Source organism: Xiphophorus maculatus, chromosome 16 (assembly GCF_002775205.1).
Source record: "Xiphophorus maculatus strain JP 163 A chromosome 16, X_maculatus-5.0-male, whole genome shotgun sequence".
In the NCBI taxonomy this organism is placed as follows: Eukaryota; Metazoa; Chordata; class Actinopteri; order Cyprinodontiformes; family Poeciliidae; genus Xiphophorus; species Xiphophorus maculatus.
Window position 1 is genome coordinate 4852675 of NC_036458.1, and position 133461 is coordinate 4986135.

The following is a 133461-nucleotide window of genomic DNA, read 5'->3' on the forward strand; positions in this document are numbered from 1 at the left end:
ACGTTAGCTGCTAACCACTTCTTCTTCATGACTCAATCAGTGTTAAATAGTTAACATTCGTTTAAGTCGCATGTGCCAAACTTAAGGCCCGTGGGCCAACTCCGGCCCGCCGCAGCTTTTTATGTGGCCCTCTAGATTCTAGACTAAACACTAAGTGTGCTTAAATATCATGCTATCAGTCAAATCAATACAGTTTGTATCTGTTTACTACTAAATTATATCAGTCAGTCCCTCCAGTTTCTTGAGAATTATTGTGGAAATTCACGCAAAATCAACAAATCCCCGCACTTTTTTTTTATTGTACTAAACAGCTGCCTCAGCTTTAATTGATGTCAGATTATAGTCCATGATCTACATAAAAAGTCACATTTACCATCAAAAATAAGCACCAATATTTCAAAATTAGTACCACAAACAGCTTGATTTTTATTACCAAAAAAATCATACAAAGTATCACAAAATCCTGGAGGAACTGAAAAGATGTTCAGTAATGCCTAATTTTAAGAATTAATTGATATTTTAACAGTTTGTGAACAGGTTTTATCAATACATTCTGGAACAACCGGCCCTTTAAGAGCATTCAGGATCTTTATTTGGCCCAAAACAAAAATGAGTTTGACATCACTGGTTTAAGTGATCGCTGCGACTGAAGGCTGTGAAAATCCAAGATGCCTCAATTGAGCGTCTTGGTGAAATGAAGGAATGCTTTAGTACAGGGGAATCTAAAGTCAGTCTCCAGGGTTCGGCATGCTGCATGTTTTAGTAGTCACTGCCTCCTCTGCATGTCAATGTTCTGCAGAGAGAGCCCTGCTAACGAGCCATCATTTGATCCAGGTGTGTGGAACCAGGCAGAGGCCTAAAACAAGCAGGATGCCGGTCCTGGAGGCCCGACCTTGGTCCAGGCACTCACCCACATCGTTTACCTTTCAGCTTGGAGATTCTAACAGCAAGAAAATATTCCACTTCTTCTCACTTTGCATCGGTTGGAATTGGCTAACTATCCAAGCTAGCAAATCAGCTCTGCAGGTAGCCACACTTTGTATTTACGTTTTTCACTTTTATAACATTTATTAGCGTATGTGTGATTTTTTTCAGCTGCTATGCTCTTTCATAAAGCGGCTGGCGGTACTGCAAAAAATCAAAAACTTACCAAATATTATTAGTCTAGGTTTTTGTGCAGATATCTTGGTACACTTGAAATAAGACAAAATTAATGTACAAATAATAATCAGCAAGAATTATAAGCTTGTTTTAAGTCTGTATTTCCTCAATATTGATAAAAAAGTGCTAGTTTGACTTGCAGATTATTTTACTTATAATTATATGTTTTTCCTATATCGTAATTGAAATCTGCCAATAAAACTTGTACTTTTTATCAATATTTAGAAATTATTTACTTCTTGCTAAAAAGAAATTTGTAAGGTAGTTTTGCCTTATTTCAAGTTTTCTAAGATATTTTCATTGCAAACTTGACAAAAAATACTTGGTAATATTTTATTTTTTCATGTTTTTAAACAATTTATAAAATTATCAATATTTGTCATTTATTTATATTATTCTGTTTGCATCAAAATGTGCATTCCTGGCTCTTCATCCCAGCTATTATGTAACATTGAGCCAAATAATTGTTGTAATTTATATGTTGAGCTTTTTTTGACCTTGTGTGGATAATTAAAAATTCTCAAATATAATTTTTATAATTCATAGAGGTTTGCTTCATTGATTAAAATAACAAACTAACATGAAATAAAACTTAATGTTTGTAAACTTTAAACTGTAAATGTCTCACTGCTACGTTTCCTTTTTTCCCCCCTTGTAGATGTTTAGTGTGAATCCTAAAAGTTTGAATAAGGAGAGAAAATATAATTTATCACTCTACCTTTTCTTGGTTAGCACTAAGTTTAAGTTTTTAGTCCTCAGTGCCAAAGGAGTCAGGTTGATTTCATTAAAAAAACCCATTTTTTAAAGCCTTGATTAGCCTGAAAAAATTCAAAAAAAGTTTAAATGTGTGTGTTTTCTTTTTTAATGTCAGAAACAATTAAAGATAACTGACACAGAAGTCTATATTCGTCAGAAAAGTTTGCGAGTTTGAAGATAAATTAAAGAAAACTCCCATCACACCTTTACCTGTGGGATGTGTAAATTTGTTGGAGGTGGAAAGTGTGTTTAATCCTCCAGAAGTGTGTCTAATAACGCGAGTTACTGATAGCCATATGGGTTTGTGTAATCACCTCCGCTTGGAGTCATTTCCAGTAAATATATAATTGAAAGTGGCGTGGGGTAATTTTGATTTTAATTAAAAAAGACCCAACCTTTTTAGAAGTCTGGCTTTGCTTCACTCCTGCTGATGAATTGGAAATGAGCGTGCCTCCAATCCCTGACTTTTTTATTTTTTTAATTAGGTTATGTTATTGGGTGGAAAAAGCAGCAAACTTGTGTGGAGCAGAAATTAGTTGATGCCAGATGTGACCAGGTTTATCGCCGCCGCTCGCTCTCCTTCCCGGCGCCCCGCAGCAGGCCGAACAGGAAGCAGGAAATGTCGGGCGGATGCGACGGGAGGCGGAAGCGTCTTTGAATCGGAGGCATATGCAGCGAAGCTGTGTACAACCCCCTGCGGTGCAGGTCGTGTTGAAAGGGAAATCACTTGTTCCTGCTGAGAAACATTTCCCCCGTGCGAACCTTCGCTGCCTCATTTGCTCATTCAGACCTGCCACTTCTTCTTTTCACACCCATAAATTAATTTTCTCTCGCTTATATCCTTTTTACTTCAACCTGCACCGTGAAATGTTTGAATTCGACCTCGTAATTCTGTGTCAGACTCCAGATAACTTTGTTTTTTTATATATTTAGTTTTGTGAAATGGGCAATAAACAGGCCTTTGAGCTGCTTGATGCATTTAATGTCCTGCGAAAACGTTAAATATAGCAAATGGTGGACAAGAGAAACATAATTTTCCAGTCATTTTTTCATGTTGTGTCTCAGGGGCTTTTGGCTGTAAATGGATCACGCCCCGTCCCGTTCCCGCCATATGCCCTCCTCGAATCTTCCCAGCATGCCCCTGGGGAGACCTGGGCGCTCGCTACTTCACTCGTTTTGTCACTGGAGAAAATTACCCAACTGCCTGCATATTTGTGACAGTTTAGTGAGCACGCCGTCTACGAATATGGCACTAAAGATCGCTCTGTCGGTTCTGGATCATTTGGAATCCAATTTAATTCAGGCCTCTAGGAAAAAAGGCCAAATAAAAACAAAGCGACTTAATTAAGAAAGCTGAGTGCCTGTGGACTGCTTGTGTGTTGGAATACCACTTCAGTTTGCTTATATACTTGATGCCGGGAGGTACAAATATGAATACAATGCATATTAAGGCTGAGCTCTTTAAACAAGACGAATCTTGCAGGAGAATGACTGCAGAGCTGATGGAGATTTCTCTGCTGCTCAGATGAGGGTGAAATGAATTTTTGTTCCTTGCAAAAGTCAAACTAATATCCTTTAAACGCATTTTTTCACATTAAAACTGCAAACTTCAGGGTATTTTGTTGTACTTTTTAATAAATACATCTACACACATTGTTTTATGTAAAACGGCTCATATGTTGCACATGTCAAACTGAAGGCCCGGGGGCCAAATCTGGCCCGCCGTAGCTTTTTATATGGCCTTCCAGAATCCAAATTACATCAATAAATCCCTCCAGTTTCTCACAAGTCTGAAAAATTCACACAAAATCAACAGATTCCCACTTTTTTTCTGGCTTCTACTGCATTTTTTTCTTGAAATTGATATAAACCTTAACTGACAACTTATAGTCCGTGATCGATACGGCGATTTCATAAAAAGTCACGTTTAACATCATACATTAAGACAAATATTTCTAAATTAGCACCACAAAATCTGATGTTTTGACTTTAAACATGGTCTTTTATTCTGCTGAAAGGTTATTTGTAAGGTAGTTTTGTCCAATTTCTAATTTTCTAAGCTATTTCCACTAGAAACAAGATCAAAACCACTGTTTTTCATCAAAGTTATCAAATAAATTTGTAAGTCTGTACATTTATCTCTCTTTTTAAAAAAAACCCCAATAGGTTAATCCAGCTCTGTTTTCTGTCTTGGATCGGTATCAGCCGATGCTAAAGCTCATTTATTGTTATGGGAAGTTTAAAAAAACAGGCCAATTTTTAGATTAATCAAAGCGCCAGAGTATTTTTTTTATTTCTAACATGATGACAGTATAAAATCACACAAATAAACAAGGAATGCAAAAGGCACAAATTTCTTGCCACATCTTTAAGAAACTTATTAATCATCCATTTTTATCTGCGTTTACATATGTCTAAATATATACTCACTCATATGTCGGCCTCAATTTACTCATTAGTTTGATCTTTCACCCATATTTCTATATCTTGTGAAAATGACCTTATATTTCCTTTTAAATTGTATTAAACTTTAACTCATTTAACTTGTTCCATAATTTTACAGGTTAAATATCTAACTTTTTAATCGACCAACAGTTCAAAACAATAAAAACAAAAAACAACCCTGGTGTGATTTACACGTATTTGTAAAAAATAAATCTGCGTGTATTTCAGTGTTTTGATGGCTGGTTTGTGTTCCTGCTCACATTATCTGATGAAACGCTCCGTCTGCCCTGCAGCCCCCACCTGAGAGCATGTGTCTGAGTGTGGATCCTCTGAAGGTCTGTACTTACTAATGGAGATGGATTCAGGCAGCAGCCTGCCACCCCCCACCCCTCCCAGTCCACCCAGTCCCCCACCTTGGCCACATCATTTCTCTCCTTGGCTTAATGTGCTGCTTTTCTCTGGTGGGTTGTAAGTTGTCTCCTGACATCCCCAGTTCCCTCTGCCTTCCTCCCTCCATTTTTTTTATTCTTCCCAGAGAAAACAGCCGCCCCCCTGCAGACTGCTGTTCTGACAGCTAGAAAAGGAGAGATGGAAAGTTCTCATCCTCTGTTACAAGCTGTTTTCTATTCAAATAGTCTCCGTGTGAAGACTGCCAGTCAGCTGGAGGTTCACTTGCATGTTGTAGCAAACGGCGGCGTGAGGCGTCCGGCGAGTCCGAGACGTTTACTGTTTAAATAATTGTAGCTGCGCACTGTAAAACATTTTAAACTAGTTTAAAGGGATCCATGATTAGTTAGCAATACACTTTATTTGAGAAATATTTATTTTAGACGTAAAAACGATGCAATAATTTTGCTGTGGATTTAGTTTTTAAAAATGTTAATAAAATATTGTCACACGAACGTCGCCGTGTTGTTCACGCTGCAATGCATTCTGGGTAAATGACGGTTTTAGGTCCGACTGTGCCAGCCAAAACGGTGATGAGTAATGTTAAGCCTTTCTGAATGGAGAAATCACAAGAGGTGATGAAGATGAGGAGGAGGACCAAACGGAGGAAGGACAGAATTGGCCGCAGGAGCTGCTGGTGTTGACAGGAAATTTTTAATTCACTTGATAATTATGTGTTATTGGAAGATTAATACCTGAACACCAACTTTAAAGTCTTAAAAAATGCAAACTTTTAAAAAAGAAGCCCTGGGGCGTGCCGTGGTGGAGTAGCGGTTAGCGCGACCCGTATTTGGAGGCCTTCAGTCCTCGACGCGGCCGTCGCGGGTTCGACTCTCGGACCCGACGATATTTGCCGCATGTCTTCCCCCCTCTCCTTCCCTGTTTCCTGTCAGCCTACTGCCATATAAGGGACACTAGAGCCCACAAAAGACCCCCTGGAGGGGTAAAAAAAGAAGCCCTAACACAAGTTAAGCCTGGTGGCCCGCCAGGCTTGTAATACACTGGGGGAAACCCGGCTCTTGAGTAATTTTTTGGATTCTTACTTTTACTTGAATAAAAATATGTTTAAGTTCAGTTTTCAGGTACTCTTCCCCCCTCTGATGGTGAATGTGAGATTTTTGATAATTTTATGGTTTTTGCTGTTTCGTGGTGACGGTTGCAGGTTTTTCCTGCCTGCCTGGGAGCAGAGATGCTGCCTCTGGCTGGTGTTTCAGTGTCTGAGCCGCTGTGCGACCTTCGCCTGCAGTGTGTCAGCCATGCCCCGCAGCCCGCGCCTGAATATGGATGCCGGGCTCTCTCAAAACGCCTGGCGTTCCTCCTGCTTTCCCACTTCCTCTCTCCGACTTCGCTTTTTTTCACCTTCCACATCACCTTCAATCACTTCTTCTGGCATGGTGAGAAACTTTCCTCCTCCTCCTCGTCGGTGTTGCTGCTGAAGTGCAGCAGGAAAGTGGTAAAAACTTAAGAATATTCACTGAATTTTTTCTTTTTAAATCGAGTGACACCTGTTCATGTCTACACTGCAAGTGTTAGTTTTCACATAAAATTCATTGTCTTTTTCCCCGACTATATTAAGCGCCATATCTTTAACTGAAGGTGTTTGCTGACACATTTGGTGGTTGTTAATCAGCCTTTTGTATTGATATGTTTCAGAAGTTAAATTTCTCCAGTTGTTGATGTCTCTGTTGGAGGCTGCCAGCTCGTTTTGGTATTCTGTCAGAGCGGCTGCACGCCCACCACCATAACTAGCTCAGTGAATCTGAGCGCCAGCGATCTGACCTGAAGTTGATTCTCTGCCAACGCAGGTTTCTGATGCCTCACTGGAGATGGTAGCATGGCATTAGCTGGGCTCAGCGCACACACACACACACACGCCTACACATGCAGTCGCCTTACTGTCACGGGTGAGCGCTGAAGAAGTCACACCTCTCCTTCTTTTTACAGCAAGTTTGCAGAAGCTACCATCAGCATTCCCTCTCACCTCTCCGTATTTCTTCCTCTTGGCTTCCTTCCCCCACATCTGTCTCTCCTGCCAACCTCACTCCAGAGTTTAGCTTTCGACAGTGCCACTGGGGAAGTCCTCACTTATGACTAGTAGTCTTGTTTCAAACCCAAATAACACAAACTTCACAAGAAGCTTTTGGAGCCTCGGGGCTTCATCACCGTCTCCCATGCCTGGTCTTTCAAACATCTTGAAAGGAGATGAAAGATGGGATGAAAGTACGCAGACAGGACGAGTTTCCTCAGACGCCTGGAACGGATCCTTGTTCTGGATTTAATGTGTACTCAGTGACCAGAGTCCTACAAGTTCTTCGTTATGGTATTTGAGGGTTTATCTTTCCTTTTCTCCCTGCATTTTAAGACTAATATCTGTACTTTCTACACAGCAAAAACACAAAATATTATCAAGTGTTCTTCTAATTTCTAGTGCAGGTGTCTTAAAAAAACTGAAATAAGACAAAACTAACTGACAAGTAACTGTTCAGAAGGAAATAGGAGCTTGTTGTAAGTTAATAATTTATGGTTATAAGTGAAATAATTTCTAAAATACAGCCAAACTCGCGACCTTTCCTGTTTTATCCAGTTTTTGATTTCATGTGGTTGTTTTTTATTTTTAAGTAGTTACGAGGCACGGTGGGGAAACCTTAAACTGCTGCTGCGCAAGTTACCCAACTGGTTGTTGCTAGGTAACCAAGAGTGAGTGAGTCAGTTGACGCCACTAGCTTAGCTGCTGTGAGAAGAGGTTGAGCGGCTAAAGCAGGGATTTTGTATGACTAGAACTTTTTAAGTATTTTCAACTTATCAAGTCTTGAAGGTGAAAATTACTTTTTGCTTTTTCAAAACTTGTACTTTTTAACTTTTACTCGAGTAAAACAGTCCAACCTGTACTTTTACTGTCACTAGAGTACTTTTTCATACTTCTACTTAAATAGTGAATGTGAGTACTTTTGACCCCACTGCAGCAGAGCTGTGCAGGAGAAAAAGTAAAAGTATTTTGTTGAGCATATTTTTCAGGTATCTGTGCTTTGCTTGAGTATTTGTCTTCTTGAGGACTTTTTACTTTTTCTCCCTACATTTTAAGAGAAATATCTGTGCTTTCTACTCCGTCTTCTATAATGGAAAAAATGGTGACAAATTCGCTGCGTTCACAATCTAAATGATCCTGATTGAGTTTTGGTTTAAATAAAAACTAAACCGTATCAGTTTTTCTTTTTAAAAAATCTCTTTACGAACACAGACCATGTTGTGAAACAAAAATTTAAATATTTTTGTATGACTAGAACATTTTAAGTATTTTCAACTTATCAAGTCATTTTGTATTCTTGAAGATGAAAATTACTTTTTCAAAACTTGTACTTTTTAACTTTTCCTTGAGTAAAACACTTTACTGTCACTAGAGTAGCTTTTCATCTCTAGTGACAGTAAGAGGTGAAGCGTGCATGCGAGTACTTTTGACACCTCCAGCTGTGACGTACATAAAGTTCAGTGAGGTTTTAAACGTTTACGTTGGATTTGCTGCTGTCGTAATTGTAGCTCTGACTTTCTGCAGCTGTAGCGACTAAACCTGCGCTTTAAAAAGCTGAGCGATTTCCACTTTTTCTGAATTGGCTTCTGTTCATGCCTGGGTGTCTGCACAGAGATTTCGCTGTCAGCTTATTTTGCATACACTGCTTCGAGAGTCAGGGGATTACAGTGAATCTCCCTCTGCATGAGCAGTGGTGGGAGTAACTTCATATGCACTGTACTCCTCTACCAATCCCTGCTTTAGCCGCCTGTTCTCTAAAATCCAAACAAGGGATTTGACATCGGATCTTAGAGTAGCATTGACACTTCATCTTAGTGCTTCCCACTGTGATCTGTCAGCTGAACGCCTGTTGGGATCCACGCAAAAGCAGCCGGAGCAGAACTCCGTTTGAAGCGAGGACTGAAAACGTGTAGCGTGCAAAAATAAAAAGTCATGTGAGGGTTGGAGCTGAAGACATCTATGGGGTAATTGTGCTGCGCTCTGGGCTTTCAACAGATGTTTGCTACTTCTTCTAAATCATTTAAGAGGTTGTCAAATCATTTTCTTGAACTAAATCTGGTTTGTGTGTGAAGATAAAAGAAAATACAGGAATGTGGGATATGGCGTTACATTCATATCACAATATATATTGTGATGGGTGGCGGTAATGAAATATAAAACTTATAACAGAAAGGAAACAAATCACATTCTGAGTGAATGTATATATTTGTAGGTGTTTAAACTTATTTAACACTAGATTTTGTGGATGTTATTTAACTGTTTTTATGCAGCTGCCTAATTGCCAGGTCTTCCTTAAAATAAATAAAGATTTAAAATAAATCTTATAATTGCCTAAAACAGAGACCTGGCAATTATAGGCAGCAACATAATCTCAATGGTGACTCCCTGGTTAAATCAAAGTTAAATAAATAAATGAAAAATATTTCTCCACATAATAACTTTAATATAAAGAATGCCTGCATCAAATCCTGCTTTTTCTTCCCAGTGTTGTGACTGGAACTTGTAGTCAGCTGCATTGCTGGGATTCAAGCACATGCTTCGTTTTAAGGTGGTAAAACAAAATGTGTGTTTTTTCTCTCTTCCACACACTTTGCAGATTACATTTTTCTGCTCCTGGTCTTAAGACATAGTTATTAAAATCCCACAAGTTTTTTACTCTGTATGCAGTTGCACGGTGAGATTTACGAGTTTTAGTTTTTGTGTGTGGTTTCGGGAAAGCGCGTCAGACCGTGACATCTGCCGCACTCCTCCTGAGCATCGCGCTAAGACCGCAGGAGGGTTCAGTGACAGGGTTCATTGGACTCAACGAGCTTTAAATGTGAACATCCCGGCGGTTTTGCATTTACTTCGCCTGCGCTTTTACTTCTCGTTTCCCTCCTGTCTGACTGTGACATGTGCTGCGTTGCTCCTGAGCATCATGCTAAGAATGGTCTAGATAATTGACGTTTTTTGTACCTGCCTTTTTAAGGAGCACTTCCTTTGCTTCCTTTACCCTCTCGGCCACGCTGCTTCCCACTTCCTCTGTTTTGATGTCGGCCAATTACGTCAACAAGCATTACCACATTTAGCTGGTAGACTGCAGATTTCTATCATAAACCAAATTTCTATCCTTTCTACCTTATACCATATATATTGCGCTATTCTACTGAACATATGTCTCTTAAAGCTTCTGAATTCATTTCTGGTGATTGTTTTGGCTGCAAATAAAAGTATGGAAGCAAATTGTCAACGATTAAACTGTCTGCATTCTAATAATCTGTCCATTTAAGGAAATAATCTGGAGACGGGTGTAGTTGTTTTATTGAGGTGTTAAAAATACCAACAAATCTGTTGCAAGGTGTAACTCTAGGTGTATTCTGTAATCTTAGTTTTTGAATAGAGACAGGTTGATATTTCATAAAATTAAACCTAAGTCGGGGAAGGACATGTGAGCAATATGCCGATGTGTGTGACGTTCTGCAAAAATCCAAAACAGCTGGTCGAGATTTCTGCATAATCTGGGATATTTGAATAAAAAAAAAAAACACACATCTTTATGGCTGATTATTGCAGAAAAAAACTAAGTGTTTCTGTACTTGTTTTGCTTTTATAGAGTTTCGACGTAAGGGCCGGGAGTTACCAAGTGGACAGATAAAGAAAGTGTTTTGACAAACACGCAACAAAAACTAGCAGTTTGATTGTTTGACAAGCATGACAAGGCTACACTGTTATATCTGATGTTCATTTCTTCAACGTTTACTCCGGAGAAGGCTTGCTTTTATATTTTCTGAGATAAACTGTAAACCATCTCATATGGAAATTTTAATCTTTCTGTTTGTGTTTCTTCTCTGTAGGACGTAAACACAAAGAATCCAAATACATGGATGATTGGATTTTGATGGCATCTGGTGTGTAGGACAGTCTTGCAGGCATTGCCACAAGAAAGAAATAAAAAGAAAACGTCTAGTGCTTCAGTTTATTGAAGGAGGATTTCTGAAGCTGGTGGGTGTTTTTTCTTCACCTATTCTGCCATGTAACCCTTTATAGAACCGGGCACATAAAAACAGACGTAACGCCTAAAGTTATTACCTTCATCCTCTGTTATGGTTATGACTGCTCTGATAGGAATGCAAAGTGTCTTCCTGTGCAGGAAAACCATCTGAATCTCGTTGTGCAAGGAAGCGATCCATCCTCATTTACAAAATGCTGAATGATGTAACATCTTTAAAATATTGTCAAATCTCTCCAGTTTCTCCATAATTTTGTGTTTGTGGATGATTTTCTTTATATCTGCAATTATTTTTAATTTGCCACCATGTTTTGACCTTGTTTGGGACTTTTGGGTGGGAGTTGCTGTAAACACGACGACTACCTTTCCTGTGTCTTTGTGGTGTAACCGGGTGTTACAGAATCCTTCCTGCCAGTGCCAGAGATAATTGGCACTCCATAAACACATGATAATTGGACCGCTTTGATCCCTGCAATTTCGCTCTTCTTGGCCGAAAAGGCACAGCAGTTCTGTCTCATGTTTACCCCTAGACTTTATGCAACAGTGAGAAGATGGAGAGAGAGAGATTCGGGTTTCTTCTGAAGTGTTAAAAGCTCCCTGCAGGCTTTACTTCCTGCACCCAGCATCTTTTTGCCATTGTTCCTCCGCTGCTTATGGCCATGAGTCATAACAGACTTTCCCTCTTGCGCGCACATTCACACATGCGGGGCTTAATCACTTTGTGTATCTCAAAGCACAAAAAAACACCCATCTTTTGTTGTTTATCTGTGTGCTATTTTCCAGAGAGCTGGAACCTCAGTGCTGTCCTGCCTTCCAGAGGAAAGCATTGTTGTTTCTTAGGGTGTTTTCACTTGGTTTGATTGGGGAACCAAATTGCTACATTTGTTACATTTTCAAACCAAACCATTTTGAAAACCTGTTTCCCCTCCTCGCCTTTGGGGGCGCTGCACCAAAAACCATTGATGAAAACAACGTGAAGACCTCTGAAGAAGATACTGAATGCAACTTTCTTCGTCACAAAATGGAGTGATGTCAGATTTTTTAAGTTGTACTATTTTTCTCCATTTCTCTTGCTAGCATTAGACTAAAGTCTTTTTTTTTCTTTTACCCAGAATGCTCTGCACTGTAATCTGCTTCCTGCTTTTGGATGGGTCTCTGTTGTGCTTGCTTCCACATATGCATTCGAACCGTGCCTGAGTTCACTTCAACTGAACCGAGACAGAGGTTTGTAGGCAGAACAGAATCAAAGTTTGATTAGCCTTTCACCTTTCTAGATTATTTTTACGTGGTGCAGTTTGCGTTCACATTGTGCTTTTTAAAACAATTTTATGCAAGTGACCTAACCCTAATCATTGTTTTATTTTCAGCTGGTGTGGTTCTCTTTCGCACTGCACTGGGTCAAACTAACCAACCCAGTTGAAAAACCAGTTCCCCTCCTTGCCTTTGGGGGCGCTGTACCAATAACCACTGAAGGAAACAACATGAAAAGACATTGAATGCAACTTCCTTCTTCGCAAAATGTCAGCAAAAACAAAGTAGGGTCATTTTTGTAGGATTTTTCTTTTGCTTTTGACACGATTTTGATTTGGTTGTATTTACCCAGAATGCCCTGCGCTGTAATCATTCCTGCCATTCAACAGCAACGACAGGGCGGGACAGAGGACACACTGGGACAAACAAACTGCTAGCTACACTTCTGAATCTGAAGAGCAGCTCATATGATGCTGGTCTTGGTATGATGCGTGCTGCCAGCAGCATCGCTAAGCAGAAAATGTAAGATTAGATACGATTTGAGTTTATGCAGTAGCAGCGTTAGCAACACTGAAGGGCTAATTTTTACCACAACACCCAGCTATGGTGGCTCACAAAGTCCAAAAAGATGTAAATTTTTCTGTAATTGGTTTGCATTGAGGCTGTAGCGCACCAGAATTTGATTAAACCGGACTAAACCGTGTTGGTGTGAATGCGTACTAATGATGCAGAGGTTCTTCCTTTTAGATGAGTCCAGTAATCTGCATCCTGATGACAAACTGTTCTGTGACGTGAGGATTTCGGTTATTTGTCTGTGTGGTTCACTGCGTCTTCATTTGTAAGCTCGAAATTCTTCTGGGGAACAATCACAGTTTCATGAAGGATAATCCTGATTTTATTGTGAGATCAAAATTGGCTGAGATATTTGAACGCTGCACACAAACTTCGACTGTACACAATCGGGATTATCCCTGAAAATGTGATTTTAATCAAACCCAAAACACAATTAGGAGTCTGAACTTCCTGTCAAATAGTATAGCTTTAATTTGATTTTCCTTATGTTTATGTAATGCTGCTCTGCCTGTGTTGGTGAATTATGTGTGTTTTTATTGCTGCTACATCGCTGCTGGGTTTAGAGCTCTCTTTCATCACTAACATGCAGGCTGATTGTCATTCAGCCTGCATGGTGGCTCGGCTTTGACTCTTCTGATCCAGGAGCTGCTTTCTGCTCCTCCTCTTTTCAAACTTGCTTGTTGTTTTCCATTTGCAACACAGGGGGCAGCAGAGGTCAACTGTCCTCTATCTTGATTTTTTATTTTTTTTTAACCCACTTTCTCTGTTCTGCCTCTTACAATTCAGCCAAGAAGGGAAGAGTTTAAAGTTTTGAGATATGCAAATGATTTAGTTGCCATAAAATGTTAAAGAGGCTAGTAGAGGTTTAAATGTTTCTAATTAACCCTGTGGGTGAAAAAGATCTAGGTGTGTCTCATTGGGACATATTTATTTGGATGATTTTTGTAGAGGATTATTTCAATTTCCTCACAGGAAGGAGGTGAAGCTGCTTCTTAAAAGCTAAAGTATTCATCATTTAATCCTTTCACATTGTCTTTCATTACAGCTACAAACCTCAGTGTGTTTTCGTGAGATTTTATAGCACAACAAAGTATTGCACTGTCATAAAGTTGAAGGAAAATTACATTTTAGGGTTTTTTTATTGCTGAAAATTTAAAGCTTTCTTAAATCTGAACAAAATCCTCTAAAAATCACCTCAAGAAGAACATCTACCTGTGTATCATCTAAACTTACTTTCAATTTTAAATGCAACTGCTCTGTCCTTTATGGAAGAGTGGCAACAAGAAAAACATAAAAAAAACTGCTTTAATGTAAAAACACAACATCTTACCAAGTATTTTTGGTTTGTTTTCCAGTGCATATATATATATAAGGAAACTTTAATAAGACAAAACTAACTCAAAAAGCAAGAAACTGGAGCTTGTTTTAAGTCAATAATTTCTTAATATGGATGAAAATGTTCTAGTTCTAATCTGCTAGTGGAACAAGACACTTAAACTTATAAAATGGGAAAAATGAAAGATGTTTCAACAAAGTATTGACTTGAAAAGTCAATACACTATATCTTCTCACTACACCGTCAAGTGTTGCTTTGTTGTATGCATCACATAAATTTCCACTAAAATGTTTTAAAGGAAAAAGAAAATTACATTTTGCATGTTATTACTGTTAACCTGAGCACTTAATAAAAGCTCAGGTTGTTTTTAGCAGTTTTTGACAGTAAGTTAATGTTTTATAGTGTTTGGAAAATTACCTGTTGCAAAATAACTTCCAGAATGTAACGTCAGAAATCAGCAGGCACTGAGCCGTTACCTGGCAACCCCAGCGGCGTTCCGCGAGTTACCTGGCAACCCGAGCGGAGCTCTAACACATTTGGTCAGCTGGTCTTACTGGTGTATGCGTTGTATAATGGCTGCTGGAAAAGACAAGCGTTTTGTTGTTGACTTATCAATCAGAAACCACTTGCTGCTTTCCAGTTGGTTGTGCATGAGGCTCAATTTCTGCTTTTCAAAGATGTACGGTTGTATAACTGTGCATTTGTTTGCAGCCATTTTCATGTGGGAGTGCAAACGTTCAGTTGGGGGACGTGGCCTTTAGCAGCTTATTTGGATTTAAACAGACAAGAGGGCCTAAAACAGCCCATTCTGACTAAAATCTCATTTCTTAAGAATGATGTTGTGCAAAAGATGTAATGAACGTGATTTGTATAAACCATAGAACCTGTTCATGGAACATTGTGCTTGACTGCTATGTTTGTGTATACAGTGGGAACAGTGGGCCCTCATGATCTAACAGAAGTGTTTATTGATGCACTGAGAGGCAGCAATGTCTTAAAATTGGATGAAACTCGTCCTGGAAGGCATGGTGGTGAATAAAAAGGCCAATCTGGGAGTGGGATGTTGCGTTGCACAGCGCTGTCGCTGCCAGTACTGAGGTCTGGTTGTGTTTTCACACCAACACATGGGCAGGATGCTTGGCAGATTTAATTTCTGGGTGGGCTGTGGCGAGTGGCTGGTGTTAGGAAAGTGTGGAGCGGGCGTTTGAATCCCCGTTCCTGGGCCGTCTCCATGAGAAAGTGATGCCCAGTGTTTACTGTCGGTGACCTGGCTCCGCTTTCATCCAGATGGTCCCTTCCTGCATCTGAGAGCCCCGTCACCCCAGAGCCCAAATCTCCCTCTCTTTTCTCTTCTTTTATCTCATCCTCTTTTTCCACGCCATCTTATCTCTCATTCAAACCCGCTCTCCTTCTCCTCTTTCTAGTTTTCCTTTCATGTCCCACTTTGAACATCATTTCCATCAGTTTCTTACTTTTTCCTCCTCTTTTCCCCCTGCTCTGCTTCCCTGATTTTCTCCCCTCCCACTTTGGCATCTGTCATCATTTCTCCCCCTTTCAGTTTGTGTCGTTGGCAAATCAACCTCTCCTCGTGACCCCCGGCCCCTGTGACCAGCTCGGTTTCCTCCAGAGACATTAATATTCAAATTTAGCGCCGGGAATTGGCTGTATGTCATGTAGAAGGAGGCCTAAACGCCACCAGCGGCGCGCTCTCCATCTTTCTTTTGAGCCTTGAACACTTGCAGGTATTTAATGAGACGATGGCTGCCATTAAAGGTGCTACATTAGCTGTCAAAAATGAGAGATAAGAACAAAAAAGGGAAGGAGGCTGAATGGGCACTTCTGAAGGGAATTCAAGATTAATAGACGAGGCTAAGATTGGATTCTGAAAAGTGTAAAGTCTTAAGTTATGTGCAGAAACTGCAGCGAACTTAAAGTGTGTCGTTAGTCATCCAGAGGGGTTACGGTGTTGATTGGCAACGTTGGACTTCCTGCTGTAGAAATGTGTAGTGTTTGACTAAAGGGAGGGAAAAGGATTGTTTTGGAGGGAAAAGTTTACAGGGAACCGTATCTGTCAGTCATCTTAAATTGGCTACTGAGAAGCAGAGGAGCACAGCAGACCACCTTAACTCGGAGGGAAAGCTGCTGGGCGATTTGGAAACTTCTTCCTTCTCATCAAAGCAAAAATAAACTGAAATATCTCCTGTTTTTTTAAACCAAGTGAAAAAATATATAAAGTTATTAGTGACTCATTGAAAATACTGATGTTTAAATCATGCAGTGATGGCTTGGCCTGAACCCATTGTGACTAATTAGCTCTTTTTTTATTTTTATTTTTTGTTTTCCCTGTCTGCTGTGTGTCTGCGCTCCGTTCACAACGTACATAACTCCAATAACGCCGATTCAAACATGACTATTCAAATTTAAAAAATACTTTATTAATCCCTGTCACAATAACAAATTTAGCTGGATGATCAATTTTCTCAGACGTTATTGCAATAAATGATAGTATTGTTGTTTTGAGACCATTTTCAACTGATGTAATGGTAATGGCACACTTTCTGAAATTTTTAAACTGTAATGAACATTTAACATTGGAACTGGGAGACATTTTAAATATCCAAAATAAATAAACAAAACACCAAACTGAAAACTTTATCATTCAGTTTTTGGTAGAAAGAGAAGAAAAGAGAAAAACGATAAGTCATGCCAATGGAAGGTCACCGAACAAAAAATGGAGACAATAAAACAAAAACTATAAAACAATTAAAGGCATATATCAATATATCAAACACAATTAAATAAATTACATTGAGCAGAATAAGCAACTTGGAGGTATACTTTATTCTTTATATACTTTATTCTTTTTAAGTAGTTATGAAGCAAGTTGGGGAAACTTTAAACTGCTGCAGCGCAAGTTACTCAACTGGTTGTTGCTAGGCAACCAAAGAATTAATGAGCTGTTGCTAGGTAACCAAAGAGCAAGTGACTTAGTTGATACCTCCATTGAGAAGAGGTTTAATGAGACGTTGGCTGCCATTAAAGGTGCTACATTAGCTGTCATTGGCTAAAGCCTTTCCTCTGCCTACATCCCCCAGAATGCTGTGTGATGATTGAGTTAAATTATATCTGAAATATTATCCTCACACGTCCTACTGCCAGTGGATCAACACATTTCGCACTTATTATATGGGAAAAATGTTTTCTTCCACTGACAAATTTTACTTATGACTAGTGTTTTTTCATCAATATTAAGTAATTATTGACCTAAAACTAGCTCAATATCTTGTTGAAAAGTTTCTTGTAAGTCAGTTTTGCCTCATTTAAAGTACATTTGTAGTAGAAAATAGACCAAAAATACTTAAGATTTTGTGTTTTTGGAGTAAAGATCTAAATTCTTCTCCAAACACAAATTCCATACAGAAATGTATCAATATTAAGTGAATTTTTGTCAGTTAGCATCTAGCTTTGCATAACTCTAGATTGAGCATGCAAAATACAAGTAAAATTATTCTTTATGATAACAATAAGTTATTTAACATTTTATCGTCAGGTAAGAGCACCAACAAACTGCAGTAACCCCTAAAAGAAAAATAATTATAAAATATTGGTGCCATTTTACAATAAGGCTCCATGTAATAACAGTTCATAGAAATGTTATTACATAATCTCTAGAAACTTTTTAAATCCTTAGCTGTTTATTATCCATTAATTAAGGGAGAAGAAAACAAAATCTACTGATTTCTTGCCCAATAGTGAACCAGAATTTATCTAGAGTTGTTATACTAAACATTTCAAACTTCCTCTTAAGCACAAAGGAAGCTGTACAGATGTGATTAGAAATAAAGAAAAATGTTGGAATTATTTACTTAAAACAAGCTCCTATAACTTGCTGAAAAGTTACTGGTAAGTTAATTTTGTATCATTTCAAGTGTAATAAGATATTTTCAGTAGAAACTAGACAAAATGCTTGTTAGGATTTTGTTGTTTTTGCAGCGTACTTTTGTTTTATTCCTCTCTCAATCATTTCCTGGTGTGATTTCCAGGTTAACTTTTGCTACCTGTTTGGAAGTCCTTTCCTCCAGCCTGTCCCTCCTAGAGCGAGGCGGTGGGAGGAGAATAAATGAGTCGGGTGCTGATGTTCAGCTGTTTCTTCCTTCTCCTCATGGTGTTAGCGCGGCTCGCCTCTCCTGTCGGTGGGTAAGCACTTTGCCGGGTGACAGCACCCATCCTTCACCGGGCCCTGCCATATGCTGTGCTGCTGTCAGAGGAGACAACTGCAGATGCTCCAGCTGCTCTCTCCCTGCACACTGAACAACACACACACAGCTTTCTGAGCCAAATAAAGAGGCAGAGGTGGAAAGAAACACAGGCGAGAGGAGTGCATGTTGACTTTAGTTTGTTTAAGGAAAAGCCGAGAGGTAGAAACCACGTTTGGGTATCGTAAAATCTGCATGGATCTGCATGTTAAGATGAGTGTTTGTTGAATAGAAAAGGCAGAGGTGAAACAAATGTTTTATTACTGGGACATAAAAAGAAATAAATTACAGTATTTTGTTTGTGTGAACAGAAGAAGTTGCAGATGGGAAATGAGTAAAATGAATTGGATCAAAGAAGCTGATTGAGGGCAACAGAGTGTAAGGAGAAAGAAAATACTTTGATTTGTCTGTGTTATGTTGACTATAATAGGTTTCTGACACACTGGCTGATGTGTTTGTATTCATCCAGCAAACATTTCCTTAAAGCAATAGATTGTTCATGACTCCTAAAGCTATTTCTCTTTCTGTTCTTTTGGAAGTGGAAACCAAAAAATGTTTAGCAAGAAATAAATAAATAAAAGTAGGAAAGCCCAGTGGGTTTTACTCACAGTCAACATGCAGAGGATCATGACCGCTGCTGGTGCTGATACTGCTGAACGTCTGTCTCTGCACGTATATTCATTGGAACAAAAGCTGTCCAGGCACAACACACTTGGCTGTGAATCAGTGCTGAAACCACGACACTCATTCAGCAGCTTGGCTTCAAATCATGCATGAAATTTGCCTCTGTCTCGCAGATTCCCACAAATACCTCTGTGTCTCTGTGCCATCGGTGGGCCGACGAGTCCATGGGCCTGCTGGTGAGTCCTCAAAGTATTGCTTCTCAAAATCTGTGTTTCCATTGCAAATGTGCGCAAAAGTTTGTTGGTATTCTGCTAATGTTGGAAAAACACTATTTCACAATTAAATAAAAAATAAAATTAAAATCACGTGAATATGTTAACACAATAAGTCATTGAAAACATGGCCACGCCATTATCCTCCTACCACTTCCTGTTGTCTTTGTCGTTTCTGGCAGTAGTAACATTCAGTTAACATGATTCTTGATGCAAAAAAGTGTTTCCATGGCAATTTTGTGACAAACCTTTTGACCTAGCGCAAAAATGTTTTATCAGAAAATGTGAGTTTCTTTCAAAATTGGTTTGAACCAATTAAGCTAATTTATTAATACATTAATTTATTAAGCTATTATTAATTGCAGTGTTACATATGGGCATATGAACATTTGGGGTTTTTTTAAATTGCCGTTTTCATTAAGCAAATTTATTTTTGAAATTCCAATTTGTGCAGTTTTAAAATGAATGGAAACAATAACCACATTTCCATTACAAATATTCTCAGAACTTTGTCGCTATTCCACGAATATGGAAAAAACACTATTTGATGATTCCTTTAAATAAGTTTCGCAATTAAAACCACATGTGAATATGTTTCTTAACACTAAGTCATTAAAAAACATGCTGGACCATCATCCCCCTACAACTTCTTGTTGTCTTCTTTGTCGTTTCTGCCTGTAGTAACATCCAGTTGTTAACATGCATCCTGTGATGCGAAGTAAGTGTTTCCTTTGCAGTTTTAGACATTTAAAACAAAAAACGAATAACTATTATTGATATTTACTTATATGAAGCACTTATATAGCCATGTTGTTCACCGCTTCAAAGCATTTTAGCAAAGATTTATGTGATTAGAAACGGCTATTTTATAGCTAATTGTACTAGCTTACATATAGGATATTTTATTTTAGGTTACTCACTCGCTCTTTGGTTACCTAGCAACAACCTGTTAAGCAACTTGTGGTTACCTAGCAACACCCTGTTGAGTAACTTGCTCAGCAGCAGTTTCAGATTTTGCCACTGCGCCTCATAACTGCTTATAAATAAAAAAACTGCGAAAACTGGTGGATGAAACAGGAAAGGTCATACCACCAGTTTGACAATATTTTAGACATTTAAAGCAAAAAAAAAAATCTATTGTTATTGACATCGACTGATATGAAATGTTTAGTGATGCTTTTTCCAGCCATACTGTCCAACCCTTTAAGACATTTTAGCTGAGATTTATGTGATAAAAATATGTTATAGGTCATTCTAAGAAGCTTACCAATCACAAATCTTACATTAGAACAACTTTACTCAATTTCAGAAGATTGCTTTGGTTAATAATTATGATTCCAGCCTTCCTGTATCCAAATGCTTCCTAGCTCAAACATCCTGTCATTGCTTGTGATGATTTTAAATTGTGTTAGCAACAGGATCAAAGCCTGGGCAGTGGGAAGGAATAGCAAAGGGAGAAAGCTTCGGAGTAGCTCTGTGACATGGAGCCTGTTTACTCTGCAGAGCCGGGTGAGACGAGGGCGAGTCATGCATTATAAAAAGCTGCTGATGGGTTTTGTGCTCGGGGGTTCAAGCGACAAGTTTAAAGATCACAGATCTATTAAGCTGCTGAGATGAAATGAGCTTGTGTGCATGTTTGAGGGTGCATTAATGTGGTTTTGATGAAAATACTGCAGTTACTGGTAACTTCATTATTTGTTTTAGAAGTTGACATTTTTTTCAACTCAGAGGATCTGTTTCATTTTTTATTCAAGTCTACGATGACACTGCACTGCATTTTGAAATTGTTTCATGATATTTACTTTTACCAGATCAGTAACGCACATATAAAGTAGGTTGACAATCAAGTTTACTGTATTTATTATAACAAAAGACGAAATCAAGTTGGTGGTTAACATCAAACCAGCAGCTTCTGCCTCTAATACATTAAATAAAACATAATTAAAAACCCTAAACAAACTACAAAGCAGTAATGAACAGCTAGCATCAGTTAGCAGTTGTAAAATTAAACATAGCTTAAATGGACAACATTAATAACAGTTAAAAACATATTCAAAACATAGCAAAGTTACTCATGAAGCACTGTATATGATTGGATTTGTCTGAAATATATATCAAAATATTTGTAAACAAAACATGGAGTTGATCCTCTAATACAAACTCAAGGCCTCAGGGCCAAATGTGGCCCAGTGTAGTTTTCTATGTGGCCCTTTAGAGTCTATATTATGTCAATAAATCACTCCAGATTTTCACAAACCTGCAAAATTCACACAAAATTAATAGATCCCCGCATTTTCTTCAGATTTTTACTGCATATTTCTCTCAAAATTGGCCAAAAGCAATGGGTTTAAGTGACTGCTGCCTCAGTCTTACTTGTGAAGTGATTGATCAGTAGAGATGAATAAAAAGTCACATCTAACATCATACATTAGCACAAATATTGTAAAAGTTTCTTACAAATATTTCTAAATTGGCACCACAAAAAACCCCAAATCCTGGTTGGACGGATTGTGTGAAAAGATGTTCAATATTATTTAAATTTAAACAGTATTTAGTGGACATAGTGGGTTTTATCAACACATTCTGCCACAACCGGCCCTTTAAGAACATTCAGATTTTTGATAAGGCCCAAAATGAAAACGCACTGTTGCTCAGCTACGTAATTACAAATGACAAACAGAAAAAAAGGGGGCGGAGCTGTCAGTTACTGGTTTCTATGGTAACCACCAACTGCTAAGAGCAGAGTAGCAGACCTGAATACACCAACAAAAGTCTGGAGAAACAACTTCCTGACTAAAGTACATTCAAATAATAAATAAACACGTTTTGACAAACTTCACACCTGTAATATTTTTAAAATAAAACCCGGCTACACATGTAGTGAGCTGCCGTTTGCTCCCAACCGCCGTTGTGCTGCAGTGAGTTTTTAAAGAATACGACGGAAATGATTTATTGGTCAGTGCCAGCAGTTGTGTTTGCTTATGTTTCAGAGGTTTGTTTATGTTTCAGAGGTTTGTTTATGTTTCAGAGGTTATTTCTATGGAGTTCAGTAGCATTTCTTCTTCCAGATGCCTCAAGCTGCCAGATTTAGATGACTTCCAACATGTTAGTATGCTACAGTTGTTGCTACAGGATATCTTTTGTCAACTTCTGCGGAGAAATTTGACTTCTTTTTTTTTCTAACTTTGAATCCAAGTTGCCAGAATTTCATGTTATCCATTGAACTTAAAAGTAGTTCTGTAGGCTTTCTGAAAACTAGTTTCGACTTTGGCTGCTATTTCATTTCCTCTCCGGAAATGAGTGTTGTCTCAATGAAGAACACACTGCAAAAAACAATCCAAGTATTTTTTGTCAAGTTTCTGGGAGTTACAAACTCACAGTTTGTCAATTGACTTATTGCTTTAAGTTAATAATTTCCTAATATTGATTAAAAAGCACTCGTTTCATTGGCAGATTATTTCACTTATAACATGGGGAAAGCATCATGTTATAAGTGAAATAATCTGCCAATGGAACTCAAACTGAGTTGCTAGGCAACGGGCTTGGCTGACGTTGCTAGGTAACGGTGCCAATGGAACTAGTACTTTATGATCAATTATAAGGAATTAGTGACTTAAAACAAACTCCTAAGTTTTGTCTTATTTCATGTTTTCTAAGATATTTCCTCTAGAAACTTGACATGAATACTAAGATTTAGATTTTTTTTTTTTTGCAGTGTACCAATGTTAAATGCCCAAGAAAAACAATAGGTTTCCATTTTATTAGTTCAGTTTAAGCTGATCAACAATACATCAAAAAAGTTTTAAACGATTTTTTAAAACGTTTGTAGAGCACTTTAAAATATGTGCATCCTTACTTTCAGCTCATTTAAATTATATTGTTGCCTTAATGTTGCACTATGCAGACAAGCCGGCCTAATACGAACATTCAAATAGCAATTTCATTTAAACATTGGGAGCCCTGTGTTATTATAATTAGAAGAGAATGGAATACATTTAAAACCATGAAGCAGTGGCTGTGGGCTACAGCAGGTGCAGAGTGGTCCAGCAGTTTATATTCTGAATCGAATGAATCATAAAATGATTTCAATGATACTTTTCATCAGATGAGAAGCTGCTCTCAACCTTTCCTCTGATGCTGCAAATGACCTGACCTTGCAAATGTGTAATTTAAAATGCATTCAGAGGACAGTCTCTGTTCTCTCCGTTCTGATTATTTCCTGGTATGATTGAGTCCAACGCGCAGTGAAAAATGTATGTTTGTGTCATGATTATTCCTTTGTATTTTCAATCATGTGTGCTGTGGCTTAGATAAAGTATTCGTATCCCTAAAAGGTTTCTTTCTTGTCATGTAAAGGTGAAACTTCCCCCCAGTCTTAAGTTTTGTTTTGTTTTTTTGCACCGTTTAATAATTTTCTTTAACCTCCTACTTTCTTCCTATGATCCCCACAGCATGATACAGCCACCACCATGTTTCATGATCGGTTATTCGGGTTGATGTTTAGATAGACGTGGCTAATTAGTTATTCTTCAACCTGCTTTATTAGCACTAATAGGATAAAATGAAAATGTAACTTTTTAATCAACAAGCAAAATGGTGGAACACTACCATTACACTGCAAAAAATGAAAATCATAGAAAACTAGAAATAAGGCAAAACTTCTTTACAAATAACTTTTTAGCAAGATATGAGGTTTTTTAAGTCAATAATTCCTTAATATTGATTAAAAACCACTGGCTCCATTGTCACATTGTTTCCCTTCTTTCATTTGAATATTTTCGTGTTACAAGTAAAATACTTTTTCATTAATATTAAATAATGATTGACTTAAAACAAGCTCCGTTTTCTTGGTGAAAAGCTACATGTAAATTAGTTTTGTCAAATTTCAAGTTTTCTAAGATATTTCTACTAGAATCTTAACAAAAAATACTTGGTAAGATTTAGATTTTTTTGCAGTGTAGCGCTAGAGTTTCACCATTTTGTATGTTGATCAAAAAGTTAAGTTGTTGTTTTATCCTACCAGAATTAGTTGCTAACTAATTAGCCGCCTAGATTTGATTAAGTGTAACTGGGGTCAAAGATTACACAATTTTACATAACTTTTTACAAAACGTTTGGTTTGAACACTTTTGCGTCGTAGTTAAGTTGTTTTTCTCTTGAAGTTTGGAGCATCATTATTCATGACGTTATTTCTCTGGTTAGAAACAATTATAAAGCGTCTGGATTCTGGCAGCCGCTCTTTACCGACGCTGGCAGCCATTTCTGAAAGTTTCTGGCTCAGCCTGCAGAATTGGACGCCGATTATTTTCCTCCCCGTTTTTGTCACTTTAATAATTACTTTGAAAAACGACTCAGAAAGTTAATGAATTTAAGCAAAATAATTGGCTCTATGTTGCAAAACCATATCTCAATCAAACAGGTGCTGATTGTTGAAGGAAAATGATATGTTGCGTGTAAAATGAGACTAATGGGGAAATTAGGACGTGTGATTTGCAGTGCCAGTCATGCTGCTGTGGAGAATCACACTGAGTCAGATCAGTGTGTGCTGTTTGATGAGGTGAGTGTTTGAATGCTTCCCTCCAAGCGTCTGAAGTGTCTGTTTGCATCGGCGACGTTTGCCAACGCTCTGGACGCAACTGAGAAAATGAGACTTGGAAGTTAAAACAAACAAAAAAAAAAGAACTGTTTCATAACTTAATGAATTTTATTAGATTTTATTTTCTCCCCCTCTCCCTTTTCAAACTATTTCACGCATGGGGAAACACTGTAAATCCATAAACAAGCAGATAAACAAGCAGAAAAAGATTGATGTATTATGAATAAATCATCGGGTTGCTAAAACTCAATATTAACTCTGCGTTGCCTGGAGGCTTTAGCGGGAGCTTACGACAGATCCATCCCGATGTCTGAGGAGCTGACTGCAAGGCAACTGCTTTAGCAAGTACTTATCTTGGGAACTTAATTACCAAAACAAATGATGATTGTGATGATACAACGGCGATGATTCTTCATTACTGTTATTCTTTACCTAGGGTTGTATACAGAATGTGTTTTTGTCATTATGATTATCAGCGTCGAAAACTCCTGGGTAATAAATAAAACCCAGTCAGTTATTCAGTCTGCGGATTGATTAGCCGAACGCTTTCATATCTTCATCACTGCCGGCTGTTTTGCTGTAAGTTGTAAATATATTTTTACGTTCCAGGCAGCAAATCAAAATCAGAGTGTAACAATAGGTTTGTTCATTATGATGTTATTAAAGTTCTTAGAAATGTCAGCCTCTTCCAATACAGAGCAGAGCTTTTTATAATGAGCATTAGTGGAATCTGGATGTGGAAAACCTGAAGATAAGATTTTCATTGATGAACCAAAATTAGAACTGTTAGAAACAATGGAGGATGGTGAAATGTAAGTGTTTAACACAAACCTGCCAAAAAACAAAGATTAGGCTTTCTGTTATTGACTCAATGCCAAGTAAATACAGAGCCAGTATCGCCAATAATCAATATTTTTCATTTAGGTTTGATGTATCATCAAACGTCTGAACTCTGGGTGTTTTTTGTAGCTTTTTTTCTTTGAATTATTTTGTTCACACTATTAGAAGAAAATGAGAATTTGGTTAAAGCTCATAATTAACATAATTTTCCTTAACAAACAATCAGAAAATGCAAAAAATGGTAATCTGAGAGAAAATTAACACAAAATCTGTTTTGAAGTGAGATGTAAAATAAAATCTAAAGAATCAATCTTTCCATGCTAGTATCGATCCAGTACTGATACTAACCTGGTATCGATATTTGGGATCAATACACCCACCTCTGCTTCTAGGATGCAGTAAAGATCAAAATGTAGAGGGTTAGTTAGTAGAGGAATATGTTGTGTCAAACCTAAGGTGTGGGGGCCAAATCTGGCCCGCTGTAGCTTTTCATGTGGCCCTCTAGACTCAAAATTACATCAATTAGTCCCTCCAGGTTTTCACAAATCTGCAAAATTCACACAAAATCAACAGATTCCCAGATTTGATTCTGATTTTTACTGCAATGTTTTCTTAAAATTGGCCAAAAACATCAAGTTTAAGTGACTGCTATCCGAGATGTTACTCAAGTTAAAGTAAAAAGTAGACGTCCAAATAATTACTCGACAGAAAGAAAGTATTTGGTAAAAAAAAAAAAAAACATATATAAAAATATATAAATATAAAGTTAAGTGGAAATTTTGGTATTTTAAGGACCAAAATGACAATAATTCATCTAAATAAAAAAAAAAGAAAATCAGGAAAAAGAAACATTTTCCAAATCAGTTTCTTTTGATAAAAAACTTACAAAACTGCAACAAAAACTGCAGCTGTGTTTTGGTGTCTGGTGAATCTGTTGGTAAAATGTTTGTTCTTTCAGTGGGTAGAAAATCCAGAACTTTTAGTCAAGTAGGAATAGAAATACTTCATAATAAAATTACTCAAGTAAAAAGTGAAAATAGTCCTAACGGTAAATTTTTCCAAAGAAGTTACTCAAGTAAATGTAATTCCTACCCAACTCTGCTTGTGATGCAACAGCAATGCAAAAAAGGTATAATTGCATGTGGAAATTTATTTTGAAATAAGAAAAATACAACCTGAATTACACCAAACTATATTGATAAAGCAACCTTAAAAGCGTGGTGCAGTGCGTAAACTGGTAAAGTCGTGTGTTTTGAGGAGGAAGACGTTGACAGTGACTGGAGATGACAGCTGAGAGCGTGAAGCCTGACAGGGCAGCCGGCGTTTCTAAATAACCAGGTGCTGCGATTTGCTTTCTGCCTGGTTAAACACTGGAATAATTGGTCAAGTTAGCCAGTAATTAGACCGGCTCTGCCACGCTGCATCTCAGAACCCAACGACGTCTCTGCAATACTAATTGGGCTATTTATACCAAAACACGTTGACCAGGCTCTTTGGCTTCACTTTCAATTCGCTCTTCAGCACTTGTTTGTTTTTTGTTTTTGTGGCGAGTTCTCGGGACGCGGCGTTGGACTCTCCCTCTCTCACATTCCCTTTTCTCTCTCCTCTGAACTTCTGTCTTCTGCCCTCTGTTTCTTTGTCCTTCCATCTGTCTCCTTGTTGTTTCTGCTCTGTGCACAGAAGCTGCATCTCTCCCCGGCTTTATGTGCTGCTTATCAGTGTTTCATGAATGCCAGTTTCTGTCTCTTCCTCCTGTGATGTTTTGCGAGCATTCCTCTGTGAAAATGAAGAGATGGAAGTATGTCAGTCAGTCATCCAGACCTGCATCCCTCTGATTAAATAGAGCCAGCTGTGAAAACCGGGCGCCCTCACACCCACATGGATTCCTGCTCCTTTCTTTAGAAAAGTCACATTTTTTTTATCTCTCTATCTCTTTCTCTCTTTCTGCCCTTGTCATTTTTCCGCCAGAAATTAGCTGCGGCTAGAAGAGGCCACCTCAAACCGTAGATCCCCTCCAACATTTTGCTCACACTCTTTGTGTGTTATTAGTTTTTGGCTCTGTCTGCCACATGGCCTCCCTGTATCTGTATTATTCCTCTTCCCTCCCTTTAAGGCTTACTCTCAAACCCCCATCAGGACCAAACAAGGCTCCTTGACATTCAATTTCTTGCTTGCCACGCACTTCTCTTTTGTATGTACCTCGCCTCCCATTACAGGACTCTTTTTGTGCAGGTTGAATAGGTAGATGGAAGTGCCACTGGCTGAACAGCTGGGCAGATGGCTGAAGAGGGAACCTGGCTGTTTTTGTGCGCGTCTGTTTGCATGTCAGTCTTTTCTTTCAACGCTTTTCCACCAAGGTCAGTTTGGGGGGATGTTTTTGATGGATTTTTTTTGCCCATTTTACTGAAATAACTCGGGGAAACAGGGGAATGATGATTATGCTTTTATTTCTTTGATGCTAGGCGTCTCTGAATAGCTGTAATTGTGCGCACGCTGATAAACAGCGTACTAAACGGTTTGATAGCCTAATAAAGTCTACTGTAATAAAGAAGTAAAGGAGCCTCTTTAAAATTCAATTTTGTACTTTTAATATCTCGTGCTTAATAATTATTTTGTCATAATCATAATAGTGTTAATGGAACTTTGTATCACCCTGTCATAGCAGAAATATTACCCAGTAAAGGAAACTGTTTGTAATTGCCTCAGTGTTGTTATGGAAATCTTTCCTCTTACAACTCTATGTTCTTGTTGTGATTGCAAAAATAATGTAGAATAAAAGACTTTGATTAATATTTAAAGTGTGCAGCTGAAGTAGATTGTTTGCATTATTTCAAAATTCACTTTATATTACTTCAATAAGACTACAGAAGACAAGTAATCACAGATCTGGAAACAATACTGTGATTGTTTCCAGATCTGAAAAGAGAAACTTTAGTAAATGATCTGTTTTATGTGTTATAGTCCACATTTAAAGGAATAAAGTTTAAACACTTTGTGCTACTGTGCCATTCATAGCATTGTGTTAACTAGCTGCTAATGTACAAAACAATCCATAATACCACTAGCATATCATCACCAGTTATGCTTGATTTAACCAGCACAGTTTACCCCTTAAACACTCTACATTAAATAATATCGGCATTAAACCCCACTGTGTAATAAACAAAATAAACATTGTGCTAACTAGCTGCTACTGTACAAAACAATCCATAAAACCACCAGCACTTTCGTTAGCTTAAAGATAATTGGCTTAAAACCAACATGTAGATCTAAAAACATTTAAGATGGCCATGGAAGTAGGTTGAGTTTGTGCTTAGTGAATTATTTTTAGATCTTTTTCCTGCTGAAAAACCCAATGACTTCCATTGTTGGTGTTGAATTCTCTCCTCTCATTCCACTAGGGGGCTCTATAGTCTATTTGCGTCGGTTCAAGTGACCTAACGTAAAACCGGAAGGGACTTGACGGCGAACCGGGAGTAGTTTATGTTGCCGAAAGCTGATGCAAGCTAGTTAAATTAATCTTAAAACCACTTCATACTGACGCTGTACTGTTGGGTACTGCCCAATGTGGTGAGTTAAATGTTATAAGTTATTAAGAGATATGTTTTCTGTTATCCACATAGGTTTAGGGCAACCAGCTACAAGCTAATGAAAGTGCTAGCGGTTTTATGGATTGTTTTATACTTTAGCAGCTAGTTAGCGCAATGCTACCTCTCGTTTATTTCACAGTAAGTTTTAATGCTGATGTTTTATTTACTGTAGCGTGTTTAAAGGGTATATTTTCTAATATGCTGGTTAAATCAAGCATAATTTGTGATGATATGATTATATGGTTTACTTTAAAGGTTTACACCTGTGATTTAAGTTTGTTGACTTTAATATTGTACAACCATCATGTCCGCCTAATGCACATGTGTTAAATTGGAGGCCCGTGGGCCAAATTTGGCCAACCGTAGCTTTTTATGTGGCCCTCTAAATTCTAGACTAAACACTGAGTGTACTTAAATATTACGTTTTCAAACAAATCAATGCAGTTTTTATTGGTTTACTGTCATATTATATCAATCAGTCCCTCCAGTTTCTTGAGAATTATTGTGGAAATTCACACAAAAATCAACAAATCCCTGCACTTTCTTACACTAATACACAATTGGGAGTTTATTGCAGATTTTTCTCAAAAACTTTCTTAGTTTGATTGTTTTTTTTAAATCACAAAAAGTATCATGAAATCCTGGAGGGACTGAGAAGATTTTAAGTAATATTTAATTATAAGAATTGATTGATATTTTAACAGTCTGTGAACAGGTTTTATCAATAACTTCTGGCACAACCGGCCCTTTGAGAGCATTCATGATCTTGATTTGGCCCAAAACAAAAATGAGTTTGACATCGCTGGTCTAATAAATAAATATCAATAAATAAAGATAATAACAAGAACAACGACTAACTTGTGTTCTTTGTAAGACTGAGTTTTTCAAAGCGATTTCAACTCCAACACCGTTCCTCGGGTCTTTGGAAGGGAAACGGGCCTTTTCACACCACCTCCACCTTTACAAAAAACCTTAATCAAAACTCTTCTGACCAAAACACATGATTTCAGTTTAGTTTCTGCGGTGTTTACCAAACTCTAAATTTAAATTTGCATTATGTCCTGAACAACAGCTGGCATGAAAGTAAACCATTTTTAAGTGGCTTAGGAAAACGAACCTTTGTTATAATTACACCTCAGGGAAGCAGAAAGTGATGGGTTAGTGTTGCATTTTTTTACACCACAGGGAGGAAACCCCAAGGCTGACCCAGAACTTGTGAATGTTGCATCCCCTTCTGGCCCGAGAACATCCTGGGATCCTCCAGGAGGAACTGAAGACTGTCACTGGGGGACGAGGATGTCTGCGTCTCACCCCTTGAAATGTTATTTCTGCATTGCCTTCAGGTGAACACAGACGGATGGATTTACAAAAAAGTAGGGACTTTTGTTATGTTTGTATGTTAAATATACAGCTCTGGAAAAAATGAAGCACCCACTGCACTGAACCCCGTTAAAAACCTCCTGGTTTTTTCACCAAATATTGATTTCTGAACTCTTCCTGAGTTAAAACATTCGTTTTGTTGCTTCTAAATGAACATGAACTTATTTTCTTTGCATTATTTGAGGTCTGAAAGCTCTGCATCTTTTTCTCTCTCTCTGCAAATAAATACAAAATTTCTGCTTGGAGTTTCAGAGACATGTCAGTAGTTCATAGAATTTAATAACAATGTTCACTTTATTAAAACATAAACCTTTAAAGAGTGAAATCCAAGAAACCGATCATTTTAAGTGGCTTCTTAATATTTTCCAGAGCTGTAATTATGCAGACACCACTGTAACTTTTGCTATGCAATATTTTTTTTCACTTACATTACAAAAAGGTAGCCACATTAAGTTTTGGTGTTTTACCTTGCTAATGTCTAGCTTTATTTCTCCGTTTTGACTGAAAACTCATTAATTTAGTTTGGCAATAAACTTCATTCGTTGTGTCCGGTCAGTGAATTAATGGAAAGCTGCTAGAACTAATTACTGTCCATCCACCTATTGTGAATAAAACGCTTAATCTCAGCTAAATATGAAGCGCTAGCTTAGACAACAGATAATAAACATGTAATTTAATGAGTATTCTAATTTTTGTAATTATAAACAAACACATTATCTAAGTACAACATGTACCGTATGCATCACCAACTGAGTGCTGTTGCCTAAACAGAGCTTCTGCCTGGCATTTTAAAACCGCAAGTCTGTCCATCGTCTGTCAGAAATTACCCAGTAATTATTGCATGTGATGTGTAGTCGTGTGTGTATGTGTGTGTTTCTGCAACGAGTCCTGCCGAGAGATAAATGAGTCTGGTTGACATTGTCTGGAACAGGTGGCGAAATCAGCGGGGAAGACGCTCAGACTATTCCTGTGCATGGAAAAAACGCACACTCTCAGGCTCTCCCAATTTGACTTGAATGCTTGGCTTGTTCAGGAGAGTTGCTAGTCTGATTGGATAAAGAGAACAATAGCTTGTCTTTGAAATGCTTCCATACTGAGTGGCTGGTCTATTGATTACAGAGGCATAGAGACAACATTAATCATTCAAAGCATGTTTGATTGACTTTTTCATCTCTTCTAATGAACTCAGCTATTTATATTTCTTTGTATGAGGTGGTTTAGTTCCTGTTTTGAAACATTTTCTGTGTTGGTAAAATGTGTCAAACTCAAGGCCTGGGGGCCAAATGTGGCCCGCCGTAGCTTTTTATGTGGCCCTCTAGACTCCAAATTACATGAATAAGTCCCTCCAGTTTTGCAACAAATTTGAAAAACCCAAAGTTCACACAAAATCTACAGATTTTCAAATTTGTAATGCAAAATTTTTCTCAAAATTGGCCAAAAACATTAAGTGACTGCTTCCTTATCTTGATGTCAAGATACAGTCCGATACGGCGATGAATAAAAAGTTACGTCTGACTCTAAACATTAGAGCAAATATAAGAATTTCTTACAAATTAGCGCCACAAAATTTTTGATTTTGACAGCAAAAAACCCCAGAAAAACAGTCATGAAATCCCGGATGGATTTATCAGTGTGAAAAGATGTTCAATACTATCACATTTTAAGAAACAAACAGCTATTTATTGATATTTTAACAGTTTGGTGGGTTTTATCAATACATTCTGGCACAACAACCGGGAAATTTACCTGTCATTTAATACATGGTCATTAAATGAAAGGTTCTACATTTCTAGTTTTTTTCTGTCAAGATGGGATGCTGAGAATACATTCATGAGAAATAATCTGAACTTTTTAGATTTTAGTTGATGACTACTATGAAACAAAAAGTGAAAAATTTAAAGGAATCTGAATATTTTCCATTCTCACTGTATTATGTGAAGAGAAATGAGTCCAAATGGTTGAACATGCTTTGATTTGAGTCTTTTCAGATTTTACTTCTGGGTCGTTGTCCTGCTGATAGATAAAACTTTACCCCAGTTACATTTTTCATTTGAACTCGCGCTTTAGAAGCACAAACTCTATGCACAGTTTGGAGATGTGTGCCCAACTGGACCTTATATAAAGTATATCGGGATTGAGATTTACATTTTTCTGAGATCCTTCTGGTTGCATCTGATGGAAAAGTAGCTTTGTTGCCAAGAGAATCACAATAAATTACTTGGGAATGTTGCCAGTTCTGTGTTTGCATGAAGACCTGTAACCAGTCCTTATTGATCTCTGATGATCAATAACACACCACCATGCTAATGTGAACTCTCCAACACACTATGAAGGTAAAATTTGGCTAAATTTTAACGTTGTGGTGAGATGTTTTTCTGGTGATTTTGTGAAATGACTGCAGACAGTGTGTTGTGTGCATACTGGGCAATTTGAGTCCAGATTGTTCTAATTTTTGGCTCCACAAGGTTGGAACGAGCAACCAAATGGTATCATAAAAGACGGGCCCATTGTGAATTCATATTCTCCAACAATGACATACGCTACTTTAGTATCATAGCATTTAATGAATTCCTATCCAACTTAGTGATTTTGTTATCGCTGAGCTGCGGAATATAATCAGAGATGCGTCTTAACACTTAAATTTCATGTTCTTTTTTGTTGGTAGGAAGAAAAGAAATAATAGACTACAGACAGCTCTAGATCTTTACAAAGCCAAAAATAAGAAAACATTGAAAAATATTGTAAAGCTAAGCAGCAAATTCCAGTTTAAAATATGCAAATTCAGAACTACAAGAAAAACTTTTGACGATGTTCAAACATAAAACTGTTAAAATTATTATAGAAACATGAGTACTGATGGATATAATCAATTTTTTTTGGTATTTTTTTGTTATTGATACTTGTTTTGTTTATACCTTCACTCACTCTCTTGAATATGTAAAACAAAAGTTTTGACATTATGCTTCATCCAGGTTTTTTGTACGTATTCAAAAAATAAACGGATAAATTGGTAAATATGTGTATTTAAATTGCTTAACTCAGTGGTTCCCAAAGGGTGGGGCGCGCCCCCTGGGGGAGCGCAGTGCCATCGTAGGGGGAAGCGCGGGAAGCGGTATGGATGGAAAAAAAAACAGTTACACAAAAGTGTTTCACTGTAAAGATGGTTTGTAGTTTGTTTTGTTGCAAAATGAAGTGTGAAATAAACTTCAGTGTAGTTTGAAAACAAAGTATGTGTTTAGGTTTATGTCTGGTTGAACGATGTGTGTGCTCAGTTTTTATTTTTTTAATGTTTGGGGGGATTTTATTGTAATCCATAGGGAGGCTCAGAAGACAATCTTTAGTAATCACTGGCTTAACTTATATCTTATGGTTTTAGTACGATCCAAAATGGAGGAAATGTTGTTCATTCTGTTTCACTGAGACAATAATTACATTTTTACTTTAATTTCTTATCAAATGTCTAATTTTAATGTATAACTTTCCATTCTTACATTTTAATACATTCAGCATCTTTGTAGCGAACTACTGTGTCCTGCAGGTGAGATTAAAACTATTTTAGCTCAAACGAACATGAACTAATTTCATATATTGCTGCTTTAATGACAGCCGGCGTTAGACTGAAAAGTTTGAGGAACTGGTGAACTGTGTGTCTCCGCGGAGACCAGGTGGGGGGGGCGAGGCTGTTCATTATTGGATTTGTTGAAACGTGTGTGAGGAGCCATTTTAATTATGTGCTGCTGTGGTTTGGGGTCTTCCCCTCTCTCTCTCTCTCTCGCTTCCTCTCCCTCCATCTGCGCTCGGCTTGGTCCAGGTGACGTCCTTCCCCTCCTTCTCGTTATTCCCTCTCTCACCTGTTCCCGTGACAACTCTCTGGGCCGTTAATCACTGTGGAGACGGACACGGAGGGATCAAACGAAGGAGGGAGAGCAGCTCAAATTGACTCAATGCTGGATGTGTGGTCTCTGTGCCCGATTCTCTTTGTGGCTCTTACCTTCAGTTTATTTATTCCTCTACACTTTCTACTTCTTATTTTGTCGCATTCAATTTTCCTTTTGTATTTCCTCTTGTTCCTTGTCTTTTTCTAAAATTTCTCTCTCACCTGTCTACCTTTCTTTGTCCCTGCTTTGTTGTCCTCTCTCTCCTTGCCTCGCTCCTCTTCTCTCACTCGCCCATATTTTGTTGCTGCAGTATGAGCTCACCACTATTCAGCTGCACAATAGAAACTTACCCGATATCTGTCCCAGGAGTTACACCTTCACATTCAGCCATGAGTTTGGTTTCTGTGGAAAGTATTTCAACTGCTTGGATGCAATAATCAGTAAAATTAGACGATTCTTTTACTTGCCATCCAGCGCCGCGCTGCCATGGCAGAACAAATCGGTTAACAAAATGAAACCTGGAGATGTAGGTATTATTAATTCAGTGTAGCGCACCACAGCAAAGGGGAAGTAACACAGAAAAACTGTTGAAGAACAACTCAAAACCACTGGTATTGTCTCTTTTTTCGCTCTTTGTGCCGGCTACGCTACACACAGAGCCGTTGCCATAGCAACTGACTGACAACAGCTCCATTAGCTTGTCAGGATTCAACACCGAAAAACACGCAAACGTTTCTCACTAAGGGACAGAAGATGCAGCCCGTTACAGTTTTATGTTTGTATTGCGATTATTTTATTTTTTTTTCTCCGAAGAGTTTTTGAGGCGCTAGTGGCTCTTTTCTTTTTTTTTTTCTACAGTAGGCAGACAGGAAGGAGGGTGAGGAGAGGGGGGAAGACATGCGGCAAAGGTCGTCGGGACCGGGAGTCGAACCTGCGACGTCCGCGTCGAGGACTAAGGCCTCCAAACGTGGGGCGTGCTAACCCCCTGCGCCACCACAGCACGCCCCGTATTGCGATTATTAAGTGATCGTCTGAATACTTGTGGTGATTGATAAGGTAATTTAAACCTCTGCGCTACTGATCATCTGTCAGAAAGTGGGTGTGTGGGTCTCTGCTTTTTATTTTTTTACTGAACGGAAACACAACACATGTTAAGATTGTCAAAGTCAAGCTAGCGTAGCTCTCCCTCGCTACTTTTTTCCTGACCACAATGCATTGTGTTCATAGTTCAATTCATTTATTTATTTATATTCCTTTATTTAATCAGGTAAACCCCGTTGAGATCTAGATCTCATTTTCAAGAGGGACCTGAGCAAAAATTACATAGCAACCTGGTTACAAGATAAAAACAATTAATACATACGCACAAGTATAAAACAATAAAAACAATTTAAAAACAATGACACTGTTTCATAGAATCTTGTTGCCTATCTTTAAGAACTGCTCAAAATAAGTCCAGTGAAATAATTTTCACGTTCAGACTGCAACTGATTCCACGCTGTGGGGGCCAACACACTGAATGCCTGCTTACATTCATACATCATACATTCACACTCTGTGTATCTAACAGTTGACCAGTTGGATGGACTTTAACTGTCCCACCTGAAAGTTCATTACTTTCATGTTCATAAAAATAAAGAACAGAATCTGTGACAAAGGGCAGCCTTGGCGGAGTCCAACTCTCACCAGAAACGAGCCCGACTTACTGCCGGCAATGCGGACCGGTCATACAGGGACCTGACAGCCCGTATCCAAGGGGAACACCCAAAGGGTCTCCGTAGGTTGTCTAGGCTCTCCCTTAGAGATAGGGTGAGAAGCTCAGCCATCCGGGAGGGACTCAGAGTAGAGCCGCTGCTCCTTCACATCGAGAGGAGCCAGTGGAGGCTCGGGCATCTGGTCAGGATGCCTCCCTGGTGAAGGGTTCTGGGCACGTCCCACCGGGAGGAGGAACCGGGGAAGACCCAGGACACGCTGGAGGGACTATGTCTCTCGGCTGGCCTGGGAACGCCTCGGGATTCCCCCTGGAGGAGTTGGAACAAGTGGCTGAGGAGAGGGAAGTCTGGGCCTCCCTTCTGAAGCTGCTACCCCCACAACATAACCCCGGATAAACGGAAGTCGATGGATGGATGGATGGAGTTTCCCCAAAAATACCGTGTAAATCTGTCGTTTGGCACCAAATTGAACGCTGTTAAATGATTTCAAGATGTTTTCTCCACATTCCACAATAAAAAAAAAAAAAAAAACAATCAAAAATGTGACTTCTGCTCAAAAAGCCATTAATTTCCTAATGCTTATCATAAAACACATCTTCATTTAATAAATGGTGTCAGCAGCTTAAGTAGCAGATTAAACTAGTTATTAATGTACTTATTTGTGGTTTTTCCTGAGGTGATGGATAAAACCAAATCCCCCAATGAGTCATTCGGTGGTTAGCTGCTTGAGCTACATATTATTAAGTAGTTGAATTAATTAACAAATCATGAACTTTGGCACATAATTAGTAATGTTAAATTTTAATCGCTTGCTAATTAAGTATTCCTTCCTTAATGATGATTCCGAGTGTTGCCCTGTGCGCGCATAATGTGCATTGAAAGCATCACAAAATGGGGACATGATGCTTAAAGCACGACCCTTTCTGCGGGGATAAATCTCCCTCCGCTGGTAAACATTTATCTGGTAATCGGCTCCATCTGTGAGGTCCGGCCCGGCCGGTGCCGGAGCGAACCGCTGTCACGGCTCGGATGATAAGAGCAAAAATACACGGCGGCGGCACCTCAAGCTGAGGAGCGGCACCAAGATGAGGTGATTATTTTAATCTCGCAGAGTTATTATACAGCAGTGCTTTTAAGTAGCAGAAGTTGGAGTGATTTATTAAATTTGAAGCGCTGTAGTTGGTCCGGTCTGACCCATCTGGGGTGGAGATTAAACATGACCTCTCAAGGCTGGAGTAATCGACAGGAACACAACAACCCAGGCGCTCTGCTTTCCGTCCATGCAGCTGAAGAATAGTTTTAGTTTTGATCTATAACAGGGGTATCAAACTTATTTTCATTTTGGGCCGTATCAGAAATAATCATGGATTTGCAGCGAACACTTTTTTTTATCAGGTAAGATGACTAACGTTTATATGTTTTATAAGTAAGTAGGATTAGAAAGACATCAAATATCGCCTTATGCTGAACGCACGTCTAACCATTGGTAACCATGGAGATAAGCGCCTTCATGTAGCCGAACATGTCTGAAAAAACCGATCAGCATCTCGTCTTCTGTACGTTTCAAAGGTTTAAGGGGAGAAAACAGTTTATGTCACAGTGATATAAATCGTGTGTCGTGAATTCAAGCCAAGTCGGTAATTTGATCAACACGTCAGGAGGGAGAAGGTTCGGGTCCTTAGCTAGTTATTCCCAACTTATTTAAATACGCAGAGTATGAGCTCCTATCGGGTGTGTTACGTTCACAGACAAATTATCGCGACCTCGTCGCGGAGTAATACTTAATGTGCTTTGACCGACTGACTTATCTGCTTAATGCGCCTTATAGTGCGGAAAATACGGTACTCAAATAATATAAATAAAAATACGGTCCTCTCTAATATGTATTTCTTGTTTATATATATATATGTATATATATGTATGTGTGTGTGTGTGTGTGAGTGATGGGAATCCTTGGTTTCTAATTTTGTCCAACCAAGGACTGGGTTTGCAAATGCGGCCTTTTGCTAGAAAACCTTCATACAAAACGACGGTTTTTTGTTTTATCATGTAACATTAATAAATGTTACATGATAAAAACATGATTTAAGTCTAATTAAATCAATAGACTTGAAGTTTATTTGATTAAAGTCAGTTTCCAGATGCTGCTTCTCCATCTCGAATCGCTGTCTATCATCCCGTTGCTCTCCTTGTGCCCTGTGGCAACTCTGTCACAGATATCAGAGACTCCACCATGGTAGCAACTTTACCCACAATATCACCCAGCCTTTGTCTTCGGTTTGTCTGTTTCGCTTGCTGATGTTTAGAGCAATGCTTGAGCATGAAATGGCAGAAAATATGAAGGTGAGTTTTGTTTTCTCTCTCAACAACCAGTTGCTTATTTCTCCTGTTGGTTTTTTTTAGACTGCACCAGTGTCATGTTTTACTATTTAAGTAATATGTGTTTAATTCTTGAGATTTTGACATCTTTTCTGAAAGTAGATTTTGTTTGTAGACAAAAAAAAACAACAACAAGAGACGCAACTGTTGTTACTTTAAACATACACATTATTTTTAGGGACCTGATCTCACCTCAACCTAAATCTAAAGTAGAATATAAATGAATTATTCAGTGGGGTGAAAACACTTACAGGTAGATGCTCCTGTTTCAGAATGTGTTACATTATTATGCCATTTTTACAATTATATTATTTGAAAATGATCTAAAATGACAATATTAGCGCAATAATTACTGAAGCATTTTATCGTCCAGCAAAATATTATTGTGACAAACCTCGTCTCAGGAAACAGTTTTTCAGCTGTGATATTCTCCACTTTGCATCAAAACAATAATGACTGCCTGCTGTGCTTTAGAGAAAACAATTTCAAACACAAGAGTACAATTATTAACAAGAACAACTAGCTTTTTTATAGCAATTAGTGTGCTAATCATATTGCTGTATAAAAATAATCCGCCCTTACATCTCCTGTTTCTGTCGCACTTAAATGTTCTCACACAAATCAAAGGAAATTTAATGCATAAATATTGTGGTAGCAAATATTTTTTCACAGCTCTGTGATTTGCAATTCAGCCTCCCTAATTGGAATAAAGCTATAGTTTCTATAAATCTAGGTAAACAAGCGTTTAATTGCCTGCTACGATTACGAATCTTTGTGAAATTTATGTAAATCCACCTAATATCCTCTGAAGTTAAGTTGTGAAAAGCTCAGAGTCCCCATGACACAGTTTGTTGTTTCCATCCGGTGGGGGGTGGCGAGATTGAGCCGTGGTGATTTAGCCATCATGTCAGCAGAATATTGATGCCTGCGCAGCTCAAATGGGGAAATTATAAAGCACACGCCAGGAAATGCATCTTAATTGCTGCTTAACTGGGCATCTTCATCAGAAACGGGGAGAAATGGTGGGCCACGTCCCCATATGATTCAGAGAAAACGGATAGATGAGTTAACACTCCTCTGCAGCACTCTATAGAGGAGAGACAAATGAGCTCATAAAGAAAGGCTCTAATAGAGGGCTGCTCTGTGAATGTGGGGGAGCGGGAGATGCTGTAACTACAGGAGAGTTCTCCGTTTATGAGACAATTTCTGCGTTACGGAAGGAGATCCTGTTAGTTTTTTTTCTCATGTGACATCTGTGTGTTTGTGTGCTGTTGTTTTCTTTAATTTCATCAAGACTCTAACACTTTCAGGAGTCAGAAAGACGAGAGCGGTCGCCTCAACGCCAAACGTGAGCGAGCAGTAACCAACCAGGTGCATTTTCCCACCGCATTCGTAAAGAAGGAAACTTCAGCGAGTTCAGACAAGCTGCTGTTAGAGTTGATTATTTATCAGGGTGGTTGTGTTGCTGCTCGGAGTTGACATAAACGCAGTAAACTGTTAGCACACCCGGCCTGACCCTGCTAAAACGCCTTTGGGTGCCTGGCTGACAATAAAGCCTTGTTATAATTGGTTTATTGCTGTGTTCTTCCTCTTATTGTGGAGGGGAAGGTTCAGGTTACAGTCACTGTGACACGGAGCAATATAGCTGGCTTGGCTGGCCTCAGGCACAGTAGAGCAGTAAGGTGTACCTTTTAGAAATCAGTAGAAATGTTAAAAATATATTATAACGTACAGATCTTGAAACAGACTTTGGTATGATATTAATTTGCAGTTGTGAAATGATTTATCTGTTATTTTGCTTAAGTCAGTGGTGTCGAACTCATTTTCATTTTGGGCAATATCAAAAATCTGAATGTTCTTAAAGGGCCAGTTGTGCCAGAATGTGTTGATAAAACCACTAAACTGCCAAATGATCAATAGATAGCTGTTTGTTTCAGTATTCAATAAGCATTTCTTAAAATTAAATCATATTAAATATCTTTTCACACTTAGTGCATCCAGGATTTTTGTGGGAGTTTTTTGCAATCAAAATCACAGATTTTGTGGCACTAATTTAGAAATATTGATACGGCTTTTTAATTAATAGCCGTATTGGCCACTGACTATAATTTCAGGAACCCAATGTTTTTGGCCAATTTTGAGAAAATTTTGCAGCAAAAATCTGAAAAAAGTGGGAACCTATTGATTTTTGTGCCAATTCTGAGTGAGATTTTTGAATTTGTTGATGTAATTTGGAGTCTAAAGGGCCACATAAAGAGCTATAGCGGGCCACATTTGGCCCCCGGGCCTTGAGTTGGACGCATGCAGCTTACGTGGAAGAATGAAATGCAGCATATTGGTTCAAGATTTCTGAACTTGACACCTTGAAATTGGCATCACGTCATCACAATGGCTGCACTTCCATTGAGTACATAATTGCACAATCTAAATTTGCTCAATGGAATGGTTTTTGAATGCAGACCAAAAAAGCAAGTCTGCCAAAATACCTACGTCTTGGTTTATTAAAGTGAACTCTGGTGCTGTTTGAATGCTTATGTGAATGCAAGCGGACTGGAGAACAATCTAATGGCAGGAAACTGTCACCGGACATTCTGGGTAAATAAATACAACTAAAACAAATGTATGAGCCTCGTGCTAGCGCAAGAAATATCTTGTAGTTTTTTGTCGGAGACAAAAGAGAAATGCTAACAAGTAACGGTACTCCATTTCTGTTTATATTTTGAGAAGAAAGAAGTTGCGGTCAGTGTCTTCTGAGGTTTTCATGTTGTTTCCATCAGTGGTTCTTGGTACAGCGCCCCCACAGGTGAGGAGGGGAACACAGTTCCTTTCACACAGTTCAGTGTAAAAGTTGAAAATGTAACAAATGTTGCGATTTTGGTCCCCAATCGAAGCGAATCTACCAGACTATCAGGTGTGAAAACGCCCTGAAAGCAGTCAGCCTTTTGTTCTCTTGCCTTTTTTGTTGTTAAACCTTTGTAGGGTTTCACCTGTGGTGTCCTCTCCGTTTGTTCAGAGCCGCGCGGAGATAAATGAGCCAGATGTCTTCAAAGGGACAATGTGCTTCATCTACAGAAGCAAGACGCCCAACCTGGACAAGATGGCCGCTGGCTGCAGCTGACTGGGCGGACAATGTGTGTACTTACACCTGTTGCACTGTAGAAATCCTGCACTGATCAGCCATGATGTTGAACTTCTTGTCTGCTATTAAAAGCAGACTTTGAAACTTTTAAATCATTTGCTTTGGTGCCCCTGGCTCAACTTTCTTATTTGTTTCTAATTAGCATTTCAGCCTGATGTAAGATATTTTTATAGTCTGTTTAAACTTGCTCCCAAGAATAGCTTCATAAACCTGCAAAAGCCACATTAAAGTTGCAGTAAATGTATACATTAATAATCTCAACTGAAACTAAAAATAAGCCAATTAATTATGTCCCTTCTTCTGTGTTGTTTACCATATATAAGAAGTGTTAAAAGAAAAATACAGTTGACATTAAATAATTGTAGAAAACTAGACAGAAATGTTCTGTAGTAGTACATAGCCATGTTTTTATTGTGTTTACGCTGTGTGACAGATTAAAGTCCCACCAAGCAAATAAGAAAAAGGAATGATTACCTTTGGAAGATTTTATTTAACACAAAGCATAACCAATGTGTTATTTTTCTGTCTGAAACAAAGAGGCATAAAACATTTAACAACTCCACAGTAGTGTAAAATCCAGTGGAATAGTGTCATGTAAAATGGACGTTCTTGAGCTTTACATCGTGTTGTAATGTTATTCCTGGAGTCTTGCTTTGATTCTTTCATGCCTATTTGAGAAATCCCTTAGTCTCCATGGCAACCACTCAGCTGTGAAAAACGCCTGGTGGGACCGAGCCCCGCCTTTGAGATTCAGCTCCTCCTCAGAGCTGCAGTTTCCAAGCTTCACAACTCCACCACTCGGCTCCTTCAGACTAGCCAGCAGCAATTAGCACACACCTGGTGCTGAGCTCGTTACAGGAGCTGCTTCTCAGTGAAACGCTGGAAAACGGTTAATGATGGATCTATGCTGTGATGACTTTCAGAAAGAGCAGTTTTTAAAGTGACAGGCGCCCAAATTTAAGGTGTTAATTTACAAAGTCGTGTTTCTTTTAGCATCTAAAGTTAACATAGTTACTTGATTTTGTTATAAAATGACTGGAAAACACATAATGCTGTCTCTTTAAGTGAAGTTCAAATACATGACCAATTCCCTCAGTAGAGGGAATTGGTCCCTCTACTGAGGGACCAACCAGTTAAAGCAAACTTTAGCTGCGTTTACACGACTAATGTGCACAAAATTGAAATCGAAATTATGAGATTTTTCAAAATTGCAATGTTTCCATTAAGATAATTTCTTTTCTTTTCTCAATTTTCACAATGTTATAGTCAGTGGAAATGCAGATGCTGACATCTGCAGCTTCTGCAGATTTCAGAAACAACTTTTGTCCTAAACAGTCATCAATGGCCTGAAGCTGAAGTGTAACTCAACAGAGTGACTTGATGACTTATTTTTTTTATTCTCTATTTAAAGTCCTCCACATTTTTTCCTATCATTTCTCCCTCTGTTTGCCTAATTATTCTCTCCTTCTCTGTCATATTTCCCCTCCCTTCAGTTGAATTGTCGCTGTTTCCACAGGGAAGTAATTCTGTCTGTGTATCAGCGGTGCAGCAGTAGCTGTCAGTGACGCTGCTGTTTAAGTAATTTAGTTTACCCGCCGTGCGTTGTCTCATGGTGTCGGCAGAGACTCTCGTCCTCCCTGACCTGCGCAGCGGCAGGACGCACGATTTCAACTTCACCAGCATCTCAATTACATGCTTTAAATAATTAGAGCATTTATCTGCTTTGTCACCTACAAAGCAAAATATTATTTTTACTGACGAGCTGCATTTTCTGTTTTGCGATGAGTTATTATCAGACAGTTTAGTCACATCATGTTTGGCCATTTAATAATAAACTTCAGCTGAAACTGGTAATTATGCTGCAAGCCGCCTTTTTAGAGAAGAAGGTGCTTATTAGCATCAATAGCTGCTGTTTTTGTCTACAGAGAGGGGATTTATCCAGTGTTTCTGCAAACAAAAGCTTCCCCTTGGTCACCATCTAATTTGCTTATTATCTTCCCTGTGTTTTCTTAATTCTCTGTCTCATAGCCAGACACATTTCCCATCCTTTTGTTCTGCTCTCTCTTACCTTTTTTTCTAGCTTTCCTCCGTCTCCTGGCCCTCTTACCTCCTCTCCCGTCTCCCCTCTCTTTTCCTCGCCTTTATTTCTCTGCTGTTCTGTGCTTAAGAGCTCATGTGTGCCGAAAGGTGTTCAGTAATGCAGATTTGAGCCCCTAATCCCTGTCATTAATTGTGGTTATGGGCGTTATGACAGTTTAATTTTCGACTGCGCTGTTGTGGCGCTGGGAAAATTGGCCACGGGGGACTCCTGGCCAGCAAAGCGCTATCAACCCTCCTCCTGCGGACACAATCGACAGCAACAAAAGCAGCAAAACAAAAATCAATTTGGAGGGTGAATATCGAAAACAGACGGCCGCAGAGGAACCAATAATCCTGCCCCCAGCAGCCCCTCAACCTCTTCCCAGACCCGCTTCTTACAGCCATTTGGTGAAGACAATCGGAGTTCGTTTTAGTGCAGCTCTGTCTCGTTTATTTATCGTCCTCAGGGACGATGCAAAGAGTCAAGAGCACAACTCTCCTTATCCACTTTGTTTATTAACTTAACCCAGTAAGACCCAGATCTGTAATATTTCTATTTTAAGAATTTCTTTTTACAAATATTGACTTTTTTCTGGTTTTTCATCCAAACTTAAAGACTGAAATGATCACAAAATACAACTTCACAAACGTGAAGCTCCTCCGTTGTGTTCTCTTAGTAGCAGAGTTTAGTACTAATTAGCTACATGTACTTCAGTTACTTTTTTGAAAAAAGTTACATTTATGAGTATTTTTACTACTCTGTACTTTTTACTTTTACTGGAGTAATTTGATTATGAAGTATCTCTACTCTTGAGTAAAATGTCTGTATTTTCTACCCACTGAATGAAAAACAAACATGTTTTAACCAAAAATCCACCAGACACAGACACACACCTGCAGTTTTGTTCAAGTTTAATAAGTTTTTTATTGATAGAAACTGATTTGGTAAAATTTTATTTTGCCTGATTTTGTTATTTTTTTGTTACTTTTATGAATTACTGTCATTTTGATTCTTAAAATACCAAAATTTCCACTTAACCTTATAGTTTGGTCCGTCTGATGAAGTCATTTTTAAATATTAAATGATTGATAATTTGATCAGTTACTCAGTACTTTTTACCACATACTTTTTTGCTCTCACTTTAGTAATTTCTACTTTTTACTGCTACATGAGTAAAAATATGTTGAAGTAGTGCTAGTTTTACTTGAGTAGTTTTTGGGTCCTCCATCTTGTCCACGTCGTCAATCATGTTTTCATTCTTTGTCGATCCCAACAGCAGCCATTTTGTGGATATATTTCTCTCTAGCACGTTGGTGAAGAGTGTCTTTGTATTTTCTTTTTGTTGCTGTGGAAGCCATGGTTCATCTGTGCGGTTGCCTACTAAGATGGCGCAAATTATTTCCGGTTCAGACTTATGTTAATGATGTATTGCTATTCTCTATGTCACATGTGTCAAACACAAGGCCCGGGGGCCAAGTGCGGCCCGCCGCTGCTTTTTATGTGGCCCTCTAGATTGAAGACTTGTGCATAAATAAAATCTACAGGATAACAGTTGTGTGCTTAAACATTATTTTGTAAATTAAATCAAAATGGCTTTTATTTGTTACTGCCAAATTACATTAGTCAATTCTTCCAGTTTTACTAAATTCACACAAAATCAACAAATTGCGTCATTTTTGAGCTAATGCATAATTGTGAGTTTCCTGAAATTTCCTAGAAAAATGGTCAAAAACATGTTTGAAGTGATGCCAACTCCCACCTGCAGGTGGCAGTGTATTTTACTTCTACACTTCTGCCTCGGCTGTACTTGATAAGTTCTAATCAGTGATCGATTATTTGCGACTAATGAAAAGTCACATTTACCATCATGCATAAGTGAAAGTATTGCAAAATTTCTTACAAATTTTTTTTTTAAATTAGCAATTTATTGCAAAAAATTACAAAAAGATAAGAAATCCTGGAGGGATTGATCAATGTGAAAAACTGTGAAGTATGATTTAATTGTAAGAACCGGCCCTTTAAGAACATTTGTGATGTTGCTGTGCCCCAAAGTGAAAACGAGTTTGACGTTCCTGCTCTATATAATTAATTTTTTTTCTGCACCTTTACTGCTGTCGTAGTATCACCAGTTTTCTGCCCCTCGTCACCTCCTCCTTCGTCTGTCGCTGCTGCTGTCTTACCCTTCCCCTCCTGCTGTGGCGTCTCTCCACTCGCCCTTTAGGTGGCCCGTCGCCTCAGCTGGCAGCACACTGGCCATTACAGTTTGCAGGGGTTCACTTCCTCCACAGAGAATAGGGTCAGAGGTCGGCTGGAGGTCTGGAGCTGCTGTGTGGACGCCAAATGAGCACAGAAGTAAACTCACACTCCGATATACATGCCAAGAGATAAACACAAGCGACTATGCACAAGCACACATGTGGATGTTTGTTTAGACGCAGTAAATCATGAGAAATGTCATTAAAGGCCACACAGCAGCGTGCGTGATAGTGCAGGTCTTCACCCTGAGGGCCTCAGGAGGGTGAAGATTGCCTGGGGTCTCCTGGTTTCAGCTGACATTAGTGAGAGGTGATGACCACAGCATTAAGCTCATTATTATATCCGCTTCACACATGCTGAGAGGTCAGAACGGCTGCGAGGATTACCCGTGTTTTTATTGTCAAGTGCAAGGTTATTAATTAAGCTTAAAAACGACGGTAGGCGTTCATACTTTTCCAGTTTTTTGGGTCTTACTATGGAAAGTGGAAAGCAGTGAAGGCTTTTGGAACGAATAGCTATCGATTTTCCTTTTTTTTTTTTAATTTGCCCATTTTATTGTGACATTTAGCTGTCAGTGACATTCTAAACTTACGCTTTGATTAATGTCACAAAGAGCGGTCCAGACTATTATACGCTACATGCAGCTGAAATGTTGTGTGAAACCAAGATGCAGCTTGTTTTACTGAGCAGAGAAACAAAGATGTGCGAAGTTGATGTAAACAACCTAATTTATCAACATTGGACTGAATAATGCCATAGTTTATAGAGTTAAGTAGACGATCTTTTACTTGTAGGGTAAGTGCAGCCATGATTTAATGGAGGGATTATTTGTAACGTAGCGGATGCACGCGCAACTTGACTGCAGAAAAAGCCAGAGGTGGAGCGCTTTGTTTTTTTTAGGGACGCAACAATATAATAATTTGGATTAATATTGGAATCCAATTACTGTTATGGCCAGTAACTAATATTTACTAGATACTATGTTAATCGGATTAATCAGTAATTGAAATAATTGTCACCTAATTTAGTAATCGATCGTTTTCATAGTCATCTGGAGATGTTGATCATTTTATATAGTCAGTCACGTTTCACTTGTATAAATAACTCAACATTAAACTGAGTCACCTGATCTTTCCATCATCTGCCCACATATTTATTTTAATGTTTCTTCCAATAAGTTGTTTGTCTAAAATAAAACATCTTATGGGTTAAATATTTAAAGATATTAGGTAAACACCAGCCCTGCCAGCTGTTGTGACGAATCCTCACTCTCTCATAGCGGCGGTCTGTACATATGGAGATGCTCAATCTGAGTGTAAAACAAAATATTTTCTTGCCCATTAACTCTGTAAACGTCTTTCTGCTTTCCTCACATTTATATGTTGTGTTAATTTTCTCTGCCATGCTGCTGATGTGATGGAGATCCTGGATCTTTCAGGGAAATGACAGCCTGCAGTAACACTTTTGTCCTAGTTCAGGTGTGACCTCACTACCCATCCTGACCTCTTCTTGCTCCTTTTAGCCTCCAACGATGTTTGAGACTGAAAATCTCCTGGCCAGAAATGACAGCAGGAGAGGAAATCCACATCTCGGGATTTGATAAACTCCAGTGTACGGTTCTGAGACAGTTTGTAGACTTGGTATGTCCTTATTTTTCAACACTGTCAAAGGCTGAAACCTTAGGGTGCATTCACACCAGCCTGGTTAGTTTAACTTAAACTAGTTAAGCTGCCTAGAAAGTCTGGTTTATAAATGCGTAATTAAACTTTGAGAAAGTGAACTCTGGTGCGGTTCGAATGCATATGTGAACGCCAACCACTTCCAAAGCAGGAAGTGAACTGCATCGTATGGAATTCTGGGTAATTACAACCAAAACAAACAAGAGCGTATAGCTCTAGCAGGAGAAACGGTTCGTGGATTTTTACCCAAAACAGAAGAGAAAATCTACATCCGCAAAATCTGATGCTTCTCTGTTTTTTTTATGTTGTGAAGAAGGAAGTTGCGCTCAACGTCGTCTTCAGAGGTTTTCCTGTTGTTTCCTTTAGTCGTTCTTGGTGCAGCGCCACCACAGGCTAGGAGGGGAACTGTTTTTCTTGATTGCTAGGATATTATATTTCAATATTGGCTCCCAATCGAACCCAGTCCACTGGTCTGAAAACTCCATTAGCCGTTATTATAATTAAATTGTCTTGAATATGGAATGTTTTTGAACAGTCCTCACTGGATGTTCAAGGTTTTGGTTATTGGTTTATAAGCTAATCCTGCTTTAAATTTCTCCCCAAATTTCTTGGTCGTCATGGAGACGTCATGGAGAACAACCTATTCTATTAATATTTATAAATTTAATCTATTTTCTCCTCTATTTTTCTTTTATTTTTAGCCACATGTATTGCTAAGATTCCTATTATCTTAGTAATACATTGCGTTTTGCACTTTGCCAGAACATTCAGCCTGTTTTTCTATTTCAGCTCCATTTTCATTCTGTGGTGATCAAAGATCCATCTCCTGTCTCCAGCTGTGCAGGACTCTCTCTCTCTTGTTTGACTCGGCTTTGTGGCTTTGCTCAGACAACAGTTAGCTTGGTAATCACTCCCCAGAGAGCTGGAGTTCTTCCTCTCTGTTGTCCATATTTTAACGGGGATTTCTCTGTGCCGACCAGACGCCCGCTCCCCTGGGATTTAAGTCAAGCTCATTCCTGAGCCTTGCAAATCACTTTCCATCAAACGACCAGCCTGGCTGCTGATCTTACGGATTTGCTGTTATTTTTGGTGGGGTGTTGCAGCAGAGAGTGGCTTTGTGGATTTGATTATTCATTAGATCAGGAACTATTGAAGTTTTCTGAATTTGTAGGAAATCTACAAGAGCAGGGATGCTGTGACTTATGCAAAAATGATTTCAATATTCAGCTGAAAAACACTATTTTGGAATTGCGGTGATTCCCTTAAATCAAACGTGAATAAATCTGGTAAGTCATTAAAAAATATTCAGTCACAAACTTTTTCTCATGTGGGCCAAAATTGTAGACTCAAAAATAGTCACAGTACAAAAAGAAACAATCTAAAATCAAGAAATAAACATCAATATTTATTGCAGATCTAAAACTTGAAAGCAATTTTTCTGACACTGTGTTAAGGTAGAAAAAAGGAGTAAATATCCACCAAAAGCTCAGAGAATTTTTGATCAATCAGAAATTTTCTAAAAAACTGAAACTTTCTAGAAAACAAAAATTCAGAAATTTCCACGTTTTTTTTTTGTAGAAAATTTCAGAGATTTTTTGGGCAGAAATTTACTACTTACTACTATAACTTTGCGTGTTTATTGTACTAAAAGAAACAACCTCCAGGATTTTGTGATACTTCTTGTGATTCTTTGCAATAAAAATCAAAGTGTTTGTGGTACAAATTTGGAAATATTTGCACTTATTTATGAAGGTAAATGCGACAGAAACATTTAGTTTTGATACTTTCATACATGCTTAATAGTTTATTTGAGATTTTAAGTCTCAATAGTTGTTTTTTTTCTTGATAGATGAAGTGATCGTAAATAAATTATTTCAAGTATTTCCACAAAATCCCAAAGTTTACTCCACTTTTAGTAAACTAATGAATTGCAGCTAATGATGGAGACTTGAAACCAACCAACGTAGCTCTGTGTGCTAACATTGATCATGTTTGGCTGAGAAATCAGAGACAAACTTGACCTTTTAAAGATCTGAGAGAAAAAAGACGATAAACTCCTAAAAACTGCCTGTTTTATGCTGAGTCATCTTTTCTAAAAACAAACAGGGAAAATAACTTGCAGATTAGGTTCTAAAGATAATAAAAAGTTAGATTTTATGCTTTCCCGTCCGAGTCTGTCCCTCAGCCTAAAATATTTATATAAAATATTAATTATATTTTGGGTATTTAACTTTTCAAAGGGTTGCATGTTTACACTGTTGTTGATTTAATAAGTATTAGGCCTTGATATGATCAAAGATTGGGAGAAACATTGATGTATTATTTATTTAATTGAACTGTCAAATTAAAAAATAAAATAAATATCAGCATTGTAAAATCTGCTTCAAAATGTTATGCATTAATGTTTGGTTAACGTGTAAAACAACTTCAGGCTGGAATGTTTGTCAATTACTAAGGTCGGTGTAATCAAATTACAAAAGGTGATGTGAAATTTTACATTTTTTTATGCGATAACCTACCACTACCTGGTAGACAAACAAAAATAATACATTGAAATACCACACAAGATGCTGCTGCGGTGAAGTAAACAGACTGGACTTGATGTGAGTGAAAAGCTGAAAGAAAACCTCTGAAAAGAGCTTCAGATAGCATTTAAACAGTTTAAATTCCAGCCAATATTTCAGAGTTTGGTAATTTCCCTGGAAAGGTCAGTGTGTGTGTGGGCGTGTGTGTGTGTGTGTGTGTGTGTGTGTGTGTGTGTGTGTGTGTGTGTGTGTGTGTGTGTGTGTGTGTGTGTGTGTGTGTGTGTGTGTGTGTGTGTGTGAGAGGCCAACTGTGTGAACATGACAGCACGCGGTTCTGAGTGTGCATTCATGTCGGCTTATTTAGAAACGTCCATGAAAGAAGAGGAGGATCTGTTATCCTTGGAGCCGGGCCCGTCTGCGTGACCTTATCCGTGTGAGCTGAAGTTTCAGGGTGTGATTTTTTCTTCTTCTCTCTTTTCGTCTACCTTTGATAGTCAGCTTGGAGAGCAGCTTGCAGCCAATCGTCTGTGTCTTCTTTAAATGTGTGTGTTTGTGTGTCTCTGCTGGCCTCAGATGAGACGGCCAACGGGGGGATGGATGTAGAGATGCATGTGAAGAGGTACGCTCTGTTATTATGTATGCTGCATGAGTCCCTTCCTCCCTTTCCATCAGCTCCATCATGTTCTACGCCTTTTATAGCGGGAGCTGGATGGAGGCACAGCAGGTCAGCGCTGTGGCAAGCTTTCCGTCCATGTCGGCTTGTTCTGACTGAACAGAAAGAAGATCCAGGTGGAGATTGATTTCTGCTGGCCTGGTGTGTCCATGGGGATGAAATGAGAGCAGAACACAGAGAACATTGTGTGTTCCTGTTCATCTGGCAGACTGAAAGCTGTGACTGTTACTGGATGTCGGCGCAATACGTTGGTCATCAATAGGCCTGTCACAATAAACAATAAATCAATGATAGATTCAGACGATCTCAATACTTTCCATTTGGATGATTTATTGTTTTTCTTTTTTCTCTCTCTTTCTACCAAAATTGGTGATTACTTTTTGCTTTCAACTATCTGAAACATCGCCAAAATGGTGTCATGGCCTTTCCTGTTTTATCCACAGTTTTTCCTCCATGCTGTTTATTGTTTAAGCATTTAGTGGTAAAACCTTAAACTGCTGCTGCGCAAGTTTCTGTTGCTAGGTAACCACAAGTTACTCAACAGTTAGTTGCTAGGTAACGAGAGACTGAGTGAGCTAGTTGCACCAATCCAGAATGCTGTGCGGTTCTGGATCTGAGTTCAGTGAAATTATACATAGTTCCCACAGCTACGCTGAGCCACGGCTTTGAGAGCAACTAAAAGAAAACATATGGACGCTCTTGACCAATGAGCAAGAGACATTAACAAAATGTCTGCTGTCGGAATCGACCCGTATGAAATGGGTAATGGAAATATGGCAGACGATGTGGACAAGCTGCCTCCGATCTCCTACTAAGATAGTTAACTAACACAAAGAGTGCATACAACATGGAGGAGCTCCATGTTCTGAAATCCATGAACACATACGGTCAATGTTTCAACAGATTTGTAAAAAATGGACAGACTCACATGAATTATAAGGTTCTGGTGACTGGCAGAGTAAATACATGTAGTAACACTTAAGCTACACGTCGGTCTTAGCTTGAGGATACAAGTTACATCAGCTAAGCTAATTTTGCTAGTTCAGCAATAAGTACAACAATAAATATCACTGACATTTATCTTGGCATCACATGGAGGTAAGTCGAATACTCAAATTGTAATTTAGTATTAATTATAACCAACTTATATTATTTATAACTTATATAGGACTAGTTCTAAGCTTTTGGCTTTTTGTTGTTGTCATAGCAACTCCATAGCAACAGCCTACCAAGATGGCTGTCAGTTACTATGTTCACAGAAGTGTGACGTCACATGAGAACTACGAACCAAATATTCCATCAGATGTATTGTCTATTAATTTTAATCAAGAGCAACATTTTTGGTTTTTATAAAGCGTCTTTGTTAAAGATTTCCTAACGTTATTCTACTTATTAGTGACATTTTACCCGTGGTAGTTGACACTAATCGTTCATCATGTAGCACCTGTAGACCAGCACTGCCTAATGCGACATTATTATTAAGAGCATTATAACCTTTGTGAGGAGATGGCTGACCAGCTATTCCTCATGATATCCCGAATAATCCACTCAGATATAATCGTCCGTGACAGGCAAAGAGAGCTCAGGCCTTGGGGCAGAGAAATGGAAGGATGAAGTGACAGGGGTAATGGATGGAGAGAGGGATGAAGAGTGATCGGGTGTCATACAGGTGGGATAGGGCCAGACAGATAGCGAATGAAGGTGCAATGGAGGATGGATGGCCGGAGCACCTCAGACTCTGACAGCGCCGGGAGATTTGTCTTCTTTGCACACCATTTGTCTTGTTTTTCCTTCTCCGCCATGTCCTCGCAAGTTAAATCTATTTACTCTGACAATTCAGAGGCGGCCTCTGTGCCTTTTGCCACTGCTGCGCTGGAATGCTTGGAGCTGCCATTTTAGGCTCAATCTGAGGGTTTGCTTGGGAATTGGAAGACGTGCGCCGACAAACAGACTGTGATCCACAATGAACTGCCTGCTAATAACCCTGGATGGAGAAATTAGAAGCAGACCTGGGAGTTGAGTCGCACCCACACAATCACATACACACACACATATTTATATATGAGTTGCTAATTGCTTCAATCCGTTGTGTGGATGTGCCAGTGCAATATTGCAGTGCTGTGGGTGTTTCCCCAGCTCATAACCGCAGACCAATGTGGCAGAGACAAGCTCATATATTAAGATAACCCCGAATCGGAATAGAATTGTATTTCCCCGGCGGTTCGAACGACTTCTGTGGTTGTAAACTGATAGTGGATGAGATTTGGCTTTAATGAAGCAAGACTTATTGTGCGTGGAGCCACAGAGGGGAGTGAATGGGTGTGTATGTTTCATTATCCGAGGGGTGTGTTTAGGACGTGTCCATTTTTTTCCCTTAACAAGGAGTGCTTTCATCCTTACACTGATTGTTATTGTCTCACTTCTTTTTTGTGTGTGTGCATAGAGGTCAGACTGTATGCATGAAAGAAAGCAGTGATTTGTTTTACCTGAACTAATCAAGTTAAAGGATTTTTTTTTCCTTTTATTTGCGCCCTTCCCTGTTGTAATTTCTTCCAAGGTTGTGTTTGTTTGTTCGGGGAATGCAGAGAGTGTCCTCTTCATTTGTTTATCGAGACGTTCCCTTCAGTCCTGGCTGTAATGAGACACAAGGTATGACCTGAAGAGTGATGGAGTTGAACTCAAAAGGACAGCAGATTCACAACAAGAGAAAAAAATGAGCTGCAGAAACATTAGGCTACGTTTACACGAGACCACTGCCTGGAAACTTCCAGTACTTCCAGACAGCTTGAGTCAGCTGTAGCTGCCATTCCAGGCCACTAGATGGCGATGTCATTGAACGCGCTTTTGACCGTCACCTCCCACCTCATTTTAAACAGTAAACCATTTTTATTTTTCTATGTATTTCTATGTTTTTAATCAGGAATTGTGTTAAACTTAGCAGGTTAAGTAGCAAAATGTCACAATGCTCTCTGCGATTGTTTTTACTGTCGGCACATACATGTAATTTGCACAATGGCCGTTGTAAATGGAACAAAAAGAATAAATTTCCAACGACAAATCTCAGAAATTCTCTTTTTTTAAAAACACAAAAAATGTGGAAATTTTAGAGTTTGAAAAGTCAAAAATTTCGCTTGAAAAAACTCAGAAGTTCATATTTTTGGCCAAAAATTTTTGATGTTAAGCTTAATTTTTTTTTTCTTGCATATTTTTTACTAACTCAGAAATTTCCTTTTTTATCTAAAAAAATGTATGAAATTAATATCAAAATTTCTTTAATCTTTTCTTGCAAATTTTTGACTTCTCAAACTCAGAAATTTAATCTTATTTCCAGAAAATTTGCAAAATTAATCTTAAAATCTCTGATATATTTGGAAGGAAATTAAATTTTTTTATTATTCTAATCATTTATGGCCCAGATGCGCCATCGTACATGCGTGCTTTCATGTCTGTGCAGAATTTCTCACATCTGCTGGGGGTGTCAGAAAAATTTCACTCCAACATCGTGTCTCTTGAACACTTTTCATCATGTTACAATTTAGTCAGTCCTGGAAGAAACCCTGACAGAGGCATCACAAGACTTGAGACTGAGGTAGAGCCACAACTGAATGATGTAGGTTATCTCGTATTCTTGCACTAGAATGGCCCAGTCAAAGTCCACACCAAATTGAAATGAGGAATCTATGGCAAGACAGAAGCTGAATGGGGAGGCGAGGAACCCGTTATAACTGCTTGCAGTTCTAGTTTTATTTAAAAACCAATCCATAAGTAAACACTACTTTGTTTTGATCTAGTTAATAAAATACAATAAAAGTGAAAAACTTCATATGAACACTTGCAAAGCTGTTTAAGTAACAAGAGCATTTGTTTAATCAATTAATTTATCAAAGCCTGATTTTCTGAAGTATGAAGTTCTCTTCATTAGTGGGATCTTTTCTGTGATTGGGGATTTCAAACTAGTTGAACTGTGTTTTAAAGCAAAGGCTGACGCAGCTAAAAACCTCACAGGTAATTGGGCTCACATCATTTTTCCAGCGAAATATCCCCCTTTAATGCCACCTCATGCACTTTAGCGGCGGCTGAAATTCCTGCTGGGATTATTAGCTCAGTTACCGAGCTGCGAAAGGAAATATTTTACCACCCATCTCCCTGTGGAGTATTAATCCTGTCAGAGCAGTGCTGAGGAAAAGCAGTACAATGGAAAAGGAGATGAATGAAATACAAATGCAGGACTGAGCAGAGCTTTAATGTCTCAGAGCCAACATGTGGCTGTATATATATATACTTTATTATATATTTCAATAAATAATACACAGACATCTCACCAGATCTGAAGATGCACCTGAACAGATTAGGACTTTGATTTAAACTCTACCGGCATGCCAACATGCTCACAATTTATAAAGTTTGAATGTCTCCATGGCTGCTGAACACGTTAGCATGTTCAGTCGGTCTTGTTGCACATTTTCAAACTGAACACAACCGAGTTTAAGAAACATAACAAACAGAAAGGAGAAAAAAGACATGAGGTGAGACTCATTCTACAGAAATCAGAGGTGATTTCAGTATTAAAACAAGATGTCGGAAGCTAATGAGAAGAACAGCAATGGCTTTTTGTGGAGTATTGACCGTAATTTCTGTGGAAAGGTTTGTTTTTTAGATGTGTAGACAGAGCAAGGACGTCTTTATTAAAGTTCATAAGCAGAATTTTCAGCCGTTGTTTACATTTGGATTTACTGCATATGGCGTCTTCTGGTGCAGAATTATGACGCGTCTCACATCAAAACATTCATATGCAAATCCTTAAATTGGATGTGAAATTGGCAAAGATTGGATTTTTTTGGAGGGCCGTTCAGACAACTGCGAAAAAGTCAGATGTGGGTAAAATAAAAGTCCGTAAATGATTACATCACATGGGAAAAGTGTCATATTTCAGGTGAAATAATCTTCCAGTAGTACTGGCACTTTTTAAAAGAATCAACATTCAGGAATTATTGACTTAAAACAAACTGATGCAGCTTGTTGAAAAGTTACTTGTAAGTTAGTTTTGTTTTATTTTAAGTGAACTAAGATATTTGCATAAAAAAAATAGAAATATTTGGTAAGATTGTTTTTGATGATTTGTCTCCATATTTAACAAAATATTGATCAAGACAATTCTTATTATAATATTAGACCTTTTAGGAAAGAAGTGAATGTTTTGAAAAAATCTTTAAATAATTTGTCTGATGATAGGTGTATTTTGTCCTAACCTGCAAAGAATCAGCCAGAGACAGAGATTAGTTTTCTTTTCTTTTCTGCAGAATAGGAGAATTGAGAGCAGACGCGACGAATCGCTGTCAAACACTGTCTGGAATCAATTTTGCCAGATCTTTCTTTGCATTTCTCTTTATTGTATAGAAAAAGGAGGTTGGGCTTCTTCACACAGTCACACAGAGAATTGACCAACCGTCTTTACATTCTAGAACCCTCTGTGGACATGCCCTTACAAGGGCATGTGACTGACCACAACTAATCAGTTACATATGGAACTAATAACATATGAATGTTTTAATGTTTTTAGCTTCCAGGCAAACATTAAAAACAAAGTTAATAATATACTACAAAAGATTAATAAGGTACTACAAAAGAAAGAGAAGTTATGTAAATATAAAAAGAAGAATAATATGAGAGTAATAATATGAAAGAATAATATGAAAACATAACTTGTAAAATAAACTCATAAGTAAATGAACAGGAGGATAATTTTTCTAACATTTCCCACCTGTTTTTCATATTATGCATGAAGTCTAACACAGACATCAGGAATACATCACTTGTTGGCACATTTTCAATGCATCCATCATAACGTTAGACATCAGGGTGCCCCTCAGTGATAGAGGCAACAAGTTGATATTGATACATAACATGTCCAACAGTTTTGGCTATCAGAGATTTTAGACATGGGATTATGCAGGCAGTAAAAATACAAAACAAGAAAAGAATAATAAGAAGAGGCATCATTAATTTCAACAGCAGGTGCCACCATGGTCCAGATATGAGCCAAGAAAGGAAATCTCCTTGTGAGGGAACAGCATCCTGTGACATGGCAGACATGGCTTCAGCAATATGAGTTTCATTAGCATCAGAAATATAAGTACAACAAGATGTTCCTATCATTACATACACACCACCCTGACTAGCTGTAAGTATGTCCAACACCATCCTGTTTTGGAGAACCATCAGTCGCATTTCACTAAGTTGTTGGTTCTGTCCTCTCTCAATGTCCATGGTAATATTTACCAGGGTCTTCATTCTGTAATCCAAAGTTTCAATCATCAGCATGGATTTTGCTACTCCAACCCATGGAAAAATTGACAGTCCCCATTTCCCAGCAGTACTCCAATGTTTGTGTTCTTTGGGAACATTTGAACCCCAGATAGGATCATGTGGCTGGAAAACAATTTCTTAATTTCTCCGCCGTCACAGGTGATGGGAGTGTACTGCTGCAGTAGATGATGGTATGATCAGAGACAAACACAGGAGCACAAGTACCTGACCAGTTCACGGGTAGCGACGCATAGATATTACTTCCTCCACACAGGAACCAACCACCCTCAGTGGGATAATTTCCTTGAGGTGTCCACATGGGACATGGAATAAGAGTCCCATCAGCACGTGGACAAATGGAGCTAGGAAATAAATCAGTAATATTTTGCTGGCATCCAGGTACATGGCCTACCCGAACAGTCCATTTTCCAGGTGGAGAATGGATACAGACCGGATGTTTTGTCCCTGGCATCATGACAGCTCTCATCCGTGATGGGTATCCAGTAACATTACTGTAGGTGAAGATAGGTGTCACGCCAGTGCACACCCTTTTCATCAGGATGGCACCATCTGAAGTGTTGTCTGGAGTTGCTGGCATGAAACGTAAAGCACAAGAGGCAAAACAGACAGCTTGGGACCTGTTCATGGGACTGACATACAGAGTAGGTTTCCTAGTAGACTTTGGCATCACCGAGCAGACGTAGCAGTTGGTCATGTTCCGTTCTTTGGCCAACATCTCCACATAGGTCTGCCATATGTTGTCATGGTGATGGTCTGGAAGGTGTCCTAGCCAGATCTTCATAGCAGTGGTATGGACAAATCTTCTCCCCAGATGGATCAGCAAGGTTGGACTGAAAAAACAGGACACGCACACAGCAGCCACAGCACAAAAGAGGCCCCATCTCCATGAGGACCCCATCTTTGCTCGGTTACAGAGATATTAGAGTTTACCTAGGACTCTATGGAACAGGGATGTGATGAGTTCTTCGCTGACCTTGAGACGCGTAACCCTATAAAGCCACGCCCCTTTGTAGTCAGACCTTCCCCACTGCCCCCACCTAGGTCTCCAACACTCTCTGCAACTTACAGTGGCTGAGGTGAATCCAGGATGGTCTCTTAGCGATCTTTACTGCAGTGGGAGTGGTCAAAAGCACTTGAAACGGTCCCTCCCACCGTGGGCAGGCCCAGTTCTGTTTCTTAATGGCCTTGATGAAAACCCAATCGCCTGGTTTCACCACCTGGAGGTCCTGTGAAGACAAAGGTTCTTCTGGCAGTGAATTTGCATTTGACACTTCTTTAGACTGTAACATTTCTTTCATGTAATCAGCTAAAATTTTTTCACTGTCATCTGGTGGTGGTGTGGTGTCTTTAAATAAAGGAAGCTTAAAAGCTCTGCCGTGTACTATTTCAAAAGGAGTTAAACCATTCCCAGTGGGCACAATTCTCATGTACATTTTCACTAAATCCAGACACTCTGGCCATGGCCTTTTAGTCTCTTCCATACATTTTTTAAGTCTGGATTTAACAGTAGAATTTGCTCTTTCAATTAACCCAGCACTTTGGGGATGGTGCGAACAGTGATTTTTTAATGTTATCTGCAATCTGTCTGCCATTAACCAAATGACTTGGTTCACAAAATGCGGACCATTGTCACTGTAGATTTTCTGTGGGATGCCATGAGTTGGAATGATAGTTCTGCATATTGCTTTAGCTACAGTTAGTGCATCCGCATGTTTTGCTGGGACAATTTCAACCCATTTAGAAAAAGCATCAATCATCACTAGGCAATATTTATAGGGACCGCTTTGAGAAAGTTCAATAAAATCCATATGCATAGTCTCAAATGGGTATTGTGGCTTAGGAAATTGACCCCTCTTTGGTCAAACATTTCCCTGTGGATTATGCTTTACACACATTGTACATGCTCTACAGAAAGTTTTAGCATATACATTAAAACCAAACGCTGAAAAATGCTGCTGAAATATGTGAACCATCCCACCTGTGGACACATGGCAACAACTATGAGTCAGAATTGCTGCAGCATTAAAAAGACTTTTAGGAAGGATAGGTTTGTTGTTAAGCATATAAAGGCCTGTTGTGTTCCTAACAGCACCCTTACTGAGCCATGAGCGTTGTTCAGCACTGTGAGCAGTTTGTTGGTGTGACAGGAGAATTTCTAGATCAGTAAGAAGTTCCTGTGATGTCGCATGATATATTTCTGACACACCAAAAGCGCCTGTAGCAGCTAGCTTAGCCGTGTTATCTGCATAACGATTACCAGTTGACACAAAATCAGTCCCTTTAGTGTGAGCAACACATTTGAGAAGGGCCAACTTAGATGGTAAGAATATGGCCTGAAGTAGAGATAACAGAAGCTTAGCATGCGTAACAGGTTTGCCGGTACTAGTAGTCATACACCTGCGTTCCCATTGTTTAGCAAAAAAGAAAACTGTAGAAAATGCATATTGACTATCAGTATAAATAGTGACATCTTGACCTTTAGCCAACTCGCAAGCCCTGGTCAAAGCAATTAGTTCAGCAGCCTGGGCTGAATGATGTGCTTTAATCTGTTTGGCTTCAACTACTTCACCAGCAGAGGTCACCACTGCGTAACCTGTTTGAGTCTCCCCTTTGTAATTTTTGGAACAGGATCCATCCACAAACCATGCATTGCCAGTTTTTAATGGCACATCAGACAAATCTGGACGAGGTAATTGTAATTTTTCAGTTTCAAACACAGTCATGTGGAACACCGTCTGTAGCAGTTGGAACAAGAGTAGCAGGATTAAGAACAGTACATCTCTGAATTGTTAAATGAGGCTGAGAAAGCAAAAGTGCTGTGTAGGAGAGCTGTCGAGCAGGTGACAGAAAAGACATTTTTGCCTGCAACAACAGCACATCTACAGCATGAGGAACCAACAAATTGAGTGGGTGATATAAGACCACTTCTGCTGAACTTTCTACCGCTAGAGCAGCTGAGCATACGGCTTGTAAACATAAAGGAAGTGCAGATGTGACTGAGTCTAGCTGTTTGGAATAATATGCGATAGGTTTTAATTTTCCTCCATGAGACTGTAACAGGACTGAACACATAAACCCATCTTTACAATCAACAGTTTGAATGAACGGCTTCCTGTAATCAGGCAGCGCAAGAACTGTGGATGAGATAAGCTCTGTTTTCAAATCTGTGAACTGTTTTTCAGCTTCAGGTGTCCATGTTATCACCTCAGACATAGCCATAGGAGTCTCATAAATGAGATTAAGTAGCAGTTGTGTTTTTTCTGCAAACTGTGGGATCCAGGCTCTGCAATAATTACAGAGGCCTAGAAAAGCCATCATCTGTTTTTTTGTTACAGGTTTTGGAGCATTCGCTATTGCAGATTTTCGCTCATCATGTATTTCTTTTCCATTTTCAGAAATCTGATGTCCCAAATAGCGAACTTGTTGAACCCACTGTAATTTTGATTTGCTAACTTTATTTCCAGTAGATGCAAGGTGATGTAAAAGTTGCAGAGAATCTGCTTTACATGCTGCTTTACTTTTAGATGCTATGAGAAGATCATCTACATATACCAGGATTTGACTACCATTTTGCGGAGTAAAACTTTCCAGACAAGTCATAACTGCTTGTGTGAAAATAGTTGGACTATCAGCAAAACCCTGTGGCAAACGTGTATAAGTATACTTTTTTCCTTCAAAAGTGAAAGCAAACCAGTATTGTGAGTCAGGATGTACTGGTATTGAGAGAAAAGCATTACTTAAATCGATCACGGTGAAAAATTTGCTTTCTGGGTCTAGGGAATTAAGCAACGTGTGTGGATCTGGAACGTTTGGGGCTCGAGTTTGGACTGCTGCATTTACAGCACGGAGATCTTGGATCATCCGCCAATTTTTTCCATCAGCCTTTTGTACTGGAAAAATCGGAGTGTTACATGGTGAATCAGGACATAGTCTAATTATTCCAGCATCCAAAAGGTCTTGTACAACAGGTTTTATTCCTTCCTGCGCATCCGGTTTTAACGGGTATTGTTTTATTCTGGGCCTACACTGTGATTTTGGAGTAATAGTGACTGGTTCCACTATAGTAATTAATCCTACATCTGTTGGGCCTGTGGACCACAATGATACAGGCAAAGTCTGTAGGTCATCCTCATCAGACTGAAATAGTAGGACTGTAGAATCTAGATTAAGTCAGGGAGAATCTGTAACTTTTGGTTCTGTATCAAAGAGAACTCTGTACGACATTCTCCAATGCTGTGTACTTGGACTGTACATCCAGCCTATTTTTTGAGAGCAAGGCAGAAAATCAGATGCCATTTCTGCTGCTTTTAAACGGGGACCTGTGTCTCTGCTTTGTGTGTCATCAGCTTTAAACAAAGACAGATGTGGGACCCCTGGTAGGCAATAAAGAGATAGTTGTTGTGTGGGCAGAAGCACAGAAGCTGCTGCAAATGAGTTTCCATCAGTATACAAATACTGAGTAGTCACCAACATTGGTTCCTGCTTTAAGAATTTTTTTGCATATTTGTCATCTGTCGTTAAACACACATTCATGATAACTTCTAGTTCTGCTAACGGTGTTTCATCAACAGGGACAGACAGAGACTCTTTTGCTTTGGTTAAGAGTTCACTTTTTTCACTTATCTGTTTAAGAAATGGCAGATGCAGAGCATAATACATTGGTTTTTCAGTTACTGTGGCCATAACATTTTCAACTCTTACTTACTCTTACTCTTACTTACTCTTAGCTTTCATTCCTCCCTTTGTAGGGAAAATTGCAATGCCTAATTTTCCTATCAAATCGCGCCCTAAGAGATTAATTGGGCAGCTAGGTGAAATTACAACAGGGGCATGCAGCCTTTTTCCTGTCTGAGGATCACAGATGTCAGTAGAGTGTGACATCCACTCTTGTGAAGTTTGACCATTTGCTGATTTTACAAATATAGGAGTATTGGAGGATTTGAGCCCTACACTGTCTTTAACGCAAGTTTTACAAGCTCCAGAGTCACATAAGAAGGTCACAGGCTGACCATGGACAGTCAGAACAATATACGGCTTTTCTTTTAATGCATTTGGCAGTTCCCATGCCCCATACACATTAACAACTTGAGTCTGAACTTCGTTTTTAACAGTTGATTCATCTAGTCACGCCTGATAAGGTCGTGAATTGCCCCTGCGACCTCTCCTCCTCCCCCTTTGGTGTGGTGCCTGTCTCTGATTAGGACATTCTTTTGACCAGTGATCTAGTGACCCACAAATCCAGCACCCCTCCTCTGTTTGTGGTATTCTGTTTCTTAACTGAGACAACCCCCTAGACCGAGGGCCACCTCTGCCCCCCTGAAACCCACCTCTATTTCCTTGAGGGGGTCGGGTGCTTTGAAATGAAAACACTTCCTCTGGGTCAGAGGTGGAATCTGCCCAGAAGATATGTGCATCTCCCCCACTAGCACTGCCTCCCTTTGTTTTTGCATGTTTTTCTGCATGCCGTGCATATTCCATTAACTCATGAACGGTGGAGGTGTTAAATGCCACCAGATGTTTTCTAATCCATTTAGCAATGTGTGGGAGAAACCCGGACATTAACATATTTTTTAATTGTTGTTGGTAAGGAGAGTCTTTGTGATCACTGAACATAATGCCGCTGTGAAATTTATATTCTTTTTCGAAACGGATTTTAAAATCATCTACATCTTCCCCTGATTTTTGTTTAATTGAACCAAGGTGGGAATAATCTGCATGCCTAGCAAAAACCTCCCTAGCTTTTTGTTGCACTTCGTCCCACTGATGTTGTAATTCACCCCCCATAGTAGCTTGGTATGGAAGAGCAGTTCCTGGAGAACGGATTGAGTATCCAGTATAAGTGCCCCGGACTTTTGCCCAATCTTTCCCTAAAGAAGATTGCAAGGCTTGGCCAAATTCATATCCATTTAATCCATAGGAATTATAAATCCCTTCCATATCCATGATCCATTTATCAAGATCTTCTTTTGGAGAAGTTACACCTTCTACAGCTTTTCGGGCTTCTTCAAGAGACCACGGATGGAAAACTAGTATTGTAGGTTGTTTATTTTCCTCCCCCGGATTAGGATTTGCGACCTGAACCATTGGATATAACTCTTCTGATGGCTCAGACAGTGAAGGGTACAAATTTTGATATGAGCTAGAAGAACCCGGAGTTTTAGAAGAATTATATGGAGGAGGATTTTCCATTTGTACATGCATTTTAGCAGCTATTGGGGTTGTTTTACTGCGAGTGGATTGAGACGGACCCAAAGTTTCCTGTTTTTTTTCTATTTTTGCAGGCTGGCCTGTTAACACCCCCCTTAATCCCTCAGGAGCGTCCTCCTTTGGGTCAGAGGCTGGGGGTGGGGTTTTTTGTGCACATACTCGAGCTCGAGGTTGAGTTTCATTATCTTCTGATCTAACAAACAAAGCTTCGGTTTTTCGGCCTAATTTATTTTTAGCACGCGCATTATGTCTATTTTGTGCCTGAGTTAACCACTTACGTGCAACTACAAGTTCTTTTAATTTTTTCTGTTGTCTGGTACCAGTTTTTGAACTAACACTTGTTTCTAATTTACACACCACGTCTTTCCATTGTTCCACTTTCAACACACCATCTACCCCGTACTTCTTTTTCCATTTGGTGAGGTACATCAAGTTACCTGGCTCCATCTGACACATAAACTTCTCATCCCCTTTAAGACTTTTCACCTTCCCATGTGAAGAACCCATTTTTTACAGTGTTTTCGTCCCGTTCTTTATAACACCTAGGGTGGACGCTATAGAACGGGAAATTGGAAAGTGGGGTGGTGGTTAAATACTTGTTGTGGCAATTCTCGCTTCAACTCAATTCAATAAATGATTTGAGTGGAGAATTCTTGCTACTCATCCCCAACAAGCCCACCACTTGCTTTTCCCACTGTTATTTTAAAGGTTTCACAGTTTTCTTTCCCTTCGTGTGTGTGTTTTATACTTTCCCTTCTTTATTTTTACTTTACATCAAACGGGGGACTGAAAACCACCCGTATACCACATTATTTACTTACTTGGCTGATTCCTGCTCTGTCTCGGTTCTGAGTCCCGTCAATCCGCCGTTGGCAGAAAGAGGTTGACCTAAGACACTGGCCCAGCGGGGAATTTACCCCCCGGGACATTCAGGTTAAAGAACCTGACTGCCGGCAGTATTCAGCGCGTCTTACTCCGTCCGTCAGCGGCGGGTATGTTGGGAATCCCGGACAAGCACCCCAAAGTGATAGGTGTATTTTGTCCTAACCTGCAAAGAATCAGGCAGAGACAGAGATTAGTTTTCTTTTCTTTTCTGCAGAATAGGAGAATTGAGAGCAGACGCGACGAATCGCTGTCAAACACTGTCTGGAATCAATTCTGCCAGATCTTTCTTTGCATTTCTCTTTATTGTATAGAAAAAGGAGGTTGGGCTTCTTCACACAGTCACACAGAGAATTGACCAACCGTCTTTACATTCTAGAACCCTCTGTGGACATGCCCTTACAAGGGCATGTGACTGACTACAACTAATCAGTTACATATGGAACTAATAACATATGAATGTTTTAACGTTTTTAGCTTCCAGGCAAACATTAAAAACAAAGTTAATAATATACTACAAAAGATTAATAAGGTACTACAAAAGAAAGAGAAGTTAAGTAAATATAAAAAGAAGAATAATATGAGAGTAATAATATGAAAGAATAATATGAAAACATAACTTGTAAAATAAACTCATAAGTAAATGAACAGGAGGATAATTTTTCTAACATCTGAATTAGTCAGTGAGTTTTTTTCTACACTGCAAAAACACAAAAATCTAACCAAGCATTTTTGGTTTAGTTTCTAGTGCCAATATCTTATTACACTTGAAATAAGACAAACTAACTTACAGATAACTTTTCAGGAGGATGTAGAGGCTTGTTGTTAGTAAATAATTCCTTAATATTGATGAAAAAAAGTTTTCCTTTTGCAGATAAATTAACTTATAAAATGGAAAAAAAAACTCTTTTTAAAAGTGAAATAATTTGCCAATGGAACCAGACCTTTTCCATCAATATTTAGAAATGATTTACTTAAAACAAGCTTCTGTATATTTTTCTGAAAAGTTACTTGTAAGTTAGTTAGTGTTATTTGAAGTTTACTTAGATATTTGCACCAGAAATTAGACCAAAAATACTTGGTAAGATTTTGTATTTTACAGTGCTCATTTATAAAAGTGTTTGATTTCAACAAAAATGATCAAATTGAATGTATTTTTTAGAAAATATCTATAGCAATAAACAAGTCTTGATAAAGAAAATGGCCAAAATGAACGTAAAAGTTCCTGGAAAAATCAGTGTTCATGTTTGGTGTCGGATAAAAACATTGAACCCGAGGGGCTAAAGTAGTTCACACAATAGAGAAATTAAACTGGAGACGAGAAATTTAAACTGCTGAAGGGCAACACAGCAAAACGAGAACCAGCCCTTTTCTTATGAGTACTGCGGTCCATTTGTTACCTGTGTGTGGGTAAATGAGAGCCCTCTCTCAGCCTCGTTAGGCATGATACACCGCCTCACCCAGTGGCACTGCGCTGATTAAAATTTACCCTCCCGAGCTGAAGGAAGCGGCTAGCTGAGACTGCATTCCTGCACCTTCAAAGCAAATGGGCTGAAAGGTCACGGCTCAGCGACCCCCGCAGCCATGCCTTATTTATTTAGCCCCGCACCTCGCCTGCTGCAGGGATACGAGGAGGGCACCAGCTCTTCATTCATCTGACTCTGCAGACATAAAGACGTCTGATGGGTAAAGGAAACATTTCTGTCCTGTTGAACTCTGGTCTCTTCCTGCAATACGAACTCTGCAATCTGTACACTTGAATAAAAAAAATAAATCTCCCAGTGTTTTTGATAATAGAACAAGAACTCAGACTTTAAGTTTTTAAGTGATTTGCCAACAGAAAGCATCACATCGTTAACACAAAATCTTACCAAGTATTTTTTGTCTAGTTTCTTGTGTAAATATGTTACTATACTTGAAATATGACAAACTAACTTACAAGCAGCTTTTAGCAAGATATAGAAGCTTGTTTTAAGTAAATTATTCCTTAATATTGATGAAAAAGTGCTTGTTCCATTGGCAGATTATTTTACTTCCAACAAGACATTTTTCCCACATTATAAGTTAATCTGCCAATAAAACTAACACTTTCTCATCAATATTAAGGAATTATTTACTTAAAACAAGCTTCTATATCTTGCTGAAAAGTTACTTGTAAGTTAGCTTGTGTTATTTCAAGTGTGCCAATATTAGAAACTAGACCAAAATGACTTGGTAAGATTTTGTGTTTTTGCAGTGAACTCTTTAGCTCTCAGTCAGTAGCTCAGTTTAAGTCCAGACTAAAAATTCATCTATTCTCCCTGACCTTTAACCCCAGTTAGAAACCAAAAACGGAAGGAAAACGGAAGTTTAATTAGTAAACTGGAGTTGAAGCGGATGCAGCTGCCATTTTGTAAATCCCAAATTCACTACAGTAACGGGGAACGTACAGCTGGGCCTGTGGGAAGAACCGTCATCCTGTGTCAATTTTGACTGGCTGATGACTCTGTCAGTCATGCCAACTATGGCCTGTTGTTCGGCATTTTTCACCAAAGGGTAGCTGAATTTGTATAGCAGGTCCAGATGCATTTAAGGCACTTTTTAAGTAGGAAATTAAAGTGAAACCTCAATAATACCAATAAAAATGAAATTATAGATAAAATTAAATATGATTAAGACATTTTACTTGTTTTCATTTTCCCACCCCTGAAAATCCAGCATAACAAAATGTTATGCGAATACTTTTCAAACGCGCTCAATGTCAAACCTTTTACATGAAAAGCTGTGAAAACATTGCATGTAATGTGACCAGATAACTTATTGCTTTCACCTTATCTGAAATCTGGTAGCTTCTGCTCATTATTTTTGTTTTTTGGCATTCGCCTCCCATCATTTCACCCCCACTTCTACATGGTGCAGATTGTCTGGTGCAAACCTGCAGCGTCTGCCAGTAATCTGCCACATTTGAAGGTTCTGCCGTGTTATAACGTGCCAAGCGCCGTTGTTGTGAACAGCTGTGGCTGTAATTGTTTCTATTATACAGAAGCCAAGTTATCTGTGCTGAAATGATGACAGGAAATGGTCTCCTATAATCCATGTTTGCAAAACTCAATAGAAGGATATAGTTCTCCTACTACAAATCTGAAAGTCGAGCTTTTGCGCAAACTTCTCGTTGCTAAACAATGAAAGGCTTCCTGTGGTCGGTAAATGTTGGTCCAGATGATACTCAGTCTTGCCAAGAGCAAAAATTCGCAAAGAAGCAAGCTAGCAACTTTTAAGATGAATTAGTAGCGGCTTCCAAAAATCTCCCACCATCAGTCACCCCCAGCAGACCCGATAAACTGGGCTCACGCTGAGTAAAGACCATCCAATACCAGACGGAAGAAAAGCTGCGAGGCAACAGATTTTAATCTCCTCCTGTTTCATCGCCTTTCATCTTCTGTCCTCCCCGTTTGGGTTTGTTGCATGAAACTCTCTGACAGGTACAAACATCAACTGACGAATTACTCCCAGCACTTTGGGATAAAAGTAAGATATTTGTTTCTGGAGAAATAACGGAAGAAGACGTTAACTTTGAAGTGAACGCTCATTACAGTCAGACTCCGACGTGTTGCAGCGACGTACAGCAACACCTGCAGAAGCTGGCCGTGGATTTGAACGCTGGCAGGAGGAAATGCTTTCCAAGTCACCAGCACATGCAGCTAAACTCCTGTCTTATTAGATTTCTGCGTTTCGAGTGCCCGTTTAATAACTTTGTGTACATTTATCTGCTTTTTATGCCTCTAGAAATAGTTTTTATATCGACTGAGAGTGAAACAAACTCGATTCACCTCGTTGGCTGTGGCTGGTAAATTATGAAGCAAGATTTTAAAGACTGCACTTTGTTTTGCTTCAGGTTTTTAGAGATTTTACACATGAGATGGAAATGTCAATTAAGAAAACTGCAACAAAAGTAAAATCAATCTGTGCAGAAAGTGATCCAAATTGGATTCAGGACCGCAAAGAAGAATCGTAAAACAGATTTATTTAACCATAAAAAAACTTTTATTGAAGGCAAAACCATAAAATCAAAAACTGGAAGAAATAGGACAAAATACAAATACCAGTTTAAATGACTTTCAGACTTATTGATGTTTCCCTGAAGTAAAAATGGAGCGATGATGCCTGGAGTTTATTTATGAATACCTGTGTTGATCCACTTACTTTATTCAGGACTCAAACTGTTGATGATATAATTGCGCAATATTGAATTATGAAAATAAATTTGCTTGAAGGAAACATCGCAATTTAGAATAACTCTTGTTTTTTGGGATGAAGTGGGGGTTTTTTGGCTGTCAAAATTAGACTGGAGACATTTTTTTGCATTACAAGTCATGTGTCCAACAACAGGATGTTACTACTGGAGGAAACGAAGAAGACAACAGGAAGTGGTAGGAATATGATGACCAGGCATGTTTTTTAATTAGCTATTGCATGAACAAACTTATTTACATGAGATTTTAATTGCGTTTCTTATTTAATGCAAACACGATAGTAGCCAAATTTTATTTTTTGACATAAGCAGATTATCAAGAAAGTAATGCAAACGCAGCTACTGGAAGCCAGGAAAGTGAGAACAAATATTTAATGTTTCCCACACAAGTTGCATTTTAGTCAGTTTTATTCCAGCTTCCTGTTTTATAGGCTTCCTCATTTGCTTTGCAGTTTGGTTTTAAATAAACGTTAAAATCATCTGTACCAGCCTGCTTCAGGTTTTCTGTGTGGTTTTGTGTCTTGGCAGTCAGATCTGCACTCCGACGTACATTAAACCGAGTCAATCTGTCAGCTGTCCATCAGATGTGAAGCTACATTTTGTATGCAGTTAGAACTTTGTAACATGTTAGATTTCTCAGCTCTGAAAATCGTTAACAAGGTGTCATGATGCATCAGTACAGATTGGCAGCTGGGTGGTCAGAAGCTCAGCAACCCAAAGAAAGGGAGGTAAACATGAACGTTGGGTCTGTTGTACTCTTTAGCGTTTTGTTCATTAAAAACCCGGTTGTGTGGGGAAAATGAGCATTTTGACGTCTCGCTGCATGATTCTGACTTTGAGAGCTTTAACTGTCTGTTAACTCCATCTTCTAGTCTGAGTCACAGTTTTTAAGCTGATTTTCCCCGTTACTTTTTGTCTGCAACACTTTCCTTTGCTTTTTCCTTTTCTATCCATTACTGCTCATCTGTAAAGATGCCACTCAAAGCTCTTTCAGCGCCTGTAGACTTTCTCTTAAACATCCTTCATCTTCGTATTTCTCCTCACTGGTTAGAGTTGCAGATTTGACAAGATGCTACAGGATCGTTTTGTCTGAGAGGAGCATTAATATGTGAAACCTGCTTATGAAATAAAGCAACATAGATTGGATTCTTTAATGAAATCACAATAAATAAATGAATATTCTTCCTGTCACATATTCATTTATATTTTTGGTACATTTTATTGTTTTTTACTTTTTAAATTTTTATGTTTTTTTTTATATGTTTATTTGCAGTAACATTAATTGCACATTGAGTGAATCTGAATCAGGAAGAGGATTAAGACCACTTAAAAAAAAAAACTTTTGATCTCAGAAAATTAAAGTCAACATTTTGAGAAAAAGTCAGAATTTTTTTTTGTTCCTTACAGATGATTCCCACCATGTTTTAAAGCCAGTGTTGCACTTTTCCTCCAGTTTCAATTAGGACTGAAACGATTAATCGTGATTAATCAATTAATGAAATCATCTTCAACTTATTTGGTAATTGATTAACTGTAGCAAACACTAAAAAAAAGACCATCTGTTGACAAAACAGCATATTCAGAGTGAAACTAAGCCGAAACTGTACAATAAATATGTAAATTTGCATTTAAGATTAAAAATAACCACCAAAACTTGTGAAACTGTGGTTTTAGCTTCAAATTGTGTAAAAATAATCTTCAACATTTTTTGCTATCTAATTATTAATCCGTCAACAGATAAGCGCTTCACCATTTTGATATTCAGCCTTGCAGAAAGAAGTGAGCTTTTCACATGATCATCTATAAATGATCAAGCGTTCACTAAAAAACTGCTAAGTTGTTTCATTTTACGCAATAAAATATTTACTTTCTTATTTATTTGCATTTCTTCCATGTATTTCTAAAACCTAAGTGGTTAATTGACAAATCTGCTATTTTAAAAAATGCGATTAATCAATTAATCGTTAGAATAATCGATTAATAAAATCATCGCTAGTTGCAGCTCTGGTTTCAGCACTTTAAAAAGACAAGTGCAGATCCTGGTTTTGCAAGTACAACACATTAGCGCTCATCAGGTGGTGTTGACCTGATAATCAGCATTAAACTAATTTACCTGGGGCTTATAATTAGAGGTGAGCTGTCACTAATTAATCACAGTCCATCACTCTCATCGTTATAATCTCTGGGTATCACATCGTTTTAAACATGCATCTGCTTCACTGGGCACCATTGTGATCGTCTCAATACTTGGCTTTAACCTGCTTAGTAAAGCACACACACACACACACACACACACACACACACACACTCTTCTGTTTTATTCCTCATTCCTCTGCCTCAGAGATACACCGGCTCTGGTTGTGACCTTTCTTTCTCTTCCTCGTTTCTGCTGCAGCTCTTTGATTTATTCCTCGCTGGCACACTTATATCGTTTCACTTCAAACAAGGCTGCAAATCACACTCCTTCCTCCAGGCTGTCGTATTGTCATTTGTGATTAGTGCTGATTTGTCAAATTAGACCACCGTAATCTCACAATTAAATGATCTAATAAGTGCTGTAGTGGTATCAGATGAAACTTTGCTACTCATTTGTATGCTGAAGCTCATGAAATCAGCTCAGCTAATTGGATAATTTCTTCCACAATCAGCGAGGTTTTAGCTGCGTTTCCTGCCCTGCTCTCGTATTACTGAGTGATAGACGCGTTGCAAACTCGGTTTTTAAAAAGCACCTTGGAAAAGAAGGATAAACAGATAAACTTTTACCCAAGAAGAACGCACTTAAATCTGTTTACTCTCTAAAACAGATACAAACAGATCCTAATGATATGACTAATTAAATTTGTGGCGAGGATATGTTTTGAGGCGTTTCATACACTGACCTTATGACTTCCTCCTTCTCTCTGTGTTTCATGTCTACCCCAGTTTTGTACTCATTAGTAAAACTGCATACAGTTGTGAGAAAAAGAGCAAAGTACATCCCATTTTAGAAACACCAGCAGCAGTAACTCTGAGGAGTCGTTTACCATGAAGACAAACTTTAATATGTTAGGGCCTGCAGGTTCGGCTGTTAAGAGCTACTATCCTGTAGCTTTTGTGCTGCGTTCAGAGCGAACGCGATTTGAGCGACGGGGACTTCTGGTTTACTCACAATGTCGATGTGGACGCACGTCAAGAAGTTTACCGGAGTGAAATTGGCCCAAATTCTTCAAATCAGACAAAATTAGTATCAAACGTTTGTGCAGCAAAAATTGTTGTTTGTGCTGCTGTGGCTTTGAAGATTTTAAAGAAAGTTTAAAAGGTCAAAAGTCAACCAGCCACCCACTTTTACCAAATCAAAATTACCTTTAAACTTACATTAATATCTCCAAAGCCAAGGCAGCACAAACAAAATATTTTTAAGGAGTTAAAATTTCAATACTTTGTGTTTAACTGTTTTAGCATTTAAAGTAGTTTGGTGACTCGATACGTCATTAAAAACACGCAACGCCGTCGTCCTCCTGCCACTTCCTGTCTTCATCTTTGTGGTTTGTGCCAGTGGCAACCAAGGAGTAAACATATAAGTAACCAAAAAAATAGACCAAATCAGGCAAATGAAAAAGTCTACTGAGATACTGAGTAACAAAATAATTACATTATCCGACGGCCCAAAATATAAAGTTAATTTAAAATTTTAGGTCGAAAATTACAATAATTTATATAATTAAGAAAAAAATAAAATAAAATCAGGCATAAAACAATCTATATCAGTTTTTCTCAATGAAAAACTGATTAAACTTCAGCAAAAACTGCAGGTGTGTGTCTGGTGAATATTTGGTTAAAACATGTTTGTTTTTTATTCAATGGATAGAAAATCCAGAAATTTTACTCAAGTAAGAGCAGAAATACTTCATAATAAAACTACTCAGGTAAAAGTTAAAAGTACAGTGCAGTAACAGTACTCTTAAGAGTCAGTTTTTTCCAAAAACGTACTTTTTGAGTAAATGTCATGTAATTCCAGGTAACAGAGGCAGAGTGTGGATCTGCTCTAACTTCGGCATGATTACCTGGCTGCCTTTGCTCTTTTGGTCCAGTTTGACTTTGTGAGCATCAGTTGGAGTCGTTCTTTTCCTAAGAACGACTAAATGACGTTTGAATGGCGCTCAGTCCCGGCCCTCAGTACCAGTTGTCCTCTATGTTTTAGGTGTGTCCCTGCTGCGACACACCTGACTTTAATGAATGGGTGATTAACAGGCCTCTGCAGCACTTGATTGCCTGCTGAGGAGGAAGTGCAATCATCCGCATCAAGTGAGCTGGAGCAGAGACGCGTCAGAAACATGAAGGACAATGAGTCCTGAAGGCCAGAGTTAAAAATACTCTCTTCCTTAATGTTTCCACTGACAATATTTGTGTAGTAAGAGCTACTAGAGATGCTGGATGATAAAGAAATATGTTAGAGGAGTTTAAATGTTTTTTCTTTAATGTCATCACAGCTCTGTGTTTCTAAGCTCAGTGAGACTGTCTCAGTTGCAGATGGTTGTTGACTCATTAGTGCCAAATCAACACCCCGCCTTATGATACTTTTCATGAAAACTCTTCACCGTACAGTTTTGCTTTAAAATGGAGATTTCTGCAAACAGCCAGACTCAAAAGGAAAGGACTTAACAGCTCACAAACGGTTGAATTCATGTCTTTAGCAGAACATTTAGTTTGAGAAAATAATGAATGGCTGTTGTCAGAGATTATTTAATTTGCCAACATACTGAAATATAAATCACAGAAACTGTTTTGACTTGAATAGTGAGTCTCTCAAATTCCAAATATAACTGTTTATATTTATATCAAATTAAAATTTCTCTTGCTAGTACCGGGTTGGACCCCCTTTTGCCTTCAGAACTGCCTTAATCTTTCATGGCATAGATTCATCAAGGTACTGGAAACATTCCTCAGAGAGTCTGGTCCAGATTGACATGATAGCATCATGCAGTTGCTGCAGATTTCTCAGCTGCACATCCATGATGTGAATCTCTGGTTCCACCACATCCTAAAGGTTTCTACTGGATTGAGATCTGGTGTCTGTGGAGGCCATTCAAGTTCAGTGAACTCGTTGTTCAAAAAACCAGTCTGAGATGACTTACGCTTTATGACATGGCGCGTTATCCTGCTGGGAGTAGCCATGAGAGGATGGGTTCATTGTGACCATGAAGGGATGGACATGGTCAGCAACAATACTCAGGTAGGCTGCTAAGTTGGTACTAATGGGCCCAAAATGTGCCAGGAAAATATCCCCCACCAGCCTGAACTGTTGATACGAGGCAGGATGGATCCATGCTTTCATGTTGTTGACGCCAAATTCTGACCCGACCGTCCGAATGTCGCAGCAGAAATCGAGACTCATCAGACCAAGCAACGTTTTTCCAATCTTCTATTGTTCAGTTTTGGTGAGTCTGTGTGAGTTGTAGCCTCAGTTTCCTGATCTTAGCTGCCAGGACTGGCACCCGGTGTAGCCCATCCACCTTAAGGTCCAACGTGTTGTGTGTTCAGAGATGCTCTTCTGCAGACCTCGGTTGTAACAATTTGAGTTACTGTTGCCGTTCTATCAGCTCGAACCAGTCCGGCCACTCTCCTCCTCATCAACAAGGCATTTGCCCCAAATAACTGCCGCTCACTGCATATTTTCTCTTCTTCGGACCATTCTCTGTAAACCCTGGAGATGGTTGTGCGTGAAAATCCCAGTAGATCAGCAGTTTCTGAAATACTCAGACCAGCACCAACAACCACGCCACGTTCAAAGTCACTTAAATCACGTTTCTTCCCCGTTCTGATGCTCAGTTTGAACTGCAGCAAGTCGTCTTGGCCATGTCTACATGCCAAAATGCATAGAGTTGCTGCCATCTGATTGGCTGATTCAACATTGGCGTTAATAAGCAGTTGTACCTAATAAAGTGGCTGTTGAGTGTATAACTGTTGTTTATATTTATATCATATTCAAATTGATCTTTGCCACCTTATTTTTGGACATACAGTATATGTGCATCTATAAATCCCCAAACATGCATATTCATCCATGTACACAAAAAATGGTGGAGGTAGCATTTTCTAGTGTGCCAGGCGTAAAAAAAAAGGATTATTTCTCCAACATATGTTGAAAAAGTGTTTTTTCCTGAAGGAATGAAGTTAATGGGTCTTTGAGCAGTCTGCCAGATGGTAACAATACGTGAAGTGTATGGAGGAGTCAATCTTAAACCACCTCAAAGACAGAAGGTGCTTTCCAACACAGTGATTTTATAAGTTCTGGAGACAAAATTAGTTGGGGCCTAATCTGAGGTAAGTAGATCCAATCACTTCAATGGCCCAGTCAAAGGACAACAGTATTTGCGAGACTGCATTGTGCCAGGCTAGAAACTGGTGGAGGGAGGATTGTCTGTGTTTGTGGTGGAACTATATCTTTCATTAGTCCCAATGAAAGAAATAGTTCAGAGTTACATCATCCAGAGTCATTCCTGACATGGACATGAGTGAACTGTGCAAAGCGAAGTCTGTAAGAAAATGGATGAATGACTTTAGGCTAGTTCCATTTTGAGGCCTGTGACGGTCTGGTATTAGAGTAAGGCTGTAACAATCCCTTGAATGATTCGAGTACCTCAATTATTAAAATTCCTCAGGGCAAATTTATCTGCCTCGAAGCTTTGTTAAATTTTTTTTTTATTATTTAGCGCACCGTGTTCCGGCCGGATGATTGGTTATGTCACGCCATGTTCTCATTTCCGCCTATGAATTGTTGCTGCTACCAGCAGTGATAACTGCTAGTAACATAACATGTAATTTTCATGTTCGGTCCACTGGGATTTTATTGATTGATGGTAATGTCCGGGTTTTAGTCGTTTTTCGGGAGACCAACAAGCATTCTTAAATTGACTGGCCTGGAGTACAGCAGCCTTTCTCCATCCGGTGCTGCCGCCTGGTGGTCGGCTCAGAGCGAACGGCGGTGAAGAGCGCGGCAGGTGCGTTTATACAGGTAAGCGAATAGACTGAACACAGCGGGTGGCTGTGCTGTTGATGCTTAACATCAGTGTAGCTTTACGGACAAACCAGAAACATAAATTTCATATCACCCCTTTCACAACAAATGGATGGCAGAGTGCATTGTGGTGGTGCTCAGCTGGTAGACATACTTCTGTGTGTGAAAAAATCCTGTCACTATTTCAGACATAAAAGCTGGCCAAAGTGAGAGTTTGTCTATTAAATTGACTGAAGATGAATATATAAACTAAAAGCTGTTTTATTTGAATATCATTTCGTATTTGTGTATAATTTTTGTCCAGGTTAACTGAAAAATTGAGCTATTATTGTTAAAGATTCATTTACCAAACTACAGAAATGACATTGTTAGGGATGCGCCAATATGAAAAATTGGGCTAATGTTGATATCCGATATTAATACTGCTGTTATGGTAGAATTCACCAATATTTTACTTTGTCCAATTTTCTATTCAATTACTCGATCATAAGGTCATAAGAATAATCGATAGAATACTCGATTACCAAAATAATTGTGTACAAAAGCCTGTGAAAAAGCTACTATTGCGGTCTGCAAAAATGCACCACTCCCATTGAAAAACAACCAATCAGAGCGAGGAGGAGGGTCTTAGCGCTGTCAATCATCTTACTGTACGCTGCTCAATGTGCTCATAGTGGAAGAACAACTTACTGTTAAAGAAAAACAGTTTATCCACCGTCGTCAGTGGCTGTGCTAATTAGCATTAGCATTCATGGTAGGGTATGTTCTGGTGGACACAAGAGTGATTGACAGCAGTAAATCCCTCCTCCTGACTCTGATTGGTTCTGACTGAATGATGTATTTCTATAGTTAGTACTCAGATTTTCTGTCTTATGACACAACAGATATATTTTTTACAAATATGTAAAACTTTTTATATAAAAGTTACAAACTGCAGCTTTAATATGAAAATTCCAACATATTTAGGTCAAGATGTTCAACTAGTCCTGGATTTTTTAAGTATTAGTCTTGAGTAAACTTTCATCTATGAAATATCTGACAAAGAAAAAAGCTTCAGTTTACAAGGGAGCACAAACTCTGGATTCTGGAGCAAAGTAAGGAGATTGTTGTCCCGTGAGACTATGTTCCATAACTACCGGAGGGTAAGAAGAGCATGGATGAAATGGCGCTACCATCATACACCAACACCGACCACACAAGCTGGAGTGGCAGCTTTATGATGTCAGTTACTTCAGGATGAGGTTCAGCAACGTTGTGCGGTTATTAAAAGTAGGTCAGCTTCCAACCAGCTCCGGTTCTGAGCGTTTCATGGAACGTAAAACAGTCCAGAGTCCAAACTTTAACCCAGTTGTGGGTCTTTGGATTTTGCAGATTACTTCACACGCTGATCTGTCATCATTAGAAGATCTCGGGGGGAAAAACTGACGCAGCAATGTGTGGAAATAAATGTGTCGTTGCACCAGCTGAAGGTGGTAAAGCAAAATATAACCGGGGTGTGGTAGCTTCTTTCGCAGTAGTTTATAAATAAGAAACACCATCACCTTCCTGATTCTGTATTAGAATGGGGGCTAAACTATAATTAAGCCAATAATATTTTTCCAACTTTTCTGCTCTTTTTTGTTCTGCTTTGAAAATAAAGATAAAATCATGTGGAGCAGCTCAAAACAGTATAAATTGTCTCAACTTTCCATTATAAATGTGCCCAAAAACTTTGACAGTATTCTGCTAATATTGAAAAAATATTCTGGTGTTTCCTTTCAATAAGATACGCAATTAAAATTACATGTGAATAAGTTTGTAGTCATTAAAAAAAACATCATCCTCCAGCTACTTCCTGTCGTCGTCTTTGTGTTTTTAAAAAAAATTATTATTCACCAATTAGTAATATATACAACAAACATTATAAACGGACAAAAATCAGGAAGGGGTATTGAACTACAAAATAATTAACCAGATAATAAAACGAGTAATAGCCATAAAAATAAAATAACCGACCAAACAAATAAGGAGGTATATATCAAAATTAAGAAATTCAAAACAAAAACGAAGCACAGAACTTCATCAGTTGGTGTCACAACAAAAATTAAATTGATTAACATGTGGATTAGGAAATACTTTTTTCTTTCAATAATGGCAGTTATTTTCTCATTTGAATTATTTTTAGTTCTCTAATTGATTAATTTAGCGTCACAGATATTTCTGAGAAGAAGTGGAAAATAGGGGAGAAAAAGAAATAAAAATAAAAGTATTAGCCAGAACAAAGAATAAATTAATAAAGTCTAGCTTAAAAACAAAACAACAGCAAAATAAACTGTGATCTTATTATGTTCTCTCATTTTCCTTCTCCTCCCCTGGTCTTTGCTTTTGCTTCTTCATGGTTTTTGCCAGTGATCGACGTCTGGATGTTGATCACGTGACTCATGATGCAAAGAAAGTGTTTCCATTGCTGAACCAAAAAAAAAAAAAAAACACCTTATCCAAACACCAAAACCTGTTTTTCATCAAAAAACAAGAGTTTTAAAAATTTTAGTGTTTCCATTGAGCAAATTTATTTTCAAAATGTTTTCTGCTCAATAGTAAAAGCAGCTACTGAGGGTCTTCAGAAATACAGAGGAATAAACATGGAAGAGGCCTGTGTGTGTGTGTTTGTGTGTGTGTGTGTGGGTGTGTGTGTGTGTGTGTGTGTGTAGGTGTGTGTGTGTGTGTGTTTGAATGTGAAGGGAGTGGGACCAAAAATCCCTCATTTCACCGCCGTGCAGAGGGATGCCAGCATGATGTATGAGGTCACTCGTCCTTCAAGAGGCTTTGCTGTTTCTGCTTTTATCATGCATGCTGTTCCCTCAATACACACACACACACACACACACATACGTTTCTGCGTACCTGAAAGGTCACCGTGAGGATTGTTGGTCCATCTTTTTGGCTATTACCCTTCATTAGTCGTAAAATATTCCCATCCAGCTGACACAGTCGCTGCTTATGAGACATTTCTGTCCGACCTCATGAATTCTTCAAAAAGCCAATAGCTGGCTTCTGCAGAAGTCCCGGATCGCTCTGGTGGGCTAATGGGCCCAACCAGATCATCACAGATTCTCCTCACAAGTTTTCCAGATCGCAGCACAAGCCGTGTTTCTGATGAACTGGCAAGAAAATTAGAAGCAAATGCCTAAAATTTAATCTTTCTACTTCTTCTACAAAAGAAAAACTGGTCTTCAACTACCTGGTCTTAAGAATTAGACTTCCTTCTGTCTATTTTAGCACAAGAATACTTAAAACCACATACCTTGTTGGATTTAACAGCTGGAGTTAAAGCTTTTGATCTAAAGCTCAACCACTGCACCCCAAAAGCTGCATTACTCTGATTATTTCTGTAAACATGTTGCTGTTTCTTCACTTCATGTTCCACTCATATATGTTTCACTGATGTTGTAGGATTTACCTGCTTTAGTTTCATTACAAAACAATAAACTTGATTTTTCCAAAAAATTTTACAACTATACCAATGACAGAAACTATTCCTCCTATCATTGGCATTACAAAAGATGTGAAAAACACAATAAAAATTAATAAATGGGGTCAAGGGCAGCTTAGCCAAACTGTAAAGAATCCTTAAAACATTGACCAAAAATAATCAGCTATCCTGTTTCAGGATCTTAAATAGTTTTATACATAAATTATCAAAAATAACTAAATTCCACTATGGAGTTCTGTACCATAGCAGCAGAAATTACCTTAAAATAGAACCTAGCGCTAAAATTAACTAAACTTAACAACAAATCCAAACAACAAGTAGCTCATCGCTTAAGTTGGTAACTCCATATCAAGTTTTCACCAATTTTTTTACATAAAAAGTAGCACTTTTATAAAAAACACTTTTATAACAGCGCCCCCGGTGGCTGGATGAATGAACAGGTCACAGATTTGGTGAAGTTGGTTAAATATCTGCCGCTACTATATTTGTTTCTTCCTAATGTCGCGTAGCCACACCCAGTTGTTGATCACATAATGTGAAAGAAGAGTTTCCATTGCAGTTTTGTGAAATACACTAAATGTTTTGTTTTTATTTTTAATGACTTATTGCATGAACAGTTATTTACGTGTGATTATATGTAGTTACATTTCTCATTTAAAGGAAGCATCAAAATTGTGTTTTCCAACAGTATCAGAATACTGACAAACGTTCTGCACACATTTATGAAAATGTTTTTGGAGTATTGAAAGTCACATATACTTTAATAACAATTTTTCCAGTTTTTAAATTGTGATTACATTTCACATCAACAAAAGAGTGATCTATTTTACCGCATCTCTATTAGGGATGCTCTCCTGTGTGGTTGAAATCCAGAGCCAGAGTTGTTTACTTTCTGTTTTTCTTTGTGCTCATTCCTTTATTTATGTTCAATTCACAGTTTTCATTAAAATGCAAAGGATTTTTGACTCCCTCACTTATTCCTCGTCAGCCTCCCAGCCTTCCTCCCACTGCACCAGAGCGTTATCTGGACTTGTAAGGATTTGAAAGTTTGTCATGCTGTTCACTCATTCTCATGCTTTTCTTTCTACACAGCCAGGGAAATGCAGAAATCTACGCAAACTTCAGATGTTGCTTACATTGTAATGTCGTGTAGCTGAACTTGAAGCTATAAATATTTTCTTTCACTCCAGAATCACAAATAACTTAGAGTTAAAATACCTTAAAATGTCTCCACTGGACAATGTGGATGGTATTTGTTTCCTGATTATGAAGTGTTATGTTATGTTACTAAAAGATGAATTTGTTTTGCAGGTTTGTACAATCTTTTCTCTCACATGGTGATGCATCCATGGCCGGTGATTTTGTGGGATGTGATTGTTTGTTGTTTTGTCTTTTAATGGGACAGAAGATGAAACATATTGTATTAATGGACCACATCATCATCATGAGATGCAAAGTAAAAAAAATTAAATAACAGTGAGTAAATTACAGATGGTGCACAAAGGTACGCATGCAATGATGGGAATAATAATCATCAGTGTGCTGTCGCTGCAGCTAATGACTATGACCATGATGCCTTGTATAAAATACAGCAGCGCTCCTTTGCTGCTAATTTAGACTGTAATTGCAGTCTGCAACGACTTTAAACATATTTTCACTTCTCATTACTAGTATGATTTCTGATTTATTTTATTTCCCGTCGATCATTTTTCTTCTTCTTCTTCCTAAAAAGTAATAGTAAACTGTGAGAATGTCTTTTTTAGTCCCATAAATGAGTGTTTTCAGCATGTGAGAGCTCTAACGCAGTGGTCATGCAGTAAGTAGGTTACATCAAACCTGTGCTGCAGCAATCAGTGAGTTTTATGCTGCTCCGAAGGGAATTCATTAATAAACAGCTGACAACATCAAGCCCACTGCAGAGCAAAACCAGTGGGGAAGATGGTTGATTATAACGAAGGACTTCAACAAAAGGCGCTTTAGAGGAGCTTCCTGCTCGCCGACGTGGGCAGTTCAGTTCAGGCCCAATGGCTTGGATTGAGTGAATGATTTTCTTAAAGGTGACCTATTATGCTACCCCGAACAGGTTAGGAGAGAGTTTATGGCCTATAGAACACATGTTGATTACATTTTATTGCACAAAATCATTTTTAAATAACGTGAATTTAGCCTGCTCAGTTTGAGAATGAGCCGTTTCAGGGCATCTTGTCACTTTAAATCCCAGTTATCTGCTGCTAGCCACGCCCTCCAGCTCAACATTTACACTCACATGTGGAAATATCTTCAAACAGACGCACAATTATAAAACCGTACATCTTTGAAAAGCACAAGTAGAGCCTCCTCCACAACCATTTAGAATATAGAGAGTGGTTTCTGAATGATAAGTCAAGAACAAACCCTTTGTCTTTTCCAGCAGCCATTGTACAATAAATAAAACCAGTTGTCCAAACATCCTGAAACTCTGCTTGGTTGCTAGGTGACGGACTGGACTTTTCTAGGGTTGCTAGGTAACAGGCTCAGTTGCTAATCTGTGACGTTACATTCAGGAAGTTTTTGAAACGGCTCATTTTCCAGACACCAAAAAACATTAACATACTACCAAAAACGGTCTGGATTTTTGTGTGTTTTGGCTCCTTTTAGAAGTAGTAGAAACCCAAATGAAAGTACAGAAACGTGCGTCTCTTTTAAATTTTTCTATTTAATGTGTAAAAGATTAAATCTCAACTCATCTTTTTTGGAAATTCAAATGAAGAAAAATGTCTTGGGAGAGGATGTGTTGGATTTTGTCCACACATATAAAACATTGGTAAAGAGCCTATGGGCTGTTTGGACTGAAAGGGTTTGATTATTTGAGTTGTGGCACTTGATCAATTTGATCAATTGACATATTTTGCTTTTTAAAAGCAAAATGTGTGTGCAGATAGATGGGAAAAGGCATACGGCATAAATAGTTTTTGTTGTAATTTGCCAGTTTTGAAACATTTATTTCTTACCTTTTGATCTAATTTCTCCAGAGGTGTGGCTGTTTCCTGAAATGTCCTTGTTCAGTGCTTGGTACTCTGACTGTAAGTCGGTAGGAGTTACCAGCTGTCACTTTAAACATTTTTTGTCACTGTGCTGCTCATAGACGCCTCTGGATTTAATGGGGCCCCAGTAGATTTGATTTGCAAACCCACATGCTTTATTTTGTCTGCATTAAACACCCAACACAACCCTGATTGAGGTTTACAACAGCGATTAAATAGGTGAATAATATACGCAAATTTTTTCAGCTAAATCTGTTGCTTGACTGTGTTTGTGTTTTAAAATAGAGAAGTGGATAGATGCTGTAATGTTTTTTTTTTACTTATTTGGATTTTTAAAATTAAGGTTTTATGAATAAACTATAAAGGCTGAGGAAAACCCATCGCAGTAGTTTCTGTAGAGAGTTACACCTCCACACAATGCATCATAAATTCAACTTTTTATCAGACACTACTTGTGAAAAATATGAGACAATATGAACTTTATAGACTGTTGCCCAGAGCAGCATGAAAAGAAGGATGCACAGACTCAGAATAATAGTAAAGAAGGACACTAGATTATCTACTTTGAGCCGAATATAAATGGTTTACAGCTGTTTTTCAGCTTATTTTCCCGTTGTTGTCGCGCACTGCAGCTGCTGTAACTTTTTAAGCCTTTAATAAACAACAAAAACTGGACTAATTGAATATATATTTGTAACAATCATCAAATAGGATGCCATATTTCATAAAGTATACGAGTCATGGTTTGTTACATTTAACAAACTAATTTTAACAGCGGCAATTATGTAATATTAAATTATTGACCAATATAAAAGACCATTTTGCTAAGTCCTCTCTTGCAGGACTTAGCAAAAGTCCTGCATCAGAAACAGTAACTGCATGTTTATCTGAGCTTCAGAGTTTCACTCTTAAATTTAAGGGTTAGCATCAGAAATGATCTCTAAAAATTTGTTTCCATGGATGTGAGGATGATCCAAATCATCAGGCAGGTTGCAGATTCAAGTCATGACTCTGACTGTGCCTCTCCCAAACATTAATATCGCTTCCAGTCACAAGAAAAATGACAGTAAAAATAAACGATTACTTTAAAAACTGAATCTGTCATGGCGATGAATAATTTTGGTTTGTATGGAATGTTTTTATTGGCACCCAGGCTGGATAACATGCAGAGATATTTGCTGCTGGATGCATTTCAGCGCTAAAAAGACACATTTTAACACAATCAAACGTGTTTCAACCAAAAACCTGCAGTTTTTGTTAAAAAATTATTAGTTTTTTATTGAAAGAAACTGATTTAGAAAAAAAAAGAATTTGAGTGATTTTGTTATTTTTTGTTACTTATCTGAATTATTGTCATTTTTGTCCTTAAAACACCAAAATGTAACTTTATATTTTGGTTGTTCGATGATTCAACTTGTAAATATTGAATAAAAGATAATTTGATCAGTTACACAGTACTTTTTACCAAATACTGTTTTCTCTGAAGTGATTACTCGGATGGCTACTTTTTAATTTTACTTGAGTAAAAATATGTTGAAGGAGTGCTACTTTTACTTGAGTACAATTTTGGGGTATTTTACCACCTCTGGGCGTCTATTAAACCCCCCAAAAAGAAAAAATATATATATTTTTATACCCAGCTGCAGGGTCCTCTGTGTGTCACAGACGGTCTTTTGTGAAGGCCAAGGGTGGAAGATATGAGATTGGCATCAACTGGCCCTGAAGCCAAAATGATATTAGAGCACAGTGGGGGTCTTTAGTGACAGAGGTGTTAATAAAATAAAGATGAGCCCGGGCCCATGATATTTACACAAGGAGAATCCGATTATGGGGGACTGTTAGTTCTGCTGGGAAGCTCTTGGGTTTTGATGAAAAGCAAGGGGAACATATTAAACCTTAGCCGTTTTGTAAAAGCCTGCCTTTTGCCATCTGCGTCGGCCTCGGAGAGAACCTCTGTGTCATGTAAATAAAGAGGGAAAGGAAGAAGGATGATTGCTTCCCAGGGAGAGGGACAGCACTCCGTTAGGGAAGGACAGAATGAAAAAGCGAGAAAGGCTGAAAAATGTGTCAGGGAAATTTATAGAGAAAGAAAATGGAATCTTCTGAGCGATGAAAGATGGCATATTGAAAACTGGGAGGGAGAGCGCTGGAGCCGAGGTAAAGATGAACGGCAAGGCCGCTTGGAAATGACAGAACCTCCACTCAGCATTCGGGGCAGAGCAGAGGTTTGCATGTGGACAGTCGAATGGAGCTGCAGCGCTCTGCAGCTTTCATTCAATACTTCAGCTTAAAAGCAACAGAACTCCTCTAATTATGATTAACATTACTGCAAAAATAGGATACATAACGATTTGGTTGCTATGGCCACCTAATGAAAATTAGGGTAGAATCTATATATATATCTATATATACTGTATATATAGATATATATATTTAAATATAATGCATCATTCACTTTCAGAGTCACAGAGGAAATTTTGGGCAATATGTAAACTTTAAATTTTGACATTAAATAGATTAAATAATTTGTTAAATCCAACATTCCTTCATAAAAATGAATAGATACTGCTTTAACCCTTTCTGTCCTAAATTAAAAAATCTCCGCCTGGATATTTTTGCTTATTGTAATTGTCTTTAAATGTCCTGTGAGTAAATACAGTTGCCAATTTATCCATAACAACTGGAACTTTCAATATCTAGCAAGTTATTTTTGCAATTTGCCATCTATTAAAATTAGATTAATTTCACTTCCTGTTACCCCTGGGGTGAAATTACCGTAATAACCCGATATTGGCAGGAAAGCGCAATGTCTCCCTTTTCAGAAACGTTAGAATTTTTCAGATAGTGCGAAGTGTGACCGAATTACGGTACTGCAAATTTAGCTGGATTGCCGGCGCTCCGTTTAGGACTTGGAGGGTGAAAGAAATTTTCATGTAACTTCAACAACTTTCATGTAAAAACATCCAATCTTAAGTATTTTTGGTCTAGTTTCTAGTGCACATATCTTAGTACATTTGAAAATCCTCAGGATTATATGACAAGTCTTTTTTACTGAGATAATACGGATCATATGCGTATTTTTTCAAGTTACCTCGTCTGTTCCAGCCCATTTAGGGCATTAGCGACCCATTTTGCTCTGTTCTGAAAAAGAGAAGTCCACTTCCTGGCCCTCATCTGAATTTTGCGCGTCATCCAGGTCACGTGTCTGAAACCCAGCAATAGGTGCAGCATATGTGACATTTCAAGGTTGGGGCCATGATGGTGTTGAATTTTTCTACATGAGAAAGAAAGTTGAGATTGTGTGCATTGTAATACAATCGACTGTTGTTTACACGCCTATGGTTGGATATCTTTTCACATCATTAAATTGCAGAAACATGATGGGGTTGCTACATTAAGAATAACCAGATAAACAATAAGAACTGTTTTTTTTCTCATGTCCATTTCATAAAACGTCCAGTCTGTCGTGTCTGGGGTCAGTGAAAGTTTGAGGCCCTGAGCATCAGGCCTTTCCAGGGGCTTCAAGGTCACACCCCTCCACCAATGCTGAAAGCTTTGTGGTCATTTTTGCCCTGCTAATAGAATTAGCAGGCCATCTGTTTTTGTGCGGCGTGCCAGCCCAGATCCCCTGCTAATTATGTTATAATATCCCGTTCAGCGGCAGCCGTCTTTTTAATATTCCCCCAGCAAACACTCCGGGGGCAGACTTCAATAAAAGCAGGTGGCTGGAGACAGAGACGCAGAAACAGTAACCCACATGCTCCGTTCTAATGAAATAACAGTGAAGCTGAAAGTGTATATCTTACCCGAACTGGGAAATATGCTCAGAGTCTGAGCCATGTTGCCAGGCGACTGCTGCCTGGAATGGCGTGTCTGGAGTGACGGACAGATGGAGGAAGGAAGGACGCGGTGAAGCCAAGCGGCTGGAGTTAGACCCTTTCCAAGTTTATGAGTCTGGATGTTGCTCTGTTGTTGTCACTTCAACTACAAGAGCAGCGTTTGCAGTGTCACATCAGGGGAGGCGTGCAACACAGTTTAATAATCTGAGTCCTCTTCTCTGCAAAATCCGGTTACAGCCACAAACATCGCTCACTGTGTCTGCCTTTACAGTTTAATTATGGGATACTCAGAGCTGCCAGCGCAGCTTTTCTTGTTTGCACTGTAGGTGGTTTGTAATCTGAGTTTAGTCACTTTACCCCCCCCCCCTTACAAGCCAGGTCTTTGTTTAGTAGTTGTTTCCTCTGCACATTGACCTTGCTCCAGACAAGTGAGACAGATTCACCCGAGCACTCACATTGCGCCTCATTAAATTAGAGTACTGTCAGAGGGGAGCTGAAATAATGCTGCTCCACCCATTGTCTGTCCCTCTTTGTCATCTGAATGAGGCGTGTTATATCGCCTCTCTTGTTGCTTCGCTTCTCTCACAAATGTTGCTGTTCATGAGAGGTGTCACATTTTCTCTCCTGTCTGCAACTTGTTATGAATATATATATATGCCTGTATGGTAAGGTAATTTTATTTATATACCACATTTTAAGCAAGAAGGCAGCTCAAAGTGCTTTACATGAATTAGAAGGAAATACAAACAAAACAACAAACCAAAAGAAGGACAAAAAGGTAAAAGTGTAAAATTACATATTGATTACCCATGTTTAATAGGGATAAGAATAAGTAGTTGATCATTTATAAACTAGTAGGGGTTTGTCTCGATCTTAAGTTTGTTCTGTCAAATTTAACATCATACATTAGCAAAACTCTAAAAATTCCTGACAAATACCTCCAAATTAAAATCTACCAACCAACCAACCAACCAACCAACCAACCAACCAACCAACCAGTCAACCAGTCAACCAACAACCGACCCAACAACCAACCAATCAACCACCAACACATCTTACATTTGCACAAATATCATAAAAAATCCTGACAAATATCTAAATTAGTGACACAAAATCTATTATTTGAATGCAAAAAACAGTCACGAAATCCTGGGAGGCCTGATTAGTGTGAAAAGATGCTCAATATTATTTGATTTTAAGATACGCTTACTGAATGCTGATACAAACAGCTATTTATTGATATATTAACGGTTTAATGCTTTTATCAATACATTCTTTTATAACCGGTCCTTTAAGAATATTCAGATTTTTGATATGGCCCAAAATGAAAATGAGTAAAGGAGTCACTTTTGTTTGTTTTACATCAGAATGCTTCTACATTTGTCTATCAACTTAAACTTCTGCCTCTAAATGCGCTTGTATTGTTGTAAAAACTGTGATTTTAATACTAAGACACACAGCAGGGAAATTTCACATGCACAATCCTCATTAATGCTAAACCTCAGGAAATTGTTCTGATAGGGAGGAGGTTCTTTTATCTCCGCAAACATCCCGCTTGCTAAATGAGAACAAATTGTCCACTGATTAACATGTCAGGAAACCGGCCACAGCATTCGACTCCACAATGTCGCTACAAGAGCAGAGAGATAAAGAATAGAGAGAAAAAGAGGAAAATTTATATCCCTTTGAAACTGACAGTGGGAGTACCAAATTACTATGCTGCTCCTGCATCCAAGTGTCTGACCGGTTGTGTTGATTGGGATTTCTCCCCTGAGGTAAAAGGCCCTCTGACAGGATCCAAAGCTTTAGCTTACCGTCAGACGCCTGTCTGTAATTTGTGATTACGGCACAAGCAGAAGGGGTGGTAGGGATTAACTCAATCCAAAACACAGATCTAATTCTTCACATTTGCATATTAATGATAAAAAAAAAAAACGTTGAGTCTTTTTGGCAGGTGGCAAAGCAGAAGATGGTCAAAACTTGGAAATTTGGGTATTTACTTCTCCTGTGTCTGGTGAGCTGAGGTCAGTGTCTAGTTTCGCATGCATCTGCATACATCTCCATCTAAATGAAGTGATTTTACTTGTAGATGTTCCAGTGGCTTTCTGCTGCCACCATTTCCTGTTTTATTATTACAGTTTATACAGTGATCGCTCATTTGTAAAATTCTCGAGCAAATTGTTTTCAAGGCCCAGAGTATGTTTCGTAAAGTGCCGACCCTGAGCGAGGTAACAATCTGCTCTCTCTTTCCGATGCAGTAATTAACCTTGAACGAACGACAGTAAATGATGAATGGAGCCCAAATTGAAAGTTGGGGTTGAAAACGATATTATCAGAGATGCTGAATTTATATTTTTTAAATCGATTAATGGCTCTAATATTTTAAAATTAATTAACTGCAGTGTTCTTTTAGCGACCCCACTGAAGAATTTGTCAAAACTTTGTTTTAGTTGATCAAAGTTAAAGCTGTTAAACGGTCTTCCTTACTTTAGAGAAGCGGTGTCAAACTCATTCTCGTTTTGAGTCAAATTAAGATCAGAAATGCTGTGAAAGGGCCAGTTGTTGTACAAGTTGTAAAACTTGTTCACAAACTGTTAAATTATCAATGAATCTTAAAATTAAAATATTATTTAACATCTTGTCAGTTCCTCCAGGATTTTGTGATACTTTTTGTGATTTTGTGCAATAAAAATCAAAGTGTTTGTGGTACTAATTTGGAAATATTTGCACTTATTTATGACGGTAAATGTGACTTTTTATATAGATCATGGACTGTAATCTGACCTCAATTAAGGCTGAGGCAGCTGTTTAGTACAAGTAAGAAAGTTTTTGAACAGTTCTGAGAAAAATCTGCAATAAACTCATAATTATTTATTAAGATTTGTTGATTTTTGCATGAATTTCCACAGTAATTTTCAAGAAACTGGAGGGACTGATTGATATAACTTGGCAGTAAACAGATAAAAAACTGCATTGATTTGATTGATAACATGATATTTAAGCCCACTTAGTGTTTAGTCTATAACCTAGAGGCCACATAAAAAGCCATGGCGGGCCGGATTTGGCCCACGGGCCTTAAGTTTGACACGTGCTTTAAGATGCTTGGTTTTCATATGATTTACATAAAAGTTGTCAGAGCCAAATAATGTTCAATTAATGCCATCTTGAGGTGCCAGCTTCTTTGTGGGGTTGATTATTTCTGTGTTTATCTTGGCTCGGCGCCACATGGAAATTCATGAGCTTCATTTATATTGCAGTTCAGATGGAAGCGCTCTCCTGAGACAAGGAACATAATTGTTGTTATTAGCCTGCAGAGTTGGGCAACAATGGAGCTCTTAGACAAATAAGCTTAATAAGGGTTTGGATGTACAGACTATAATTTCATTTTGCTTTTTTGATTAACTTCAGAATTTCTTATTGGATTTATTGTCAATCATAACATGTAAGGTTAGAATATTTAAGTTATTATTTCTAGAGGGTAGTTTTTAATCTGAGAGAAGCTGTTTCTTTCTAATCGGCATTCAGTTCCAAACAGGGGAAGTACATGGAGTCTAAGTTTAAGCAGATTAATGTTTGAACAAGGAAATCAGATCAATCATAATTGTCAAATCATAGCCGATAATTTGATTTATAGAATGAAACTCACTTTATACGTAGTTGAAAGAAGATATTTTAGGAAAGGACTTAATTTTATATTCTTACTAATATGAAATAAGATTAAACTTTGACTTTAACTTAACTCAAAAAATATGCTTCTTTACTAAATTATTCACAACATATCACAACAAAAGAGAGAGAGTTTCTCTGTAGTGTTTCACTGCTTTCCTCAAATTCTTTTCTGTTTTGACCTACAAAGGTATAAATATCATCACCTTCCTAAAATAATGGCCTAAAGCATTTTCTTTTGCCAAAAGTGTTTTTGACTAGAAACATCATCCACTTTTATTGCCAAAAGATAACCAACCAACCCAACCACCCACCGACCGACCAACCGACCCAACCACCCACCCACCGACCGACCAACCGACCCAACCACCCACCCACCGACCGACCGACCACCCGACCAACCAACCCAACCACCCACCAACCCAACCACCCACCCACCGACCCAACCACCCACCCACCGACCGACCAACCACCCGACCAACCAACCCAACCACCCACCGACCCAACCACCCACCCACCGACCGACCGACCACCCGACCAACCAACCCAACCACCCACCAACCCAACCACCCACCGACCGGCCGACCGACCGACCAACCGACCGACCACCCGACCAACCAACCCAACCACCCACCAACCCAACCACCCACCGACCCACCAACCGACCCAACCACCCACCCACCGACCAACCGACCCAACCACCCACCGACCGACCAACCGACCCAACCACCCACCGACCGACCAACCGACCCAACCACCCACCCACTGACCCAACCACCCACCCACCGACCGACCAACCACCCGACCAACCAACCCAACCACCCACCCACCGACCCAACCACCCACCCACCGACCGACCGACCACCCGACCAACCAACCCAACCACCCACCAACCCAACCACCCACCGACCCACCAACCGACCCAACCACCCACCCACCGACCACCGACCCAACCACCACCGACCGACCAACCGACCCAACCACCCACCGACCGACCAACCGACCCAACCACCCACCCACTGACCCAACCACCCACCCACCGACCGACCAACCACCCGACCAACCAACCCAACCACCCACCCACCGACCCAACCACCCACCCACCGACCGACCGACCACCCGACCAACCAACCCAACCACCCACCAACCCAACCACCCACCGACCCACCAACCCAACCACCCACCGACCGGCCGACCGACCGACCAACCGACCGACCACCTGACCAATCAACCAGCAGCTGTTTTTTTGCATACAGTCACATTATCCTGGGTTGTTTTTTTAGATTTTCAACACTCGTCTCTTTTAAACCCGACTGTCTGGATTGAACTTCAAATCTTTATGACTCTGATTGTTTTGGGAGAAACTTATCCTCGCAGCAGTTCAGGTGCTCAACCTGGAAGTTGTTGCCTTCTTCTCCTGTGGAATCAGCTCTATTATTTAAAGGAATTACGTAAAGCTTGTCCACTTCTAAATACCTGGAGGATTATATTTTGGGAAATGTTTAAACAGAATCCACCCAAACGCAGCGTTGCACCACCTGGGTCTGGTTCCTGTGAGTTCTTGAAGCTGTAACTATCTTACTGACTCATGCAAAAACATCCAGTGTTGCATCATTTCTCTGCTGCAGTCGTTTGTAAAGCTGACTCTTGGTTGTGGTTGGCTGTGCCTGTGGTTTATGAGCCACGCGATGAGCCCATTAAACCCACCGCTCTTTTGTAAAGGTTGTCTGCCTCTTAAACGGTGTCATCTTTATTGATGTTTCTCTCCCCAAACCTCCTCCCCAACCTCATGTAGAGAAATATGCAATATGGCCCTGGTTTAAATTCAGTTCTCCAACGCAGGTTGTTTATTATGGCAGACAGGCCAGCTATAGAGCCATAGCTTTAGAGCGAAGGAAAAAAAGTGTCTGTGTGGAAGGGGCCGACTGTCCCAGCATGAAATGATACAGCAAATTAATGTCTTCCTTTCACAGATAGCTACACAACTCCACACAAACACGCAGAGAAATACACACAGCAGTGGCTCCACATGCCATATCCCGCTTAGCCCTGACAATGTAGCAGCTGTGAAAGTGGCCGCCTCTGTGACCGGACGCACAAATCACAGCAGGGGGGATGAGATGGTGCCGTCCTGCCGCTCGGAGACCCGGGGAGAGCTGATGCAAAGGACAAGCTGCCACTCTTCTGCCATAAAAACCAAAGAGGTTACTTTGCTTCTGCCTCCATCAATGCATCAGTCATCTTCACAGCCACTCTTTGCTCTCTACGTCCATGGAGTTGGACTTTATCTTTTAGAACAGGCTTCAAGGTTTGCTGAGGATGAGAACCTTTCGTGTTCATCCTGCTCTTATTATCTGTTACGCTTCTTTAAGCAAAAAAAACCCCCACAAAATTTTACCAAGTATTTTTGGTCTAATTTCTAGTGCAAATATCTTTTTACACTTGAAATAAGACAAACTAACTTACAAGTACCTTTTCAGCAAGATATAGAGGCTTGTTTTTAAGTAAATAATTTCTTAATATTGATGAAAAAGTGTTTGTTACATTGGCAGATAAATTAACTTATAGAGGAAAAATGTCTTGTTGTAAGCAAAATATTAATAAAAATATTAATCAATTATTTACTTAAAATGAGCCTTTATATCTTGCTGAAAAGCTACTTGTAAGTTAATTTATCTTATTTCAAGTTTACTAAGATATTTGCACTGGATACTAGACTAAAAATACTTGGTAAAATTGTATGTTTTTGCAGTGTTGATGGCTTTTCAAGATCTATAGTACAAATACAAATGTACAACTATACCTCAGAGTGATACCTCTTCCTAACAATACATCTTTATAGATTTATAGCTACATTTCCATCACAAATGTCTGCAAAACTTTGGCAATATTCTGAAAAAAAGGAGAAAAATACACTTTCACAATTGTGGTGTGAAAGTGTGTTTTTGTGGTGTGAGCACTCATATGTTTGAATGTGGTGTTTCACTTAAACTCATGTGAATAAGTCATTTTAAAAAAGAACATCCTCCTACAGCTGCCTGTCCTCTTTTTCGTCTTTCCCGCCAGCAGTGACATCCGCTTGTTGATCACGACTTTAGGGTCAATGCTTGTGTGAAATACTCCATCTGATCAGTTTCAGTCCGTTATATGTACTTTCACTGATTCTCTTGTTTTTAACCAGTAGCTGCATTTCCATTGACCAGATAACTACGCAATTTGGAAATTTGAAATATAAATTTGCTTCACACCATTTTTTTTATACGTTTTTGTGCTTAGACGAGGTGTTTGTTTTTTTAGCTTCATCCAAACTAGTGTATTCACAAAAGGCTTTTCGTCATGTGATCAGCAACTGGATGTTACTACTGACAGAAATGACGAAGAAGACGACAGGAAATGGTAGGAGGATGATGGCACATATTCTTTTTGAACAAACTTATTCACATGTGATTTTAATTGAGTTTCTTTTCAATGGAGATGCCACATTTGTGAAATTGTGTTTTTTCTTTACAGACTTGACCATTCACAGACATCAAATGAACTGTGTTTGCTGGAGATACAGTCTTGATGAGCGCTGTGTGCTCGCCATGACGCTCCTGTCTACCTCTGCTCTGCAACCCCCTGATAATCTCCCTAGTTCCTCAGAACTGCTAATGACTGCTAACTGTGGCACAGCAGGCGTTTGGTGGTGGTGGAAAAACCGGATGCAAGCAGCCATGCCTGGCAGCGGCACTGCCCACCGCCTGGGAGGCTTTTGGCCCCTCAGATATTAGCTCTATCAGAAAATATCGTGAAAAATTATTAGCTGGAGTTTTCCCTGTGAGAAAAGAAACTGGACCACCTGAAATTACCCATCAACTACTTTGGACTAAACCAACTACAGACGTGAAACCGACATAAAAACCAACAAAAACAGCAGGGAAAAACATTTTATTAAGTTACACCAATTCTAAAAATTACAACCTAGTTATACACTGCAAAAACACAAAATCTTACCAAGTATTAGTCTAGTTTCAGTACACTTGAGATAAATCAAAAGTCATGCAAATGGACATTATTGAACATGCGATTAATTGATTTATTGATTATTGTGACAGAGATACTCACAAAGATGTGCGGACTCTGTTGATTTTGTGTGAATCACAAGAAGCTAGAGTAACTGATTGATTGACGCATGATTTTACCAATAATCCTGTCATGTAGGTTAAGATTTAGAATACACTCTAACACCACTACGTTTCCATTAACACTGAGTTGCTGCTGCAGCTATTAGCAGGCAGATGAGACAGGTTCAAAATTGAGAGATTGCATGGGAGTGGAGGTCCAGCTTCACGGAGAGCCTGAAGCACAGCCTGCAACCGTTTGGCATGAATACTCCAGCCTGGGCTGGAAGATTTGTGTTTGGAAAGTGGACTCACGTTTCGCTTTTTTCCCAAGGCCACAGGCGGACGGGAGCGGACAGGGACAGCGCCGAGTCTGCTGAAGGCCTCCCTCATACAGGGGGATGTTTCAGTGCAGCCCTACTTTGTATTTCGCATACTGCTTCAAAAAGGTTCAATATTTTTTGTCACTCATATCAGAAAGTGAAACTCACACAGCATATAGATTCATCACACATAGAGTGGGATATCTTAAGCCTTTATTTCTAGTTATGTGGATGAAAAAAAAAACAAATTCAGAATCTCAGATAATTTATGTAAAGCTATATAATCATAATCATATCCCACTTTATTAATAAAGTGGGATATGATAAACCTTTTATTCATAGTATAAAGACATTGTATATATGAAACTACTGGAAATAATGTATAAAACTGCGGTATCAAACTCATTTTTGTTTTGGGCCAAATCAAGATCATAAATGCTCTTAAAGGGCCGGTTGCGCCAGAATGTATTGATAAAACCTGATCACAAACTGTTGAAATATCAATGAATTATTAAAATTAAATATTATTGAACAGTTTTTCAGTTCCTCCAGGATTTCGTGATACTTTTTTTTCAGTGTTTGTGGTACTAATTTAGAAATATTTGCGTTTATTATGGCAGTAAATGCACCTTTTCATGTAGATCATGGACTATAATCTGACATCAATTAAGGGTGAAGCAGCTGTTTAGTACAAGTAAGAAAGTTTTTGACAATTTTTGAGAAAAACCTGCAATTATGTAATATCCACGATAATCCTCAAAAAACTGGAGGGACTGATTGATATAACTTGGCAGTAAACAGATAAAAACTGCATTGATTTGATTGATAACATGATATTTCAGCACATTTAGTGTTTAGTCTAGAATCCAGAGGGCCACATAAAAAGCAACGGCAGGACAGATTTGGCCCACGGACCTCAAGTTTGACACATGGTATAAAGCATTGAACAAACGTTTTCCTTCTGTCCGAAATTGTTGAAAAAAAGAGAGAATAAATGTAATTTACTAGGTTTGCTAATATTGGAACACATAAAGAGGAAAGTAGAGTAAAATCTAGATTTTGTTTCAGTTATCGGTGTCAAACTTTTTATTGAGCTTCAAAATGATAAAAGCTTATACTGCCTATCAGCAGGTTTTTCTGACCTGCCTGCTATTTGGTCACATTAAGAGAAAATTATATTTTTCCCAATCTTGCGTTTAATTTAAATAAAACCTGAAACAAGCTTCTTCCTGTGAAGCTGAATCTTGCCAGAGCTCCAAATTATAAGGCTGTATTTTTCTGATATTTTGTCCTAACTTGACGTTATTGTTTCTGATCGATTTGGACTTTAAATGAGCACAGCAGACTTTCAGTCAGAACAGGCCTGGATGGGCATAACTTCTTCTGTGACCGATCTGACAGCAGCAGCAGTGGGCGGCTGATTGATATTATGCTCCTGGATTTCTTCATGAGGGAGAAAAGTTGATTTCCTTCCACTGACTAAATAATAGTGAAAACAGAATATTTGTCTGGTTGAGGACTTTCAGAAAATCATTTGCTCTACATCTACGTTAGTTTATTTATGACAACATTTGAGAGACTTGCACCTGGACTGAATGATTGTTAGGTAATGAGATTTTAATCTGATCAGTTCTGCCCATTTTGAGTTGTTTTAGAGCATCAAACTTGAGGCCCGTGGGCCAAATCTGGCCCACCGTAGCTTTTTATGTGGCCCTTTGCATTCTAGACTAAACACTAAATGTGCTTAAATATCATGTTATCAATCAAATCAATGCAGTTTTTATCTGTTTACTGCCAAGTTATATCAATCAGTCCCTCCAGGTTCTTGGGAATTATCGTGGAAATTCACCTAAAAATCAACAAAAATCCCTGCAGGTTTTTTGCACTAATACATAATTTCGAGTTTATTGCGGATTTTTCTCAAAAGTTGTCAAAAACTGTCTTACTTGTACTAAACAGCTGCCTCAGCCTTAATTGATGTCAGAATATAGCCCATGATTTGTATAAAATGTTGCATTCACCGTCATAAATAAACGCAGATATTTCCAAATTAGCACCACAAACACTTTGATTTTTTGATATATAATTTTTGGTCATTTTAAATCCAAATAATCTGTTTCTGGTCACACCCTCAAACTCAATGTTTACGCTCACACATGAAAATGGCTGCAAACAGATGCGCAATTACACAACTGTACTATCTTTGAAAACCAGAAGTGGAGCCTCCTGCACAACCAACAAGAATGCAGTAAGTGGTTTCAGGATGCTAAGTCGACACCAAGACTCTTGTCTTTTCATACAGAACCAAATGCGTGGCAACTCAGCTTGGGTTGCTAGGTAGCGGGTTGGACTTCACTGGTTGCTAGGCGACGGGCAGTTTCTGCTGATTTGTGACGTTACATTCTGGAGGTTTTTGAAATGGCTCACTTTTCGTTTAGCAAAAAGCATAAACGTACGGCCAAATAACGGGTTGGTGTTTTTAGAAGCTGAGAAACCCAAATGAAAGTACAAAATGTGAATTTTCCATAATACGTCCCCTTTAAATGTAATCTTAGTAATGCGCAGATAGTCAGAACATAAAAATAAACAAGTAATGGATCTATATTTTTCGCTTTAAATTGGTTTACATGCCGTAAAAGGGACATATTTTTATTCAGTGGCGCTTTGCGGCACACATTCAATAAAATGAAAGCAGATTTAAAATGGCAAATAAAAACCTTAAATGGCAACTTGTGGCTTATGTTTCGTTTTATTAAAATCACATTTATTTATATGGAAATATCTGCAACTGGGGTAAAAAAAACAAAACCGTAAAAAGTAGATGCTCATTCTTTGCAGAAACTGATGAAACACGTCTGTGTTAATGCGTGCAGTGAGTGAAAGTCCTGTCATTCAGCGAACACCCCCGACAGCTTCCAGCTCCTCAACAAATTTTGATGATGTCTGCAGCCATGATGTGATAAATTGTATATAACTGCTACGCTTGCAGTTTGATTCACATCACCTAGTTGGTAGTTATGAAGTTATTCAGCTTTGTGTCTTTTTGTATCTCGGTTTGTTTCTGTGAGATCGGAAACTTGTTTGCTTCATGTGTGAAAGGGAACAAAGCTGACCTTGAAAACCCATGTTGTGTCTGGAAGAGACGCCCAAACCAGCGGCGTCAAACTCACTTTGGGCCAAATCGAGATCCTGAATGCTCTTAAAAGGCCGGTTGTGCCAGAATGTATTGAAAAAACATGTGTCAAACTCAAGGCTCGTGGGCCAAATCCAGCCCGCCGTAGCTTTTTATATGGCCCTCTAGATTCTAGACTAAACACTAAATGTGCTTAAATATCATGTTATCAGTCAAATCAATGCAGTTTTTATCTGTTTACTGGCGAATTATATCAGTCAGTCCCTCCAGTTTCTTGAGAATTATCGTGAAAATTCACGCAAAATAGTCCATGATTTATACAGCGAGAAATAAAAAGTCACATTTACTGATATAAATAAGGGCAAATATTTTCAGATTAGTACAACAAACACTTTGATTTTTATTACAAAAAAATGACAAAAATTATCACAAAATCCTGGATTTATTTTTAAGAGTTTATTAATATTGTAACAGTTTATGAACAGGTTTTATCAAAACATTCTGCCCTTTAAAAGCATTCACGATTTTGATTTGGCCCAAAACAAAAATGAGTTTGACACCGCTGATTTAGAATACTAATCAATTCTTTAAATTTTATATTATTGAACATTTCTTCAGTCCCTCCAGGATTCTGTGATACTTTTTGTCATTTTTTGCAATAAATATCAAATTAAATCAAGTTAATTAGCTAATTTGGAAATATTTGCGCTTATTTATGATGGTAAATGCGACTTTTTATTGAGATCATGGATTATAATCTGACATCAATTACAGCTGAAGCCGCCGTTTAGTACAAGTAAGAACGTTTTTGACAACTTTTGAGAAAAATCTGCAATAAACTTATTAGTACAAGAAATGTGGGGATTTGTTGATTTTATGTGAATTTCCACAATAATTCTCAAGAAACTGGAGGGACTGACTGATATAATTTGGCAATAAACAGATAAAAACTGTATTGATTTGATTGATAACATGATATTTAAGTACATTTAGTGTTGAGTCCAGAATCCAGAGGGCCACATAAAAAGCTACTGCGGGCCGGATTTGGCCCACGAGCCTCGAGTTTGACACACGTGATGTAAAGCCTCTGGTGTGGTCGAGCTTCAGCTGGAGCGGTTAGTCTGCGTAAATCCTTCGGTTGGCCTCAACACCACACCCTTTCTCTCACCTTTCGGTCCGTTATTGGATCGGCAGCTGCGCAGACGTCTGGATCTGCGTCGTCTGTGTCCTTGGGCTTCTTCATCGCACATTCTTCAAGTGCCAATTATAATGCCAGTGGAAGAGCGATCAGAAGCGTGCGTGCAACGCTGTGATAAATCCATGTTGTCATCCCTGTGGTGTATTTCATTTGCTGGTGGATTTGTCAGAGAGCAATGCTCAGATGAAGTACCCGACCCATTCTTCTTTTGTTTTGTTTCGCTCTATCTTTCATTTCAGCAAAGAAATTTTATCTTTTTCTCTTCCTGAACTCCCTGCGTCAGCAGCAGCACCTATATCTCCCCGGCTGAAAGCGCAGCATCCAATTAAACTCTCATATCCATGCAGAAAGAATAAGATCGCTCTCTGTCATTCGCTCATTCTCTCACCTACTCATTGCATCATTAATGTTATTTCCTTCCATTCTCAATTACCTTTCTCAATTATCCTGCCTTGTTAGAAAAACAGACATGCTTGAGTTCAATATGAAATACAAATTAAAGTTTAAATGCAGAACACAGAATTGGATCTCTGTTGTTTTTTCTCTCAGGATTCTGATCCTTGACTCTTACCTTTTCCGACTCTCCCTGCAGCAGATGGCTTTGGTCAGAGGTGGACAGGTAGCACACAAATGTGCACCGTCCCCCGAGGCGCTCGCTGCCACCGAGCTGCAGCCACACCACTCCCAGCGCTTTGAACACCTCCAGCCTTTCTGCTCCCTGCACCACCTCCAACCCCTCCTCCTCTCCATCCTCTGAGCTGGATCTCATGGGTCGTCCCCCTCCTCCTTCCCAGTGGTTCAGGCCTTCTGGATGGAGCAGATGGCGACAGAGGGCCAGGAGGAAAGGACCTCTAACCTGGGAGCAAGATCCGACCCGGTCCACTGCGGGTTCCTGCACCAAGTGTTAGCATCAGGATGATTAAAATAATGCGCTTTTGAGTTTGTTGTTTTAAAAAAGAACCTATTTCACTGTTTCAACTGGACGATACGGCATGAGGTTAGTCCCCAGGACTTAAATCATTTAGCACAGCAGTGTCCAAAGTGTGGCCCTAGGCCCATTTGTGCACCTTGAAGTAATTTTGTTTTGGCCGCTGAACACAAATCAAGAATGGTAAAGCGTTTGGCCAACAAAATAAAAAGCAACTGGTGATCTAGAAACATGAAGCAGCATTTAGCTTTATATTGTACAAATCTAGAACTCAAACTACAACAACTGGAACCAACATCTAGTTTTAAACCTCACTAATCTCCAAACACGGAGAACTAACATTTAATTTTATCAGAACAAGAATCCAGAGAAACCCCTACTAGTTTATAAATGATCGACTACTTATTCTTATTAAACATGGAGAACCAATATGTAGTTTTATACTTTTACCTTTTTGTCTTTCTTTTAGTTTTGTTGCTTTGTTTGCATTTCCTTCTAATTCATGTAAAGCACTTTGAACTGCCTTGTTGCTGAAAATGTACTATATTAATAAAATTACCTTACCTAATGATCAATAATATACAGATTTCTTAAAAATTTTCTTTATTGTTTGTTAGGTAAAAGAAAACTAAATCACACACACACAAAAAAAAATCCGTTTTCTATTTTATGAATTTTGTGGCCCGTTAGTAGTTAAAATGTGAAAGTTTTGTCTCCCAGGACACAACGTGACGTCACGCTCTCCAGAGCTCCGCCCACTCCGCCATGACGGACGTCAAAACAACCAATGCCTCCACTAAGGTTACAGATGTCTAAAAACAGATCTAATATCGCTTCTGTTTAGTTTATTCCACTTTTAAAATGGTCTTCGGGTGCTGTGCGGCTGCACAAACAAGGATGCAAACCAAACTTGTCATTTTATTTTATAACTTTTAACGAGGAAAGATACGGCGGCTACGGATGGCAGCTGTTAATCATAATGACTGGCAGCCCTCGGTGTAACCGTGGATATACAGCGAACACTTTTTACAAGGTAAGACGACTGACGTTCATAAACTTTACAAGAACGTATGATTAGAAACAAATCAAATATTTCACTATGGCGAATGTAGCGCCTAACGGTTAGTAACCATGGAGACAGTGCCGCCCCGTCATGTAGCCTAGCATGTATGGAAAAAACTGGCTAGCATCTCGTCTTCTGTACGTTTTTAATGCCGCTCCGGTTGAAGGGGAAACGCTGTTTATGACAAATTAATATAAATCATGTGGTGTGAACTCAGGTGAAGTCGGTCATTTGACCAACACGTCAGGAGGGAGGAGGTATGGGTCGGTTTCTCAGCTAGCTAGTTCTAGTTTTGATTAATCCTGCCGTCTATGAGCTCCAACCAGGTGTGTTACGTTCACAGACAAATTAGCTCGACTGGAACAAGTAGGAGCCACGAATAAACAGGAAAAGACAACTTTTGAAAACAATTTCATTTGCTCTGTAAAATACTCCCGATCCTCGTTTCCGACGTTGCAAAGGGTCAATACTTGCAAATGTATTAAAATGTTATGATATTAATGTAAATTACGTAAAATTGACTATTTTGAGCTTTACATCATGTTTATTTAACGTTATTTGCGCATCAAAAATATACCTGCAGTGTTGCTTTGACTCTTCCACGCATGTTTGAGAAATCCTTTAATCTCCAAGCAACCTCTGTGTAAAGCTAGCTGTCACTAGTCCTCTAGACTAGTGGCAGCAGCAGTTAGCAAACACCTGGTGGAACTGCGCATCCACTGAGCTCATCATATAAATGATTTCTCAGTGCAACACTCCGAAAAACAATTGTAAGCAGTTAAAAATAAAAGTTGTTGGAAAGAGCAGGAAGGTCTTAAAGAGACCGAGGCTTAATTTCAAGCCGTCAAATTGCTAAGTTATGTTTGATATATCCAGCATTTTAATAACAATTGAATGTAACAGTAACTTAATTGTGCTATAAAATGGCACTTTATGTCACTTTGACAAAGACAAAATGTGAATGTCTTATTTTTGTATACAATAAAGCAGGTGGAATACAAAAGAACAAGTAATTAAATTCACTGACTTTGTCTGAGAAAATGGTAAATTAATTTGATACCTTACAAAATATTTTACACAGAAACTTCATGTTTAGCTTTGATTTTATCTAACTTTATTTACAGCCTAAACTTGCGGTCCATAAAAAAAATTTGCTTATTAAAAGTTAAGTTGAACTTTTAAAACACGACGATGCTTGAACTTTACTTGTGTTTGTTGGGTTACAATTTCACATCCTGTAATTAAAAAATAACTGAACCGTTTCTATGGAAACTTGCAATCTTATGGGCTGAGGTTACATATACAAAGTGTTCCTCCAATTTGCTGAGGTCATGCTCTGGTGTTGTTTTTGATGTTTTAATAGGTGCACAGACTTTACGAAGCCCAAACAGAACTTTAAACCTCATGTACTTTCTGATTTTATTATTTCTTTCTGCAAGATAAACCTAATTTCCATGCGTGGGTGAGTTAGAGCCCTTTAAAGTGAACGAGATGATGGATGTGTTGAATTGAGAGAGATACTGAGTCAAAAATGCACGTGGCCCAAAGGAAAAGCGGGTTTGAGGATAAATGTTTCTTTCCACCTCGGAGTTATTTCAACCCTGATCTGTCCAGCATACCAGCAGTGTAAAATAAAAAAGTGTTTTGTCTCTGTTTGGAGCAGAGAATCAGTTCCAAGGCAGAAGTTTTGAAGCTGATTTATTGTTTTTCTCTAAAATTCATTTAAAATTCATTAATTCCAAGGGGACAAACTTACTGAGCTCAACCCAGTTTCCTTCATTTGCCCGGTGAGTCCAAACGGATTGTTGTTCTCCCCAGACGAGCCCCTCTCCGGTTTCTTCCTGTTATTAAATATTCAAATCTCCACCGCAATCACTCTGTTTAGTAAACACTCAGGGGAACACACAGAGACTATTAACGCTGAGACGATTGCAAGGCTTTGTTTTTGTTTAGTTTTGTTCGCTGGTGTGACAGAGATGCTAATTGCTGAAGGATTGCCGGTTAATTGTTTTTTACTGTCTCAAAACTGTTCTCACAACTAAACTAGATTTTTTTATTATTGTTTCCTCTACCATATATTTAATTATTTTAATTAAGTAAATTTGCATCATATATATATATAACTGTTTGTCTCAGGTTCAGACTTCAAAACAGGCACATCTGTCCGCCATTTATGCCCTTAAACATTCAATAAAATACAAAAACAAAACCTAAACTAACTACAGTTCAATAGGTCCCAATGAACAGCTAACAATTGTTGTAAAATTAAACATAACTTTAATGCACACCATTAATTATAAGTTTAAAAGGTATATACAGAGTTACACATGAAACCCCTATATATAATTTAATTAGTCTAAAATGTTAATGTTATAATACTCAAAACACAGAGATGACAATAAAGGAAGAAATTTTGAGATTAATCTCTGAATCTTTTCAGAAAAAAGTTGAAATTTCTCAGAGTTCAAAATGTTGAAAACCTTTGAGAAAAATTTCAGAAATTTTGAAATTACTCTCACAAATCTTTCTAGAAATGTTTTGGAAATTTCTGAGCTCTGAAAGTCAAAAATATGTGGGGAAAAAAATCATAAATTTTGAGATTATCTCGGAAAATTTAAAAATTTTTTTTGAAAATTCTCTTATCTAAAAAAAAGTTTAAAATTTGTGAGAAAAACCTCAGAAATTTTGAGATTCGAGTTAAAAATTTTCTAGAAAAAGTCAAAGTTTTTGACTTTATGGGTACAGAAAATTCCCACATTTTTTCTTCTAGAAAATTTCTGAGCTTAATCTCAAAATATCAGTTTTTGGCAGAAATTTGCTTCTTTTTTTTTTCTATTTACAGTTACCGACGGCAACAGAAAAAAAAGGGGGGCTGAAGGGGCGAGCTGTCAGTTGCTGGTTGCTGTGGTAACCACCAACCGTCAAGAGCAGCGTAACATAACTTAGGCTGCGTTCACACTGCAGACTGAAATGACCCAATTCCAATATTTTGTCAAATCGGATTTTTTTGCCCGGGCCGTTCACTCTGCCACACCTATGCGGCCTGCATGTGTTCTGCAGTCTGAACGGGCAAAGGACCTGGAAGTGTCCCGCATGCGCACTAGAGGGCGCAATAGCGTCAGCGTTCTCAGTGTTCTGCCAACCGCCTTAAAAAGAAGTAGTGCTCAGTGTTTGCAGAAGTAAACATGGATGCTAATGATGGAGCATAGCTTACATATTTGAAGTAGTTGTCCGACCGGAACCAGCATATTAACAACTTAATCCTCATTATAGTCCGTCATGGTGGTTGTTATACGTCCCACTTGCGCGTATCAGGGCGCCGAATAGTGAGGTTTGTCCAGCATCAGTGACGTTCAGTTCGGATGAATGTGACCTGAACGTTCGGTCGCATTTGAATCGGATACGTATCGGATATGTAAGCGGCCTGGGTCGCATTCGAAAAGAACCCGACCTGTTCTGTTCAGACTGTCATGAAAAGATCAGGTACAGGTCGCATTACGTAAAAAAAAAAAAAAAATCGGAATTGGGTCTCTTCAGCTTGCAGTGTGAACGCAGCCTTATATACCAAAAATGTCAGGAGAAATAAAGTTCTTGACCAAACAAAATTAAGCTGATGAATAAATACACCAATTTTGACAAATGTTATATTTGTAATAATCCGTGTTACGTATGTATAGTCTCAAAATGAGTATTTTCTGATCCTTTATTCCTCGCCCTGCGTCAGATTATTAAAGGAGTGTTGAATTGATCTACTTGTCTAGTTAATTTGTCATTCCTGTACATTCTGAGGGCTCCTCGTATTTTTAATTTATTTTTTTTTATGTAACAAAATGTTTCCCATCTGATCTCAAATGCTGTGCTGTTTTCTAATAAGCACCGCAGCAATTTCTGTTTGTTGCTAATGGTGGCACATGCTGCCATCCTGGGAACTCCAGCTGTGCGCAGGCGAGGACGGGCATCTCGTCCCTTCGCCACAACACGCTCTCCGCGTACAGACCGCCTCCTGGGGAGCGTGCATGCCTGCCCTGGAGGTGATACTAATGGGGGATTTTAACTACATTTCCCTCCTTCATCCTTTCCTCACCTCTTCCTCTCCCTCTGCTGCGGATATGAGCCTAGAGCAAACACAGGGCACTCTCATTAAGCGACTGGTATTAAATTCACTGTTATTAGAGAGGCCTGCTTTCATTTCACTGGCACAGCAAACCACAGAGACCCACAAGAGATTCAGACTGAAGGCTGAATTACTCTCAAACGTCCAGGTTTGTTTGAGGATTTGTATTTTTGAGACTGATACACAAAGAGCGTTGAGAAAAAAGTTGCATCTACTGCTGCTTTGTTTTTGTGTTACTGTTGAGAAGCAAAGCGTTTTATCTTGTAAATTGGTCTTGGTTTGCATTTTCTCAGGCTTTCTGAAGGTTTTTTCCTCTTTCCTTTTAGACTTCTGCAGATTTTAATTTCTGAAGCATGAATTTCACCTTTTTGGGAAGTGAAAAATTACACTGTTGAAGAAGAAAATGAGATCCGCTGCAAAAGTATTTTCGCTTGTTTCTAGTGGAAATCTCTTAGTACACTTGAAATAAAACACAACTAACTTACAAGTAACTTTTCTGCAAAATATAGGAGTCTGGCTTAAGTAAAAAAAACTTGACATTAATGAGAAAGTGCTAATTTTACTGGCAGCTTAATTCACTTAAAACAATACATTTTCACATTTTATAGGTGAAATAATCTAAGTCAAAACTTACTAATAGAAGTAATTTTTTACTTAACACAAAGTAACTTGATGAAAAGTTAATTCCAGTTTTTGACCTTAACAAAATTTTCCAATATTCCAAAAGTTGAACATTTCTGAGTAACAACTCCATAATTTTTAATCTAAAATCTCTTTAGAAAAAACTCCACAATTAAAAAACAATATTCAACCTTATAAGATCAGAACATTTCCAGAGTTTTAAAAAAAAAAGTTATTTAATTTAAATTTCTGAATTTCTACATTTTTTCTAGCAAATTTGTGACCTTTGGATGTCAGAAATTTCCATGTTTTTTTTTTTAGTTTTTTTAATTTATTTTTATTTCTGACTTGGAAATTTCTGAGATCCAAAAGTCGCAAATTTGCAAGAAAAGAAAACTGAAATATTGAGACAAATCTCAGAAATTTCCACTTGTTTTTTCTTCTTCTTTTGTTTAGATTATTTCTGAGCGTAATTTCAAATTTTCTGAGTTTTCTTTTCTTGCAAATTTGTGGCTTGTTTTTGCAGTATGTTTTGTTTTTATCATTTCAAAAATCAATGCAGAAAAGTGGAAACAGTTTACTAGAGAATAAATTAAGTTTGATAAGAACCAAAGAATGTCCAATGTCTGTTTAATTCCCAGATGCCAAGATGAAAGTCTGTTAGACTTTTATGACCTATTTTAATCTAAGAGGGGATATTAGGATGGGAGAAAGGGAGGAGAGAAATTAAAGTTGTACGGTTGTAAACCACCAGAGAGTCTGACAGGTTTCATAAGGCGGGACAAAGGGCCTTTTTGGGTCCGACACATGCTTTCATTTTCTTTACTTGCAGAATTTCTAGTTTGCCACAAAGGTGGGGTTTCCTTTCAACATGTCTCTTTTGCGTAGAGACATGTGGATACAGAGGGCAACACGGTTTCTGAAAAACTTTGGAGTTTTAACAGGGTCAAGTCAGTGTTTTGTCTTTGTTTCTTGAATATGTTATTTTTAGATATTAGAAAATTACGCAAAAGGATTTGGACCACTGGGGAAAAAAGAACTGACGTTAATCTCATAATTCAGTTTTTTTTTTTCTTGGAATTCAGACTTTAAATTCATAATTCTGATTTTAATCTCAAAATTCTGGCTTTAATCTCTAAATTCTGACCTTTTTTCTCAGAATTTTGACTTCATTCTCAAAATTCTGATTTGTTTCCTCAAAATTCTGACTTTAATTTCATATTTCTGACTTTAATCTCAAAATTCTGACCTTTTTTGTCAAAATTCTGACTTTATTCTCAGAATCTGTAAGCATTCAATCTCAAAAGATTAGGTCATAATTTTGAGAAAAAAAGTTTAAATTCTGAGATTAAAGCCAGCTTTCCTTTTCAGTGGCTGTTTTGCTCTTCTGTTGCACAGTATGGCATCATGTTGAGGTAAAATGTTTGTAATAAAAAAACAGCGAAACTATTTTTCACAACCACTTAAGACTGTAAGAAAGTCTAAAGAGTTGTAGTAGAGATTGAAACTTTTTGCACTGTGCTATCTGTGCCTGCTGCAGCAGACAGCACAGTTTAACATTAACACAGCAGTACAACCGGGCAGAAAGCATTGCGATGACGGCAGGGTTCCCTGCGTGCTGTGATCCGCCAGAGAGGGTGGCCATTTTTCATATTACTGCTCACCCTCTGTCTGACATGTCAAAGAAGGACACGATCAATACGCGTACAGCAGCCAGGCCCCGACTCGGCAAAATCAATGCCGCTTATTTGATCAAAGACTGCTTCCACAAGCCACGGGCAGAGCGTTCATGAATACCTGTCTAATGTGTGGCGGCAGGTTGTATTGCGTCTGGAGTAAGTGCGCCGTGGTTCGCCATCGCCGCCGCCATCCTTCTGCCTGCAGAAAGCGCTCCTGTCAGCGGCCCCTCGGGGCACAGCGAGCTGAGTGACGGCGAGCAAACCGAAGTGGCTCTGACAAGGGAACTGGCATCAAATTCCCTGACAGCTACCTCCACAACTTCCTCTGGTAAAACCATGTCACACACATAAGGAGATTACCGAGTGGATTTAGTGAATGTGAAATGTGAGTGAGCGCTCCGTGATACACGATCCTATTCTTCCTTTACCTCATGAGGAACACGCCTGTGTGACACGCTGCTATCTGCTGCAGATATTTGGTTCTAGTTTTATAAGTAAAAAGTAAAAACAGATGACAAAGAGTTCAGTTTGCAACCTGACAGAGAGTTACATTTACTGGGTAGAGTACACCAAAGTTATACTCAAATAAAACTAGCTCTGCTTCGACATATTTTTATTCAAGTAAAAGTAAAAAGTAGCCGTCCAAGAAAGTACACAAAAGAAAAAAAAAAGTATTTGGTAAAAAGTTTACTCAAGTATTGAGTAACTGATCAAATTATCCATCCATCCTTCAATGACAATAATAAGTAAATTATATAAGTTATATAAGTAACCAGAAATATCAAAATCAAGCAAAATATTTTTTTCCAAATCAGTTTCTTTCTTATGAAACTTTGACACTGCAGGTGTGTGTCTCTGTCTAGTGGATTTTTAGTTAAAACATGTTTGTTTTTCATTCAGTGGGTAAAAAATCCAGTTTTACTCAAGTAAGAGTAGAGAAACTTCATAATCATATTACTCAAGTAAACGTAAAAAGTACAGCACAGTAAAAATACTCCTAATAGTACTCAAGTCAATGTAATTGAGTAAATGTAGTTAATTACTACCCAACGTGCTTTGTTGCTAAGGCCGTTTAACGAGCTTTACATCATAAACACATCAGAGTCACAAATTATGAAAACAACCAATAAACACCATCAAAATCATCAATACACATCAAATATGTTGATCAATGCTCCAGTTATTATCAATCAAACAGGTGGGTTTTTAGTTTTAATTTAAAGGATCTCAGTGTTTCGGCTGTTTTGCAGTTTTCTGGAAGTTTGTTCCAGATTTGAGGCTGAATGCTGTTTCTCAATGTTTGGTTCTGGTTCTGGGGATGCAGAAAGTTTATTCTCTGAGCTACAAGGGAGCCAGTGTTTGGACTTTCAGACTGGTTGATGTGATCCGTCTTTCTGGTTGTAGTCAGAACACCAGCAGCAGCATTTTGGATCAGCTGCACTGTTGCAGTAATCGATGCGACTAAAGATAAATGCATGGATGAGTTTCTCTAGATCTCACTGAGTCATTAACCCTGGAAATGTTCTTCAGGTGATAGAAGGCTGGCTTTGTAACCGTGTTTATGTGGCTCTGAATGTTCAGGTCAGAGTGAAAAAGTCTCCTGGTGGAACGAATACTTTTTATCAATATGTATGAGTTATAGACTTAAAACAAACTTGTATATCCTGCTGAAATGTTGCTTGTAAGTGCATTACGATATTTGTGATAGAAGCTAAACTAAAACACTTGGTAAGATTTCTTTGTTTTTGCAGTGTGTGCTTGTATAGTGAATGCTAAATCGTGGGTTAACAGTTTTGGTTGGAACCCGACAGAGTGAAAAAATCGTCCTCAAAGATGTAAAACCATCATTGGAGAGAAGAGGGCTTCATTTAACCCTGTGTGTTTTTCCTGTTTGTTTAAGTTGCAGGCGGCAGGTTTTTTCATGGTGGCAGACCCTTCTGTTGGCGCCTTAAAGCACAGCGGTGTGTTCAGCTGTGACTGGGACTCATTAGATGAGGAGGATGTCCGTCATGGTGCCTGGCTGTCTGCGTGTTGGTCATCCAGCAGGGGACCGAGGAAGAAAGGGTACAGGCTGAGTTTTCCTCCTGATCCAGGCTCTGTCGTCCTTTTTTTGCTTCCCTCTTTGCCCTGCTGCTTTCTCTCTCTGTCTCTCTCTCTTCCATCCTTCTTTTCCTCCCCTCTTGTATCTCTCAACGGGGGTTCATCTCTTGTGTTTCACTGAAGCCCATTATCAGTTCCCCGCCAACCTACATCCCCAGCTAGCCTCTCAGCAACAACACACAACTACTCGATCAAAGCCCCAAGAGGCTTGGCAGCATGATTGATGCTTACCAAGGAATTCATTGTTGTTGACCTGTGTAGCCAATCCCAGTCATCTGTGCTGCCATTACTGCACGTCTTATGTGGTGTTGCACTGCGGTGTTGTTAGCCAGGCATCATTCTTGCTCCATCCCAAACAACCTTCAGTAATAAAAGAATCTGTCAGGTGTGCTGGACAAATATGACAAACAAACCTGACATTCTCTTATTTATACCTCTGAGAAGCCATTTCAGATCCGCTGTGATAGCAACTCACTGTAGCCGTTAGCAGTGAGCAGCGTCCGAATCAAAACCAATTTGCACTTACTGTATGTTAAGGCTCACAAACATCAATGATAAATTAGACTTTGATACAAACAAAATACAAAATAGGGAAAAATGAGATCTGTTTGTGCTCTTCTCTAAGGTTTAAATGTGCCAAGAACATGGCTATCATGTCTTCATATGACAACTGTAGAATCCCTGAAATACAAAATGCATAAATCCCTACAAAACAACGAACCTTCATGAGAATTATAAATTTCGTACGACGTTTTATTATGGTGCGGTCACACCAAATGCGCTTTGAACGTCTGGTTTACGTTCAAAGTCTATGTGGAGGCGCGTCGAGGGGGTGTCAAGTGCTGCGCGGTTTGAAGCGTTTCGAGCGTTTGATGTGCGTCCAATGCGTCCTTCGCTGGGGTTGCAAAAGTCTAAACTCTCAACGATTGACGCAGAGCGTCAACCAGCACATAGTGGAGCACTTTCCAATGTGATCTCAGAAAAAAGAAAAACGATGGAAGATAAACTAATTGTCGCTGTTTGCTCTCGTTCTATAATCAACGGCCAATCAAGTGATGACTACAGAGACGGGAGTAGAAAGGAAGAGGATCAGCGAGGAAGATGGAATGTCAAATAACTTATAACTTTTACTATATTTGCCCCACATTTGAGCTATCCAAATCACAAACATTAATCACAAATATTTAGACGAAATATGTTTCGTCATATTAGACAAAATATGCAGGAGACGGTGGGAGAGTTTGAGGGACTCATAGGCTAAGGAGTCTGATTTTTTAGTTCTTTTATTATTTTTTAGTTCTTTTATTATTTTTTAGTTCTTTTATGATTTCCTCCTTTTGGAATCAGTTTTCTTTCTGACACATTTTCATTCAGAGGACGGTGAAGTTTCCCCTCAGAGTGCTTCAGTGTCAAATCTTCATCCATGTGTGGAGCGGCTCGGTCTGGACTAGTTTCTAAACTCTGTTTATTGTTTACGCCCTCCTTTCCTTTTCTCTCTCACAAGTTTCTTTTCATTTGTTGGACTTCCCTTGAAGAGAATGGTTGCCTAGATTTTTTTTTTTTTTAGCTCTCTTGTCCTTTTGTCCTGAACATACTGAGAGACAAACACAACAAAGAGACGCTGTAAGTCATTGGGGGCGTTGGCACATGAGAGTTGGCGTTTGATGGGCTCGGGCCTCTGTGGCTCTGAAATGAGAAAGGACATCGTTCATTTCCAACCTCAAATTGCTTCGCTCTCACGTCTGACCCTCTGGTTTAACGGCCTGACCCCTGCAATGTATCGGCGGCTCTCTCACACAAAAACAAGTGTTGACTAAACAATCAACATAAATGTTCAAAGACAGTTACAGAGATGGATTTGATCTAAACGCATGAACAGCTTCGCTAGTTACAGAAGAGGATTAGGGCTCAGAATTCTGAGAATAAAGTCAAAATTCTGAAAAAAGTTGAATTTGAGATTAAAGCAAAAATTCTTATATTTAAGTCAAAATTCTGAGTAAAAAGTGAGAATCCCGAGAAAAAGTCAAAATTCTCAGATTAAAGTAAAAATTCTGAAAAAAGTCAAAATTTTGAGAAAAAAAGTGAGAATGCTGAGGTGAAAGTCAAAACTTTGACTTTTAAAGTCAGAAATGTGAGATTAAAGTCGGATTTTTTCTTCCAGTGTTCCTAATCTTCTTCTGTGGTTAGTAAACATTGCTGAAGCAGCCATGTCTAACTTGATCACATCTCCATGGCAACAGATTCGCAGTGACCACTGAAGGTATAACTGATACCCAGGTGGCTCGGCGGCGAATCGGCTGAACTGTGGAGGCTTTCGGTCTCCTGAGCGCAGCCGCATTTCATCGAGTCCCTCTGTCTCCGTACCTTCTGTCAGATTGCCCTGTGGAAACGGCGGCCCTGCTCATATAACTTCATTACTTTTTAATGCAGCTATAATTACTCCAGCATGTTGTAATTGGACAGAGATATGAGAACAATAAAGGATGTCAGGACAGAGAACAGGATTTTAATTGTGGGTTAATGATATTTATTTTGCAGCATGGCTCTCTCTCTCTCTGAGTCACAGCTCAGACGTGTGGGCTAAGTATTGGATCTCCTGGGAGCGGGGAAGGGGGCTTTTTTAGTTTTTTCCTGGTGAGCTGAAGAGATGCTTTCTCCCCTCTTGCTCTGGTTTTATCATAGAGAGGCAGCACATTAACCTCAGATCTGATTAAGGGCTGTATCAGAGCCAGGTCTCACCGCGGCCAAGCTGCCGGGCTCCTCTGGACTCAGATTAGACCTGACCCATGACCGCCGTGTCAGTAACACATAATGAACTTAGCTTTATCAGCCCAATTTGTCTCCCAGTGGGTAAAAACAGAAAAGAGAGCAGGAACGCCGCGTTACGTCGATCGGTTGGGAAACCTGGAGGGATAATGCTCAGATAAGAATCACATTGCTCTGTCAGTTCTCACAACAAGAAAAGCAGCTATTAATTTACAGATGGAGTAGTTTGGGTAAATGTGCCTCAAAGTGCGGCTCGGGGGCCTTTTGTGGACCGTGGAGTGATTTTGTGTAGCCCCCAACTGCAATTAAAAAATAATACAAATTTGTCCTGTCCATTACAGTTTCAAATGTAATTTGTTGATTTTGTGTGAATTTCCACAATTGTAGTAAAACTGAAAGAATGGACTAATGCAATTTGGCAGTAACAAATAAAAGCCATTTTGATTTAATTAATAAAATAATGTTTAAGCACACAGCTGTTATCCTGTAGGTTTTATTTATGCACAAGTCTAGAATCTAGAGGGCCACATAAAAAGCCGCGGTGGGCCGCATTTGGCCCCCAGGCCTTGTGTTTGATACATGTGATATAGAAGACCTAGATCTGTATAGTGATTGTTAACAAGCAGAATAGTTAATTTATATTCTATGATATTAAAAGTGTAATAACAGAGAGCAGAAAGTTTGCTGCAGTCGATCCCAACTTCATTCCCCCTCTGACCAAAATGAAGACGTCACATCTTGTTATGAGCTACTAAGGATTGACGGGAAAATTATACACCTCCATTAATGAGCAAAGGGATTAACAAAAACGGGGGGAAAAAAGACCGATAAGAGGCGGGAGGGGAGTTTCGCATCACAATCAATTACTGTGTTCGTCCACCTGCGGTTTGCATACGCCGCTGATGAGGAGGGGATTATCAGGCAACGAGAGAAAAGATGAGATGAGTACAACCAACAGATTAATATCCTGCCACTGCAGCCAAGGGAGAGATTAATTTCCTCCTTACTTCCATTTAAGAGACGGCGCATGCGTCTCAGCGGCCGTTCGCTTTAATAGAGAGAAGAAGAATGTGTGATCTGTTGTGCTGCCTGCCGGTTTGATGACAAGAACAATGAATGCCATTGGTCAGCTAGTGAACTTAAAGCAAGTCCATCGCGGCGCCCTTTGCCCCCTGTCCGGGTGTGTGTGTGTGTGTGTGCGTGTGTGGGTGTGTGTGTGTGTGTGTGTGTTGAGCCAAGGTGTGATTGATTGGACCTCTGAGTGCTTGTGCCACCAGGAGGCAGAGGAACGAACCGAAGTGCGGGCTTATGCTGAGATTGAAGCATGCGAGGGGAGTGGGAGTGCAGCGTGACACGCTCCTTTAGATTTAATTTGATTAAATGAGAGTGCTGCCACTGTAACCAATGAGAAAAATAATCATACGCATATTTCTGCAACATTAGGCTGATAAAAAGACGGCATCACAGAGAATACATGCTGAAAGTAACATAAAATAAAATTAAAAACCAGCTCCAGATTTCAATTTATTTATTATAAGCTAAAACACGCAATACTAAGTCAACATTTTGGGTTACTGGTATAGAAAAAAATTGCCTTTAAAAGTGACATATTATGCTTCCTTGAACAGGTTAGGTGGGCAAAACAAAACATATTTATTATATTTTGCACAAAATTATTATTTTGAGCTCCTTTCAGAATGAGCTGTTTTAGAGCGTCTTGTCACTTTAAATCCAAATTACCTGCTGCTGGCCACGCCCGAACTCAACGCTCTTGCACGGGAAAAAATCTGTTTGGCTGCAAACAGATGCACAGTTATACAAACAGGCACCTTTGAAAAGCATTAGTAGAGCTTCCTGCACAACCAGCAAGAATGTAGCAAGTGGTTTTTGGATGATAAGTCAACAACAAAACTGTTGTCTTTTCCAGCAGCAGTAAAACCAGCTGACCAAATGTGCTGGAATCCTGATTTGGTTGATATTCAGTGTTTTACTGGTGATCTAATTCAAACCAACCAAGACAAGTGAGGAAAAAATAACTAAGACAGTTAAATAAAAAGCAAAAAGGAATGTGTAGAAAGTACTGTAGATTTAGGCATTTTGTCTTTTAAAATTTCACCAAAAACCGTTTGCATGTGACTATTTGTTTAGCATATTATCAGTGTTGGCTTAGAGATCCATAAATCTGTGCTGGATTTGTTGATATTTGCTGTGGGTATTCGTATTGTTCCAGTTGGAAAGCCACTCCACACGATTCTGGAGCGGTGTCATTAGGTTCCTGCTGCTGTAAATCTTCCTCCTTATTAGGAATGCAGAAGCTCAATACGTGGAAATACAGCCACTCACCAACACTCTATCAAACCGCCGGCTCATCGATCAGCTGCTCTCCTCTCGTTCACCTGGGCTCAGATGGATTGACCCCGGAGTGTCAGTCAGTTGCGTGAGTCAGACTCTTCGGTTTCCTCCTTCTTAAAGTCACTTCCTGCAGCGAAGCCTCTGCTCAAATGTCAAAGTAAATGAGCTGGTCAGGATGTGTTGGCCACTTTCTTCCATGCGTTGCGTTTCTGCGGTTCCCACAGACACGTATTTACACACACCTCCTCCATCATCTTCCCTCCCAGGGGGCTTGGAAGTCATTTGCTCGCTTTAAGGTGTAATTAAAGGCCTGTTAATTATTTAGTTTGCCCCAGGGGGTGAAGCCATTCTCGGCCTTCAGTTTGAACAGTTTCTGCCCAGAGTTGAAAGCCAAAGAAAGTTTGATGCAAATCTCCACAGACTCGACATGAAAGCAACGCTGTATGTCTCAAAGTCTGTGTTCTTGGCTGTTTAGTTTTAATTACTTTCCAGTGTCATTAAGTCATTAATTATGGGTTTTGTAAAGTTTTCATTCATTTATTGAAACATCGCAGACACAAACATGTAGTGGGGAGTAAGGTCACACACAGCTTGGTGCAGAAGAAAAAGTTACAGTCAGTTTACTAATACAGCTTCTGGTGGAGACTTTTTCTAAAGTAGCGATATCTAAATCTATATTTTGATCAGATCAAGTTTGGTTGAACATTCAGCATTTTAAAGAGGCAATGTTATGTAAAATTGAGCTTTACATCATATTATAATGTTTTCTGATTAAAACAGACATGGGGTGTTGCCTTTATTGTCTAAAGCATGTTGAAGAAATCATTTAATCTCCATGGCAACCATTCAGCTCCAAAACGCGTGGCTGAACCTAGCTCCGCCTTTGAGACACAGCTCCTCCTCAGCTCCCACACTCACCTCTTTCAGACTAGCAAACACCTGGTGGAACTGCGGATCAGCTAAGTTCGTTGTTAACTCTGTGAGATGCTTTAGGGGAATGGTGCCCAAAGAGCCTGCATCCCGCATGTTTTAGTTCTCTCCCTGGTGGTAGTAACAACCTTCTCAGCATGCCAATATTCTCCTTAGGCCTCTAATGAGCAATCATTGGATCCAGGTGCGTTAAACCAGGGAGAGAACTAAAACATGCAGGATGTCGGACCGACTTTGGGAACCCCTGCTTTAAGGTTTAAGGCTGTAACGATTCCTCAATTGATTCAGGGATCTTGATTATTAAAATTCCTTGAGGGAACCTGCCTCGAAGCTTCGTTAAATTGTGTTTTATTATTTAGCGCACCGTGTTTCATCCCGTGATTGATTATGTTACGCAACGCTCTCACGTCCGCCTCCGAATTGTTGCGAATCACTAAGTGTTAGCAGCATAACATCCAGTTAAATTGAATATAATTTCATATTTTTTAATATAATTTTTGTCCAGATTAATTTAAAATTGGAGCCATTATTGTTACAGAGAAGTAATTGTTAGGGATGCGTAAATATGAAAATTTGATCTGATAGTAACTCTGCTGTTATAGTCGAATTTAAAAATATTTTATTTTATCACATTTTTTATCCGATTGCTCAATTAATCATAAGAATAATTGATGAAATACTCGATTACTAAAATAATAATTAGCAACAGCCCTGAAAGGGTTAATAGAGGAGCCATGATGACTTCCTGAAAGAGCAGGAGCTTCTTAAAGAGGCAGACGCCTAATTTCATATCACTAAATTATAAAATCAGATTTTTTTAAGTCATATTCAACATGTTGCTCGATTGTGCTACTATTACTGCTCCTCTAACTGAATAAATGGATATTAAATGTAACGTTCAGGCACTGGAGCAAGCTAACTGGCCAAAGTTTAAGCCATGCATGCTGGAACAACATGCAGCAGCAGCAGCAGGTGAGTTTGTGTGCTGCTGATCCCCAGAGATCCTAACAGAGCGACAGAAGGTCTGATAAGACTCTTGGAAGCCATTTGGTGTAAAATTCGTATCCTGTCCTATTCCACTCAGCCCCATGATCTCACCTCCGTCCCCAGAGGGCATAATGACAGTGATACCTGTAGAAGGTGGTCTCTTTGCAGCCTACCTGGGCAGCGAGGCAGGAGACAACAGGCCATTTAAACCAATTCCAAGCCTGTCAATTAGGCAGGTGATTTGTGTTGGACAGAAATGTCTTTGGCACTGCTCCCTCCTTCACTATGCACACGCACACACACCCACACACACTCCACCTCTATCCTGCAATCCCTGTGTGACTCGAGGAGCCATTGATTGGTTGAGCTGTTCACCCCTCAGACAGATCGATAATCGCTGTGTTCCTGGAGCGAGTGGATGGCCAGCCGCTCGTTTACCGGTTCCCATGGGAACTGCTCTGCATCCCAGGGGACGCTGACCACCTTCGCTGATTTTTTTATTTATTTTTTTAATGGTTCGACTTTTCGAAAAGTTAGGCTGAATCAACCGCTGGGGGGGGGGTTCATTTGTGTGATTGATAGATGCTGTAATTGGGAGCGAAATGGTAAAATCCAAAACCCTGAGGGAGAGTTTTAGAGGTTCTTGTCATTTTTCCTTCTTATTTTTTAGACGAGATGAGGTGTGTGTGTGTGGGGGTGGGGTGTGTGTGTGTGTGTGTGTGTGTGTGTGTGTGTGTGTGTGTGTGTAACAGCAGTGTAATGAATTTCTCTTGATTAAAAAATTCTCACAGAGAGCGACTGCTGAAACTCTACGTATTGATTTCCATTAAAAGTAATCAAACTTTTCATAGTGTTAGATGGGTGTGGACTTTTTTTTTATGGTGAAATACTTTTGATTTCGGCTTTTAAAATAACCACCAATCTACACAGAAATGTTTAAGTCGTCTCATTCATCAATCACAGCAAAAACTCAAAATCTTACACCAGACCAGAAATACTTGGTGTCTTAGTACACTTAAAATAAGACTAATCTAATTTATAAGGTCATTTTGAGCCCTTTTTGGACCTCAAGACACAAATATTTTAAGTTTTTTATCCTTTTGTCTTTTTGTGACACTGATGTTGCCTGAATTTTTCATCTTATTGTTATTTTTATAACTTTCTGCCCATCATACTCCTCATAGGAGACATAAAGAAACAATAAAAGTTGTTTTTTTGTCAATGTGCAAAAAAAAAAACAAAAAAAAAACTTATAAGCAGAAGTTGGAAAAGTACCCAAAAATTTTATTCAGGTAAAAATAGAAATACTCCAACATATCTTTACTCAAGTAAAAGTTAAAGGTAGCCGTCCAAGAAATTACTCAAGTAAGAGTAAAAAAGTACAATTATCAATCATTTAATATTTAAAGATTACACAATCAGACTGAACAAAATATTAAATTAAGTGGAAATTTGGGTATTTTATGAACCAAAATGATAATAATTTATATAAGTAACAAAAAATTAAAATCAGGCAAAAGAAAATTTTTCCAAATCAGTTTCTTTCAATATAAATCTTATGAAACTTTAACAAAAACTGCAGGTGTGTGTCCATGTCTGGTGGATTTTTGGTTGAAACATGTTTGTTTTTCATTCAGTGGATGGAAAATCCAGAAATTTTACTCAAGTAAGAGTAGAAATACTTTGTAATAAAATTACTCAAGCAAAAGTACAAGGTAATATAAATGCTCCTAAGAAAGTTACTGAAATAAATGCAACTCTGCTTATAAGTAACTGTTCAGAAAGATATAGTAGCTTGTTTTAATCAATTTCTTAATATTGATGAAAAAGTACTTTATTTCACTTATGGGAAAATATCTTTTTATTTTCATCAATATTTAGGATTTTTTGACATAAAACAAGCTCCTATATCTAGCAAAAAGTTACATTTAAGTTAGTTTTGTCTTATTTTAAGATATTTGCAGTGTAAACTACCCAACAGTCCTTGGTGAGATTTGGTGTTTTTGCAGCATCTCTCTGATTCTTACTGTATGTGAGAGTTTTTCTAATCTGAACTCTGAAACTATTGGCAGGTTATCTGTTGGAGCCACCTCCAAAAAAAAAAAAAAAAGCCTGCAAAATTTAGAGCTGTGTCTTCAGATTCATAAGCCACCAAACCAATAGCTTTGAGTTATCTGGAGCATGAATTTCACACTCCTACCAGCCTTGAATCGCTCGAAGCATCAATCTCCCTTCTATTAGACCTGCACTGTCTGCTTCATGGCCGTGTTTTCTCGCTGGAGTCGGGCGAATATTGGACTGCAGATGGATGACACAGACATGCGGAGTAAGAGCGCGAGCAGAGGTTATATGGGGCTGAAATATGCACGATGTTTAAGCTGTGATACATGATGAAGAATGGCAACCTTCCCCCTCTATCCGCGCTGCCCTGTCCGCTGGTGCCGGCGCCTCGTAAAAAGTCCTGTGTGGCCCAATGTTCGGGCCGTAAAGCCGAATTAAAATATTAAATCTGTCAGGGCCTGTCCTCGTAAATAAAGACATATATCAGCCCTCCATCCATAAAAGTGAGAAAGGGTGGAAGCGTTTTATGAGGCAGATCGGAGCGGACCTATTTCAGAGTGGATCGCAAAGAGCCGCTGTATCGGTGCTCGCACCTGTGGAGAGAGCTAATAACATGTAGCGATGGAAGGAGAACCAGATCAATGGAAGGAAAAAGGATGAAAAGTCAAACTTACAAAGCAACCTAACAAATAGGAAAAGCTCGCAGAATCTAAAACTATTCCTGTTTGTAAATGTTCTAATCAGCAGTGTCAAACTCAGTTTTATTTTGGGCCAAATCAAGATCATAAATGCTCCTAAAGGGCCGGTTGTGCCAGAATGTATTGTTAAAACCTGTTCATAAACTGTTAAAATATCAATTATTAAAATTATACACTGCTCAAAAAAATAAAGGGAACACTTAAACAGGTGTTTAACACTTAAAGTGTTCCCTTTATTTTTTTGAGCAGTATATATTATTGAGCATCTTTTCAGTCCCTCCAAGATTTTGTGATACTTTCTGTAATTATTTAAAAGTGTTTGTGGTACTAATTTGGCAATATTTGCACTTATTTATGACGGTAAATGCAACTTTTTGTATAAATCATTGACTTTACTCTGACATCAGTTAACATCAGCAGCTGTTTGTAAGCAAGACGGTTTTTGATTATACAGCAGCTATATGAAAAATGTTACTAAAGGCACCAATTGTCTCAACAGTTTGTTGGCACCGCCATAGTTCTCTATCAAAAAATATGAATAAATATCTAAAAACGGTTATTTTCCTCAGCAGTAGAAGAGTTTTACATCAGTGAATCTGAGGTGTGTTTAGTTGCAAACCAATTAGGAGTGAAATCTTATATTTGCTTTTCCCTGTAAGAGAGCATGGCTACGGTGTTTTTCTCTAACTTGACACTTGAGTTTGTCACATTAAATAAGGACGACATGAATAAAAGATGACTTATTTATAACTGATGAGATAAAATCAGAAATGAGTTCTGAAACGCAGCAGCTTTCCTAAAATGTTTTTATTCAATTGGGCCGCTGTCTCAGGAATGTAACGTTACGAGTCAGCAGGCACCGCCCGTTACCTAGCAACCCCAGCAAAGCGTAGACCGTTACCTAGCAACCCCAGCAAAGCTCCACCATGTATGCGCTGTACAACGGCTGCAAATAAATAGTAAAGTTTTGCTTGGAATTAGGAGACATGTTGTCAGCAGTTCATGACCAATGTTCATTTTACTCAAACATTTACCTAGAAAGAGTAAAATCAGAGAAATGTATCAGTTTAAGTAGTCTTTTAATTTTTTCCAGAGATAAGGAATTTTTATGATATTCGCGCTAATGTATGATGCTACACGTGACTTTTTATTACTCGACATATCAACTATACCTTGACATCAGGTAAGACTGAGGCGGCAGTCACTTAAACCAAATGTTTTCAGCCATTTTTTAAAAAAAATTTTATTTGCAGTAAAAAATCAGGGAAAAAATGTGCAAATCTGCAGATTTGTGAAAAATTGGAGGGACTAATTGATGTAATTTGGAATCTAAAGGGCCACATAAAAAGCTGATCACTTTGCAGTGGCTTCTTCATTTCTTCTAGAGCTTTATCTGTTGTAAAAACACATTTTATTTATTTTTTACAGCACATACCGCTCCTTCCGGTGTCTCTGTCAGTATCCATGTCTGCCCATAGTAATTTCTTTCCACAGTTGACCTGCCTCCCATGGCGGTCCAGTCCAGTGGTCCCTGAGATCATAGCCATTAGCATTAACAGGTGGTAGGGATGTTGGGATGGGACGTCCACCTGCTACTGGGCAGCTGCTTCTGCCCGCTCAGCTAATTGGCTGGCAGGTGGCCTGGAAGACGCCAGAGTGTCTGAGCCAGGAAGGAAGCAGGAGAGCAGGGACATAACGTCCTCCTGCATCCAGGACTAAAGATGAAAAGGCTTCTGCAGAGCTAACAACACAAACCTCACCTTCACCACAGGCTTACAGTAAATACACAGCTCTGAATCTGTTTTTAGCTAAAATACACACGTCCATTCATGTGTTTTTTTTTATTTTGTTATTTTCCACACATATACATAGGCCTGTCACGATAGCAAATTTTGCTGAACGATTAATTGTCTCAAAAAATTATTGCGATAAACGATAATATTGTCTGAAGACCTTTTTACACTGATTTAATGGAAATGACGTAATAATGCATGTGATTTCCTGCCAAAGATAGATACTCTTTATTTTCAAAAGTATATTTAACACTGGAGCTGATAAACAAAATAAACAAAACAACCAAAAACAAAATGGATTCTCAGTCTCCATTAACAAAAATGTACTTGATAAAAACTAAACAACATAAAGCCAAAGTGTAAATAAATACTGCATTCAACCAAAAGACTGCAGATTATGAAGTGTGTATACTATGTTGCCCTTCAGTAATAATTAGATTTAAATAGAGAAGATGGGCACATCGACTACCTGATGCAATAATTCACACTACATGATTTTTTGCTCCTATTTTTTCCCATACAACAATCTTAAAACGTTGGTCTTTCTAAGATTGTGTGGTTTGTTACGGTAGATAGTGCTAAGGAAAATGATTATTTAATGCTAAAATACACTTAATCTTACGACATCTGTAAAGGGATAGCCAACACTTTATTTGGAACAGTTTTCTGTGGAGCATGGGGGAAGCAGGGCCTTTTCTTCCCCATTGACACAACAGAGCAATAAATTTGCATTCCAATGGGAGTGGGGGCTACGCAGGTGTCTGTGAAATCTCATCTTAGGACGTTTGGCGCCAGGGATCTTCCGTATCAGGCAGCGATGGGCACGAAGTGGTCCGCCCTCTTACTTAGATAAAAAAAACAGACACCTTTGCCATGATGAGGGGACTGTCCAAGTTTTCTGAGTCCCTACGGAGTTTCTAATAGGTCAAAGAACGGAACGCCTTTTTTGCATATATTAAATAGGGAAACTCCTCTTCTGTTTAAAAATTCCAGGCCAGAAAACGGAGTTAGAGTTTTTTCATCTTTTCTCCACGTGGGCGCCTTTGTCTGTCTTATGTGTTTTCGTGTTGTCTGTTTCATGTTGTCTGTATAAAATGTATATCTCTGTACCTCTGCAGCTCTGTTAACGGATTCATGCGGTGCTTAGTATGAATTAAACTATGTGATCTGTGACGTCATTGTGCCTGCCGTTTCCTTGCCAGCTGTGACGAGATCCGCTCGACCCGGCTAACAGGAGGAAAAGGAGAGCCATGCTTTTCCAAAATTTAAGCTAACATAATAACTTTTCTCCTTAACAATAGTCGTTGCCACTCCGATCCAAATCAGGGGTTTTTCCCGACTGGGAGCTTAACGCAGCCTGTTGAATGTGACAGGTAGCCAATCAGAAAGCGCGGATTCTCCTCGTGCTTTCTGAGGGGAAATTACTTCGGGGAATCCCAAACAGCTGACACGGAGCAACCCGAAGTCCAGCGGACATTGGAGATGATATGTGGAAACAACATTAATGTTTATTCAACATGCAAAGAATATAGAAATGACAAGAGGAGGAGTTGAAGCGAAATTGCTACCGCAGTTGATAAACCCGGTAACTTTTCAGCTGTTCTTCGTTAACGTGACGTAAATAGGTTCTAATGATTTTCATTCAGTCAGGACTTTACGCTGACACTAGCAACATGCATTGCAGGTAGATTGTAGTAAAGCATTGATTAATACCTGGTTTTAAAATTAGTTCACTGGACTTGTAGCCATTATTTTGTGCCCATTGTTGGACACCACACGGCAGGACCGAACCCGATCGAACCGTTATAGCTAGGATTTCTGTCGGCTAATGTGTGATCTGTCAGGTTTTGAAAATGGGCCGACAGCTCTAAGATCGTGTCGTGTGCGCTGGGCTTTACACTAAGGAAATGAGGAAGGTAGGGTCAGTGGAAAGCACCGGAGTTGAGCCTTTTTTCATTCGGTGTCATCAACAGAAAGAGAAAAAGGGCGGAAGAGACGATAATTGAAATGACGTCGATAGTTTTAATTTATCATACCATTAATTGATTTATCGTTTATCGCGACAGGCCTACATACACACTATAAAAGCACAAAATCTTACCAAATGTTTGTAATCTAGTTTCTAGATCAGCGGTGTCAAACTCATTTTCATTTTGAGCCAAATCAAGATCATGAATGCTCTTAAAGGGGCGGTTGTGCCAGAATGTATTGATAAAACCTGATCACAAACTGTTAAAATATCAACGAATTCCTAAAATTTATAATATTATTGAACATCTTTTAGTTCCTCCAGGATTTTGTGATACTTTTTGTGATTTCTTAAAAGTGTTTGTGGTTCTAATTTGGAAATATTTGTTCCTTTTTATTATTTATGGACTATACTCTGATATCAATTAAGGCTGAAGCAGCTGTCTAGTACAAGTAAGAAAGTTTTTGACAATTTTTGAGAAAAACCTGCAATAAACTCCCAATTTTGTTTTAGTGCAAAAAAGTGTTGATTTTGCGTGAATTACCACGATAATTCTCAAGAAACTGGAGGGACTGATTGATGTAATTTGGAAGTTAACAGATAAAAATGCATTGATTTGATTGATAATATAATATTTAAGCACACTTAGTGTTTAGTCTAGAATCTAGAGGGCCACATAAAAAGCTGCGGCGGGCCGGATTTGGCCCACGGGCCTCGAGTTTGACACATGTCCTAGAGCAAATATCTCAGTACACTTGAAATAAGACAAACTAACTTACAAGTAATTTTTGAGCAAAAAATGGAGACTCATTTTAAGCAAATAATTCTTTGATATTGATGAAAAGTTACTGGTTTCATTAGCAGAAATGTTCACTTATAAGATGGAAAAATGTCTTGTAAGTGAAATAATCTGCCATTGGTACTAGAACTTTATCATCAATATTAAGGAATTATTTACTTAAAACTAGCTTCTATTTCTTGCTAAAAAGTTACGTGTAAGTTAGTGTTGTCTCATTTTTCGTGTGTTAGGATATTTGCAGTAGAATCCAGACAGCAGTACTTGGTGAGGTTTTGTGTTTTTGCAGTGCGTAGCGTAACCTTGGCTCCAGGGCGGTTCCTGCGTCTCTGGTCCAGTAGATAGATGTTCCTGGATGAGGCGGTTGGACTCCATAGGAGTCGACCTTGAGCGGGGGACTTCTTCCCGTTTGTTTGTTTTTTTTCTTTCTTTAACGTTGGTTACTGGCTCCCAGTTTCCTCCTGTGTGCTGCTCCTCTCCCTTTTCTTTATCCTTATATGTTGTTTTCAAATTGGTGTTTTGCCAATTCCTCTCCTCTCCTCCTTTTCTGGCTTAATTAGGATGTGGGGGAGCTGGGTGTCGGCTGGGTAAGCTCCGTATCAGATGATTAATTGCTTGAAAGGGGGGTGCAGCAGCGATTCGGGGGGCAAGGTTACAGGATGGTGCACGCCTTTCCCTACTCTATTTCTCTTTCTGTCTCAGCAACTTTGACTCATCTGTCCTCTCTTCATCTCTGTCTCATTTACCCTAGCATCCTCACCTTTCCCCTTGTTCATTTGCTGTAAAAAACAAATCCCTGCAACGTTTCCTGGTCTGACCCGCGCCGGCGTACCAGAGAGCGCCGGCCTCAGAGCGGGAGCACATATGTGTGCCGTTAATTAAGATAAAGGGCCGACGGCAGACGAACGGCAGCACAAACCAGCTGTTCATCACCACAATGATCATTAACTGCATGTATTCATTAGCAAGTCTGTTTTTTTATTTCATGTGGTCAACATGCGCAGCCTAAAGCTGTCTCCTGCTGTAGTTTTTAGCAAATCTCACCGGCTTGGCTGACCTTGGCGGCCAGCAGGCTGAATGTGTCAGACTGTGGCTATGATTAGTTTGCAGATAGCGGACCTTGTCCAGAGGGCAGAAAATCTATTATGTGATTGGTTTGGTGGCGCTGGGCTTTGCAGTGAAAACATCAAGCTGCAGCTCAGTGAGGACTCTAAATTTAGATTAATGGAAGTGCAGCTGGATAAGACCGTAATTAATAGCAGCAACTTGCACAGGGTGTGTGCATTAGCAGACATCTCCCTGACCCACATTCAGGTGCATCTCCAGAAATGAACAGATCAATGAACACTTCATTTACTTCAGTAACTCGCACCTAAAAGAGGAATGCATGTCTGTTATATGTTCTTACACACAGATTTCAAGTAATTTTACAAATGATTTGGATGCACTGATCCACTTTTTCACTTCTGATATCAATAAAAGTATCTGAGGTTTAGTATCAGCCGATACTGATTCGATTAGTAAAATGTTTCCTTTTTTAACCTTTCCTGACTGAATGTAGTGTTAATTTTGCAAATTGCAAACTTGCAGTACCATAATTCCGCCACACGTTGCGCTATCTGCAATATTCCAGCGGTTTCTGAAAGGGGAGACGTTGCACTTTCCAGCCAATATCAGGTTATTACGGTAATTTCCACTCCCACTGTAGCAGGGAGTGAAATTAATCAGAGAGGCGCTCTTTTAATAGATGGTAAATTGCGTAAATAACTAGCTAGATATTGAAAGTTCCAGTTATAGAGAGATGGGCAAATGTAGTTACTCACAGGACATTTAAAGAACTGCATACAATAAAAAAAAAGCTAAATTATGCAGGCGAAGATTTGAAATTTAGGACTCAAATGGTTAAACACAGACATAAATGTACTGAGTTACAGATTTATTTGATAACTCTGCACCAGTACAGCACATTTAAATACGCCAATAGCTTCAAAATCTTGGTCAAACGTGTAAAAGTAACAAATTTAATCTGTTCAGTCAGTACAAAAAGGAGTAAATGGCCAATGTAAAATAAATAGTAAAGAAACTGAAGTTGACAAAAGCAATAGGTTGACTACCTTGATCAAACATGTAAAAATAAACTGCAAAAATCATCTTTCAAATGTTTCAGAAAGTGCAATTAGGAATTCTGAATATGACATAAAATAAATAATAAAGTATAGAATTAGAGTAGGGGTGTCAAATTCATTTTTGATTTTGGCAAAATCAAGATCATCTTAAAGGGCCGGTTGTTCTGGCACAACCGGCCCTTTAAGATAAAACCTGTTCACAAAAAATTACTACTAAATAAATAAACTGCTTATTTTTGTTGTTCTGTATATAATACATAACTCGGAAGTTGAGTGGAAAGAAAAATGGCAGTAGAGTTAAGACAACCACAGCCCAGTTCAACATACTGGGAGACCCACTCTGTGGAACTGGAGTTGAATATTTATGGTGAACTCATTTGCATTCCCACGTTTATATGCACCCCTGTCATAATAATTTGACTTCTCATACATTTTATCATTTCTTTTCTTTTTAAATGCTTTGGCTCTGCTTTGTGGCGGCCATTGTTTGTTTGTTTTTATGTAGAGTCACAGTTTTTGTGTTTGTGTGAGGGCGGCTCGAACAAAACGCTGCTTCAGCTCTTTCCATTCAGCACCATTTTGTTTGTCCCCAAAGCATTTTTTTTTTTTTTTTGCAGCCTCCATATTCTGGATGCTGATGTAAATTTTTTTCTTTACCTGCACTGGAGTCTTCTGACCCTTCTTCATTGTCTCCTTCCTTCTCATCTCGGTATTTTCCACTTTCTCCCCCTCGCTCCATCATATGCAGCTGTCCGTCAGCGTGGGGCCTCACGTCTCTCCGTCTTTGATGGATGGGGAACACGTAGGAGGAGCAGCCGTCCTTAATAGACACGGCGGATTGAAACGCTGGGGAAGTAAATGTTAAGGGCCTCATAAAACATCCACTTCCCTGCCTGTGTCCTGCGCTGCTCTCCCCCACATCACCCACACACCTCCCTCCCTCAATCATCCTCCCTTTTTATTCTGTGAATCTCCTCCCACACACCACGACCGCCTTATCAGTGAGACGCAATTTGGTTGCAGACGATTTGTCTGAGGACTCATTAGGCTGGATTTTGAGATGTCTCAGCATTCGTGGCGACTGTTTGCGTTAGCTGACCAGTAGCTGTACGACTGAGAAAAATTAGCTGTTGGATTTTATTTTTTTTATCAGCTAACCGTCTTTACTGTAAACACAATTGTGGAGAAAAATCTTGCACACATCTGTGTGCGTCTGTGGGGGTGGACATACGTACGTCCTAAACTGAAGAGCCCACTGCACTGAAAACATCATGGTTATTCCACCAAGTATTGATCTCTGAACTCTTCCTGAGATAAAACATTATTGTTGTTGTTTCTAAATGAACATAAACTTGTTTTCTTTGCATTATTTGAGGTTTGAAAGCGCTGCATCTTTTTCGTTATTTTGACCATTTCTCATCTTCTGCTAATAAATAGTAAAGTTTTGGAGACATGTTGTCAGTAGTTCATAGAATAAAAGAACAATGTTCATTTTACTCAAACATATAACTATAAAATGTAGAATCAGAGAAACTGATCATTTTAAGTGGTTTCTTAATTTTTTCCAGAGCTGTAAATAAGCGGAGCTTGAACTCTCCCGTACTTCTAAGATGGATTGAGTGAACCCTGCCTGACCTTTTTTACCTATGGGGTCAGCAGTTTATGTGTTTTTTGTTGTTGTTTTGGTTTCATGAAGTGAAGAGTTGACAGATAAACCAGTTGGCCGACCGTGACATCTGCCGTGCTCTTCCTGAGAGCCATGCTAATCATCCATTCACATTGAACGCATTTTGTGCGTCAAAAACGTGTTCTGCTATTCTAAGATGTACAGTTATACAATTGTGCATCTATTCATAGCTATTTTCCCGTGTGAGTTTGCGAACAGCAGCTAATTTGTATTTAAAGTGACAGGACGCCTAAAACAGCTCATTCTGAACTGATCTCATTATCTAAAGATGATTTATTGTGCAAAAAATATAATGAAAATGTTTTGTAAAGCCTATAGACCTTTTCTAACCTGTCACCTTTAAGATAGTTAAAAGTCAAGTCTGGGCGAGGAAAGAAACCGGTCTCAATACATTCAGATTCAGAAAAAAGAGAAATGAACAAGCAAAAGTTAGGACTTTTGTATTTAATTTTGACCTTGTGTTGCTTAAATTAAATTAAATTGATATTGTTCATTGTTTGTAGCTTTTCTACTATGTAAAAAGATCAGATTAAATAGTTTGCAATAAAATCTTGGTGATTTATGCAGGTGATGAGTTCAAGTATCTTTGCTGTGGATCTGTGTTGTCGTAAATCTCTAAAGGTGGAGTGTTGCTGTGTACACACACAAGACCCAAGGAGACCCCCGACCTCAGATAACCGTCCGCTCCAATTGGATTGTAGAAATCTACAAAGAGGCATTGGCAAAGTAGATTTATTTCCTCATGCCACAGGCGGCGGACGAAAGAACAGCGTTAAATAGCCTCCATCAATAAGCCCGCGCTCCGGCTACCGTGTTTGCAACAGCCGTTAAGGTTGGTTTCAGAAGTTATGGCTGCGGGGTGAGGGCTGCACTGCTGAATAACTCAATTCCCCTCAAGGTTTGGAGGTCAAGAGGAGTCAAGGACGGCGGCGGGCCGGGGATGGGTGGAAAGTGAATTAACAGGAGAGAGGACAACGGCCGTTTCATCTGGAACGCTGACCCTGGTCATAATTCCAATCGCCTGACTTGTTTGATGCAGAGAGAAATCCCTCAGACTGAAAGGAATTGCCTTTCTCTAACGTCTCAATCACAGCCGTCGGGGTGTGTGTGTGTGTGTGTGTGTGTGTGTGTGTGTGTGTGTGTGTGTGTGTGCACCCCTGCAGGCGTGGGTGGGGGTGTGACCATAATACCAATCTTAAAAAACTGACCCTGAATTGAAAACCTTGCAGCTGATCTCTGGGAGTTTTGTAGGGCTGTCTTCCAAAAAACAATGCAGTGCACACGTGTCAAACTCGAGGCCCATGGGCCAAATCCGGCCCGCCATAGCTTTTTATGTGGCCCTATAGATTCTAGACTAAACACTAAATGTGCTTAAATATTATGCTATCAGTCAAATCAATAAAGTTTTTATCTGTTTACTGCCAAATTATATCAGTTAGTCCCTCCGGTTTCTTGAGATTTATTGTGGAAATTCACACAAAATCAACAACTTTTTTGTGCTAAAACCTAATTGTGAGTTTATTGCAGATTTCTTTTTTAAAAATTGTCAAAAACTTTCTTATTGTACTAAACAGCTGCTCCAGCCTTAATTTATGTCAGATTATAGTCCATGATCTATTTAAAAAGTTACATTTACCGTCATGAATAAGCGCAAATATTTCCAAATTAGTACCACAAACACTTTGATTTTTATTGCAAAAAATCACAAAAACCTGGAGGAACTAAAAAGATATTCAATAATATTTAGTTTGAGGAATTCATTGATATTTTAACAGTTTGTGATCAGGTTTTATCAATACATACTGACCCTGTAAGAGCATTCATGATCTTGATTTGGCCCAAAACGAAGATGAGTTTGACAGCGCTGGTTTAGAGCAAATGAGAGCTGTGAAGAATCTGCCATTAATCATCATAACATAGGAGCCATCCAGCGATGAATTAGAAACCTTTGGCCCATGCAGCCTCAATAATCCAATTACCTAAAACCTCAGAATAGAATGGTGAAATGTTTAAGATCTGAAGGTTACAGCAAACTCTGTTGCAGCATTTACTTAGTTCTCTTTCAATTAAATAAATTTAACAAGTTTTAGATTTTGCACCTAAATGTGTGAGTTTGTGAAAGTTACAGCAGTAAGTTGTTTAACTTTTTATTAGAGTTGAATAAACTAGAGTTTTTAGGTTAGCACTTAAAAAACTGAAAGAAGAAAAAGACAGGAGGAGTGGGAACTATTTCCCAGAATGCTTAGCGGCATGTTTTTGTAGCTTGAGGTGGAAGTGCGTCACATTGATCTGACTCTTGTGTTTTATTAAGGCAAATGTTCATTTTAATGTCCTGTTCACAATAAATGTTTCTGAGCTGAATTTATTGTGATGTTTAATAAAATTCATTATCAGACCAGAAATTTTGTTCATGCAATTTAAAACAAGAATTTAAATTGAATTAAAGTAAAATAAGTAGTTATTTTAACTTGATAATGTGAGTAAAAATAAATAAATTCTTGTTGACAAGGCAGCAGGTGGAGTTTCATTTTCAAGTTAAACAACCTTCAAATGTTTTACAGTGTTGACATTTTGCTGAAAACTCAGGAAACTCCAACACTTCATTTCACATCCTGGGAAGCCCAGTTCGTTCTTAACTTACCCAATTAGGCTTCCCTCCGCACCCTGCAAGCTCTATTAATAGTCTGAACGCCTTTCTAGCATCACGGCTTTAATACTGCATGAAGACTCTTAGAAATCCTAAAAGAATAAGGTTTTTTCTTCAAATAATTAATTGTGTTGAAGCATCATTCAGACTAAAAAGAAAAGGAAAGAATATTCAGTTTCTGTTAAAGTAAGGCTCGATATAGAAGATGTACGGTTTATTAATAACGTCCAACTCCAGCTAGGTCTGAAAAGCTCAGAATCCAGTGTATGATGATTATCTCAGCTTGCATCCTTCAGTCACACTAATTGTTTAAAAAAAATCTCCCTCAGAGATGATATTGTCTGCAGTATCAAAGAGAACTGAGGACAATCTGCTGACTTCTCATTTTAGTGATAAATATCTCTATTCAGCAAATATTTTCCTGCTCACCTGTGGAATAATGTGGGCTCTGTCACTGGAGACTTCTGCTCAAAGCAAAAACCAGAACGCCACAGCTGGTTTTCAGGAGAATTAGACACCTTTATGAAACACATGGAGCCGATTTTCAGACACAACGTAAAACATCTGAAGGTGGTTTAACTTGAAAATGAAAGTCCACCTGCTGCCTTGAAAATGCAATTAAAGCAATTAATGCAATTAAAGTCAACAAGAAAATTGTTTTGGTTTTAAATTAAAGTTCGTGAAGTTGATTTAACAAGAGACAAGTTGTCTAAACGTTGTTTTTTTTAAGTTTATTAATCTTGAATTGAGTTTTAACTTAATGCTGCATTTTAAACCAAATAATTATTTAACAATATGGAAGAAAAAACTAAAGATCGCACATTTCTCTATTATGTCACTTACAATAACTTTAAAATAACTATTTATTTTGCTTTAGAATAACTTAAATTCTTGTTTCAAGAAAATGTCTGATCTGATAATGAATTTTATTAAACATCACATTGAATTCAGCTCAGAAACATTTAGTGCAAACAGGACATTATCCTCAAGCTTTACAAACTGTCAATAAGTTAATTTGTATTATCAAGGAACTGTTTACTCAAAACAAGCCTCTATTGCTGAAAAGTTACTTGTAAGTTAGTTTTGTTTATTTCAAGTGTAATAAGATATTTGCACTTTAAACCAGACCAAAATTACTTGGTAAGATTTTGTGTTTTTGCAGTAGCGTCAGATTTTAGTGGTTGCAAGATTTTGTATTTTTATTTTTTTATCTTTGGTAAAAGACTATGAGCCATTTCTCGCTCTAGCGTGTTTGTTTTGATTGTATTTACCCAGAATGCCCTGCGCTGTAGTCCACTTCCTGCTTTTGTAGCTGCCTCTGGTCCGCTTGGTGTTCACATATGCGTTCAAGTTTATTTCAAGTGAACCGAGATCTGTAGTTTTTAGGCAGACCAGAGTTTGATTGTGCATTCACACCTCCAGAAACAAACCAGACTTTCTCAACAAACAAACTAAAGTTGGATTAAAGCGGATCAAACGGGTCTGGTGTGAATGAACCCTGAGAAATTCTGCCTTAGTTTAAAGTGTTTGGTGTATGTTCACGTTTAGTGGTTTTAGTCATTATGGCAAGAGGATTCGTCACTAAATCTCTAAACTTTCAAAATGACCTTTTCATTTTACATGTTGTTGCTAAAACACAAAGAGGCCAAGGTTTCTCTTGTGCTGTTTATCTGAAGACTGCCTGGTTTGTTGAAAAGTTTGGAAGATCTGTGGATTAAACTCTCTCTAATCTCCTGAAAATAAAAAAGAGAGGATCTCTGCTCCTCTTTTCTTCTATTAAAAAACAGACCTGTGTGTCTGACCTTTCTGAACGCAGCTGAGCAGACAAAGGATTTGAAATGGCAAGATAAAAATAATAAAAAAACAGCATCCATTTTTAACACAGTTAAGCCTTCTTATAAACAAGTAAAGACAAATAAGATATTATCGTCTGCCTACACAGGCTTACGCTGCTGTATAATTACTGAATGTAATTTGGGACATTTTAAGTTTTCAACATTGATTTATGGGATTTAAGACAAGAGGGAACTGTTGGTTTTTCTGAAATTACATTTAGCTTACAGATAAACATTCAAATGAAAGTTTTTAAATTAATCTGGCTGCATATTAAGTTTCAGCAGGCGATGAAACAGGCTGCTAACTTTCCAGCTGAGCTGTCCAATCAATAGAATAAATAATTAATGTTGTCCCCTATAAGTTTGCATACAAACGGCTGGTTATCATGGCAGCATCGCACACGGTACTTAAAGTTTCTGTTGGATGTTTTTTGAAGTGTGTGTCAGTGAAAGAGGCTAGCAGCATCTTTCATGTTCGCCTGTTTTCGTTTAGCTTTGCCACCAACTCAGAAGTACTCTGAAGTAAAGCCGACACTGCAGCCGACAGGAAGTCATGTCTTCCTGTGAAAGGATGATTTCTGTCTCAGTGGATCATACCGGGGGTGTCTGCAGGATATTATCAGAGGGTACGCATGAAACTATCGCTGCACCCGACCAGAACACAACCACATCTCAAAACCTAAACCACACAAATACAGGCCACACTTATGTAATGTGCATGCCCGCTAAAAACAGCAGACCTATTCCACTGTATTTATTTGTTTACAAATTATGCCAAATAATAAAGACTGGAAAGCAAAGCCTACCTGTGTGATCCACGGGATGAGGATGGAGGTTTCCAGGTTCAGGTGGTGTGTCTGAGACGTCCAGAGGAGGAGAAGGTGAAGCATCAATATTGGCATAATTTCTACTCTTTTGGCAAACGTTTCGCCTAGATTTAACTGTTTAACTGACAGTCGTAGAGCGACACTCATGCAGAGTGCAGCAGATGTCACGGTCGGCCAACCGGGTGACCCGTCAACTCTTCAGTTCACAAAACCACAAAAAAAAGCTCATAAACCGGCGACCCCGCTACAAGCGATCCAAACAACCGCTCTTAGAACTACAGGAGGATTCAAACTCCGCTCAATTATTTTTAACTTGCGGGAAAAAAACGGCAAATAAACAAAAGTAAACTGACCAATCACATTTAGGCTTTGGCATTTGGCCTCTCACAGATGTGCGCTAAGTACAAGATGTTTTTCTGCAGTGAGTTGTAAAAGCTTTACTGTCTTGTTTGCAAGACTGAAGAAAACTACATTTACAAATAAAATGTTGATAAACCAAAGAATAAAATGTTTTTTAACTTAACTAAATAAAATTAAAATAAGAAAAATGAGTTTCCTTCAAAGAAAATACTTTAAATTTTAAGTTTATTATACTGAGCGGTAAACAAGTTTCATAAAAAGTGCTGATATTTTATGGAGCCTTTCTGCTTCACCTGGAATCCACCTCCTACTTCATTTGTTCATTTGTTGTTGTGTCTGTGAGTAAATTCCCGTGGTCAACTGTTTGCACAACAGCAGCAGCAGCAAGTTAGTGTGATGCAGCTGAACTTTACTTACAGAGCATATTTGCATGTGCCAGCTGCAGTGAGCATCTGTAGGTGGATATTCTGCTGTCGGGTTGCAGATTCCTCCACCGCCTGCAGCTCAGGTTCGTCCCGAGCCAGACACAGGTCTCAAACATGTGTTTTTAAGGAGGTTTAACAAGTTTAAAAAGCAGAAAAGAGGCTTTTTCAGTTCTAAATATCAAGACAAGTTCTGATTTAGTGTTGGAAAGAGAGGGAACCAAATGAGGCTTGATTAGAGCATGTGTCAAACTCGAGGCCCGAAGGGCCAAATGCAGCCTGCTAGAGCTTTCTATGTGGCCCTCCGGATTCTAGACTAAACACTAATTGTACTTAAATATTTTATCAGTCAAATCGATACATTTTTTTATCTGTTTACTGTCAAATTATATCAATCAGTACATCCAGTTTCTTAAGAATTATTGTAGATTTTCACGCAA

General features: G+C 38.7%; 1 protein-coding gene across 1 annotated transcript; it reads left to right on the forward strand.

The window, feature by feature from the left end:
- The first annotated feature begins 4670 nt into the window (after positions 1–4670).
- On the forward strand, positions 4671–90529 carry LOC111611657 (extensin-like). Its single transcript, XM_023349212.1, has 3 exons — positions 4671–4697; positions 5972–6203; positions 89796–90529. Exons 1-3 carry the CDS (start codon positions 4671–4673, stop codon positions 90527–90529), a joined length of 993 nt encoding a protein of 330 aa, XP_023204980.1.
- The last annotated feature ends 42932 nt before the right edge of the window (positions 90530–133461 follow it).

Coding starts and splice junctions, on each gene's coding strand:
- LOC111611657 (XM_023349212.1), top strand. CDS start 4,671: ATGTGTCTGAGTGTGGATCCTCTGAAG. Junction 4,698..5,971: donor TGAGTGTGGATCCTCTGAAG/GTCTGTACTTAC, acceptor TGACGGTTGCAG/GTTTTTCCTGCCTGCCTGGG. Junction 6,204..89,795: donor CAATCACTTCTTCTGGCATG/GTGAGAAACTTT, acceptor TATTGCCAAAAG/ATAACCAACCAACCCAACCA.